We start from the raw sequence: 144,179 nt of genomic DNA, 5'->3' as shown, positions 1-144,179 counted from the left end.
GTTTGCTGCAACCAATAACTAGCGCTTTCCCGCCAACCAACTAACCAAACCAACCAGGCGTACTAGTCTCAGTATTCAACAATTACACGCAAGTTTCATGTCTTGCCACAAAATGTTCATAAGTGATGAAGAAATTATATTTATATGGGAGTTAGTATCCTCCCCCCATGGTGATGTTAATTAAAGACAAATGTTGTAATACGTTCAGATGTTGCAATTTGGGAGTAAATTATATTTAACAAACTGTGATGTCAAAAATTATTTTTGCAGTTTTTTTTTTAATTTCTTTGTGGTTTTTGGCTTACATGCAATTATTAACTGTTTTGAGTTGGGAAAAACTTGTTGTGGCGGAGAGGAGTAGTGTAGCTGGAGTAAATGTAATGTTTAAAAATACTTATTTTAAAAAAACTTCTTATAATTCGTCGGTCAAAGTAATTTACAAGGAAACATCGATCATCGGCCTACTTTGTGGATATATCTAATCCATATAATCTACATATCCACGAACCAAAGGCATCGGCGTTCGATCTTATTAATGCAGTGCAAATGATTAAGTGCTGTGATATGTAGAGCTACACTGGAGGTAAGGGATCATGTTGACCTTCAGGCTCACCCATTTCTGGTGGGTCTGCATTGAGTGCAAAATAAAGTACTACGTCTGTTTCACCTGTTTTTGGGAAGGCTCTCTATGACCATTTTCACCTCAATGAGAAGGGTTTTGATAGCGAGCTAGTCCGGCTGACTTAACTTTGGGCCTTTGGGAGTTTGTTTCCCATATTGGGTGTCAGCTGTTCTGCATCCGTTTTCCTCAGTGGGGCTGCAGTTTAACTTACCTGACAGCAGTTTAAAAAAGCATACCGTCCATCAGTACAAACAAGTAAAGAAAAGAAGAAGTATGACAACGCAAACGTTCCGGAGCTTTATAATCCCATAGGACCCTGATCCCACAACCTTGGTAATGGGCTGTGGTGTGTCGATTGCTACCGAGACCGAGTTTAGTCAAATGACAACACTGTGCCAGACTAGTATGCGAGCTACTAGCGTCGAAGTAGAAACATGCCTCCCGCAAACGTTCCGGGACTTCATAATATCATAGGACTCTACTCCCACAACCCTGATAACGGGCTATGATGAGTGGATTGCTACTGCGAACGAGGTAAATCAGGTGACAACACTGTGCCAGACTTGTATGCGAGTTACTTGCTTCGCAGGAGGTCAATTTGGAACACCAAGGCTCACCCACTTAGAACCCTGGTTAGTCAGATGACAACACCGCGCCGGGACTTCATAGTATCATAGGACTCTACTCCCACAACCTTGATAACTGGCTGTGATGAGTGGATTGCTGCTGCGAACGAGGTAAATCAGGTGACAACACTGTGCCAGACTTGTATGCGAGCTACTTTCTTCGCAGGAGGTCAGTTTGGAACACCAAGGCCCACCCACTGAGACCCTGGTTAGTCAGATGACAACACCGCGCCCGACTAGTCTGCTTCCTATTGATGTCGCAGGAAGACATTTTCTATTTGTGGAATTGTTCCACAAGTGGTGAGGTACTCCAGAATTTCTCAATAGGATTTCGGATGCTGTTGGTAAGGGGTTGGCTAAGTCGTTTCTTTCTCTCTATAGCCCCAGGTTCAGAGACGGAAACCTCCTGGTACTGTACCAACCCCGCTAAGTCCGGCAACCAACCCACATCGACGTGGCACAAAAACAAACCTCTAAGGAGGCTGCAAGTACTAAGCATTCTGCTTCGAGGATTACTGAAGTACTCGGATCTTAATCACATGAGGAACTAACAAAGCAGCAAAATGATTTACGCCAATGGGCCAAGGCTCATATTGAGGCACAAGCAGTACTCCTCCTCAACCTCAGTAAATCGGATTCAAAGAAAATTCGAGAATTCTGATGGAAATCATGCGAGTGAGAAAAGCAAAGACAAGTTAGCTATTGAGAAGGCGTTTTGATCTTAGGTATCACCTAACAAAGATGAAATAGTGACGGCTATCTGAGGCATATAGGCGGAATTTGAAGAATATCATATTAATTTAAGCTCCAATCCGAGGAGTAGAATCAATAGAGAATTCGATTTCCCGATGAGTTGAACATTGACAATAACACCTAGGGGGCAATTTTCTTTAAATTTTCTTTCTTTCTACCCAAATTCCTGCGAGTAAGGATTGTGAAATCAAGTCACCTGTTGAGATATCAAGTATGTCAGCTAAATTAACTACTTTGATAGAATCAAGTTGAAGAAGATGCTCCAGTTGAACTTTGTATATAAACCTAAGAGGCAAAAAGCTTCCCGTCCTGTATTATACTGTGAAAGCCTATCTTTTTACCAGCATTTAAGAAGGCGAACATATCAGCTTAGGGATAGTTATGTCCAAACAAGACTACAGTAGTGAGGATGGTGACAACAATACCAGGCTGCCGACTACCTAAAGGCGCCAATCTGAGATAAAGAATGGGAAGTCCGAGAATTCGATCTTCCAATAAGTTGAACTTCAATAGCACCCCGACCCCCAATATATCATCTTAGTTAGCTTTTGAGAATGCGGGCATGTCAAATGAATCCAACCCGACGATAGGGACGTTGAAAATAAATCCCTACCAATGCGGAAGAGGAAACAAGAAATTGTCAAGAAAAAATACCGGAACTATATATGCTATGCAGTATATGTTAACAGAAGATCAGTATGGTAAGTTGAAAGACCTGGTCAACAATATAAGGACAAACAACCCATGGAGATCGTCAGCACACAGCAATAAGCTTGCACCCTAAAGAACTTAGTGGAAAGTACACCTTCTTCTGTGACTAGAGAAAATCCGTGATCTTCCGAAGCTATGGAAATGAACTGTTTACATATAGGTATGACGCAGTATACTGAAGAATGAGTGCATTGAACTTTTAGACGTCCAAACAAGACGTGCAAGGCTAGCAAGAGCACGACAATCTTCTCTTTGTCCAAATGGTTTCCAGTATTCCACATAAATTTAGTCTGTTTCGTAGCATCTCAATTGCCAAATAACTATCATGGCCTCTTTTGAACATACCTTATGTTAATCTAATATCTTAAACAGGTTTGAAGATGTCAACAAAATAGTCTGACAGTTCCACATCATGATGTATTTATTAAAAATTATTGTTTTCCTACAACTCGTTGGTGATTTGTGAATATGATTATATTTTTAATGTTGCTACAATTGTTGGCAACACCTTTCAACATGATGTTGCATATCTGTACAAAAAAGTAAAATATGTACACAGACAGCAACGGACAATGGACAGTAGAAGACATGTTGTTGTTACACATACATTTTGTATGTGCAACAATACAAATCTTTTTCACCATTAAATGGATCTGACAAATGAAATGAAAAAAAAAATAAGAAGAAAAGAAGCATTCAGATCCAAAAGAAAAATATAACAGCGAAATATATGGCGTTAACAAAGCAGAACGTTTTCCGCCCAGTTTACTTGCGGTTGTTTTGGTTGCAGCATAGTTGCAAATATGTACGTATTTTTTGCTCAAACGTTTTTGGTGTTGTTGGTGGCAAGTTAATGCCACAATTTATGGATGTGTTTCTTGTTGTTGCACATACATTACAAATGTTTGTTGAATATGCGTCCAAAAGGAAATGTTGCAAATAAATTGAAAATTATTTTGTGTGTGTTTTTTTTCAAACTCGTGGTTTTTTTATCACTTTTTTTCTGGTTAATTTATTGTTTTTATGTTGAAAATAATAAGTGAAAGTCCCTTGAATGGATAATGATATATAAATATGCATCTAGTATTGTATCAGGTACAGATATGTGTGTTTTTTTAGCACCATTATTATCTTTATTTGCATATTTGCCATGGTTGGGTTTTTTGTCTGTTAAGAAACTGGCCAAATTGTAGCCACATGTGGCCTGCAACAAAATTTTCTGGCTTGCTGTAGATAACAACAGCGTCTAAATAACAACTAAATTAATGCAATGTTGCATATATGTAAATGTTTTAATATATTCAGAGTCTTACTCACACAGGGACCCAAAACTTTTCATAACACCTAGTTCTTCAACCCAGCTGTTTTAAAAGGAGTCAATGGCACTATTAGCTATAGACTAGAAAAGACTAGACTATAGACTAGACTATAGACTAGACTATAGACTAGACTATAGACTAGACTATAGACTAGACTATAGACTAGACTATAGACTAGACTATAGACTAGACTATAGACTAGACTATAGACTAGACTATAGACTAGACTATAGACTAGACTATAGACTAGACTATAGACTAGAATATAGACTAGACTATAGACTAGACTAGACTAGACTAGACTAGACTAGACTAGACTAGACTAGACTAGACTAGACTAGACTAGACTAGACTAGACTAGACTAGACTAGACTAGACTAGACTAGACTAGGCTAGACTAGACTATAGACTAGACTATAGACTAGACTATAGACTAGACTATAGACTAGACTATAGACTAGACTATAGACTAGACTATAGACTAGAATATGGACTAGACTATAAACTAGACTATAGACTAGACTATAGACTAGACTATAGACTAGACTATAGACTAGACTATAGACTAGACTATAAACTAGTCTATAGACTAGACTAGACTAGACTGTAGACTAGACTAGACTATAGACTATAGACTAGACTAGACTAGACTAGACTAGACTAGACTAGACTAGACTAGACTAGACTAGACTAGACTAGACTAGACTATAGACTAGACTATAGACTAGACTATAAACTAGACTAGACTATAGACTAGACTATAGCCTAGACTATAGACTAGACTATAGACTAGACTATAGACTATAGACTAGACTATAGACTAGACTATAGACTAGACTATAGACTAGCTATAGACTAGACTATAGACTAGACTATAGACTAGACTATAGACTAGACTATAGACTAGACTAGACTAGACTATAGGCTAGACTATAGGCTAGACTATAGGCTAGACTATAGACTAGACTATAGACTAGACTATAGACTAGACTATAGACTAGACTATAGACTAGACTATAGACTAAACTATAGGCTAGACTATAGACTAGACTATAGACTAGACATAGACTAGACTATAGACTAGACTATAGACTAGACTATAGACTAGACTATAGTTTAGACTATAGACTAGACTATAGACTGGACTATAGACTAGACTATAGAGTAGACTATAGACTAGACTATAGACTAGACTATAGACTAGACTATAGACTAGACTAGACTATAGACTAGACTAGACTATAGACTAGACTAGACTAGACTAGACTAGACTATAGACTAGACTATAGACTAGACTATAGACTAGACTATAGACCTAGACTATGGACTATAGACTAGACTATAGACTAGACTATAGACTAGACTATAGACTAGACTATAGACTAGACTATAGACTAGACTATAGACTAGACTATAGACTAGACTATAGACTAGACTATAGACTCGACTATAGACTAGACTATAGACTAGACTATAGACTAGACTATAGACTAGACTATAGACTCGACTATAGACTAGACTATAGACTATAGACTAGACTATAGACTAGACTATAGACTAGACTATAGACTAGACTATAGACTAGACTATAGACTAGACTATAGACTAGACTATAGACTAGACTATAGACTAGACTATAGACTAGACTATAGACTAGACTATAGACTAGACTATAGACTAGACTATAGACTAGACTATAGACTAGACTATGGACTAGACTATAGACTAGACTATAGACTAGACTATAGACTAGACTATAGACTAGACTATAGACTAGACTATGGACTAGACTATAGACTAGACTATAGACTAGACTATAGACTAGACTATAGACTAGACTATAGACTAGACTATAGACTAGACTAAAGACTAGACTATAGACTAGACTATAGACTAGACTATAGACTAGACTATAGACTAGACTATAGACTAGACTATAGACTAGACTATAGACTAGACTATATACTAGACTATAGACTAGACTATAGACTAGACTATAGACTAGACTATAGACTAGACTATAGACTAGACTATAGACTAGACTATAGACTAGACTATAGACTAGACTATAGACTAGACTATAGACTAGACTATAGACTAGACTATAGACTAGACTATAGACTAGACTATAGACTAGACTATAGACTAGACTATAGACTAGACTATAGACTAGACTATAGACTAGACTATAGACTAGACTATAGACTAGACTATAGACTAGACTATAGACTAGACTATAGACTAGACTATAGACTAGACTATAGACTCGACTATAGACTAGACTATAGACTAGACTATAGACTAGACTATAGACTAGACTATAGACTCGACTAGACTATAGACTAGACTATAGACTAGACTATAGACTAGACTATAGACTAGACTATAGACTAGACTATAGACTAGACTATAGACTAGACTAGACTAGACTAGACTATAGACTAGACTATAGACTAGACTATAGACTAGACTATAGACTAGACTATAGACTAGACTATAGACTAGACTATAGACTAGACTATAGACTAGACTATAGACTAGACTATAGACTAGACTATAGACTAGACTATAGACTAGACTATAGACTAGACTATAGACTAGACTATAGACTAGACTATAGACTAGACTATAGACTAGACTATAGACTAGACTATAGACTAGACTATAGACTAGACTATAGACTAGACTATAGACTAGACTATAGACTAGACTATAGACTAGACTATAGACTAGACTATAGACTAGACTATAGACTAGACTATAGACTAGACTATAGACTAGACTATAGACTAGACTATAGACTAGACTATAGACTAGACTATAGACTAGACTATAGACTAGACTATAGACTAGACTATAGACTAGACTATAGACTAGACTATAGACTAGACTATAGACTAGACTATAGACTAGACTATAGACTAGACTATAGACTAGACTATAGACTAGACTATAGACTAGACTATAGACTAGACTATAGACTAGACTATAGACTAGACTATAGACTAGACTATAGACTAGACTATAGACTAGACTATAGACTAGACTATAGACTAGACTATAGACTAGACTATAGACTAGACTATAGACTAGACTATAGACTAGACTATAGACTAGACTATAGACTAGACTATAGACTAGACTATAGACTAGACTATAGACTAGACTATAGACTAGACTATAGACTAGACTATAGACTAGACTATAGACTAGACTATAGACTAGACTATAGACTAGACTATAGACTAGACTATAGACTAGACTATAGACTAGACTATAGACTAGACTATAGACTAGACTATAGACTAGACTATAGACTAGACTATAGACTAGACTATAGACTAGACTATAGACTAGACTATAGACTAGACTATAGACTAGACTATAGACTAGACTATAGACTAGACTATAGACTAGACTATAGACTAGACTATAGACTAGACTATAGACTAGACTATAGACTAGACTATAGACTAGACTATAGACTAGACTATAGACTAGACTAGACTAGACTATAGACTAGACTATAGACTAGACTATAGACTAGACTAGACTAGACTATAGACTAGACTATAGACTAGACTATAGACTAGACTATAGACTAGACTATAGACTAGACTATAGACTAGACTATAGACTAGACTATAGACTAGACTATAGACTAGACTATAGACTAGACTATAGACTAGACTATAGACTAGACTATAGACTAGACTATAGACTAGACTATAGACTAGACTATAGACTAGACTAGACTAGACTATAGACTAGACTATAGACTAGACTATAGACTAGACTATAGACTAGACTATAGACTAGACTATAGACTAGACTATAGACTAGACTATAGACTAGACTATAGACTAGACTATAGACTAGACTATAGACTAGACTATATAGTCCTAACTATAGATTAATCTATAGTCCTGACTGTAAATCTATAGTCCTAACTATAGATCTATTTATAGTACTAACTATGGATCCATTTATAATCGTAACTAGTACCCAAATTCAGAAATCCCTATAGTTCGAGACAGTCACCCCGATCTGCTGGTTAGTGTAGCAATTATGTTTACCACTTATTACAACAATTTAGTATGCAATTTTTTTCTCGTATTTTTTACAATTCAATGTAAATGACTTAAAAATGAAAGTGATTTTAAACTGATCAATTTTATATTAAAAAAAAACTTCATAATCTTATCTCTTTTCAGACTAATTAATACATTTAAGAAATAAAAAAATATACAATCAATTCATTATGTTGGAAACAGTTTGTCCTAACCAGTCGTTTAAACATTTTCTGCAAATAAACCATGGAAAATAAAGATTAATGGATTTTTATATGTTTTGCATATTAACAGTCATTGACCGTTTCATCTTTGCCTCAAAATGAGCTTCAAGGTAAGATTATCCCTAAAATCTCTAGCATGTAAAGAACTTCAGATCATAGATCATAAAAATACTTGATAATTACCACCCAACTAAAGTCCGGACTATGGTCTGTTTTATAGTCTGGACTATAATAGACTTATCTATAGTCTGGACTGATCTATAATCTGGACTATAGACTTATCGTTTGTGTAGACTATAAATTGGTCAATAGTCTGGTCTGTACTCTGATCTATAGTTTGAACTGTATTATATTGATCTATAGTTTGGACTGTATATTGATCAATAGTCTAAACTATAAACTGATCTATAGTCTGGACTATAGTCTGATATATAGTCTGTTTGATACAAACTGCCAATTATCAGGTCATATGCTTTATGGCCTATATATATAGTTTAATTAAAAATACAACGATACACACCGATTGTGAATTGGGCAAATAAACTTCCTACAAATTGTTACAAATTCTTATTGATTTCATTTTATGTTTAAAATATTAAATAATAAATATCTAACAAACTCTTAAACAATTATTTAACAACAATTTAACAAAATTATTTATTACTTTGTTGTGTGACATAATTGTTCATATTTATATAATCTATACTATGGATATTTTATTATTTTTTTTATATAAATTATCTACCTACCATTAGTTTCAATACTAATTCAATAAATTGACTCTCATGACTCCATCTGACAACAGATACAACAATTCATTATTTTCTTTAGGTTTTTTTTGCTATTTCGAGCAAATGTGATCCGAACAAACAATCAATTGAATGGATGGATGGATTTGTCAATAACTGAAAATAAAGAAATTTATCATCAATTTTAATAAACTAAACTAAAAATAGTAAACAGATACCAGATACATGTAGACCTAAACTTAGTATACATATTGAGTACAAAATGTGAATACATACATACATACATACATACATATATCTGTTTGTAGGTATGTAAGTGTTTTGAAAGGCATCTATCGATTTACTTGTATTCAGTTAGCAAATGTTCATACTTGTACATTACAATATTCGTACATCAAAATTCAAACTTGTGAATTTAAATCATTTTAGACGTGTGTGTGTGTTTTGTGTCGATGGGTCTGCTAAGCTAGATGATATAGTTGATATTGCAGCCAATAAAATTGAATGAAGTATATAAATTTATGTAAGTAAGGTCGTCCCAAAAAATGCTGTAATCCATATACCAGAATATGAACTGACTTATAGTCCAGATTATTAACTTATCTATAGTTCAAACTACAGGTCCAAACTATAGATTGATCTATTGTCAAGGCTATACACTGATCTATTGCCCAAACTATAGACTGATCTAAAATAAAACTACAGACTGATTAATAGTCCAAACTGTAGACTGATCTATAGTTCAAAATATACTGATCTATAGTTTTAAAGACTGTTTTATAGTCCAGACTATAGACTGAAATATAGTCCGGACTATGGACTGATCTATAGTCGAGACTATAGACCGATCTATAGTCCAGACTATAGACTGATCTATAGTCCAGACTAGACTGATCTATAGTCCAGACTATAGACTGATCTATAGTCCAGACTATAGACTGATCTATAGTCCAGACTATAGACTGATCTATAGTCCAGACATAGACTGATCTATAGTCCAGACTATAGACTGATCTATAGTCCAGACTATAGACTGATCTATAGTCCAGACTATAGACTGATCTATAGTCCAGACTATAGACTGATCTATAGTCCAGACTATAGACTGATCTATAGTCCAGACTATAGACTGATCTATAGTCCAGACTATAGACTGATCTATAGACTGATCTATAGTCTAGACTATAGACTGATCTATAGTCCAGACTATAGACTGATCTATATTCCAGACTATAGACTGATCTATAGTCCAGACTATAGACTGATCTATAGTCCAGACTATAGACTGATCTATAGTCCAGACTATAGACTGATCTATAGTCCAGACTACAGACTGATCTATAGTCCAGACTATAGACTGATCTATAGTCCAGACTATAAACTGATCTATAGTCCAGACTATAGACTGATCTATAGTCCAGACTATAGACTGATCTATAGTCCAGACTATAGACTGATCTATAGTCCATACTATAGACTGATCTATAGTCCAGACTATAGACTGATCTATAGTTCAGACTATAGACTAATCTATAGTCTAGACTATAGGCTAATCTATAGTCCAAACTATATATATATTGACATATAATCTAGACTACAGACTGATCTGTAGTCCAGACTATAGACTGAGCTATAGTCCGAACTATAGAGCTGATCTATAGTCCAGACAACTGACTTCCATATTGATTTGGAACCAGCCTACTGTCCATATGTAAGTCTGTATCAATGGATTTGTAGTCATATTCAATGCTGCTATAATATGCAGGACAACTTGAATATATCGCTATGTATCTACACGCATATTTTAATCCACCTTTTTGCAAATATTAAACAAGCCACCCACCATTGAAGGCAGACACAATTTGAGCGTTAAGCGAATAAACTAAAATTTAAAGCAAGTGATTTACATAGGATTATCTGAAAGTCTGAAGATCGATAGAAAAGAACAATTTTTCTGAATTGTACTATGGACTATGACCATAATAGTGCTTACACAGTAGTCTCAACAGGCATCTGAAAGTATATGTATAACATTTAGTCATTATCAATTGCTTTACGCCAAAATTGTACTTGTATTCCTCATTTCGTACTTGTATCGTAACGTTTCAAGCAAAACTGTCTCGCAGTAGTGGCAGTCGAACGTAATCGTATGTTATTCGTATACGTGCTGTTTGCATAGTGTGACATGAAACATTATTTTCAGATAAATTTTTATTTAACTTTCCTTTTTTTTCTCGTTATTGGTTGTTTCTGCTACAGCTGGCTTTAGGAGTTGGGGTTTTGTGTTGCAGGCAGGCATTCAGGCAACAAAAACGGTCCAACTTTACTAATCATGTTATAATTTCCCGTGAGTATTGGTTGTGGTGGTCTTCCAATGAATTGCTTAACTTCAAAAAATAAAAACAAAAATGTAAGACAAAATTCACTTTTCAAAACGAGAAATAAGGAAAAAATAAATAAATTACAACCCACCAACTAAATCTTCATCACAATCTTTGGCTAATGATCATTATCATGGCATCTTGGCTTATTAGAGGGAGCTGGTAACAAGCTAACATGATTATCATTATCCCGGTTATATTTATGTACGTATGTGACCACAGATAAAGCATAACAGTCGAAATATGAGGTATATAGTAGTTAGAGATTCAACAATAGTTGCTGCAAATATTTCTTATATGGGTGGAAATATAAATAGCCGGGAGACAGTGGTTTGCTTAGGGTAAACAAATAATTTAATTATTAAAAGCAATCTGATCTATGAACTGATATATGTATCTTCTGGACAATAGACTCACCTATAGTCTGGTCAATGCGCTGTAGTATAAAATACTGATCTATAATCTGGATTATAGACTGATCTATAATCTGGACTATACACTGATCTTAAGTCTGGACTATAGACTGATCTATAGTCCGGACTATGGACTGATCTATAGTCTGGACTATAGACTGATCTATAGTCTGGACTATAGACTGATCTATAGTCTGGACTATAGACTGATCTATAGTCCGGACTATGGACTGATCTATAGTCTGGACTATAGACTGATCTATAGTCTGGACTATAGACTGATCTATAGTCTGGACTATAGACTGATCTATAGCCTGGACTATAGACTGATCTATAGTCTGGACTATAGACTGATCTATAGTCTGGACTATAGACTGATCTATATTCTGGACTATAGACTGATCTATAATCTGGACTATAGACTGATCTATAATCTGGACTGTAGACTGATCTATAGTCTGGACTGTAGACTGATCTATAGTCTGGACTATAGACTGATCTATAGTCTGGACTATAGACTGATCTATAGCCTGGACTATAGACTGATTATAGCCTGGACTATAGACTGATCTATAGTCTGGACTATAGACTGATCTATAGTCTGGACTATAGACTGATCTATAGTCTGGACTATAGACTGATCTATAGTCTGGACTATAGACTGATCTATAGTCTGGACTATAGACTGATCTATAGTCTGGACTATAGACTGATCTATAGTCTGGACTATAGACTGATCTATAGTCTGGACTATAGACTGATCTATAGTCTGGACTATAGACTGATCTATAGTCTGGACTATAGACTGATCTATAGTCTGGGCTATAGACTGATCTATAGTCTGGACTATAGACTGATCTATAGTCTGGACCATAGACTGATCTATAGTCTGGACTATAGACTGATCTATAATCTGGACTATAGACTGATCTATAATCTGGACTGTAGACTGATCTATAGTCTGGACTATAGACTGATCTATAGTCTGGACTATAGACTGATCTGCAGTCTGGACTATAGACTGATCTGTAGTCTGGACTATAGACTGATCTGTAGTTTGGACTATAGACCGATTTATAGTCTGAACTATAGACTGATCTATAATTTGGACTATAGACTGATTTATAGTCTGGACTATAGCCTGATCTATAATCTGGACTATAGACTGATCTATAATCTGGACTATAGACTGATCAATAATCTGGACTATAGACTGATCTATAATCTGGACTGTAGACTGATCTATAGTATGGACTATAGACTGATCTATAGTCTGGACTATAGACTGATCTATAGTCTGGACTATAGACTGATCTATAGTCTGGACTATAGACTGATCTATAGTCTGGACTATAGACTGATCTATAGTCTGGACTATAGACTGATCTATAGTCTGGACTATAGACTGATCTATAGTCTGGGCTATAGACTGATCTATAGTCTGGGCTATAGACTGATCTATAGTCTGGACTATAGACAGATCTATAGTCTGGACCATAGATTGATATATAATCTGGACTATATATTGATCTATAATCTGGACCATAGACTGATCTATAGTCTGGACTATAGACTGATCTATAGTCTGGACTATAGACTGATCTATAGTCTGGACTATAGACTGATCTATAGTCTGGACTATAGACTGATCTATAGTCTGAGCTATAGACTGATCTATAGTCTGGACCATAGACTGATGTATAATCTGGACTATAGATTGATCTATAATCTGGACCATAGACTGATCTATAGTCTGGACTATAGACTGGTCTATAATCTGGACTATAGACTGATCTATAATCTGGACTGTAGACTGATCTATAGTCTGGACTATAGACTGATCTATAGTCTGGACTATAGACTGATCTGCAGTCTGGACTATAGACTGATCTGTAGTCTGGACTATAGACTGATCTGTAGTCTGGACTATAGACTGATCTATAGTCTGGACCATAGACTGATATATAATCTGGAGTAAAGATTGATCTATAATCTGGACCATAGACTGATCTATAGTCTGGACTATAGACTGATCTATAATCTGGACTATAGACTGATCTATAATCTGGACTCTAGACTGATCTATAGTCTGGACTATAGACTGATCTATAGTCTGGACTATAGACTGATCTATAGTCTGGACTATAGACTGATCTGTAGTCTGGACTATGCACTGATTTATAGTCTGGACTATAGACTGATCTATATTCTGGACCATAGACTGAACTATAATCTGGACTATAGACTGATATATAGTCGGGATTATAGACTGGTCTATAATATACATAAATTTATATTCAGGACTATATACTAATCTATAGTCTAGGCTAAAGACTGATCTATAGTCTACGCTATAGACTGATCTATAGTCTAGACTATAGACTGATCTATAGTCTAGGTTATAGACTGATCTATATTTTGGACTATAGCCTGATTAATGGACTGATCTACTGTCTGGACTATATACTGATATATAATCTGGACTATAGACTGATCTATAGTCTAAAATATAAGCTGATCTATAGTCTAGAATATAAACCTATCTATAGTCTAGACTATAGACTGATCTATAGTCTAGGCTATAGACTTATCTATAGTCTAGGCTATAGACTGATCTATAGACTAGGCTAAAGACTGATCTAAAGTCTAGGGTATAGACTGATCTATAGTCTAGACTATAGACTGATCTATAGTCTGGACTATAGACTGATCTATAGTCTGGACTATAGACTGATCTATAGTCTGGACTATAGACTGATCTATAGTCTGGACTATAGACTGATCTATAGTCTGGACTATAGACTGATCTATAGTCTGGACTATAGACTGATCTGTAGGCCGGACTATAGACTGATCTGTAGTCTGGACTATAGACCGATTTATAGTCTGGACTATAGACTGATCTATAGTCTGTAATATCTATAGTGTAGACTATAAACTGATCCTTAGTCTGTACTATAGACTGTTCTATAGTCTGGACTATAAGCTGATCTATAGTTTGGACTATAGACTGATCTATAATCTGGACTATTGTCTGATCTATAGTCTGGACTATGGACTGATCGATAGTCTGGACAATAGAGTGATCTATAGTATTGACTGTAGACTCTTCTAAAGTCTGGACCAGAGACTGATCTATAGTATTGACTGCAGACTGATCTATAGACTGATATATAGTCTGGACAGTAGACTGATCTTAGTATGACGTAGACTTGTCTGTACGTATTACGGACAATGTGTAGACAGATCTATACTCCGATCTGCGGTCTTTTACTTTAACTAAAATTCTTTTGCTTTTTCTAAAATTCCAAATCACTGTTTTAGCATCAATTCTTCTTCATTTAACTTCACCACATACTGTGGCAGTGGCAAATCTTTAGGTACAATATAATTTATCAACCATCAAAAAAATCATCGAAAATACAAAAGGTACTAAAATTGCACATACATTGGACCGTTCATGTGTCGTGTACATTCATATTTCTTTATATACTCTATCCAGCAGATCGTTGTGGCTGTCCCGAACTAGTAATTTAGCTATTGTTAAAAGTAAATAATAGAGAATTAGCTATAGGAGGAACTTAATCGATGGTTCTACACTTTACTTACAAATGGGCAATTGACTCTTCGATAGTTTACTATTGGTGTTCTGACTTTTCTCTAAATTACTGAGAGACACTAAAGTGATGATTTACTTACTCTCTGCATTACTTTGAATTCACAAATGAATTCCTTTTTAAATGTGAACAAATTTATAAAATCTTTAACATCTTGTTAATTTCTTAGTACCACCGGAACATGTACTTCTTCATATAAACATTTATCTAGGTATGTGTTTGTTGTAAGTAGCATAGAAATTGTTGTAGTAGTCGTTGTAATTGCTATTGTTTGTGATAGTCATAGGTATTATTTTCCATTAAATTGAGTGATGGCAAAGTGATGTCAGTTGTAGTACAAGTATGGGCTGGTTGTTTACATACAATGTTCCCGTGGGGAGACTTTTGTTTGGAGCAGGAGTTTGAAAGAAAAACAAATAAAAAACATTAAACTTAAGTAAACAATATTGAACATAAAAGAAATACATACTCTTGTATGTATAGAAATAACTAAAGAAAACTTTATTTTTAGGACAACTCAAGGTTGTTTATATCTTCACTTAAATAAAAGTTAAAAATATTTTTTTTTTCTTTGACACAGCCAAAAAGGAAAATTTCGTAACTTTTATTAAGTTTGAGTAGACTTTGAGAAAGTTATAAAAGATACTTATAATGTATATAATAACAAGTACTTACTTGGCTAATGGTAGGTAAGGTGTTAAGTTTCCTAAAGGAAGAAGTTGGAGAGAAGGTTTCATGAATGGAAATTTATCAAAATTAATATTCAGGGAAAAATAGTAAGCAAGCTGGTCAGAACTCTAGACAAGTTTATAGACGGGAGTATAGACGGATCTGCAGTTTGAGCTACAGTGGAATCTATAATATGGACAATATACAGATTATAGTCAAATATATGTCTGTAGAGTTATATATAATCTAGACTATAGTCTGGACTATAAAGTATTCCAAAGTCTAAACTATAGAGGGATCAATAGTCTGAATTATAGACTGTTCCAAAGTCTGGCTACAGAAAACTTTATTACTTTATAGTCTGGACTATAGAATTACTATAGTCTGAATTATAGAATGATCCATAGTCAGGACTATAGAATGATCTATAGCCTGGTCTATACAATGATCCATAGTCTGAAATATAGAATTATGTATAGCCTGGACTATAGGCTAATCTTGCATCTAGACTATAGAATTATCTATAGTCTGGACTATAGAATGATCTATTAGACAAATCTAGAATACAGAATGATCTATAGTCTAGACTGTAGAATGATATGTTGCCTGGACTATAGATTTATCTATAGTTTGGACAATAGAATTGTATATTGTCTGGACTATAGAATGATCTATAGTCTGGACTATAGAATGATCTATAATCTGGACTATAGAATGATCAATAGTCTGGACTATGAAATGATTTATAGTGTGGACTATAGAATGATCTATTGGCTGAACTATATTCTAGACTTTAGAATAATCTATAGTCTGGACTAAAATTGATCTATAGTCTAGACTATGAATGATCTACTGTCTGGAATATACATAGACTAATCTATAATCTAGACTATGCAATGCTCTATAGTCGATACTATAGATAATTACATAGTCTGGACTATATATTGATCTATATTTTGGACAATAGAATGATCTATTGTCTGGACTATAGAATGATCTATAGTCTGGACTATAATCTAGACTATGTAATGATCTTTAGTCTGGACTATAGAATGATCTATAGTCTGGACTATGAAATGATCTATAGTGTGGAATATACAATGATCTATAGTATGGACTACAGAATGATCTATTGTCTGAACTATATTCTAGATTATGGAATGATCTATAGTCTGGACTATAAGATGATTTTTAGTCTAAAATATAGAATGATCTAGTGTCTGGATTATAGAATAATCTATAATCTAGACTATAGCCTGATCTATAGTCTGAAGTAAAGCCTGATCTACAGTCTAGACTAAAGACACATCTACAGATTGGATTGTAGACTGATATAACTATATGTTGAGAGGTAGATTAATAGCTGGTCTGCAATATATTATTTGTGTATGTTCCTAACACATTAAAGTAATAAAATCATATTTAAAAATTATCTTACCTGTCGCGTTCTTTACCTTTAACTATTTTTAATTTTCCACCTGATTTGCTTGTACAACATAATATATATCCGTTGAACACTGCTTCACACCTCCATTTACTCCCTGCTTTTAACTAAACATAAAACTGTAATAAAATGTATATTTTTAAATATATAAAATAATATTTACCACCTGCTACCGTATAAAAGCATATCCTGTGAAGAAAAATTGTACATATTTTTATAGGTTTATCCTTTTTTCTTTTGCGATACATAAACACCAAATATAATTTTCTTGCTCAATATTTTCGAACTGTTGAAAACATTATAGATGACTTTAAAAACGTCAGGAATGTTCCACTACGTCACATCACATGAAATATAAATTGTATATATGTGTATGGGTTTTGCCAAAAAGAAATCCTTCAGTATAATAGACTGTTTTTAAGGAATTTATCTTCTTTCGCAAACCGTACATATAATCACGTGACTGCGATGTAGTGGCTGATCCACAACGTTGGAAATAAGCAGGAAAATACTATTTATTTATCTTTTCAGTGGTTGGAGTTGTACCTGTAAATCAGAAAAGAGTGAAAATTGTATTAAATATTATTTATATTATTGATTTGCTATCAAAAGGAAAGTTGTTAGGAAGTCTTTAAGGCTTTAGATTTTTTAAACTGAAAAATCTATATTAGTAAATATAGACTAGTCTGGACTATAAACTTATATATAGTCTGGACTATAGACTAATCTATAGTCAGTACTATAGACTAATCTATAGTCTGGACTATAGACTAATCTATAGTTTGAACTATAGACTAATCTATAGTCTAGACTATAGACTAATCTGTAATCTGGCCTATAGACTAATCCATAATCTGGACTATAGACTAATCTATAGTCTGTACTATAGACTAATCTAAAGTCTGGACTATTGACTAATCTATAATCTGGACTATAGACTAATCTATAGTCTAGAATATAGACTAATCTATAGTCTGGACTATAGACTAATCTATAGTCTGGACTATAGACTAATCTGTAGTCTGGACTATAGACTAATCTATAATGTGGACAATAGACTAATCTATAGAATAGACTATAGACTAATCTATAGTCTGGACTGTAGACTAATCTATAGTCTGGACTATAGACTAATCTATAGTCTGGACTATAGACTAATCTGTAGTCTGGACTATAGTCTGGACTATAGACTAATCTATAGTCTGGACTATAGACTAATCTGTAGTCTGGACTAAAGACTAATCTGTAGTCTGAACTATAGACTAATCTATAATGTGGACAATAGACTAATCTATAGTCTGGACTATAGACTAATCTATAGTCTGGACTATTGACTAATCTATAGTTTGGACTATAGACTAATCTATAGTCTGTACTATAGAATAATCTATAGTTTGGACTATAGACTTATCTATAGTCTGGACTATAGACTAATCTATAGACTGTATTATAGACTAATCTATAGTCTGGACTATAGACTAATCTATAGTTTGGACTATAGACTAATTTATAATCTGGACTATAGACTAATCTATAGTCTGGACTATTGACTAATCTATAGTTTGGACTATAGACTAATCTAAAGTCTGGACTATAGACTAATCTATAGTCCGGACTGTAGACTAATCTATAGTCTGGACTATAGACTAATCTATAATCTGGACTATAGACTAGTCTATAGTCTGGACTATTGACTAATCTATAGTCTGGACTATTGACTAATCTATAGTATGGACTATTAACTAATCTATAATGTGGACTATATACTAATCTATAATGTGGACTATAGACTAATCCATAGTCTGGACTATAGACTTATCTATAGTCTGGACTATAGACTAATCTATAGACTGCACTATAGACTAATCTATAGTCTGGACTATAGACTAATCTATAGTCTGGACTATAGACTAATCTATAGTATGGACTATAGATCAGTCTATAGTCTGGACTATAGACTATTCTGTAATCTAGACTATAGACTAATCTATAGTCTGGACTATATACTAATCTATAGTATATATAGACTATAGACTAATCTTCAATCTAATCTGGACTATAACTAGTATGAGTTTGCTTAATTTCATTTGAAAATGTTTGCAGGGAAGTTTTGTTTTTGTCTTTTTAAAGAGAAATTACTAATATTTGTTTATATGTTAAATGTAACTTAACTAAATCGTTTTATAGTTTAAAAATTTCATAAAATAAATTGTTTGCTTAGGTTTGCTAAAAACTATTTTTGTAATTGGAACCCTTTCCAAACACATTTTTGGAGGGAAAATTTTTAACAAATCTAAAATATTTAAATTAACAATTGCACATACAACCTCAACATAAAAATTTGAATGAAATATTTGCAAAAAAAAAAAGTAAAAACAAGTAAGAAATTATAGTCGGGCGAGGCCGACCATATAATACCCTACACCTTTGACAAAAATATAATGTGATTTAGTTGCCATAATAAAGCATTTAAGTTGAATTGTACCTTGCCTTAGATATACATACCTAAGCCGTTTATTGTTGAATAAAATTGTGGACATTTAAGTGAAATTTTGATGGGGGCTTTTCATAGGGGCTAGGGTCATATGAGAACCTATTATTATGGAATTCGTGGGGGTCATCAAGTCTTGTATACAACTTGGTTATTGCAGCTTTTTGTCGAGATATGAGTATATAAAACATAATTATGAACTTAAAAGCCCTATTCGGCGGGTTCAGTTGTATGGGGGCTAGGTGAAATAATGGACCGATGTAAACCATTTTCAACAGGCTTCATCTACGGTACCATAAAAGATCATGTGCCAAATTTCATTGAATTATCTCCAAAATTGCGACCTGTAGTTTGATTACAAGTTTTAAAAGCCCTATTCGGGGGTTCAGTTGTATGGGGGCTAGGTGAAATAATGGACCGATGTAAACCATTTTCAATAGGCTTCGTCCCTGGGACAATAGAAGATCATGTGCCAAATTTCATTGAATTATCTCCAAAATTGCGACCTGTAGTTTGATTAAAAGTTTTAAAAGCCCTATTCGGGGGTTCAGTTGTATGGGGGCTAGGTGAAATAATGGACCGATGGTAACCATTTTCAACAGGCTTCGTCTACGGTACCATAAAAGATCATGTGCCAAATTTCATTGAATTATCTCCAAAATTGCGACCTGTAGTTTGATTACAAGTTTTAAAAGCCCTATTCGGGGGTTCAGTTGTATGGGGGCTAGGTGAAATAATGGACCGATGTTAACCATTTTCAATAGGCTTCGTCTACGATACATAAAATATCATGTGCCAAATTTCATTGAATTATCTTCAAAATTGCGACCTGTAGTTTGATTACAAATTTTAAAAGCCCTATTCGAGGGGTTCAGTTGTATGGGGGCTAGGTGAAATAATGGACCGATGTAAACCATTTTCTTTAGGCTTCGTCCCTGGGACAATAGAAGATCATGTACCAAATTTCATTGAATTATCTTCAAAATTGCGACCTGTAGTTTGATTACAAGTTTTAAAAGCCCTATTCGAGGGGTTCAGTTGTATGGGGGCTAGGTGAAATAATGAACCAATGTAAACCATTTTCTATAGGCTTCGTCCCTGGGACAATAGAAGATCATGTACCAAATTTCATTGACTTATCTTCAAAATTGCGACCTGTAGTTTGATTACAAGTTTTAAAAGCCCTATTCGAGGGGTTCAGTTGTATGGGGGCTAGGTGAAATAATGGACCGATCTTAACCATTTTCAATAGGCTTCGTCCCTGGGACAATAGAAGATCATGTACCAAATTTCATTGACTTATCTTCAAAATTGCGACCTGTAGTTTGATTACAAGTTTTAAAAGCCCTATTCGAGGGGTTCAGTTGTATGGGGGCTAGGTGAAATAATGGACCGATCTTAACCATTTTCAATAGGCTTCGTCCCTGGGACAATAAAAGATCATGTACCAAATTTCATTTAATTATCTTCAAAATTGCGACCTGTAGTTTGATTACAAGGTTTACATGGACGGACGGACGGACAGACGGACGGACAGACGGACGGACAGACGGACGGACATAGCTAAATCGACTCAGAAATTGATTCTGAGCCGATTGGTATACTTTAAGGTGGGTATAGGACCAATATTATTGTGCGTTACAAACATCAGCACAAACCCAATATACCCTCCCCACTAAAGTGGTGTAGGGTATAATATAAACTGAAATCTGAGTATTAAAGTTATCAGTTTAACAGGTGCTGACACAAACATATAATTCTTAAGCAAAAATATTTATAAAAAAACAAAATTCCCAAGAATTAAGTTTTATTACATTTTTTATGATATTTTATGTAAAATTTCACACATTTTTATTTGTCTGTTTTTTTTTCATTTTGTACTTAAATTCTTTTTAAATTCCCTTTTATAAAAAACATATAAAATGCTAGATGATAATAATAAAATACTTTGTAAATTCAACCAAAACCTCATTAAATGTTTATTCAAGCATATGGGTGTAGTGCCACTAAAGAAACAGTTAGACAGACTCTGGAGCAAACAGACAGACAGACAGATAGTAAAACTGACAATCAGTCATTCAGCATGAAAGAAAACACTTCAATCAATGCCACATTATTATGCCATTTTAAACTTTGAAAAAAAAAAAAAAGAATTGCCACTCTTGAAATGTTAGCAAATAATAGTAAGAAACATTTTAAGAATAAATATGAAAAAAAGCATTAAGAAAATGTAATCCTAGAGATCATTTTATTGTACATTTCGTTAGGTTTCATTTTTTCTTATCCAACCCGCATTTTCCTTGTAAGTAAACTATCAACTAGATATTTATTTGCCATGTTTTATTTCTCTCTATTTGTTATTGTTGTTCACCCTACTTCCTTTTCGTGTTGTTGTTATTGTTGTCCTAATTTGCATATTTATCATACTAAAAAAAAAAATAAACCTGGGTATCATATCATTTTATTGTTTGTCCTTGTATACTTATGGACAGTGGAGCGAAAGGGGATGAAAACTGATTGATTGAAATCTCCGGCCAGTAACCAGAATAACTCACTAAACTATAAACTAGACTAAACTATAGACTAGACTATAGACTAGATTATAGACTAGACTATAGACTAGACTATATACTAGACTATAGACTAGACTATAGACTAGACTATAGACTAGACTATAGACTATAGACTAGACTATAGACTAGACTATAGACTAGACTATAGACTAGACTATAGACTAGACTATAGACTAGACTATAGACTAGACTATAGACTAGACTATAGACTAGACTATAGACTAGACTATAGACTAGACTATAGACTAGACTATAGACTAGACTATAGACTAGACTATAGACTAGACTATAGACTAGACTATAGACTAGACTATAGACTAGACTATAGACTAGACTATAGACTAGACTATAGACTAGACTATAGACTAGACTATAGACTAGACTATAGACTAGACTATAGACTAGACTATAGACTAGACTATAGACTACTAGACTATAGACTAGACTATAGACTAGACTATAGACTAGACTATAGACTAGACTATAGACTAGACTATAGACTAGACTATAGACTAGACTATAGACTAGACTATAGACTAGACTATAGACTAGACTATAGACTAGACTATAGACTAGACTATAGACTAGACTATAGACTAGACTATAGACTAGACTATAGACTAGACTATAGACTAGACTATAGACTAGACTATAGACTAGACTATAGACTAGACTATAGACTAGACTATAGACTAGACTATAGACTAGACTATAGACTAGACTATAGACTAGACTATAGACTAGACTATAGACTAGACTATAGACTAGACTATAGACTAGACTATAGACTAGACTATAGACTAGACTATAGACTAGACTATAGACTAGACTATAGACTAGACTATAGACTAGACTATAGATTAGACTATAGATTAGACTATAGACTGGACTATAGACTAGACTATAGACTAGACTATAGACTAGACTATAGACTAGACTATAGACTAGACTATAGACTAGACTATAGACTAGACTATAGACTAGACTATAGACTAGACTATAGACTAGACTATAGACTAGACTATAGACTAGACTATAGACTAGACTATAGACTAGACTATAGACTAGACTATAGACTAGACTATAGACTAGACTATAGACTAGACTATAGACTAGACTATAGACTAGACTATAGACTAGACTATAGACTAGACTATACTAGACTATGGACTAGACTATAGACTAGACTATAGACTAGACTATAGACTAGACTATAGACTAGACTATAGACTAGACTATAGACTAGACTATAGACTAGACTATAGACTAGAATATAGACTAGACTATAGACTAGACTATAGACTAGACTATAGACTAGACTATAGACTAGACTGTAGACTAGACTATAGACTTGACTATAGACTTGACTATAGACTAGACTATAGACTTGACTATAGACTAGACTATAGACTTGACTATAGACTAGACTGTAGATTAGACATTAGACTGCTGAGTATTACAAGGTTGTTTAATATTAATACGGATCGATGTAAAAGATATCTTCTTACCAAGAATGTATTTTCACTTTAGAAAAACTAAAATTTTAGGCCCACTGTTACATTTGCAAACAAACTGTTAAGAAAATTTGTGGTTTTGTTTCCTTTTTTTCACCCAATATTTAAAGTGCAGCAGGATATATACATATTTTTTTTCTATACTACTGGTAAACTATTCGATTTCTTGCTTTTATTTTCCCTCAATTGAGCACATTTGTATCTAGTAGATACACATAGATCCCTACATACATAAGTAGGAGCTGAAGAGTGAAAGCGAGTAGTGAGTAGAGGAGTGTTTTTTATGTGTGCGTGATTTAATATAAAATAATATTTGTTGCAAGGACATTTTGATATGCAAATTATTTTGAAGGATTTGCTTACCAAATGTATGTATATATACAGTAGATTTGGGTTTTTTTTTGGGGGGGGGGGGAGGGGAATAAAATATAAAATGTAAGTAACTCTTATATGTTTTGATAAATCATAAAATTTACATACGAAATTTTTAGCATATAGTTTTTTTGTTGCATTAATATAGAAAATTGCATAGAAAAAAGGAAAGTGTTGTGTTGGTTGTGGGTTTTGCTAATTTGCATAAAATGTTTAAGGACGATATTTATTATATTTACAATAATAAAATGGAAAATGTTTTGTAAATTTTTAATAAACTTATAAAATATTCTGTTCATACAGTTTACAGCGCAAAGTGTAGCTCTGATCATGGTGAGATCAATAGATCAATCTATTGTGAAGAAACTAAAAATGGCGGGAACAATTTTGACCGTTTTTGATGAAAAACTTTTAATATTTTATGGTTTTTATTCCTAATTTTTAAAAATTTCACAAAACTCTTACCTTTTTTAAAAAAAAAAATTGATATTCCACACTTTCACTTTAACTATTTTGAATAAAAGATTTAAAAAAATCACCTCCACTTTTTAATTATTCACTTTTACTATAAAACACTTTTATCCAAAACTTTTTCCTTTAATTTATTAATTCAAATCTAACGTTCTTAACACCAGCTCGGTTTATTTAAAACTGATTTTGTAAGAAAAAAAAACCAACTTCATCATGATCATTTTGCAATTGTTTTCAAATTATCCATGTTCTTTCAAATACATGTTGAATTTAAAAAAAAACTGCTGAGCTTTTCGAAATATTAATACATATTTTTGAAAATTAAAAAATAAAATCATAAAAAAAGGAAAATCATATAAATACATACTACAATGATGTTCCTAAAACTAGCAATAATCATTCTAAATAATAAACAAATTTTAAACTGTACTCATTGTGACTTTCAGTAATGATAGAAAACTTCCTCCATTAAAATTCTATACTATCAGTATTGATCGGTATTTATTAGATAATTACAAAAAATTAAGCAATTCGATAGTAAAAATTTTCAATTTCGATAAACCCGTTTAACCCCTTAGATTTTGAGTGATAGATTTTATTTTGTTGATTGACGATAATGCCCAGATCTACATTTTAAGAACTCCTTATAAAGTTAATTTCATTTAAGCTGAATATAATAATTTTTTCGGAATATTTATAGTGGCTTACCAAAGAGGTCTATTTAAGTAGAAAAACCTGACTTATTTACGAACATCGCAAAAATGCTATTTTTCTTCGCAACACTGTTGTCAGGGCAAACATGAAATATGAATGTTGTTGCATATTTTCACAGTTATACAATAAACCTACAAACACAATTGTCAAAATTTTAATAAATGCATTATAAACATACTAATTAAGGGGGTAAATATTATATAGACTAGACTATAGACTAAACTATAGACTCGACTATAGACTAGACTATAGACTAGACTATAGACTAGACTATAGACTAGACTATAGACTAGACTATAGACTAGACTATAGACTAGACTATAGACTAGACTATAGACTAGACTATATACTAGACTATAGACTAGACTATAGACTAGACTAGACTAGACTAGACTATAGACTAGACTATAGACTAGACTATAGACTAGACTATAGACTAGACTATAGACTAGACTATAGACTAGACTATAGACTAGACTATAGACTAGACTATAGGACTAGACTATAGACTAGACTATAGACTAGACTATAGACTAGACTATAGACTAGACTATAGACTAGACTATAGACTAGACTATAGACTAGACTATAGACTAGACTATAGACTAGACTATAGACTAGACTATAGACTAGACTATAGACTAGACTATAGACTAGACTATAGACTAGACTATAGACTAGACTATAGACTAGACTATAGACTAGACTATAGACTAGAACTATAGACTAGACTATAGACTAGACTATAGACTAGACTATAGACTAGACTATAGACTAGACTATACTAGACTATAGACTAGACTATAGACTAGACATAGACTAGACTATAGACTAGACTATAGACTAGACTATAGACTAGACTATAGACTAGAGACTATAGACTAGACTATAGACTAGACTATAGACTAGACTATAGACTAGACTATAGACTAGACTATAGACTAGACTATAGACTAGACTATAGACTAGACTATAGACTAGACTATAGACTAGACTATAGACTAGACTATAGACTAGACTATAGACTAGACTATAGACTAGACTATAGACTAGACTATAGACTAGACTATAGACTAGACTATAGACTAGACTATAGACTAGACTATAGACTAGACTATAGACTAGACTATAGACTAGACATAGACTAGACTATAGACTAGACTATAGACTAGACTATAGACTAGACTATAGACTAGACTATAGACTAGACTATAGACTAGACTATAGACTAGACTATAGACTAGACTATAGACTAGACTATAGACTAGACTATAGACTAGACTATAGACTAGACTATAGACTAGACTATAGACTAGACTATAGACTAGACTATAGACTAGACTATAGACTAGACTATAGACTAGACTATAGACTAGACTATGACTAGACTAGACTATAGACTAGACTATAGACTAGACTATAGACTAGACTATAGACTATAGACTAGACTATAGACTAGACTATAGACTAGACTATAGACTAGACTATAGACTAGACTATAGACTAGACTATAGACTAGACTATAGACTAGACTATAGACTAGACTATAGACTAGACTAGACTAGACTATAGACTAGACTATAGACTAGACTATAGACTAGACTATAGACTAGACTATAGACTGGACTATAGACTAGACTATAGACTAGACTATAGACTAGACTATAGTTTAGTCTATAGTCTAGATTATAGACTAGACTATAGACTAGACTATAGTTTAGTCTATAGTCTAGACTATAGACTGGACTATAGACTAGACTGTAGACTATAGACTAGACTATAGACTGGACTATAGACAAGACTGTAACTAGACTATAGACTAGACTATAGACTAGACTATAGACTGGACTATAGACTAGACTATAGACTAGACTATAGACTAGACTATAGACTAGATAATAGACTAGACTATAGACTAGACTATAGACTAGACTAGACTATAGACTAGACTATAGACTAGACAATAGACTAGACTATAGACTAGACTATAGACTAGACTATAGACTAGACTATAGACTAGACTATAGACTAGACTATAGACTAGACTATAGACTACACTATAGACTAGACATAGACTAGACTATAGACTAGACTATAGACTAGACTATAGACTAGACTATAGACTAGGACTATAGACCTAGACTATAGACTAAACTAGACTATAGACTAGACTATAGACTAGACTATAGACTAGACTATAGACTAGACTATAGACTAGACTATAGACTAGACTATAGACTAGACTATAGACTAGACTATAGACTAGACTATAGACTAGACTATAGACTAGACTATAGACTAGACTATAGACTAGACTATAGACTAAACTAGACTATAGACTAGACTATAGACTAGACTATAGACTAGACTATAGACTACTAGACTATAGACTAGGACTATAGACTAGACTATAGACTAGACTATAGACTAGACTATAGACTAGACTATAGACTAGACTATAGACTAGACTATAGACTAGACTATAGACTAGACTATAGACTAGACTATAGACTAGACTATAGACTAGACTATAGACTAGACTATAGACTAGACTATAGACTAGACTATAGACTAGACTATAGACTAGACTATAGACTAGACTATAGACTAGACTATAGACTAGACTATAGACTAGACTATAGACTAGACTATAGACTAGACTATAGACTAGACTATAGACTAGACTATAGACTAGACTATAGACTAGACTATAGACTAGACTATAGACTAGACTATAGACTAGACTATAGACTAGACTATAGACTAGACTATAGACTAGACTATAGACTAGACTATAGACTAGACTATAGACTAGACTATAGACTAGACTATAGACTAGACTATAGACTAGACTATAGACTAGACTATAGACTAGACTATAGACTAGACTATAGACTAGACTATAGACTAGACTATAGACTAGACTATAGACTAGACTATAGACTAGACTATAGACTAGACTATAGACTAGACAATAGATTAGACTATAGACTAGACTATAGACTAGACTATAGACTAGACTATAGACTAGACTATAGACTAGACTATAGACTAGACTATAGACTAAACTATAGACTAGACTATAGACTAGACTATAGTTTAGTCTATAGTCTAGACTATAGACTGGACTATAGACTAGACTGTAGACTAGACTATAGACTAGACTATAGACTGGACTATAGACAAGACTGTAAACTAGACTTTAGACTAGACTATAGACTAGACTATAGACTAGACTATAGACTAGACTATAGACTAGACTATAGACTAGACTATAGACTAGACTATAGACTAGACTATAGACTAGACTATAGACTAGACTATAGACTAGACTATAGACTAGACTATAGACTAGACTATAGACTAGACTATAGACTAGACTATAGACTAGACTATAGACTAGACTATAGACTAGACTATAGACTAGACTATAGACTAGACTATAGACTAGACTATAGACTAGACTATAGACTAGACTATAGACTAGACTATAGACTAGACTATAGACTAGACTATAGACTAGACTATAGACTAGACTATAGACTAGACTATAGACTAGACTATAGACTAGACTATAGACTAGACTATAGACTAGACTATAGACTAGACTATAGACTAGACTATAGACTAGACTATAGACTAGACTATAGACTAGACTATAGACTAGACTATAGACTAGACTATAGACTAGACTATAGACTAGACTATAGACTAGACTATAGACTAGACTATAGACTAGACTATAGACTAGACTATAGACTAGACTATAGACTAGACTATAGACTAGACTATAGACTAGACTATAGACTAGACTATAGACTAGACTATAGACTAGACTATAGACTAGACTATAGACTAGACTATAGACTAGACTATAGACTAGACTATAGACCAGACTATAGACTAGACTATAGACTAGACTATAGACTAGACTATAGACTAGACTATAGACTAGACTATAGACTAGACTATAGACTAGACTATAGACTAGACTATAGACTAGACTATAGACTAGACTATAGACTAGACTATAGACTAGACTATAGACTAGACTATAGACTAGACTATAGACTAGACTATAGACTAAACTATAGACTAGACTATAGACTAGACTATAGACTAGACTATAGACTAGACTATAGACTAGACTATAGACTAGACTATAGACTAGACTATAGACTAGACTATAGACTAGACTATAGACTAGACTATAGACTAGACTATAGACTAGACTATAGACTAGACTATAGACTAGACTATAGACTAGACTATAGACTAGACTATAGACTAGACTATAGACTAGACTATAGACTAGACTATAGACTAGACTATAGACTAGACTATAGACTAGACTATAGACTAGACTATAGACTAGACTATAGACTAGACTATAGACTAGACTATAGACTAGACTATAGAAAAACCAGGCAATAGAACACCCTAATATACATATATGTATATAGGTTTATAAACATACATACTTAGAGCTTCCAACATACTTACATACATACATACTTATTATGAATGAATTGTATGTAAAACATTCATTGTCGATTAAATTAAATAAAATGTCTTTTTAAAATTTTCTTAAGATGACATTTTTAGAAAATAGCAAAAATATTATAAGATAAAAATTGAGCTTTAACTTAATTTTTTTGTTTGTATGTTAGTTTAGGTAAAAATTTTGAATTTTGCTAAACTACTGTTTTTTTAATTTTAAACTCAAAAATTTTTAAAAGAATTTCTTTGGTCATTATTCTTATTAACTTTGCTTTTGTGGTTCTTTTTTTAATATGCAAACAATAATTTAAGTTTCCCATAAATATTTAATTACATTTAACATTTTTTGAAAAAACAACAAATTTGTCTTGCTGAATTTTATTTTAGCAACCGGAAACCACTATTGAATGACAAAATACTTGAAATTAAAAAAAAATAATAATTCCATTGATAAGAAATGTAATAAAATATTTATGTAAAAAAAAATAATAAAAATTTGATTATAAAAAATCTTTTTTGAATTATTAATCCTCTTGAATAACACACAATTTTACAAGTTGGTCTCATTTGCAATAAAGTAATAATAGTTATGGATAATAAAATTAATTTTACATGTTTTGTTTTAAAGAAAATAAGGTTTTGTAAATGTTTGTTGCTTGTTTTTCAAAAAATTTTGTTTATAAATCAATTAATAGCGAATTTTGGCTAATTAAACTCTTTTTATTTTAATTTCTTTAAATTTAACATTTTTCTATACACCCTGTTGTCATTTTTAGTACAGACACAAACCTTTACTCTAATACATGCTAAACCGTTTCATGAGGTTGCCCTATCGTTTGAAAGAGAATTACTTAAAACAATTTATCCAGCAACTCTTTAAATTTGACAATTAATAGGGCGTTTTTACACCACCACACGTGTGATTTGTTTATTTACATTTGTTCAACCATAGAGGAACATAATTTTTCGATCTTTTTCTATTCCGATCGATTTTTTTTTTGGAAAAATTAAGACAAAATGAAATTTTTTGTACCCTCAGCTTTTGATAAAAGTACAGAGGCTGTAAAATTTAAGCCAACCCAAGCAGCAAATGAACAAAGTTCCAACAAAGCTAAGAAAACCAAAAAGAATAAAAAGAAAAAGCCGAAAAAAGCTTCCAATAATGCAGCGGCACCACACAAAGGTAAAGGACCATTGGCTCCTCATTTGCTGGAAAGTGATGATGATGTAATGCCCGATATAAATAAGGTCAAGAAGGGTAAAGTGGAGAAAAAGAAAAATAACAAAAAGCAACAGAAACAAAAGCTTAAACCTACGCCGGCTTTAAGTAAAGCCATACAGGACACCATTGCTTTGGCCAAAAATGATCCCAACGATAATGATGATGCCATGGAAGATGATGAGACCCAAACAACCCCGGCACCTGCAAATTCCTTTGAGGCCAAACTTAAAGAACAACTTATGGGTGGACGTTTTCGTTTCCTTAATGAACAGCTCTATACCATGAATAGTAAAAAGGCTGAGAATTTATTTAAACAGGACCCCGAGGCTTTTAAAGCCTACCACGATGGTTACCGCCATCAAGTCGAGAAATGGCCCTTAAATCCTTTGGATCGCATAATAAAAATGATTAAAAAATTACCCAAATCCCTAGAAATCGGTGACTTTGGCTGCGGTGAGGGCAAGCTAGCTAAATCTGTACCCCATAAGGTAATCTCCATGGATTTGGTTAGTTGTCGTGATGATATTATAGCTTGCGATATGGCTGAGACACCCTTAACCACCCATTCTTTAGATGTCGCTGTCTACTGTCTCTCCCTAATGGGCACCAATTTAAAAGATTATCTTCTCGAGGCTAATCGTGTTTTAAAAATGGATGGTTTAATTTATATAGCTGAGATACAATCGCGTTTTGAAAATGTTAAAGATTTTGTGAAAAAACTGGATACATTTGGTTTTCAACTGGTGCGTCAAGATGTCGGCCAAAAGGTGTTCTATTTCTTTCAATTTAAGAAAGTGCGTAATGTTGGCAAAGTGGCTAATGTACCGCAGCTGGCTTTGAAACCGTGTTTGTATAGAAAACGTTAAGACGCGTATTGTTTGGAGTGTAGAGAAGGGATGGAGTGATCATTTAATTATTTTAAGTTAAATTACAGATTAATTACATAAATTATGTAAATAAAAAGAAAATTTATTTTAAATTATATTGTTTATTATTAGCTAATGGGTAGAATTAAAGTGTAGATCCATAATGATCCTAAAGGCAAAACTTTGAAAAATTAGTAAAACGAATTCAGATGAATAAAATGTATGCGGAGATGAGAGCCAAACTTTGAAATACTTTCTGTGTCACTGCCAACTTTTCGTCAAAATCAGATACAAATATCTAGGAAGCGATTCTCTACATACATACTATATGTATGCATCTTTTTATCTATATATCTATCTTTCTATCCAACAATCTATCAATTAAGATAAAGAAAACCTTTATTTTTTTTTAATTTTTCTGAATTTATTAACAAACTGGATGTCAACTGTCATTGCCTTCATTTTTCTCTACTTGGCAAGTATTAATAGCTACATCCTGTACCGGAAGATCTAAAGTTTTAACAGATTCATCAACTACATTCTCAGTTCCTTTTAGAACTGCACCCTCCTTAAGTTTAGCACCCTTTCTGGGTGGTATAGTTTGTAAAATAGCATCAGCCCAACTTTTGCCTTCGGCCACACGTACCAGGATTTCAAAAACTAAAAACACAAAACAAACTTAATAAAACCACTTATTAAATATCCACATTAGTCAACTCACCATGATATGTAGTCAATACAGTTCTAGTTTTCATATCCACATTTTCTCCCAAAGGCAAACGGGCCGTACGTAAGCCCTCCCTGGTAGCTTTGTCATGACAATAGTTTTTATGATGATTATGATCTACCAGACCACCAATACAATAAACATTAGAAGGCTCTAGTGTTTCAAGTACATTATCCGATTCACTAGTTAAATACACTAATTGGCTATTAGGTTGAAAGACTTTTAGGTGATCCTCATCAAAATGATACTTCAGCTGCCAATTTTCCCAGCCATCATTTTTCTTGAGACACTTGTGTATATTACCTTCCGATTTAATACCCGTTAAATGTAATTGCACTGGTTTCTCTGATCTCCTATTAATCGTATAGATGCGCAGACATTGTTTTACACATTTTGCCACATCTCGTTCGCTCATCATATCATCACAATCCAAATCGATAGCTATACGTAGTGCATTTTCATTTTCAACAGCCGCCTGTTGCTTTTTCTTAAGTTCTTTACGTGAAGGTCCTGTCCTTATGGGCAATCCTTTCTCAGCTGCTTCTTTACGTTTTTGCTTTTGTCTCTCCTTTTCCTTTTGACGTCTTTCTTTGCGTACTTGTTCGTATTGTGCTAATTTTCTTTGTTTTTTCAGTTGATTTTTACTAAATGGAGTGGGTGGTGTAAAGCCGGGATTATTTTCTAAGGCAGCTGGTATTTTGGGAGTTGTGTTTTCTTCACTTTCAGTTTCTTTTAACTTTTTTTCAGCCGGTGGACAATCTTCGGGAGTTTCCATTATGGTGTTAGACGAATTTTTTGTCGATGAAATTTGTAGGTGTTTGAGAGAGTTAAAAAATGTAAACACGTGCATAAAAACAATACATTTATTATTGTTTGCAAATAGACATAGTGGAATGAAACAGAAATTTTTGGTGGAGGGGAAGAATGCCTCAATACTCAAATTAATAATAAAATGCTACTTTTTTATTTTTTAGAAATTAAAATCTAAACAAATGAATGATATAACACAGGAAAAAAGATGGGATATAACTGAAACCCAGAGTTTTAGTTCTCTTCCTGTTCCGATTTAGTTCTGATCTACTTCTATTCTAATTCTGTCCTAGTTCTGTTCTAGTTCTGTTCTAGTTCTGTTATAGTTCTGTTATGGTTCTGTTCTAGTCCTATTCTAGTTCTGTTATAGTTCTGTTCTAGTTGGATAATTAGTTAGTTAGTTAGTTAGTTAGTAGTTAGTTAGTTAGTTAGTAGTTAGTTAGTTAGTTAGTTAGTTAGTTAGTTAGTTAGTTAGTTAGTTAGTTCGTTAGTTAGTTAGTTAGTTAGTTAGTTTAGTTAGTTAGTTAGTTAGTTAGTTAGTTAGTTAGTTAGTTAGTTAGTTAGTTAGTTGTTAGTTTTTTTCGTTAGTTAGTTTAGTTAGTTCGTTAGTTAGTTAGTTAGTTAGTTAGTTAGTTAGTTTAGTTAGTTAGTTAGTTCGTAGTTAGTTCGTAGTTAGTTAGTTAGTTCGTAGTTAGTTAGTTGTTGTTAGTTAGTTAGTAGTTAGTTCGTTAGTTAGTTAGTTCGTTCGTTGTTCGTTAGTTCGTTTTTTAGTTAGTTTCGTTAGTTAGTTCGTTAGTTCGTTCGTTCGTTAGTTATTCGTTCGTTAGTTCTTCGTTTAGTTCGTTAGTTTCGTTAGTTAGTTCGTTTAGTTCGTTAGTTCGTTCGTTTCGTTCGTTCGTTCGTTCTTTCGTTCGTTCGTTCGTTCGTTCGTTCGTTAGTTCGTTAGTTCGTTAGTTCGTTCGTTAGTTCGTTTCGTTAGTTCGTTCGTTCGTTCGTTCGTTCGTTCGTTTCGTTCGTTCGTTAGTTCTTCGTTCGTTCGTTCGTTAGTTCGTTCGTTCGTTCGTTGTTCGTTCGTTGTTCTTCGTTCGTTTAGTTCGTTCGTTAGTGTTCGTTCGTTCGTTCGTTTTCGTTCGTTTCGTGTTCGTTTCGTTCGTTCGTTAGTTAGTTCGTGTTAGTTTCGTTAGTTTCGTTCGTTAGTTCTTTTTTCGTTAGTTAGTTTCGTTCGTTAGTTTTCGTTCGTTCGTTAGTTCTTCTTCGTTCGTTAGTTCGTAGTTAGTTAGTTAGTGTTAGTTAGTTAGTTAGTTAGTTAGTTAGTTAGTTAGTTAGTTAGTTAGTTAGTTAGTTAGTTAGTTAGAGTTTCGTTAGTTAGTTATTTAGTTAGTTAGTTAGTTAGTTAGTTAGTTAGTTTAGTTAGTTAGTTAGTGTTTAGTTGTTAGTTAGTTAGTGTTTCGTTAGTTAGTTAGTTAGTTAGTTGTTAGTTGTTAGTTAGTTAGTTAGTTAGTATAGTTAGTTAGTTAGTTAGTTAGTTAGTTAGTTAGTTAGTTAGTTCGTAGTTAGTTAGTTAGTTAGTTAGTTAGTTAGTTAGTTTAGTTAGTTAGTTAGTTAGTTAGTTAGTTAGTTAGTTAGTTATTAGTTAGTTAGTTAGTTAGTTAGTTAGTTAGTTAGTTAGTTAGTAGTAGTTAGTTAGTTAGTTAGTTAGTTAGTTAGTTAGTTAGTTCGTTAGTTAGTTAGTTAGTTAGTTAGTTAGTTAGTTAGTTAGTTGTTAGTTAGTTAGTTTAGTTAGTTAGTTAGTTAGTTAGTTTAGTTAGTTAGTTAGTTAGTTAGTTAGTTAGTTAGTTAGTTCGTTAGTTAGTAGTTAGGTGTTAGTTTTAGTAGTTAGTTAGTTAGTTAGTTAGTTAGTTCGTTAGTTAGTTTAGTTAGTTAGTTAGTTAGTTAGTTGTAGTTAGTTAGTTAGTTAGTTAGTTAGTTAGTTAGTTAGTTAGTTAGTTAGTTGTTAGTTAGTTAGTTAGTTAGTTAGTTTAGTTAGTTAGTTAGTTAGTTAGTTAGTTAGTTGTTAGTTAGTTAGTTAGTTAGTTAGTTAGTTAGTTAGTTAGTGTTAGTTAGTTAGTTAGTTCGGTTAGTAGTTAGTTAGTTAGTTAGTTTAGTTAGTAGTTAGTTAGTAGTTAGTTAGTTAGTTAGTTAGTTATTTAGTTAGTTAGTTAGTTAGTTAGTTAGTTAGTTAGTTAGTTCGTTTTAGTTAGTTAGTTAGTTAGTTAGTTAGTTAGTTAGTTAGTTAGTTAGTAGTTAGTTAGTTAGTTAGTTCGTTAGTTAGTTAGTAGTTAGTTGTTAGTTAGTAGTTACGTTAGTTAGTTAGTTAGTTAGTTAGTTAGTTTAGTTAGTTAGTTAGTTCGTTAGTAGTTAGTTAGTTAGTTAGTTAGTTGTTAGTTAGTTAGTTTAGTTAGTTAGTCGTTAGTTAGTTAGGTTAGTTAGTAGTTAGTAGATTAGTTAGTTAGTTAGGTTTAGAAACTATTGTCATACAACCGGACCCTCCTATTTCAAACATTTTCAATAGCGTTTGTCCTTGGGCCATGTCGTCATGGAGGGGATAGGATCACTTTTTGGGGGATTATAAACATCACCACAAACGCATTATACCCTCCCCACTATAGTGGATCAGGCTACAATTAGTTTATAACTTAATTTAATTCAATAATTCAATTTATCTTCAATATAATAACTTTCGTACAATGTTATTATAATTTACATACATGAGATATTAATTACAAATGTATTAATATTAAGTTTATATATTTAATAAAGAAAATTTATTGAATAGCTTCATTAAATATCAAAATGAAAAGAGTTTAATTATTGGAAAATCTAAACATTCAAAGGTAAGTTGATAGGTGTGTTTTTACTGGTTTCTAAGCTTCATTAGATACAGACACTTTCGGTCACGAAATCCTAAATTTTTATTCAATTATATGTCTTAGGTTTATTATGAGGGGGGCTGTCCTGAAGGGTCAGTTTCAACCCAGATTCTGTCAGTAGTTCAAGAGAAACAAATAATTTAAATTTTTGTTGTACTTTTGGTCCTAGGTCTAACACTCATCAAAATTTTCTCTATATTTGGGGGTTCTTGTCTTGACTGTTGAAAAATTTTGCTAGCCAAGACAAGAATCTCACATTTTAGAAAAGTCTTGATGTGAAATGAAATTTCGTAGGATATTTGGTTCAAAATTTTTGTTCTGAAATTTTTATAAAATATTGGACTTTCCTAAATTCTAAAACCATTTTCGGATTCAGCATAGATTTTAGTCTTAAAAGACAAATTTTAGTTTCAATTGGCCTTAAGATTCCGAAATTATAGTACAAATTGTTCAAAATAAAAAAATTTCGGGAATTTTGATGAAGCAATGGACCTAGGTTCATTCTGAGTCCATTTTCGGATTCAGCATGGGAATTCACCAGAAAGGTGAGTTTCCAGCCAGATTCGGCCAGTAGTTTTCGAGATTGAAGCAAACAAAAAAAAAAAATTTGTAATTTTGTTATAGTATGGGTCCTAGGTCCAACATTCATCCAAATTAAATTTTTTTTTAATTTTTGCTTCAAACTCGGGATTTACTGGCCGAATCTGGCTGGAAACTGACCTTTCTGGTAAAATCGCATGCTGAATCCAAAAATGGAGTCAGAATGGACCTGGGACCAGTATTTCATCAAAATTCCCGAGAATTTTGTATTTTAAGCAATCTGTGGTATTATATCGGGGTCCTGAGACCTACAACTGCAATAATTTTATATTCATGATTAGTGCTTAAGCTGAATCCGAAAACGTACTCATAGTGGACCTGAGACCAATATTTCATCAAAAATTTCCTATCAAAATTTCAGACTGATTTTACTACAAAATTTTATGTTATCTCAAAATTTTCCAAAATTTCCTCTACATTTGGGGGTTCGTGTCTTGACTATTGACAAATTTTGCTAGCCAAGACAAGAACCTCACATTTTAGAAAAGTCTTGATGTGAAATGAAATTTCGTATGATATTTGGTTCAAAATTTTTGTTCTGAAATTTTTATAAAATATTGGACTTTCCTAAATTCTAAAACCATTTTCGGATTCAGCATAGATTTTAGTCTTAAAAGACAAATTTTAGTTTCAATTGGCCTTAAGGTTCCGAAATTATAGTACAAATTGTTCAAAATAAAAAAATTTCGGGAATTTTGATGAAGCAATGGACCTAGGTCCATTCTGAGTCCATTTTCGGATTCAGCATCGGAATTCACCAGAAAAGCGAGTTTCCAGCCGGATTCGGCCAGTAGTTTTCGAGATTGAAGCAAACAAAAAAATAAATTTTTAATTTTGTTATAGTATGGGTCCTAGGCCCAACATACATCAAAATTTCAGTTTTTTTTTATTTTTTGCTTCAAACTCGGGATTTACTGGCCGAATCTGGCTGGAAACTGACCTTTCTGATAAAATCGCATGCTGAATCCAAAAATGGAGTCAGAATGGACCTGGGACCAATATTTCATCAAAATTTCCGAAATTTTTTCATTTTAAGCAATTTGTGGTATTGTATCGGGGTCCTGAGACCTACAACTGAAATAATTTTATATTCATGATTAGTGTTTAAGCTGAATCCGAAAACGTACTCATAGTGGACCTGAGACCAATATTTCATCAAAAATTTCCTATCAAAATTTCAGACTGATTTTACTACAAAATTTTATGTTATCTCAAAATTTTCCAAAATTTCCTCTGTTCGTGTCTTGACTACTGAAAAATTTTTGCTAGTCAGGACAAGAACCTCACATTTTAGAAAAGTCTTGATGTGAAATGAAATTTCGTGGGATATTTGGTTCAAAATTTTTGTTCTGAAATTTTTATGAAATATTGGACCTAGCTCGATACTGAAAACATTTTCGGGTTCAGCATAGATTTTAGTCTTAATAGACAAATTTTAGTTTCAATCGGCCTTAAGATTCCAAAATTATAGTACAAATTGTTCGAAATAAAATAATTTCGGGAATTTTGATGAAGCAATGGACCTAGGTCCATTCCGAATCCATTTTCGGATTCAGCATGGGAATTCTCCAGAAAGGTGAGTTTCCAGCCAGATTCTGCCAGTAGTTTTCGAGATTGAAGCAAGCAAAAAATAAATTTGTAATTTTGTAATAGTATGGGTCCTAGGTCCAACATACATCAAAATTTCTGTTTTTTTTTTATTTTTTGCTTCAAATTCGGGATTTACTGGCCGAATCTGGCTGGAAACTGACCTTTCTGGTAAAATCCCATGCTGAATTCAAAAAATGGAGTCAGAATGGACCTGGGACCAATATTTCATCAAAATTCCCGAAAATTTTTTATTTTAAGCGATTTGTGGTATTATATCGGGGTCTTGAGACCTAGTGTTGCAAAAATTTGACATTCAAGATAAGTGCTTAAGCTGGATCCGAAAATGTACTCATAGTGGACCTGAGACCAATATTTCATCAAAATTTTCGAACAAAATTTCAGACCGGTTCTACTGCAAAAAATTTGCTAGTCAAGGCAAGAGCAGAATCCTAACAAAACTAAAACTGAACTAGAACTGAAGAGAATTGATCTAAAACTGAAGTGGAATTGTTTCAGATCTTGAACTGAATAAAAGACTTAAAAATTTTGTTAATTTGTATCTTTATTTGAGATTGTTGTTATTATCTTAAGTATATCTGTACTTATATTGGCTTTAGACGATATTTAAAAAGCCTAGTGGTGATTCCACCTTGATGATAGATGCTGCCTCACCATCATCAGCCACAACGATAAGCAAAACATATATCCTGCAGACGCAATGGCTCGGGCAGTGTGGCCCCTATGAGCACCATGTTACCATCTTGCTTAAAAACTTTTAACGGATTTGGAAATGACAGTTGTTTTTACTGTTTGAGTCTGCTGATTAATTTGAATGATCATTATATAAACTCTTGAACTATGGCTGTTCTATAAAAATTGGTCAAGTGGAGATCTTAGGAAAAAAAATATAATTTTTTAATTTTGATTTTTTTTTTTAATTTTTATTGGCAATAATTTGTTTTAACATGATTTCTTTTATAATTTTATAAATTTATTTAATATAACTTATATATTTAATATACTCGTATAAAGTAGATCTAATATCTACTATAATTTAATTATTTTTTTTTTTTTTATTTTCGGCTTAAAAAATTGCTTTCGGTTTTTATTTAAATAATATATATATTTTTAACAAAAAATTAATAATATATGTATGTATTTTTTTTTAAATATAAAAAATGTACAAAAATGTTTTAGAATTGTGTGTTATTTTCCCATTTGTTTTTGCAAAATTAATAGAAAAATTAAAGAAATTTGTTGATTACTATATAAGTTTGGATGGCTAAAGAAGACTTGGCTTATTTTGTTTTTATTTCAAAAAAAAATGTTTTTAATTTAAAATAATTAATTATTTACCAATTTACTTATATCTAAATAAAAATTATATCTAAATGTTTAGCGCAATAATTAAGCTGGAATATAGTATATTTAAATTTATGTTTCTATGTATGTATATGTATATGTTGTAGGTGTAAGTGTTTTTTTTTCAATATGTTCAATATGTTTTAATATTTTAAATATTTTATAAATTGTGGTTCCATACAATATGAAAATTTCGCTTTTTAAGCAATATTTTCAATATAAATTTTAATTTACTTCGAGTGTAATTGAGTTTTTTGTTGTTGTTGTTGTTTTTATGTTTTTAAGATTGACTAAAAATAAAGGAAATTTTTAGGGAGCAGAAAAGTTCATTTTGCTCTACTAAAACTAGTGGTGGTTCAAATTTCTTTCTTTTTCTTTTACAACATCATTTGCATATTTTTAGTTAATTTACCTTAAGAATATTTAAAGCCTTAGCTTTATTCTAAACATATACATATTTTAATTTTATCGCTTACTTATGAATGTTATTTCAAACCTCTGTATATGATTTGCATATTTGTAGGTTATCTTGAAACTTACTAAAACATTTTCCTTTAAATATGCTACATATTTTAGGGGACAATTCGCCTAAAGATATGCCTTATTTTGTGGTTATCAATTTAGATGAAAATAATATTGTATATACAAATTGTTAATGTTTTGAATAATAGTACTATGAAGGACCAAGAAACCCTGCCATGATATAGACCAGTTTCTTTTTCTCTACGACATTCATTATCAATTTTCGAAGTTAAATTACATAAGTAATCCATATAGTCAATAGTCTAGTCTATAGTCTAGCCTATAGTCTAGTCTATAGTCCAGTCTATAGTCTAGTCTATAGTCTAGTCTATAGTCCAGTCTATAGTCTAGTCTATAGTCTAGTCTATAGTCTAGTCTATAGTCTGGTCTATAGTCTAGTCTATAGTCTAGTCTATAATCTGGTCTATAATCTGGTCTATAGTCTAGTCTATAGTCTAGTCTATAGTCTAGTCTATAGTCTAGTCTATAGTCTAGTCTATAGTCTAGTCTATAGTCTAATCTATAGTCTAGTCTATAGTCTAGTCTATAGTCTAGTCTATAGTCTAGTCTATAGTCTAGTCTATAGTCTAGTCTATAATCTGGTCTATAGTCTAGTCTATAGTCTAGTCTATAGTCTAGTCTATAGTCTAGTCTATAATCTGGTCTATAGTCTAGTCTATAGTCTAGTCTATAGTCTAGTCTATAGTCTAGTCTATAGTCTAGTCTATAGTCTAATCTATAGTCTAGTCTATAGTCTAGTCTATAGTCTAGTCTATAGTCTAGTCTATAGTCTAGTCTATAGTCTAATCTATAGTCTAGTCTATAGTCTAGTCTATAGTCTAGTCTATAGTCTAGTCTATAGTCTAGTCTATAGTCTAATCTATAGTCTAGTCTATAGTCTAGTCTATAGTCTAGTCTATAGTCTAGTCTATAGTCTAGTCTATAGTCTAGTCTATAGTCCAGTCTATAGTATATATTCTAGTCTATAATCTTCTCTAGTCTAGTTTATAATCTAGTCTATAGTCTAGTCTAGAGTCTAGTCTATAGTCAAGTCTATAGGCTAGTCTATAGTCTAGTCTATAGGCTAGTCTATAGTCTAGTTTATAGTTTCGTTTATAGTTTAGTCTATTGTTTCGTTTATACCCTAGTTTATAGTCTAGTCTAGAGTCTAGTTTATAGTCTAGTTTATAGTCTAGTATATATATAGTCTAGTATATAGTCTAGTCTATAGTCTAGTCTACAGTCTAGTCTATAGTCTAGTCTAGCCTATAGTCTAATCTAGCCTATAGTCTAGTCTATAGTCCTGTTTATAGTCTAGTCTATAGTCTAGTATATAGTCTAGTCTATAGTCTAGTATATAGTCTAGTCTAGTCTATAGTCAAGTCTATAGTCTAGTATATAGTCTTGTCTATAGTCTACTCTATAGACTAGTCTATATTCTAGTCCATAGTCTAGTATATAGCATAGTCTATATTCTAGTCTATAGTACAGTCTATAGCATAGTCTATATTCTTGCCTATAGTATAGTTTATAGTATAGTCTATAGTCTAGTCTATATTTTAGTCTATAGTTTAATCTATAGTCTAGTCTATAATCGAGTCTATAGTATAGTCTATAGTATAGTCTATAGTATAGTCTATAGTCTAGTATATAGTCTAGTCTATAGTCTAGTCTATAGTCCAGTCTATAGTTTAGTCTAGGCTAGAGTCTAGTCTATAGTCTAGTATATAGTCTAGTTTATAAGCTAGTCTATAGTCTAGTCTATAGTCTAGCCTATAGACTAGACTATAGAGTAAACTATAAACTAGACTATAGGCTAGATTTAAGAATAGACTAGTCTAGTATATAACCTAGTCTATAGTCTAATCTATAGTTTCGTTTATAGCCTAGTTTATAGTCTAGTCTATAGTCTATTTTATAGTCTAGTTTATAGTCTATAGTCTAGTACATAGTCTAGTCTATAGTCTAGTCTATAGTCTAGTCTATAGTCTAGTCTATAGTCTAGTGTATAGTCTAGTCTATAGTCTAGTCTAGTCTATGGTCTAGTCAAGTCTATAGTCTAGTCTAGTCTATATCTAGTCTAGTATATAGTCTAGTGTATAGTCCAGTCTATAGTATTGTCTATAGTCTAGTCTATAGTCTAGTCTATGGTCTAGTCTATAGTCTAGTCTATGGTCTAGTCTATAGTCTATTCTATAGTGGAGGAAGAAGTTCCATAATCGGGGTATATTCAACATCAATGTTGCTGTATGTTGATGATAAAGTTACTATTAAGTCGTTATCGAAGTGTATTATGGAGTAGCTTTCGAAGATACTAGTTTGTTGGTGTCTGACATACATCAATTCTATGCCACTCTCGGAGGTATTTTGACTCAGTATTTACTGCTTGTATGATCAGTTTTATGTAGACATCGATTTCCGCTAGGTATTTTTGTGTCAGTATTGGTTGTAGAGCGCAAAGTATATAGATAGAGTCGATTGTTTGAAAGTCGATTTATATGTAGAAATCTCACATTCTATAGAAAACTCTTTATATAGTTTCATTCTCACAACTCGTCGAAATGTATCAAAAGCGTCTTAAAGTTCACCTTAGGCAACTCGTCGGAATTGATTTGATGTCCTATATCAAGGTCAAGATATTTCTTAGCGAACTATAACGAAAAAGCATTAACAGATTACCAAAATTCAGATACTCTACTGTCAAGAAAGTAACAAAGAATCTCCAGATAAAGAGCTAATTCGAAGTTGGTACCATTTTTTTCTAAAATTATATTCTAAAAACATATAAAAAGTCTAAAATCTTTAAATGTTTCCTTATAACTTTGAAATTTATACCACCACTAGCTAAAGCTTTTCTTCCTAAAAAAAAATTAATTGAGTTTTGAAAATTTTACCATTTTTTTTTTTGTAAAGATTTTAATTTTATATTTTTTTCTTTTATGTTTTTTTTTTTTTTTAAATAATATACTTTATGGAAAATATTTATACTAGTTTTTTGTTTGTTGGTTTAATATGAAATTTTGTAAATATTTTTTTTTATTAATATTATTATACTTTTAACAACTACTAAAGTAATTAAAAATTGTCTACAAAACTACGTTTTTTTATGAATATTTCAATTGTTGTATGTTTTTTTTTTCAATATTTTTATGAATTTTTCTTTTTTTATATTTGTTATATATTTTATATGGTTTGACATTTTCTTAATTTTTTTTTCTTTCTGCGTTTTTTTTTTTTCCAAAAAAAAAGAAATAATTACAAAATGTTTTTTTTATTTTTAGGCTTGTGTTAAAAATATATAAAGTAATAAAATTGTTGTGTTTGTCATTTTTAGCGATTTTTTTAATTTTACCTTTTTTCTATTTTTTTTTTTTAATTTTTTTCTCCATAAATTTACAAATAACAAATATCACCAATCTTTTTTTTTGTGTAAATTTTTTTGTGTGTTTTTATTTTAAATAAAATAAAAAAATATTTGTTTTTCAACAAAAAAATAGAACATTTACAAAAAAATAAAATTTATTTTATTTTCATAATTTTATAATTTTTTTTCTTAATTTTAATTATTTTTTATATAAATTATATAAAATGTTGCCTGTTGTTGTTTAAAAAAAAATTAACTAAAATGTTTTATGTTTTTGTTTTGTGATTTTTTTTTATAATAAATTAAGTTGTTATGTTGAGTAAGGGGTGGGTGTGTTTAAATAGTTTATGATTTGTTTTTTTAAGTTTTTTTTTAATAGTTTTAAGTACATTAATAATAAACCGATTTTGTGTAAAATTTTAACTGATTTGCTTGTTTTACAATTTGTAATTTTTGATATTTTTCAATAATTTTTAATGGTCCAGTTTATAGTACAATTTAGCCTATAGTCCAATCTATATAGTCTAGTTTATAGTCTAGCCCATACACTAGTCTATAGTTTACTCTATAATCTAGTCTATAGTCTACACTGCAGACTAATCCATAGTCTAGTTTATACTCTAGCCTATAGTCTAGTCCATAGCCCATTTTATAGTCTAGTTTATAGTCTAGTTTACAGTCTGGTTCATAGTTTAGTCTATAGTCTAGTCTAAAGCCTAAAGTCTATAGTCTAGTATGTAAACTAGAATATAGTTAAGTCTATAGTCTACACTGCAGACTAATCTATAGTCTAGTCTATAGCCTTGTCTGTAGTATAGAGTATATTCTAGTCCATAGCCAATTTTATAGTCTAGTCTATAGTATAGTTTATAGTCTGGTTAATAGTAGTATATAGTCTAGTTTATAGTCTCGACCATACACTAGTCTATAGTTTACTATATAGTCTGTAGTGCAGACTAATCAACAGTCTAGTTTATACTCTAGTCTATAGCCTAGTCTAGACTGTAGTCTAGTGTATAGTTTAGTCTATAGCCCATTTTATAGTCAAGTATACAGTCTGGTTCATAGTCTAGTCTACAATCTAGTTAAGAGTCTAGTCTATAGTCTAGTCTAGTCTAGTCTAAAGCCTATTCTATAGTTAAGTCTATAGTCTACACTGCAGATTAATATATAGTCCAGTCTATACTCTAATCTATAGCCTAGTCTAGACTGTAGTTTAGTGTATAGTCTAGTCCATATCCTATTTTATAGTCTAGTCTATGGTCTAGTTTATAGTCTGGTTTATAGTCTAGTCTACAGTATAGTTGGGAGTCTAGCCAATAGTTCAATCTATAGTCAAGTTTATAGTCTAGTTTATAATCTAGTTCATAGCTTAGTCTAGACTGTAGTTTAGTGTATAGTCTAGCCTAGTCTAGTTTGTAGTCTAGTCTGTAGTCTAGACTATAGTCTAGTCTGTAGTCTAGTCTGTAGTCTAGACTATAGTCTAGTCTGTAGTCTAGTCTGTAGTCTAGACTATAGTTTAGTCGTATAGTTTATAGTCTGGTATATATTCTAGACTGCATATATATTCAATGGTCTAGTTTTTAGATTAGTAGTCTAGTATATAGTCTAATCTATAGTTTAGTCTATAGCGTAGTCTATAATCTAGTCTACAGTCTAGTCTATATTCTAGTCTATGGTCTAGTCTTAAATCTCGACTCTAGTTTAGTCTATAGTCTACCGTATAGTCTATAGTCCAGTCTATATTCTAGTCTATAGTCCAGTCTATAGTCTGGTCTATGGTCTAGTCTTAAGTCTCGACTGTAGTTTTGCTATAGTCTACAGTCTAGTCTATAGTCCAGTCTATATTCTAGTTTATAGTCTAGTCTATAGTCTGGTCTATGGTCTAGTCTTTAGTCTCGACTATAGTGTAGTCTATAGTCTAGATTGTAGTCTAGTCTATAGTCTAGATTGTAGTCTAGTCTGTGGTCTAGTCTATAGTCTAGACTGTGGTCTAGTCTATAGTCTAGACTGTGGTCTAGTCTACAGTCTAGAATGTCGTCTAGTCTATAGTCTACGGTGTAGTCTAGTCTATAGTCTATTCTATATTCTAGTCTGAAGTCTAGTCTATATTCTAGTCTGTACTCTCTTCTATAGTCCAGTCTATTCTATAGTCAGGTTCATTGTCCTGTACATAGTCTAATATACAGTCTAGACTGAAGCCTGTTATATAGTTTATAGTCTATATTATAGTCTATATTATAGTCTATATTATAGTCTATATATCTATATTCTACATTTTAGTCTATAGTCTGAACTGTGGTCTACTCTCTAAACTAGTATATGTTCTAGTACGTAGTCTATATCCTAGCCTATGTCTAGTCTGAAATTTTTTGTTATTTGATAAATAAATTTGTTAATTCTGTTAAACAATTGATTATTGCTGAAATACAATTCACAATTTCCGATAAATGATTAACTAAATTTAAAATTTGATTAATTAATTCCAATAAATTTGTTAATTTAGGAAATAATATAGTTAATTTCTCAAAAATTATAGACACATTTTGAAAAACTACTAACAAATTTTGTAAAAGATTTGCTAATTCGGTTATAAACTGCAGCATTTTAATAAGTTGGAAAATTTGACAGAAACAAAAGAGAAATTAATTAACAAACTTCTTTAAAATATTAGGAAATATTGAAATAAACTGATAAAACAATTGATAAATTTAGTAAATAATTGAAAGCATTATAAATTTACTTAATTTTAACACTTTTTTAATTGAAGATTATCAGATTTTTTTTAAAAAGTTATAATTAGAGTTTGAGAAATAGTTATTGAAAGTATTTGCTATATTTAGTTTAGAAATCTTTTTAAATTAATTTTATACTAAAAATGTTGTTTAAATTTTTGGAAATTTTAAGTTAAAATTGTAACAAATCTTAAAAAGAAGAGAATTTTAAAAGAGTTTGTTAAAAATTAGAAATATTGGGAAGGAAATTTTAGTAAAAATCTATACAAATCTGTAACAATAACTTTTTAGAAAAACTAATTTAAAGATTTAAGAAATTTATGATTTTTATGATAATATGGTTAGAGTTCTTTTTAAAAAATGATTATTTTCATTATAAATTTTTTAAATTTCTTGTACAAACTTTAATTTTGTATAAGTATAACAATGTTTTGATGGAAAATAATTATAAAAAATGTAAAAAAAATCTTATAAAATCTCTATATAATGTCATGTATATAGTAAATATGTTTTATATGTATGTGTGAATAAGTTTTTATATAATGTTTCTATATATTTTTTAAAATTGTTTTGAATTAATGGAATGTTTTTTTATCTTTCGAGTGTTTTCTTATATGAGCAATTAAAATTAACACATTTTAGTTAAAACATTTTTTTAAAACAACAACTGTCAATATTTATAAAATGAAAAGATAACTATAATAAAATAAAAAAACTAAATTCTAATACGTTCTTTTCATAACTTTATAATAAAAAATATATATATTTTGTTTATATATAATAAAAAAAAACCCCAAAAAAACTTTTAATTAAATAATTAATAAGGTTTTTCTTTAAAGATTTTTTTAAAAAAAAATATAACTCAACAGTAAAGATTGAAATTTACAAACAAAAAAAGTATTAAATTTAAACAACTCGATTATCTTGGAAAATTTGTAATAAGCCCAGAAAATCTTGTTTAAATAAATCTTTAAACTTCTTTAAGTAATTTAAGTTTCAATTAATATCAACAACAAAGCAACAGTATTTTTTAAAAAAAAGTAATTTTTCTTATAATTTCAAAACAGAGTACTCTTGTTTTTTAAACATCAGTATTAAACAGAAATGTCTATTGCAAAATATCTTGTATATTGAAATTATCATTATCCAAAGAATTGATTAGATCTTGTGTTGAAAAATTACCACCATCTACGGGTAAATTATCTAAGAATTCGAGACATAAATCATTCGAGTTGCCAACCACTGAATTAATGGTTTGATTAATGCTATTATTAGCTGAGCTAGAGGTGGCCACCACTGATGATGAGGACACCGATACTGATGAGCTGGATACTAGAGCATTATTATTGCCTACCGGCACTGGACCATTGGGTCCGTTACCTGGTCCACCCGCTACATTACCGGGACCCTGTGACATTTGTAGCATTTGCTGTTGTTGTTGGTGTGTAGTGGTGGTAGTTTGTTGCACGAATTGTTGCTGCTGTTGCATGGTGATTTGCTGTTGAGTTTGTGACATATGCATGCTGGCCATTTGCATTTGTGTCATCATGGCATTGGGCCCACCGGGACCTTGTGGTCCTGCCTGTTGCTGTAGACTTTGTTGTTGCATCATTTGTTGCATTTGCATGGCATTGGGATTTGGACCATTCGGTCCACCCATCATTTGTTGGGATTGCAGCTGTTGTTGTCGCATCATTTGTTGCTGCATTTGGGCTGGTGTTAATTGCATGCCCGGATTGGGACCACCCATACCGCCAGCACCTGATACGTTGGGGCCATTTGGCATTGGTCCGCTGCTGGGATTGCCCATAAAACCTTTAAAAGGAGCACATAAGAAATGTTAGTAAAAATTAAAAAAGAAATAGTCTAATCTATTTATATCTTAATATATGGTCTAGTTTATAGTCCAGTTATTAACTAATCTATAGTCTAGTGTCTACAGACTAGTCTATATATTGTCTAGTCTACAGTCTATTGTATAGTATTGTGTGTCTATAGTCTACTCTATAGTCAAGACTAAGGTAAAGTCTTTAGTCTGGTATATACTCTAGTCTATATTCTAGTCTATAGTCTAGACTATAGTCTAGTCTATAGTCTAGACTATAGTCTAGTTTATAGTCTAGTCTATAGTCTAGACTACAGTCTAGTTTATAGTCTAGTCTATAGTCTAGTCTATAGTCTAGTCTATAGTCTAGTCTATAGTCTAGTCTATAGTCTAGTCTATAGTCTAGTCTATAGTCTAGTCTATAGTCTAGTCTATAGTCTAGTCTATAGTCTAGTCTATAGTCTAGTCTATAGTCTAGTCTATAGTCTAGTCTATAGTCTAGTCTATAGTCTAGTCTATAGTCTAGTCTATAGTCTAGTCTATAGTCTAGTCTATAGTCTAGTCTATAGTCTAGTCTATAGTCTAGTCTATAGTCTAGTCTATAGTCTAGTCTATAGTCTAGTCTATAGTCTAGTCTATAGTCTAGTCTATAGTCTAGTCTATAGTCTAGTCTATAGTCTAGTCTATAGTCTAGTCTATAGTCTAGTCTATAGTCTAGTCTATAGTCTAGTCTATAGTCTAGTCTATAGTCTAGTCTATAGTCTAGTCTATAGTCTAGTCTATAGTCTAGTCTATAGTCTAGTCTATAGTCTAGTCTATAGTCTAGTCTAGTCTAGTCTATAGTCTAGTCTATTGTCTAGTCTATAGTCTAGTCTAGTCTAGTCTAGTCTAGTCTAGTCTAGTCTATAGTCTAGTCTATAGTCTAGTCTATAGACTAGTCTATAGTCTAGTCTATAGTCTAGACTATAGTCTAGTCTAAACTCTAATCTATAGTCTAGTCTATAATCCAGTCTATAATCTAGTCTATAGTCTAGTCTATAATCTAGTCTATAATCCAGTCTATAGTCTAGTCTACAGACTAGTCTATACTCTAGTCTAAAACCTACTTTACAGTCTAGTCTATTGTCTAGTCTACAGTGTAGACTATTTTTCTCCATTTCATTAACATAAAAACGCATTTTCTTTCAACTTACCACTATTAAAACCTCCTGCACCTTGTCTCATGGGGCCACCAGGTCCTGGACCACCGGCGAAACCCATTTGTTGCTGTTGCATCATCATATGACGCCATTCTTGTTGCGAGCCAATAGGCATACCATCTGGTGCGACTTGAACATTAGGCGGCCGTTGAGGACCGCCGGGACCCATAGGACCACCATAGGGACCCATGGCAGAGCGAGGACCACCGGCTGCGGAATGTTGCATATACATAGAATGTTGCGGACGCATCATGGGCCCTAGAATATTAAAAAAAAATTGGAACTAACTTACAGTTTCTAAAACAATAATATTCAAATTCATACCCGAAGGTGGTATCGGCTGTTGAGTCATTCTGCGCATAGCTGCGGCCTGGGCAGCTGCATTGGGGAAACGTCCTCCACCGCCCACAGTTTGTTGCATCATTTGCGCCTGCATAAGTTGAGCCTGGGTGGCCTTGTATTCGGGTGGCGGGGGACGTGATCCGGCCATACCATGTTGCTGCATGGCTTGGGCACGCATCATTTGTTGTTGTTGCAGGAATTTAGCTTGATTCATATTCATGGGAGGACCATTTGGACCACCTGGGCCACCCATCATCATGGCGGGATTGGGACCGGAGGGACCATTTGGATTCATATTGGCAGCGGACATCATTTGATTAGGATTACCACCCATACCAGGACCCATGCCACCCATGCCGGGTACATTAGGACCACCCATGCCCGGTACATTGGGACCGGTCACATTAGGACCATTAGGACCTCCCGGTCCAGCCATGGGATTCATAGGACCACCATTAGGACCGGAAGGATTTGGTCCACCCGGCACCTGTTGCTGGCCCATAAGACCAGCATTACTGGGTACAGCATTGGGTCCACCTTGTGAACTATTCGGCCCATTAGGACCATTATTACCCGCCGCTGAATTCGTGGGATTTTGGTTTTGATTTTGCCTTTGTCTCATATTAGGCGGTACTTGTTGCTGTTGATTGCCGGGATTTTGTTGCTGCTGCTGTTGTTGTGAGAAATTCATGGATTGGGTTTGTGACATGCTAAAACCACCATCGGAAGCACCTTTAATAAATTGCGAATAAAATAAATATTAGTTTTAATGCCAAATTTAAATCATTTATTTACATACCGTTGTTATTAATATTTTGATTTGGTTGTTGTTGTTGCTGCTGTTGTGGATTATTGGGACCATTATTATTGCCACCCTGTTGCTGTTGTGAATTTTGAGTATTTTGTTGCTGTTGTTGTTGTTGCTGCTGCTGTTGCTGTTGATTAAAGAACACTCCCTGTTGAGCTGCCACCGATACATTACTTTTCATATCACCACTGAGATGTAAATGTTGTCCAGCAGAGACCTATAATTACGAGGATGAAAAAAAAGGAAGAATGATAATTAAAAGTTAGCTAAATGAAATGTTTTAATCAGTTGTAATACAAATTTTTAATTTTGTTAAATTGTAAGTTAATTACTAATGGCATTGAATTAATTAAGTTTTAATTGAATGTAATTAAAATTTTGGTAATTAATAAGAAAAAGTTAGCAAGGGAATTGGATTCTTATGAGAGTAGCTTAAAGTAGTATTAAGAAGCCAATTTTTCTATTGAAGTTATATACAAAAATTTAGGTAAAAATTTTAAAAATCTAGACTGCAGAATATATTAAAGACAATTAATAAACTAGAAAATAGACTAGACTACAATCAAGACTATCGACTAAAATATTATTTGGACTATAGCGTAGACAATAGAGCAGACTTTCGAGTAGACCATAGACTATACATCAACTAACAATTGGGACATAACTAGACTAAAAACTTGACTATAACCTAGACCACAGACTAAACTACCAACTTAACTATTTACTAGATTATAGAGCAGACTTAATTAGAAGTGAACAAGAACTGAACAAGAACTGATCTAGAACTGAACTAGAACTAGAACTAAACTAGAACTGAACTAGAACTAAACTAGAACTGAACAAGAATTGAACTAGAACTGAACTAGAACTGAACTAGAACTAAACTAGAACTGAACTAGAACTGAACTAGAACTGAACTAGAACTGAACTAGAACTGAACTAGAACTGAACTAGAACTGAACTAGAACTGAACTAGAACTGAACTAGAACTGAACTAGAACTGAACTAGAACTGAACTAGAACTGAACTAGAACTGAACTAGAACTGAACTAGAACTGAACTAGAACTGAACTAGAACTGAACTAGAACTGAACTAGAACTGAACTAGAACTGAACTAGAACTGAACTAGAACTGAACTAGAACTGAACTAGAACTGAACTAGAACTGAACTAGAACTGAAATAGAACTGAAATAGAACTGAACTAGAACTGAACTAGAACTGAACTAGAACTAAACTAGAACTAAACTAGAACTGAACTAGAACTGAACTAGAACTGAACTAGAACTGAACTAGAACTGAACTAGAACTGAACTAGAACTAGAACTGACCTAGAACTGACCTAGAACTGAACTAGAACTGAACTAGAACTGAACTAGAAGTGAACTAGAACTGAACTAGAACTGAACTAGAACTGAACTAGAACTGAACTAGAACTGAAATGGAACTGAACTAGAACTGAATTAGAACTGAACTAGAACTGAACTAGAACTGAACTAGAACTGAACTAGAACTGAACTAGAACTGAACTAGAACTGAACTAGAACTGAACTAGAACTGAACTAGAACTGAACTAGAACTAGAACTGAACTAGAACTGAACTGAACTAGAACTGAACTAGAACTGAACTAGAACTGAACTAGAACTGAACTAGAACTGAACTAGAACTGAACTAGAACTGAACTAGAACTGAACTAGAACTGAACTAGAACTAGAACTAGATCTGAACTAGAACTGAACTAGAACTGAACTAGAACTTAACTAGAACTGAACTAGAACTGAACTAAAACTGCACTAGAACTGAATTAGAACTGAATTAGAACTGAATTAGAACTGAACTAGAACTGAACTAGAACTAAACTAGAACTGGCCTAGAACTGAACTAGTCTAGCGTTAAGTCCATGTATAGTCCTTTTCACCAGTTAGAAACAAATACATATAATATATGGATACAGAATACAAAGTGTGAGTTACATACAACTCAAACCCATTTGAAAACTTTTACATATTTATTTTTTATTTCCTATTTCCTCATACATAACCTTTTGCCTTCTTAGCCCCCTCCCCATCGTACATACAGAGAAGAACTAATAAAATTTATCGTTTTTCATTCCAAGCCACCAAAGTAAGGAAAGAAAAAAATTAAATATAAGAACCTTCAAAGTGAGAGAAAGATTTATGAGCACGCACTCTTGTTTAGAACATGGCACATGAGAAGCAACAAAAATGCTTGAATAGAAAACCCCTATACAATAGGCAACAATATTAGAGTGAATAGTAGTAAAAGAAGCCACCAATATGTATTTCGAGATAATGTAGAGGAAAAGAAATACATTTGTAAAACATACGCAATTCCTGCTGTTTTATGGAAATTTTTTTGCTCACTTTTTTAGAAATTTGCAAAAAGTAATGCATAATTTTAGGCATACATACGTAATACTAAAGTTTAGTTGCTAGAAGTATAGTTTAAGGCTTGTAATGTTGGGGTTAAATGATTTAAACAGGATTTTCGATTAGATATTGCACAATTGAAGGCAATTAGGTAGAAAGGAATAAAAGGAGAATTTTTTGAAAAAAGTCTAAAGACACATTTTTAATGAAATTTAATTTTTTAAACAATATTTAAGTTAAATTTTCCAATGTTATGTTGTATATATAATAGTCTAAACTATTTTAGATAGGTATTTAGTGAAAGTGTTAGATTTATTGTTTGCTTTGGTTTAAAATTCCTGTAGATTTTTTATAATTATAATAAATCCCTTTTTTATTTATTAGTTTTTGTTTCATAAATTGGCTCTTAAAGCAGCTTTACTAAAATATTTGCTATTTGATACTTAAAATATTTAAAAAATATTAAATAAATAACATTTTTCTGTTTGCAAATTAAACACAATTTGTCAAAATAAATGTTTTATTTTATATAAAGCAACGAGAAAAATTGGATTTTTTTAGGAATTAACAAAAAATTTAAAAGAGTTTTATAACATTTTATGGCTTAAATTTCTTTTTATATTTATTTTAATTTGTTTCTTCTTTTAAAACGAATTTAATATTTATTAAAATAAAACATTCATTATACAAATACATCGAATAACATTATGTACTTTAAACAACTACTGTTGCTATTCCTCTACAGTGGTGTGTCAAATATTAGGACCTTGTTTTAAAGTGAAAAATTATGTTAAAATAAAAAGTTTATTAAAATCCTTTATTGTTCTTAATATTACAAGACATTTAAGTTTTAGCTCAAAATGTTTGAAGTAATTACTTTTAAAAGTTTTTACTGTATATTTTTTACTTTTGCAAAATATTTTAATATACGAACACATGTAAAAAATAGGATGGCCCCAAAAATAAGTTTCATACATTTTTGTATAAAACTCTTTACCGGTTCAACCCGATTTTGCTACTGAACTAGACTAAATAGTACTAAACTAGAACAGAACAGAACTAGAACTAAACTAGAACTGAACTAGAAATGAACTAGAACTGAACTAGAACTGAACTAGAAATGACCTAGAACTGAACTAGAACTGAACTAGAACTGAACTAGAACTGAACTAGAACTGAACTAGAACCTAGAACTGAACTAGAACTGACTAGAACTGAACTAGAACTGAACTAGAACTGAACTAGAACTGAACTAGAACTGAACTAGAACTGAACTAGAACTGAACTAGAACTGAACTACTCGAACTGAACTAGAACTGAACTAGAACTGAACTAGAACTGAACTGAACTAGAACTGACTAGAACTGAACTAGAACTGACCTAGAACTGAACTAGAACTGAACTTGAACTGAACTAGAACTGAACTAGAACTGAACTAGAACTGAACTTGAACTGGAACTAGAACTGAATAGAACTAGAACTGAACTAGAACTGAACTAGAACTGAACTAGAACTGAACTAACTGAACTGAACTAGAACTGAACTAGAACTGAACTAGAACTTAAAGAACTGAACTAGAACTGAACTAGAACTGAACTAGAACTGAACTAGAACTGAACTAGAACTGAACTAGAACTGAACTAGAACTGAACTAGAACTGAACTAGAACTGAACTAGAACTGAACTAGAACTGAACTAGAACTGAATTAGAACTGAACTAGAACTGAACTAGAACTGACTAGAACTGAACTGAACTAGAACTGAACTAGAACTGAACTAGAACTGAACTAGAACTGAACTAGAACTGAACTAGAACTGAACTAGAACTGAACTAGAACTGAACTAGAACTGAACTAGAACTGAACTAGAACTGAACTAGAACTGAACTAGAACTGAACTAGAACTGAACTAGAACTGAACTAGAACTGAACTAGAACTGAACTAGAACTGAACTAGAACTGAACTAGAACTGAACTAGAACTGAACTAGAACTGAACTAGAACTGAACTAGAACTGAACTAGAACTGAACTAGAACTGAACTAGAACTGAACTAGAACTGAACTAGAACTGAACTAGAACTGAACTAGAACTGAACTAGAACGGAACTAGAACTGAACTAGAACTGAACTAGAACTGAACTAGAACTGAACTAGAACTGAACTAGAACTGAAACTGAACTGAAACTAGAACTAGAACTGAAACGAAACTGAACTAGAACTGAAACTAGAACGAACTAGAACTGAAACCTAGAACTGAACGAGACTGAACTAGAAACTAGAACTAGAATGAACTAGAACCTATAACTGAACTAGAACTGAACTAGAACTGAACTAGAACTGAACTAGTAAACTGAACTAGAACTGAACTAGAACTGAACTAGAACTGAAAACTAGAACTGAAACTAGAACTGAACTAGAACTGAACTAGAACTGAACTAGAACTGAACTAGAACTGAACTAGAACTGAACTAGAACTGAACTAGAACGGAACTAGAACTGAACGAGAACTTGAACTAGAACTTGAACTAGAACGAACTAGAACTGAACTAGAACTGAACTAGAACTGAACTAGAACTGAACTAGAACTGAACTAGAACTGAACTAGAACTGAACTAGAACTGAACTGAACTAGAACTGAACTAGAACTGAACTAGAACTGAACTAGAACTGAACTAGAACTGAACTAGAACTGAACTAAAACTGAACTAGAACTGAACTGAACTAGAACTGTAGTAGAACTGAACTAGAACTGAACTAGAACTACATTTTTATAAATATTAAAAAAAATTGTGTTCCTACAAATCGTCTAAATTTTTGATGTCTTCCTAATATGTTCGAGTGTGTTTGTTAATTTTATAAACACAGTATTAAAAGGTATGACAACAATCAATATTTAACAACTCTTTTTTTATGAAGCACAGGCGTAGAACAAGAATTTACCACTGACTCCAACCACTACCTATCCACTCATAAAGTTTGCATTACGGCAACTACGTCCATGTTTTTGAAGAGTAAATTTGCGAATATTTGTTTGAATAAATTTATATGTGTTGGTAGTTTGTATAAATTAAAGAAAAAAAAAAGATGATCAGTATTACAATATATTTACAAATTAAGTTTTATATAATGCTAAATAAGCAACATGTAAAGAATATATTTTAAAATATTCAATAGTATACATTTAAGTTGTAATTTTCTTTTTGAATGTAAAGCATATTTTAAGGAGTATTCTTTAAATGGATATTAAAAAGTTTAATTTTAATTGGAAGAGTACTTGCTGGGGTGTTGTTCTGAGGTTATATTGATAAAAGATAAGTTTTACTAGAATAATTTAAAAATTTTTTACAAAAGAATAATAAAAATCTATTTACCTACTTATATGTGTATCTAACTTCTTTATAAACTTTTTCTCTTTTTTGCTTTTTCGCCAACTTCATTAATATTCATTAATCCAATATCCTAAAAGTATGCTTTACTTTTTTCCCCAAATCTCATAACGTTAAGTAAATACAATATATCACTTCATAATCCCATTATTAAAAAACTATTTTCTTTTAAACCAAAAGTGTACAAATCCTTTTCATTTAGCTAAACTTACATTCAACACCACTAAACTAAAATATTATTATTATTATATTTTTATACTAGTAGTTAGTTTCACTTATAACAACATTTTCAAATTTATATAGAATTTTCTTTATTCATATGCCCAACAATTCTTAATATTCGTGTTCTATTACTATACAAATTTTCCTACTACTAGCCATGGTGGCTTTTCATTTCCGTTTCTTATTTTTACACCAACAACAACAATAGCAGCCAGCAACAAGAGCACAACAACAGTAAAAACAAATTTTTCCAATTATTTTAAGTGGTTTGTATACTTTTGTATTTGTTTTCACGTATTTCTAACCCCTCCCCCTCCCCCCTACAACAACTACAAAGCTTTTTTCTTCTTTACATCTTTTGCCATCCAACTGCTTGTCAGTGTCAGAGCAGTATATACCCCTGTATTCGTACACCTCTGTTAAATTTAGGAGTATGTAGTAAGAAAAAAGGTTAAAAGCTTAACTTGTAAAAGCCATTTCTACTACCTCTATGACTATACACTTCTGTAAGGGTTCTCTTTCAATAAATATTATTTAAAATGCTTTCTGTTGGAATAAAGCTCAGCATAAATTATGTATTTTTTTTACAAAAATTGATATATGATTTTCTTAGATATCATTGTATTTTATTAGATTTTTTCCTATACCTATTCTATACAAAAAGACATTTGGTACATCCTGTAAGTATGCAAACTTATTTGTTAATGTCTGGTTGCTTGCCTTAATGGGAGTAAAGTTGCTGAGAGTTAGTAAATGAATGAGTGAGTATATGGGTGGTTGGTTGTTTGTTTGAGTGGAGTGCTGTTATATATGTGTCATAAACAAACTGTAAACATTTTAAGATTTCTCTTTATTATTAATATCATTAATCTGTATTTTATATATTAAATTGTATTACTAAATTTATTTGTAGTCAGATATGGGGTATTCTTGCGAAAATGAATTTACATAATTTTTTAAAGTTTTTTTTTTTAGTTTTCAAGTTAAACTCCTTAAAGTAGGCACTTAGGGTATTGCAGGGTGTATAAAATAGCGAGAAATTAGACTGGACTATAGACTAGACTATGCATTAGACTGGACTATAGACTAGACTATAGACTAGACTATAGACTAGACTAGACTATAGACTAGACTATAGACTAGACTAGACTATAGACTAGACTATAGACTAGACTGTAGACTAGACTATAGACTAGACTATAGACTAGACTGTAGACTAGACTATAGACTAGACTATAGACTAGACTATAGACTAGACTATAGACTAGACTATAGACTAGACTATAGACTAGACTATAGACTAGACTATAGACTAGACTATAGACTAGACTATAGACTAGACTATAGACTAGACTATAGACTAGACTATAGACTAGACTATAGACTAGACTATAGACTAGACTATAGACTAGACTATAGACTAGACTATAGACTAGACTATAGACTAGACTATAGACTAGACTATAGACTAGACTATAGACTAGACTATAGACTAGACTATAGACTAGACTATAGACTAGACTATAGACTAGACTAGACTAGACTAGACTATAGACTAGACTATAGACTAGACTATAGACTAGACTATAGACTAGACTAGACTATAGACTACTAGACTATAGACTAGACTATAGACTAACTAGACTATAGACTAGACTATAGACTAGACTATAGACTAGACTATAGACTAGACTATAGACTAGACTGACTATAGACTAGACTATAGACTAGACTATAGACTAGACTATAGACTAGACTATAGACTAGACTATAGACTAGACTATAGACTAGACTATAGACTAGACTATAGACTAGACTATAGACTAGACTATAGACTAGACTATAGACTAGACTATAGACTAGACTATAGACTAGACTATAGACTAGACTATAGACTAGACTATAGACTAGACTATAGACTAGACTATAGACTAGACTATAGACTAGACTATAGACTAGACTATAGACTAGACTAACTAGACTATAGACTAGACTATAGACTAGACTATAGACTAGACTATAGACTAGACTAGACTAGACTATAGACTAGACTATTGACTTAACTATAGTCTAGACTATAGATTTGACTATAGATTAGGCAATATAATTTTGTAGGCTAGACTATAGATTAGATAATAAATTCGACTATAAACAAGATTATAGTTTAGACTATATGCTAGACTGTAGACTATTCCATAGACTATTCTACAGAAATGACTATAAACAAGACTATAGACTAGAATAATTAATAACTGGAGTTTAAGGTATAGGGCCTGGATATGTTAAAGCTTATTGCTTCAAAAGCTTCTAGTAAAGGCCCAAAATTTGTAAAAGCTTCTGGCAAAATATTAAATCAATTTTTCTTGCAATTATTCAAAATTAATTACGTTTTTAATCCTAAAATATGACTTTGAGACATTAACCTCTCTAATTGGCAGAATATTTTAAGGCTTTACAATATTGATTATTTTCCATTGTCTACTTTAAGGCTGTAAATATTAAGTTTAAAGCTTATAGCTTATTTCATTTTGTCAAATCTATAGCCAAATGTAATTAGAAATCATTAAATAACTTAATTAATATTCTAATAACTTAAGATGACAACAGCAACATAATAACATATCTACAGTATTTGTATCAGATTGTTTGACATCTTTATGGATTTATATACTAAACGTATAGATGTGTGTCAACAAAAAAATACAATTACAATAATGACAAAAAAGAAAGAAATGAAAAATGATAATTAACAAACACAAATGCATTTATTTTAATTAAAACATATTAGAGACAAAAATCATATAAATTGAGAGAGATAATAATGATTAATCACTGATTTTTTACATAATACCTCGTAAAAACTACTCTCGGTTTTACTGTTGCTGTCACATTATGTAAAAAATGAGCAACAAAGAAACACTGGGAGGAAAAAAATCAATTTATATACTTTGTATATAAACTTATATACATATCCATACATTTGACATAGTAGATATATTCAAACCTACTCATACACACATAAAAAATAATTTTTCGTAATAAATATTATGATAAGCAAACACCCATGAAATAGGTCAAATGTCAGGGGTAAAATTTCCGTGATAATTTAATTTTTGAAAAAAAAAATGAACGTAAAACCGTTTTTATTTTACTGTAAATCTACAGAGAACAAAAAAAAAAAAAACACACACACAAACCAACTCACATTTTAACATATAATAAATAGCTTAAAATTACTGGAAAATTATTTGAATGTGTGTGAATAATACAAAAAAAAAAAAAAAAAAAAAATAACAGCAAAAAATCCCTAAAGTAGGCATTAAATTTTGTTTATTAAGCGTATATAACTGTATATATGAAATTTTGTTGTTATTCAAAAATTTAAATCACTTGCAGTGCGAACAAGTGTGTGTGTGTAATTTGTTGAATATGTAGAAATAATTTTCAATTATGGCTTTTATTTTATTTCTATATACATTTTAAAGTATACTTATGAGGGCAATTTGGTAAATTTAAAAAAGCATACTTAACAATTTATTTAATGGCAAACTATAAATATCAAAGAAAAACTATATAAAAAAATCTATTTTTGTACTTTTTAACAAAAAATTAAATAGTTTTTAAAACTTCTCTTGTAAAGAAAATTTTAGAAAATTTTCAAAAAACTCAATGATACGTTTTTAGAAGAAATGATTAGAAACATGTCTAGTCTATTGTCTATCCTTGAGTATAGTTTATAATATAGTCTATAGTCTAGTCTATAGTCTAGTCTATAGTCTAGTCTATAGTCTAGTCTATAGTCTAGTCTATAGTCTAGTCTATAGTCTAGTCTATAGTCTAGTCTATAGTCTAGTCTATAGTCTAGTCTATAGTCTAGTCTATAGTCTAGTCTATAGTCTAGTCTATAGTCTAGTCTATAGTCTAGTCTATAGTCTAGTCTATAGTCTAGTCTATAGTCTAGTCTATAGTCTAGTCTATAGTCTAGTCTATAGTCTAGTCTATAGTCTAGTCTATAGTCTAGTCTATAGTCTAGTCTATAGTCTAGTCTATAGTCTAGTCTATAGTCTAGTCTATAGTCTAGTCTATAGTCTAGTCTATAGTCTAGTCTATAGTCTAGTCTATAGTCTAGTCTATAGTCTAGTCTATAGTCTAGTCTATAGTCTAGTCTATAGTCTAGTCTATAGTCTAGTCTAGTCTAGTCTATAGTCTAGTCTATAGTCTAGTCTATAGTCTAGTCTATAGTCTAGTCTATAGTCTAGTCTATAGTCTAGTCTATAGTCTAGTCTATAGTCTAGTCTATAGTCTAGTCTATAGTCTAGTCTATAGTCTAGTCTATAGTCTAGTCTATAGTTAGTCTATAGTCTAGTCTATAGTCTAGTCTATAGTCTAGTCTATAGTCTATTATAGTCTAGTCTATAGTCTAGTCTATAGTCTAGTCTATAGTCTAGTCTATAGTCTAGTCTATAGTCTAGTCTATAGTCTAGTCTATAGTCTAGTCTATAAGTCTAGTCTATAGTCTAGTCTATAGTCTAGTCTATAGTCTAGTCTATAGTCTAGTCTATAGTCTAGTCTATAGTCTAGTCTATAGTTTTAAGTCTATAGTCTAGTCTATAGTCTAGTCTATAGTCTAGTCTATAGTCTAGTCTATAGTCTAGTCTATAGTCTAGTCTATAGTCTAGTCTATAGTCTAGTCTATAGTCTAGTCTATAGTCTAGTCTATAGTCTAGTCTATAGTCTAGTCTATAGTCTAGTCTATAGTCTAGTCTATAGTCTAGTCTATAGTCTAGTCTTAGTCTAGTCTATAGTCTATCTATAGTCTAGTCTATAGTTCTAGCTATAGTCTAGTCTATAGTCTAGTCTATAGTCTAGTCTATAGTCTAGTCTATAGTCTAGTCTATAGTCTAGTCTATAGTCTAGTCTATAGTCTAGTCTATAGTCTAGTCTATAGTCTAGTCTATAGTCTAGTCTATAGTCTAGTCTATAGTTAGTCTATAGTCTAGTCTATAGTCTAGTCTATAGCTCTAGTCTATAGTCTGTCTATAGTCTAGTCTATAGTAGTCATAGTAGTCTATAGTCTATAGTCTAGTCTATAGTCTAGTCTATAGTCTAGTCTATAGTCTAGTCTATAGTCTAGTCTATAGTCTAGTCTATAGTCTAGTCTATAGTCTAGTCTATAGTCTAGTCTATAGTCTAGTCTATAGTCTAGTCTATAGTCTAGTCTATAGTCTAGTCTATAGTCTAGTCTATAGTCTAGTCTATAGTCTAGTCTATAGTCTAGTCTATAGTCTAGTCTATAGTCTAGTCTATAGTCTAGTCTATAGTCTAGTCTATAGTCTAGTCTATAGTCTAGTCTATAGTCTAGTCTATAGTCTAGTCTATAGTCTAGTCTATAGTCTAGTCTATAGTCTAGTCTATAGTCTAGTCTATAGTCTAGTCTATAGTCTAGTCTATAGTCTAGTCTATAGTCTAGTCTATAGTCTAGTCTATAGTCTAGTCTATAGTCTAGTCTATAGTCTAGTCTATAGTCTAGTCTATAGTCTAGTCTATAGTCTAGTCTATAGTCTAGTCTATAGTCTAGTCATATGTCTAGTCTATAGTCGAGTCTATAGTCTAGTCTCTAGTCTAGTCTATAGTCTAGTCTATAGTCTAGTCTATAGTCTAGTCTATAGTCTAGTCTATAGTCTAGTCTATAGTCTAGTCTATAGTCTAGTCTATAGTCTAGTCTATAGTCTAGTCTATAGTCTAGTCTATAGTCTAGTCTATAGTCTAGTCTATAGTCTAGTCTATAGTCTAGTCTAGAGTCAGTCTAGTAGTCTGTAGTCTATAGTACTAGACTTATAGACTAGACTAGACTATAGACCTAGACTATAGACTAGACTATATACTAGATCTAGTATAGTCTAGTCCTAGTAGTCTAGTCTGTAGTCTGTCTATAGTCTAGTCTATAGTCTAGTCTATAGTCTAGTCTATAGTCTAGTCTATAGTCTAGTCTATTGTCTAGTCTATAGTCTAGTCTATAGTCCTATAGTCTATAGTCTAGTCTATATGTCTAGTCTATAGTCTAGGTCTATGTCTAGTCTATAGTCTAGTCTATAGTCTAGTCTATAGTCTAGTGTATAGTTCCTAGTTCTATAGTCTGTCTATAGTCTAGTCTATAGTCTAGTCTATTGTCTAGTCTATAGTCTAGTCTATTGTCTAGTCTATAGTCTAGTCTATAGTCTAGTCTATAGTCTAGTCTATAGTCTAGTCTATAGTCTAGTCTATAGTCTAGTCTATAGTCTAGTCTATAGTCTAGTCTATAGTCTAGTCTATAGTCTAGTCTATAGTCTAGTCTATAGTCTAGTCTATAGTCTAGTCTATAGTCTAGTCTATAGTCTAGTCTATAGTCTAGTCTATAGTCTAGTCTATAGTCTAGTCTATAGTCTAGTCTATAGTCTAGTCTATAGTCTAGTCTATAGTCTAGTCTATAGTCTAGTCTATAGTCTAGTCTATAGTCTCATCTATAGTCTAGTCTATAGTCTAGTCTATAGTCTAGTCTATAGTCTAGTCTATAGTCTAGTCTATAGTGTAGTCTATAGTCTAGTCTATAGTGTAGTCTATAGTCTAGGTTATAGTCTAGTCTATAGTCTAGTCTATAGTCTAGTCTATATTCTAGTCTATAGTCTAGTCTATAGTCTAGTCTACTATTAAATTCCTTTTTTAACACACTTTCGCTAAAGACCACATGTCACTTTATTTAATCAATCAATCAGCAACCCTTTAACCAACATTTCTTTTTTTAATTTAACTATAAAAACCTTTTATTAAAAGCAAACTTTACTCTTTTGTTGTTGTTGTAATATTGCTTAAACAAATGCTAGCGATTTTTTTAATTAACTTAATTGCTGTTATGATTCTTTTTACACTTAATAAAATTTATACAATAAACACATTTACAGTTTCACCTTTTTTGTTTTGTATTATTATTATTATTAATACAGGTTTTTTTTCAATTTTGTATTACTTTGTAATACAAAGTAACTAATTATATAATATATACTTAAATAAGTCGTGTAATTATCAGTAAATGTTTAACAAAAGCTCAATAATAATAATAACAATAATATTCATAACATTTCAGGTGAGTATGTGTGATTTTTGTTTGATATTACTTTTTTTTTCATATATTATATTTGGTTGATTGATTATTTTTATCAATAACAGAGTTTGTGGTTTTTTATTTTATTTTTTTAATAATAAATAAAAGTGCAAATACAAATAAAATTGATTGTTATATATTATGACAAGTTGTTGATGAACTTTGTGAAAGGAATATTGTAAATAAAGGTGAGAATTTGTTTTAAATTAAGTACTTTTTCTGTGAACTTTGTCTGAGTTTTTGACGAAAAACTTCAAATTTCAAAAGAATTATTAAAAAAGTAATTTCCCTTTCTAAATTTTATTTTTCAACTTTGAGTTAAGTTTTATAAAACTTTTTACTGGAAAGCCTATTATTATTTCTTCATATTTTGAAAGACCAAAGTGTTATGCATAAAACAATACCTTTTTTATGGAAATCGGTTAAGAATTGTGGAAGTTATTGAAGTTTTTCTAAAGTGCTTTATAATTTTACGTTATACATATGACTTGCAGTTACAGTTTTTGCATACTTTTAGGCGTTTTTATGAATACTGTTTGAAAAGATCAACCGAGTAGTGTTTTTAATTAGACATAACTCCTACAATTTTCAACCGATTTAGGAAAGTTATACCTTTTTGAATTCAGAACAATATGACTTTAAACTATATTATAAAAGAATTTATATTTTTGTGGAAAATTTTAGAGAAAACGAATTTAAATTCACTTTTATGAAATTTTTTATGCAAAGTTTAAGGGAGAAGTTTTATTAAACTTGACATAAGTTCTACAATTTTCAACAGATTTTGAAGATTTATACGTTGCTGTTTTCAGAACAAAATTGTTTTTAATATTTATTATTTTGATATCAATACTTTTTAAGGAAAATAAAGAGAAAATTTACTTTAAATTTGAAAAAAATCAAATTTAAATTTTGAATTTTCTTGACTTTCTAGATACATTTTCTTCAACATTTTCTATGAAAGCCTATACCTATATTAGTTTAAAAGTGATAGCTATTATCTTTAAGAATATGTTCTTAAGTTTCAGTTTAAGTTTCTTAGCATATCTTTAGGGGTTTTTAATAAAACTCTATGATGAAAATCAGTAGGTTTAATTAAAGTAGAATTAATTCCTCAAATCTTAATCAACTTTAGAAAACGACAACTTGTTATATAAAAAAAAGCTGACTTCCAAAACTAATACTAAGGAACTTATGATTTTATGGAGAAATTTATAGAAAATGGAAGTTAATGTCAACACAATGAAATGTGTATGAAATAGTTTGGTAAGTCATACAAATTGCAACAACTTTTTGTCAGATTATGCAAGTTTCTTTTCAATTTCTTTACTATAGTTATATAGACATAGTTATAAAATAATTTTCTACTTTTTATTACGCCTAAAAGTATGCCTCAATCAAATTTTTTTTTTACCTAAACATTTTTCTATGTTAAACTAATTGATTTTTTTACTACAATTAGTTGATTACTTACTGACTTTTGACAAACATCCAACAACAATCACAAAAATCTACATGTATATTATGTGCAATTTTACATGTGTATTTTAAACACATACACACACATATATATGTATAAAATGGATTTGTTGTTGTGTACTATTCCAGCTACATTTACATATCAAAATTTGTATTTTTCTTCTCAACACAAAAATGCATTAAATTTTCAACATTTTCATTTTTTTTGTGATAAACTAGATTTGTAACAGTTTGCTGATTGTGTTTTACAATATTCATAGCATAATTTAGGGCAAAACATAAAGTCAATTTAATAAAAGTATAAAAAATATGATCTCGTTATACAAAAATTTTTCATAAATTTTTAAAATATGATAACGTTATACATAAATAAATAGCAATTTGTAAGGGGACTTGCCAGTAGGGAAATTATTCTTAACAATATTTTAATGTTAATTAAGGAATTTCCTTGAAAATACAAAAAGCACCAACTTTTTAAAAAATCTCAAAAATGCACAAAAATTAGAAAGTTTTGTGTCCAATAGGAGAAATATTTAAATATTCTCAAAATCTATGTTTGCAGCCCATAAATTATTTTGTATTCCTCACAATTTAAACTCTCTGTGTAAATAGGGAATTTAAATGAATATGAAAAATATCTCTCTATATACATATGTATTTGTTTTAAATGTTTATTTTATTTATTGCTATATAGATATTTGTATATAAATTGATATATATATATATACAACAAATATTTTTTATTTTTATTTTCCTTACCAGCCCAACACTTTGGGGAATTTTACTGAAATATTTATTTTTATTTATTTTCAAAAAAAAAAAAAAAAAAAAAAAAATTGCTGTTTTAAGAAAATATAAAATTTTTTCCATTTACATTAGAGTAGCATGTGTTATTAAGAGGGTTTTGCTATTATTCTCTTTAGATTTTGTTATGATTTTTTTTTTTTTGTTTTATTACACACAACTATAAATTTGAAAATAATATAAAAATAAACGAAAATTTAATTGCAAAAAGTGGAGAGAAAAAATAACAAGATAAAACCAGCAGTATTTTGCAGTTGTACGCAACCCCACAATGATCGTGTTCAGTTTAATTTGTCCTTTATTTATTATGGTATTTTATGATTATTGGTTGTGTGTGTGTGTGAGAGAGTGATGTGCCAGACCCGTTAGTTTCGGGTTGATGTCTCTAACTAGAGATTTTAGTCATATAGTATAGTCTATAGTATAGTCTATAGTATTGTCTATAGTCTAGTCTATAGTCTAGTCTATAGTCTAGTCTATAGTCTAGTCTATAGTCTAGTCTATAGTCTAGTCTATAGTCTAGTCTATAGTCTAGTCTATAGTCTACTCTATAGTCTACTCTATAATCTAGTCTATAGTCTAGTCTATAGTCTAGTCTATAGTCTAGTCTATAGTCTAGTCTAGTCTATAGTCTAGTCTATAGTCTAGTCTATAGTCTAGTCTATAGTCTAGTCTATAATCTAGTCTATAGTCTAGTCTATAGTCTAGTCTATAGTCTAGTCTATAGTCTAGTCTATAGTCTAGTCTATAGTCTAGTCTATAGTCTAGTCTTAGTCTAGTCTATAGTCTAGTCTATAGTCTAGTCTATAGTCTAGTCTATAGTCTAGTCTATAGTCTAGTCTATAGTCTAGTCTATAGGTCTAGTCTATAGTCTAGTCTATAGTCTAGTCTAGTAGTCTAGTCTAGTAGTCTAGTCTATAGTCTAGTCTATAGCTAGTCTATAGTCTAGTCTATAGTCTAGGCTATAGTCCTAGTCTATAGTCTAGTCTATAGTCTAGTCTATAGTCTAGTCTATAGTCTAGTCTATAGTCTAGTCTATAGTCTAGTCTATAGTCTAGTCTATACGTCTAGTCTATAGTCTAGTCTATAGTCTAGTCTATAGTCTAGTCTATAGTCTAGTCTATAGTCTAGTCTATAGTCCTAGTCTATAGGTCTAGTCTATAGTCTAGTCTATAGGTCTAGTCTAGAGTCTAGTCTATAGTCTAGTCTATAGTCTAGTCTATAGTCTAGTCTAGTAGTCTAGTCTAGTCTATAGTCTAGTCTATAGTCTAGTCTATAGTCTAGTCTCTAGTCTAGTCTCTAGTCTAGTCTCTAGTCTAGTCTCTAGTCTAGTCTATAGTCTAGTCTATAGTCTAGTCTATAGTCTAGTCTATAGTCTAATCTATAGTCTAGTCTATAGTCTAGTCTATAGTCTAGTCTATAGTCTAGTCTATAGTCTAGTCTATAGTCTAGTCTATAGTCTAGTCTATAGTCTAGTCTATAGTCTAGTCTATAGTCTAGTCTATAGTCTAGTCTATAGTCTAGTCTATAGTCTAGTCTCTAGTCTAGTCTCTAGTCTAGTCTCTAGTCTAGTCTCTAGTCTAGTCTATAGTCTAGTCTATAGTCTAGTCTATAGTCTAATCTATAGTCTAGTCTATAGTCTAGTCTAGTCTATAGTCTAGTCTATAGTCTAGTTTAGTCTAGTCTATAGTCTAGTTTAGTCTAGTCTATAGTCTAGTCTAGTCTATAGTCTAGTCTATAGTTTAGTATATAGTCTAGTCTATAGTCTAATCTATAGTCTAATCTATAGTCTAGTCTATAGTCTAATCTATAGTCTAGTCTATAGTCTAGTCTATAATATAGTCTATAGTCTTGTCTATAATCTTGTCTATAGTCTAGTCTATAGTCTAGTCTTTAGTCTAGTCTATAGTCCAGTCTATAGTCTAGTCTATAGTCTAGTCTACAGTTTAGGCTATAGTTTAGTCCATAGCCTAGTCTATAGTCAAGTCTATAGTTTAGGCTATAGTTTAGTCTATAGCCTAGTCTACAGTCAAGTCTATAGTCAGGTAGTTAGGTCTATAGTCTAGTCTGTAGTCAAGTCTATATTCTAGTCTAGTCTATAGTCTCGTCTATAGCCTAGTCTATAGTCCAGTTTATAGTCTAGTCTATAGTCTAGTCTATAGTTTAGTCTATAGTCTAGTCTATAGTCTAGTCCATAGTCTAGTCTATAGTCTAGTCTATAGTCTAGTTTACACTATAGTCTAGCCTATAATCTAGTCAATAGTCTAGTCTATAGATTAGTCTACTGTACCTTATATTCTGCTGGGTAGAGAGAGAGAGAACTTTACATTTGTTAATACACAAATTATTGCAATTTGTGTGTATGAGTGTGTGTTAAAGCCAACACCAACTACAACAAAAAAGAAACCAAGCGAATTTATTAATATTATAATGGTTTCAAATGGAATTGACCAAAATTTATGGCCCTTTTCTTTGTCATTTTAATGTATTCGATTACAATACATATAACTCCACTCTTTCTCTTGCTAGCAAAACTCACTCACTCCCTCTCTCTCTCTGTCTATTCAATTCCCCCGAAAAAGGTACTTTAGGTTTCGTTAATTTAATGCACTTCACAAGATTAACAATTTATACCGAAGTATGTATATATGTATGTATGTATGAGTTTAGTAGTGTAGTAAACTTTAACAGTTTGTCTCCTTGTACTCTTTCTTTTATACGTTAGGGTGGTGTTGTAATGTTAATAATGTTTATGGTCTGATTGGTATGGTTGGCTGTCTGCCCTCCTGTTTGAAATATAATATTTAGCATATTTGCAATTTGAATTTTAAAAAGATTATATAGAAAATTTATTATTATGTTGTGTGTATATAATGTTCAATTTTAATTTGTTTTGAAAAGAAAACAACATACATTAATAACAGAAAACGCCTTAAAATATGCATATCTTTTAAATTGGAAAATTTGATACGTATACAATATTAAATTGAGTTTTGCAAATGTAAATTAGTTATAAAATTGGAATATTTTTTTTTTTGCAATTTTCAAGGATTTTACAAATGAGCCTTTGAATTTTAATTGAAATGAATAAAGAGGAGCATAATTGAGAATACTCTAAGCCGATTATTAAGCAAAAATGCACGCATATTCAATTAATTGAGATTCTTGTATTTATTTTTTAAGTTTATTTAGAAAAACATAAATGCAATTATTTACTAGGAATTTTATGTAAATAACATTAAAAATTTATTATGACTTTTTGTGTTAATATATCAAGAAAATAAAAACCTTGAAATTTCTATTAAAAACAAATACCAAATATCTATCAACTACTAAAAAATCAATGATCCTTGAAGAAATATTATAGGAAAAAGAGACACTCATAAAAACATACAACACATTTGTATATCTAACATTAATTTTAAATAAATAATAAAATAAACAATTTTACATAATACCCATAAATCTCTGAGTAAATATGTAATAAAATTAATAAAATCGTTAACAGAAAACTAAACTAATTTTTATAATCAATGATCCTTGAATTAGTCACCAAACAACAACTTACATATAACCTTTCAAATGTACGTAGAACAAAAAATAAGCAATAGAATGATATATAGTACTTAACCAAATTAACACTACAAACTAACATCCTACTCTCCTTTTTAACAAAATATATTGACACCCCCACAAGCAACACCCACCCTCTCAGTAAAAAAAATACACACATACACAATATCCTGCTCTCGTACATAACATGAAGCCAAAATAAAGTCAAATGAAATAATGAATATACATACAACTACAAATATACAAAACATACAGACATGCATGCATAGAAAAGTACCGTTTGATGGCATTACACAATTAGGGAGAGCAAACAACTAGAACTAAACTAGAACAGAACTAAAACATAATAGAACTGAACTAGAACTGAACAGAACTGAACAGAACTGAACAGAACTGAACTAGAACTAGAACTGAACTAGAACTGAATTAGAACTGAACTGGAACTGAACTAGAACTGAACTAGAACTGAACTAGAACTGAACTAGAATTGAACTAGAACTGAACTAGAACTGAACTAGAACTGAACTAGAACTGAACTAGAACTGAACTAGAACTGAACTAGAACTTGAACTAGAACTGAACTAGAACTGAACTAGAACTGAACTAGAACTGAACTGAACTAGAACTGAACTAGAACTGAACTAGAACTGAACTAGAACTGAACTAGAACTGAACTAGAACTGAACTAGAACTGAACTAGAACTGAACTAGAACTGAACTAGAACTGAACTAGAACTGAACTAGAACTGAACTAGAACTGAACTAGAACTGAACTAGACTGAACTAGAACTGAACTAGAACTGACTGAACTAGAACTGAACTAGAACTGAACTACTAGAACTGAACTAGAACTGAACTAGAACTGAACTAGAACTGAACTAGAACTGAACTAGAACTGAACTAGAACTGAACTAGAACTGAACTAGAACTGAACTAGAACTGAACTAGAACTAGAACTGAACTAGAACTAGAACTGAACTAGAAATGAACTAGAACTGAAACTAGAAATGAACTAGAACTGAACTAGAACTGAACTAGAACTGAACTAGAACTGAACTAGAAGACTAGAACTGAACTAGAAATGAACTAGAACTGAACTAGAAATGAACTAGAAATGAACTAGAACTGAACTAGAACTGAACTAGAACTGCACTAGAACTGAACTAGAACTGAACTAGAACTGAACTAGAACTAGAACTGAACTAGAAATGAACTAGAACTGAACTAGAAATGAACCAGAACTGAACTAGAACTGAACTAGAACTGAACTAGAACTGAACTAGAACTGAACTAGAACTGAACTAGAACTGAACTAGAACTGAACTAGAACTGAACTAGAACTGAACTAGAACTGAACTAGAACTGAACTAGAACTGAACTAGAACTGAATTAGAACTGAACTAGAACTGAACTAGAACTAACTAGAACTGAACTTGAACTGAACTAGAACTGAACTAGAACTGAACTAGAACTGAACTAGAACTGAACTAGAACTAAACTAGAACTGAACTAGAACTGAACTAGAACTGAACTAGAACTGAACTAGAACTGAACTAGAACTGAACTAGAACTGAACTAGAACTGAACTAGAACTGAACTAGAACTGAACTAGAACTGAACTAGAATGAACTAGAACTGAACTAAAACTGAACTAGAACTGAACTAGAACTGAACTAGAACTGAACTAGAACTGAACTAGAACTGAACTAGAACTGAACTAGAACTGAACTAGAACTGACTAGAACTGAACTAGAACTGAACTAGAACTGAACTAGAACTGAACTAGAACTGAACTAGAACTGAACTAGAACTGAACTAGAACTGAACTAGAACTGAACTAGAACTGAACTGAACTAGAACTGAACTAGAACTGAACTAGAACTGAACTAGAACTGAACTAGAACTGAACTAGAACTGAACTAGAACTAGAACTGAACTGAGAACTGAACTAGAACTGAACTAGAACTGAACTAGAACTGAACTAGAACTGAACTAGAACTGAACTAGAACTGAACTAGAACTGAACTAGAACTGAACTAGAACTGAACTAGAACTGAACTAGAACTGAACTAGAACTGACAGTAGACTTAAAGAAGATGAGAAGCAATCAAGTACTTTTAGACCTAAAAAGTACTATTATAAAGGAAATTAGTCCTATTTCACAATTGCAATTTTCCATGTCTGAGAGTGTCAGTTATAATGATGCAACAAATTTATGTATGTATGTGTATTGGGCAAAATGTCTGTAAGCATAAGTATGCCTGTATATATATGTATGTTCATATATAAGTAGAATGAACTGTAATGAATATCAATAAAATATAGAGTAATAAACACTGAGAAAAATCAATTGAAATCCTTTTATATAATTAATATTTTTGGGGGTAGCTATTATATTTTTATAAATTTGTCTTGCTAATATTGTAAATCTATTTTCATCTGCTTTAAAAATTTTCCTTATTTTTCTGGCAGTGTATTTATTGGCCTTTTTTTTTCATGCTAAAAGCAACTCATAAAATCGTACAAGTGCGTAAAGTTAGTTTCCTTTTTTGCGTAAAAGTTTTTAAGTGAAAGAAAAAAAAAAAAAAAACAAAAACATTTTTACAAAAGAAAACCAATAAATTTTTATAAAGCAAAAAGAGAATAAATATTCAGTAGAAACAAACAAAAATTCTAGAGACCAAAACTATAAATATAAGAGATTTTTAGACTTAAGCCTAAAATTTCGGAAAACAATATTAAAAGCCAGAGGATTCTAGGATGAATAATGTATAGTTGGCATTGATGTAAAGTTTTAAACCCAGTGATCAGTAAAGGCAAAGTTTTTGCTGAGAAATTTGATTCAGCCAGCTGAATGGTAATAATATAAGAGCTCAGCTGGCTGAATTGTTAGTTTATTGTGTAATAATATAGCATATTTTAAATAAACTTACATTCAGCTAGCTGAATTTTTAAAATAACATCTTAAAACTAGCTGAATTGCTTAAAAACTTATATTCAGTTAGCTGAATTGTGATATTATGACTACTAGTAACTAGATTTTGGATTTTTGATGTTTAAATACAAGTTTCTGCTAATTCAGCTAACTGAATAGATAATATATTGTAGATTGACCAAATTCAACTTGTTGAATAGTAAGTTTTTGGTATTAGTTTTAATATTAAGATAGTTAAAACACTTTTTTGTAAAAAATCACTTAGCTGAATTGCTTAAAACTTACATTCAGCTAGCTGAATTGCAAGTTAAAGGTTTTATTAATAATTTTTTGTGATTTAAATTATATTTTGTTAAAATTCAGCTAGCTGAATTGCAGAATTTTCGTTTCTTACCAAATGTTTTTTATAAAAATATCAATTTTCTGAAAAAAACTTATATTCAGCTAGCTGAATTGCAGAATTTTTATCTATTTCTAAAAATTTTTTATAAAAAATATAAATTTTCTGGAAAAAACTTATATTCAGCTAGCTGAATTCCAATAATTCTTTAAACTAATAACAAAAATCCAAAAATAAGAAATTATTCTTGAAATTTGGTTAGCTGAATAGTAAATTTTTAACAATTTCTCACATTTTCAATTAGAAAATATAAATTTTGTCTCTAAAACTCTTATTCAGCTAGCTGAATTAAGGCCAAAATCTTAATTTACAAATGTAATGACATCAATTTCCAAATCAATTGTTTATAGGGTAATTATTTTTTATTCTTATAGCTATATTATATAGCTATATTAGAGTAAATTGTTTGTAATTTGCAAATCAAATAACACCATAAGTATTAGAATGGCCCTGATTTCGGAAACCAAAAAAAAAAAACTTGTCTAAAAATCTATAAAACTATTGGGTTTTAACAAAAGTTTTGAAAGCCTTATGTTATTTTTTGCATTTCAATTCTAAATGAAAACATCTATAGATTTTTCTATAGGGGTGGTCCCTCCTAATATTCATACATATGTATTTCAATATCTTTTTGGTATTTTTCTTTTCTACTCCTTACCCAACAACAAGTACCATTTGATTGGATTTTGTTCTGGTGAGCTTTTCCTTCTTGTTTATGGCTGTATTTTTCCAAGAATTCTAATAGATTTATTTTTTTCCTTGTGTTTTTCAACACTTAAGGCTTTCGTTTTTTTTTGTTTTTTTTTTTTTGTTTTTAACTTTCTTTAGTCAATAAATGTTGTTGTATTTATTGGTGTAAGAAATATTGAGTTTTAATTGTGTTACAAATGTGTTAATTTGATTAATATTTATTAAATTATGGGGAAAAAATGTTAGAATTTAGGTTAAAATAAAGAAAAATCAATTTATTTTTTAAAAGCAATGTAAACATATTGAAGTTAAAAGCAATTCAGCTAGCTGAATAAGCATAATATTGTAATTTTTATGAAATTTTTAACGAATTAGTAAAATTTCGTTGGTTATATTATAATTCAGCTGGCTGAATTTAAGCAAAACATTGATTAAAAAGCATATAATTACAAATTTTTAATAAATTATTGAAAGAAATGTATTTTTTGTACAAATTCAGCTAGCTGAATTGAAGTGTTGATGTGTTGTGATTAAGTTTTCATCGAAAATCTAATATTTTTATATATAATATTCAATTCAGCTAGCTGAATTTAGTCAAACAATATTAAGATTGCAATTTTTTAATAATTTATTGAAAAAAATGTATTTTTGTGTAAATTCTGTTAGCTGAATTGCAGTGTTGCTGTAGGATCTATTATGTTTTCAACGTTACATTAAAAAATTGCTATTTTTAGTTCAATTCAGCTAGCTGAATTAAACAAAAATTAACCCAAAGACGAATTTTACAAATTCAGCTAGCTGAATTGCATATTTTTAGATAAATTTATACTATTTTAAAGGATTTTGACTTTTTTAAACAAATTCAGCTTGCTGAATTAGATTATTTCTAAGTAATTTCTCTCAAATTATACTAAAAATTAAATTTTTATTTATAAAAACCTTATTTAGCTAGCTGAATTTGTGATTAACTTTATAATTTAGCTGATTTTGGTATAAAAGTAATACAAATAATGAAATTTCACAAATTCAGCTAGCTGAATAAGATTATCTTTAGTTTTTTTGCATGAAATTTGGGTAGAAAACAAATTTTAAGTTCTAAAAACCTTATTCAGCTAGCTGAATTTAACAATTCTTAGTTAATTAATAATATTTACATATAGTTACAGTAACTTTTAATGAAATTTCGTAGCTGAATTGTGCTAAACTTTATAATTTAGTTAATTTTAGTATAAAAGTAATACAAATAATTAAATTTCACAAATTCAGCTAGCTGAATAAGATTATTTTTAGCTTTTTTCCATGAAATTTGGGTAAAAAACTAATTTTAAGTTTTAAAAACCTTATTCAGCTAGCTGAATTTAATATTTTTTGGTAAATTTACTCTTGTTAAATGAAATTTTGCTAATTCAGCTAGCTGAATTAGAGTATTCTTAACTTTTTAATTTAATACAACAATTAAAAACAAATTTTGGTAATAAAATTACTTATTCAGCTAGCTGAATAAGTGGTAACTATGAGACTTGGCTTACTCTTATAAACTTTTTTTCTTTTCTTTACATTTTATCGATTTTCTTTATTTAATTTTATTGCAACAACAAATAAATTTTCATTTTTTTTAACAAACAGAAAAATCTATATAAAATTTAGCTTACTTTTTCTAAACGCCTACCAATATGCTTTAACAAATTATGCTAAATAAACGTAAGCCAACAAAAAGGCAATTTTCATTACAATAAAAAGAAAGGTATTTAACCACTACAAATTAATAAAATGTCTTCTTTTCTACTTTCTTTGTTTATTTAATATTATAATTTATATTTATGCAACAGCAAAGAAAATGAAATGAAAGCGAAGTAAAAGAGGAAAAAAAAACACATACAATTAGGCGGCAAAAACAAATGGATTAAAATATATTTTTCTTTTTGACTCGCTTTTTCTCTCCCTCTCTTGCACTATAGTGTCTTTATCACTCTTTACGTCCCTGTCAAACGGTTTTCTTTGAGCTCCAACAATATAATATAACAATAGCAAAAAAATAACAACAAAAAATTAGACTACAGCTTGAGGAGGAAGACGTGTGGATGACGGTGTGGCATGCCTTGTGGTAATTAAAAAAGGAAATGTAATGTAAGTGGCATTTTACTCGCATACTCTCTCCAGCTGGCTACCTATAAGCTAATGTAGCCGTGTTTATGGTTAAGAGAGTAGTAGAATGGTATTTATTTTTCCTTTACACTTGTTCTATATAACGTTATTTGCAAATAGAGCCAAGTACTTTATATTTCTTGAAATCTAAATACATAAAATAATTAAAAATAAGCAACAAATGTTGTTTGGCTGGCAAACAATTTTGTTTTTTTTTTTAAGAATATTTTTGGTGGTTTGACGCCTTATGTAATTTTAAAATAGAAAAAAATTAAAGCCTATTTTAAGGCATAAAAACTGTTGCTTGCAATTTCCTTAATTATTATTATTATTTATTGTTATTCATAATTTAATAACAAAGAATCTATTACTTTTTTGCAAATGAAATTGTAAAAGTCTCAAATATTATCATAAACTTCCATTAAATTAGATTAAATAATAAAAATGTAGTAAATATAAGAAATACATTTATATGTGTATATGTAAGTAGATGTCTTAGACTCACCATGGACCAAAACCAAAAAGCAAAAAGTAGAAAAAAAAAACAAACATAAAAATAAATATTCTAATTCCCATAAGATTATCTAGTAATGTATTAAATAAAGTACTTATTCTTATACTCCATCTACTACAATTTTTCGCATCTCCCTCAGTGCTGGTTGTTGGGGGAGGTCGCCAGTAAAGGAATGAATTGTTTGATTAAGAAGTATTGAAAATTGTAACAAAATAAAACTTAACATGGATGATTAGTATAACAAAATGTCAGCATATAAACTATTCAGCTAGCTGAATAACAAAACTTCACCATATAATCTATTCAGCTAGCTGAATAACATTAATTTTCACAATTTTATGAAAATTTCTTTAAAATTTACAAATTTTTATTATTAAAACCAAATTCAGCTAGCTGAATAACATTAATAAAGTCAAAATTCTTCAAATTTCAACGCAAATTTTGTGATTTATTGTTTTTTTAACAAATTCAGCTAGCTGAATAACCTTAATAAAGACATGTTTCTTTACATTTTAAAGAAAATTATGTGACTTGTTGTTTTTCAACAAATTCAGCTAGCTGAATAGCAATAATATGTTAAATTTAATGTATATTTTAACTAAAAAGTGTAAATTTGTTATCTTAAATCAAATTCAGCTAGCTGAATAGCAATAATATTACGATTTTTATTAAAATTTCTTAAAAAACAGTTTAATTTAGTCATAAAAGTCAAATTCGGCTAGCTAAATAACATTAGTGAAGTGATTTATCTTCACATTTTTACTAAAATTATATGATTTGTTATAGTTCGTCCAATTCAGCTAGCTTAATAACAACAAAATGATAAATTTTATAAAAAATTACAAAAAAAAAGTTTTTAGTTTTTTATAAAAACTAAATTCAGCCAGCTGATTATTAGAAAGAAGGTGATTTTTCTTCAGATTTCAACGAATATTTTATAATTTCAATCTTTATGGCCAATGCAGCTAGCTGAATAGCAGAAATAAGAAGAATTTTATGTAGATTTCATGGAAAATTTTTATAGCTGTTCGCTAAAGCAAGATTCATCTAGCTGAATAGCATTAATATTATAAATGTTAATAAAATTACTTCAAAAAATGTTTAGTTTTCTCATAAAAATCAAATTCAGCTAGCTGAATAGACTTAATATCATCAATTATATTAAAATATCTTGAAAAAACATTTAGCTTTTGCATAAAACCTAAGTTCAGCCAGCTGAATAACATATATTTTCTTTTTACCAAATTCAGCTATCTGGAACGCAACAATATGGTGAATTTTATGTAGATTTCAACGTAAACCTATAAATTTGTTGCTTTAAACCAAATTCAGCTAGCTGAATATCCTTAATTATGAATCTTATACAAATTTCTTCAAAAAAATAATGTGAATTTTGTTTAAATTTTAATGAAAATTATATGATTTGTCTCTTTTAACGCTATTCAGCTAGCTGAATGTCAGCATTTGTTGTCTTAAACCAAATTAAATTAGCTGAATAGGTCAAATATTATGAATTTTGTAGAAATTTTGTTAATTTTCTTATTTGATGCTAATTCAGCCAGCTGATAGCATCAATATTAGGTATTTTGTATAAAATATAGCCAAAATGCTTAAATGTCGTTATATGAAACAAATTCAGCTAGCTGAATAACATTTTTCTTATGATTTTCGTTAAAATTTTAAAGAACATTTTTAAATTTCATTCTAAAAAACAAATTCAGCTAGCTGAATAGCTTTAATATAATAATTTATGTATTAATTTTAACAAAGAGGTGAATATTTGTACACTAAAACAAATTCAGCTAGCTGAATAACATTAATATTATAAATTTTATAAGAATTTCAAAGAAATGTTTTAAATTTCTTTACTTAAACCAAATTCAGCTAGCTGAATAACATTAATATTAGAGATTTTATAAAAATTTCAAAGAAAAAGTTAAAATTTCGTTCTTTAAAACACTAGCTGAACACTTTTCTTCTAAAATTTGTTAAAGTTTTGAAGAAAATCTTAAAACCCCTATTCAGCTAGCTTAATAAATAATTTTAAATTGTGTTTAAAATGTTTTATATTTTTTTAAAGAACACATTCTTTTAAATAATTTTTATAATTTTATCCAGAAAAAAATCTAGTTACTTTTCTATTTTTTCTATAATATTTTCTGCTGATGTTCTATAAAATAAACGATTACAAGCATTATAATTTCTTATAATGGTAAATTTAATACAAACACCTCAAATGTAATATTCCACAACTAAAGCACAAACAACAACTACACATATATCACCAAAGAAAAACCTACACCTCCCCCAAAAACAATTGCTCTGTTACACATACAATCAAAGTAGCAAATGTTGCCGAAAAAAGCAACAATTTTTATTAACAACATAAAATTTTATAGAATAACAAAACATTGAAATATATTACAGCAAAAATATATAAAGAGATCTTTCAGACAAGAAGAAAAATTGTACAGATAAATAGCAGGTAATTCAACAGTAAAGAAAACACCACAAGAATGAATATATAGTGAAAAAGGAAAGAAATAAAAAGGAAAAATCTTGTCAAAATTAAAGGTGAATAAAAATCAAAATAGTTGAACTTTGCCTAAACAAAATCACATACAAACACACACAATAGCGCAAGGAAATACATACAAAGATACATGTGTAGGTTTGAAGTTGTATGAGTTTAGAGTTGAGAGGAAAACGGAAGTAAAACATTAAAAGAGGAAGAAAATTATTATAATAATGCGGGTAAGAAAATGTGTATATGTATGTATATAAAGAGATACGAACACATATACATGTTATAGGTTAAGGCAAATATGTAGAATGAGAGAGGTGGGTTGTAAGAGAGTTTATAAAACTGATAAATTGTGATTAAAACAATACTAAACAAACACATTTAAACAGAACAAATGTATAAAATGAAGCGAATTTAATTTAGCTAACAGTGAAACATAAAAAACTAGCAAATCTAAACAATATTTTAATTGAATGTTGAAAACAACTGAAAGATTTCTTTAAGTAAATTATATGCTACTTCTCTACCCTCAACTGTTTGTTATTCCTTTCAAAGTTTATTTACCTTTTAAATAACATTATATTATTAAGATTACAGAAAAATACTAAAGAAAATTTATTAAAAACGCGTGTGTTTATTTGCTAATAATAGTAATAGATGAACATTTTCTATATTAAAAGTGATTACTTTCAACACACGTTTTCAGTTGTTGTTGCTGCAACATTGGTCGTAGAAGTTGAACTATTTTAAGAGAAAAACTCTGACATAAAATACATACATATAAACTATAAAGTCAGAAATGTTAAAAACAACAATGTTGCGCCTGTAATAGTTATAATTAAAATTCAGCTAGCTGAATAGCATTCAAATTACATATTTTGTTGAAATTTTTATAAAAAGTTTTTAGATTTTAACTTTAAAGCAAATTCAGCTAGCTGAATATAAATAATATAATGGAATTTAATAAAATATCAATGAAATAAAGTAAATTGAAATAAAAAAACAATTCAGCTAGCTGAATATCATAAATATTATAAATTTTGTTAAAATATTTACAACAATTTCTTTATATGTTACTTTATAACAAATTCAGCTAGCTGAATAGCATTAATTTTACAAATTTTATTGAAATTTCAACAGAAACTGTTTAGTTTTTTCTTTAAAACAAATTCAGCTAGCTGAATAACATTAATATTATGAGTTTTAATAAAATATGGACTGAAATTTGCGCATATATTTCTTTAAAGCAAATTCAGCTAGCTGAATAACAATAATATTATGAATTTTACCAATATAAAACAAAAAATTGTCAATTCGCTTTATTAAAACAAAAACAGTTAGCTGAATAGCAGAAATATTAAGACTTTAATTAATATTTTAAGAGAAATATTTAAAATAAGTTCTAAAATGTAAATTCAGCTAGCTGAATAGCATTAATATTATAAATTTTGTTAAAATATCAACTAAACTATATCAAATTGATTTCTTTACCCAAATTCAGCTAGCTGAATAACATTATTACCATGAGTTTTATTAAAATATTTACTAAAATTTATTTATTCGATTTATTTTAACAAATTCAGCTAGCTGAATAACTTTAATATTGTGAATTTTATACAAATTTCAATAAAAGTGTTGTAATTTAATTTCTTAAACCAAATTCAGCTAGCTGAATGGCATTAATTTTGTGATTTTTATTAAAATAATGACTTAAATTTGTTAATTTGTTTCAACAAATTATATTCAGCTAGCTGAATAAAATCAACAACATGAATTTGATTAACATATCAACAAAAATGTTTTAATTTGGTTTATTAACCCTAATTCATCTAGCTGAATAACATCAATATTGTGAATTTTACAACCTTGAAGCAAAGAGAGTCTGTAAAGTAGACCCTGATTAGGGAAAAAAACTGACATCTTACTCTGAAGAACTAAGTTGAAAGAAACCCTTTTCCCCGAGAGGGAGCTAAGCTAAGACTGGTGAAGAAGGACTATATTCCCGTGCATTCAAAGTCCATGAATTTTACAACCTTAAAGTAAAGAGAGTCTGAAAAGAAACCCCTTGTTAGGAAGAATAAGCTCGAGGCTGATTATTGAAAAGAACTGACATCTTACCCTGAATAACTTGGCTGAAAGAAGGGAACTAAGCTAGGACTGGTGAAGAAGGGGGATGTTCCTGTGCTCTCAAACTCCACTGTTTACATTAAAGGAATGGGCGAGCAGCAAATTGACGAACGAGCGCTTAATGGAAATTATTGACTACCAAAATCTTAAAATGTGTGGAAGTGAGAGCACCAAGGCTATCTTGTGAAAAACAAAGAATATGTCATTGGAAGGAGTGTCACATCTAGCCCTGATAAGAAAGCCGAAGCACCTGCAACGGTATTACAGAATCCACTAAAGACAACATAGAAGAATCAAATCCTAGGAGAGAGAAACTAATTTCTAACTAGCTAAAAATTGAGAAAAATCACTCAAAATAGTGAAGATACCCCATTGAATACGATGGCATGCAAAGCATCAATAGCCAGTATAAGCTAACTGGAGGAGTCAAATCCAAACAGCGAGAAGATGATCACAAGCTCGAATAAAGAAGAACGAGAAGATTGTTTGTATTTAATAAGTCCGATGTTAGTATGATGGTTCCTTTTCTTAGTGGAAACTCAGATTTACCGTCACAGCTTTACAAAATTGGACGATCAATTTCTTTGTTATTAACAGGATTTCCTCCGAATTAGATTCTTATGTCTTGGGAGCAATGTTATTCCAGTTATTACATCCTTCAGTAGGGGTGTGATAATCATGAGGTTGGTATCAAACCAATGTGCTTGCACTCTAAAGGAACTTGTTTGAAAGAAACCTTGTTCCCCGAGAGGCAGCTAAGTTAGGACTGATGAAGAAAAGGGATGTTTCTGTGCTCTCAAGGTCCTTTTTTCTACTTAAATGGATGAGACAATCAATTAACGAATGAGTGTTTAATGGAAATTCTTAACTGCCAAAAGTTTTAAACTTGCAGTGGAGAAGTGGGAGCACTCTTCTTGAGGACACTAAGGTTAGCTTGTGAAACACAAAGGATAATGACCCATAATAACTATTAGCCCTGATAAGAAAACCGAAGTACCTACGACGGCATCCTCAGCATCTTTAGCCACTACAGCAACATAGAGGAGTCAAATCCTGAGCTGATCTCTAACTAGCAAAAAAACGAAAAAAGTTACACAAAATAAGGAAAGTATCCATTGAATACGATGGTATCCAAAGCATGATTCTAGTTACTACTAACAAATCCTAACAGCGAGGAGATCAGTACCAAAATTGGATGAGTGGTTGAGAAAGGGCAGTGAAATGCTGTTATAAACTTTCTTACACCTTGGGAGCGATGTTGTTCCAGAAATTACGTCCTTCGGGAGATCTAATCGAATGATTCTAAGGAAATACGTACAGGAAACTGAAAATTAAACGATAATTACTTTAACGGAAAGGTGGGTAGGACGAGTAGACTCTTTATAACGTTTAAGTTCGAAGTTAGTGTAATGGTTCGTGGACACACAGGTTTACGAAAACAACTATCCAAATTTGGACGAATATTGAGCATGCTAAGAGGACAGTAAACTTTAGATGGAATGATTCTAAGGAACTACGTACAGGAAACTGAAAATTTAACGATAATTCCTTTAATGGAAAGGTGCGTAGTATGAGGAGACTATTTATAACGTATAAGTTTGAAGTTGAGCACGCGGAGAGAACAGTAAACGTTAGATTGAATTCTAAGCGACTACGTACAGGAAACTGAAAATTTTACAAAAATTCCTTTAATGGAAAGGTGGGTAGGATGAGGAGACTATTTATAACGTTTAAGTTTGAAGCTAGTGAGATTGTTCGTGGACACACAGGTTTAAGGAAACAACTATCCAAAATTGGACGAATGTTGAGCATGCGGAGGGGAGAGAGAGATACTTTATAAAACTTTCTCTATCATTGACAGGTTTTCACCCAAATTAGATACAAATATCTTGGTAGTAAAGGAGCACTTCTTCAAAAATTATACATCTAGGAAACTGAGTTTCTGATAATTGAACTATAATACCTATACCAGGTTTTTCCATCAACAGTATCCATGAGCAGCACACCACATAATATCTCCAGAAAACTGAGTTTCAAACATTGGATAATCTCATCCATAGATCCCAAGTCCTAAAGTATTTAAATGTTTCAAAGAGAATCTTACACAAAGTGCAGTTATAAAAGAGTATGAGAGTGGGTTGCTATAGAATAAATCAGCCTGAAAGCATGCTTTAGTTTTTAGTATTTCAATGATTGCTTAAGTGTCCCTTTTTTTAATACTATTAGTTAAAAATGCTTTTAAAAACAAATTATTTAAACTGGAAATTTGTTGAAAATGCGCTTTAAATTTATAACAAAAAATGATTAAAAGTTAAGTATTCATTTACTTCAAATACATATTATTTTAAGGAACTTTAAAAAAGCATTATAAATCTGTATTTTGTAGCTTGAAATTTTCTGTTTTTTTTAAGTTATTTTTGTAATTTCATTCAAATTAAAAATTCAACATTTAAAACAACGAACAATGACAATTTGTCAAATGTTGGTTTGAAATTAGCCAAGCAAAACGTCTAGCTGGATAATAGACTGACATTAAATTAGTACCTTAGACATTTGCAATGTGATTTATTTTACAATGTTATTGTTGTTGTTGTTTGAGTTTGTTAATTTATTATTCAAGGGCTCAATACAGTCGCTCTCATACCTGATTGGAAAGAATTTCAAAATAAATTAAAATGTTTGATAAATTTGTTATAAAAATCAACAAAGTTTTTGAAATATTAAGAAAGAGAGTAGTTGTTTTTACTTAAATTTTATAATAAATTGTTTATTATCAACTTTTTCTTTCAGTGTATGCTTAGTAATCTTACTTTTGATTTATAAATAAAACATTCCAAAACATTTAAGTTTCTAAACAAATTCGTTGTGTTTATAATTGACGTATATGTTGTGTGTTTTTTTTTCTATTTAAATAAGCAAAACTTAATATAGAAAAAAAAAAAAAAAATATATAAAAAAACAACAACAACAACAATAGGAATTCTTTTCTAAAAACAAACTGCAATCAATGATGACGTTATTTTTTCTCTACTATATTATATGTAAAAGCAAATGTGTGTGTGTGTTTTTTTGCATTTTCTTGCACATTTTTCTAGATAAAAAAAACCTAAAAAACAACAACAAAAAATTCTAATAAAAACAGACAATGTAGAAGAAGAAATAGTAACAATCTGTCGTTTTAAGTCACTTACTTAAGACTAAATAATTAAGGAAAAAAAACATCAAGAGAAAAATATATAAAAAAAGAGAAAGAGAGAGGGAGGGAGTAAAAGTTTAACAGAGAGAAAAGACATAAAAGCAAATGTAGCAGCAAATAACGGTATTTTCTTTAAGCAAGTCAGCAAGGATGACTATGACTATGTGGGAAAAACTATAATAATATTTATTATTTAATAACAATTACTTATTTTAATTATTTAAAAAAAATTTATTAAAGTTTAACTAAATATTATTTTTACTTTAAAATTAGTCATCTTTTTTGTGGAAAATTTATTTAAATAATTTTTTATATTAAAAAAACCATAAATGTATGACATATAATAAATAGTTTACGTTTTTTTTTTTTTTATTAAATTTAAGAAATTTTCTTAATTTAATATTTCTTAGTAAAACCTATGACTCATGGTAACATGTTACAGTTGCAAAATATTGATTAGTTTTTCTATAGAAATTGATTGATGAAATGCAAAATTATAAAGAATATTTTTTGCAAAATTGATTGAAATAAAATTAAAGTTTATTTAAGAAAATATTAAAATAAAAACAAAATTTTTAAACAAAATCAAAGGAGAGAAAATTTCTTAGAGTTTTTCTATCAGAGTTCATGAGGATGTAATATCTGGCATAACATGGCTCCTTGTATAACGGGATCTAATTAAGGCACTGAGGAGTCTATAAAAGGGAACAAAATTCTACCCAATGCGTTAAGGATGCAACATATCTTTAGCTAAAATGAAGAGGAAAAGGATGTACTCGTAGGGGGTCCTGATCCAAACAAGAATGAAGCAGAAGTGCTAAGATCCCAACATCAAAAAATTGATATCTGGGGCACAGAGTGATGATCATAGCACTTTGAAGGCTAAACCAGACTCTTTTTTAACCTCCTTTGAGGGGAAGAGAATCTCTATTAGTTCTGAGAGGCAAAAGAGCTCGGCATTCTCCATTATCAAAGTCACGACTCTCTCAAGGAGTTAATACTAGCATAGCAACGAAATCAATTCCGAAGATAAGAGCGTTTGCGTATCAATACAATCCGTACCTCTCTCAAAGCTTAAGGATGTACTCAAATGATTTCTTATCCAAACAAGGATGCAGCATATGTGCGACAACATAGCATGGATCTTGAGATAAAAAACGGCTATCTGAACGGCGATCGGAACAGAGGCGGATGTTGAAGAAGATCTTTCCTGAGTTAAGACAGAATCCGATCGCCCGATTAGTTTTTAGAAGCAAAACAGCACGACATTCTCCATTCTTAAAGTAAAGTCAGGGAAATCAATGTCAACGAAATCAATCTCGAAGATAAGAACGTACTGGTGGTGGAAATTGAAGAAGACGTTTTCTCACATCATATTGAGTAAAGACCATGACACTCTGAAGGTTAAAACAGACTCTTCTTTAACCACTTTTGAGGGATAGAGAATCTGATCGCCCGATTAGTTCTGAGAAGCAAAAGAGATCGGTATTCTCCTTTATAAAAGTCAAGGATCGCTCAAGAGATGAGGTACCGAAGATAAGAGCGCTTTAAGAAGAAGTATGTACTAATCTGATCGCCCGATTAGCTCTGAGAAGCAAAAGAGCTTGGCATTCTCCATTCTAAAAGTCAGGGCTCTCTAAATGAATTAGAAAAGAAGTCAGTACTAATGCGGAAGAGGAAGCCAGGCGACGAAAGAGGAAAAGATCTGCCATCCTATGCCAAAGTTGCCGATATATCTAGCTAATCCATACCTCTATCATAAAAAAGTGAATGATATACTCGGAGGGTTTCTAATCCTCTTGACATCAAAATACGGGTATCTGGGGCACAATGGTGGAAGTTGAAGAAGACGTTTCCTCACATCATAATGAGTAAAGATCATAACACTCCGAAGGCTAAAACATACTCTTCCTTAACCTCTTTTGAGGGGAAGAGAATCTCCGTTTAGTTCTGAGAAGTAAAAGAGCTCGACACTCTCCATTCTTAAAGTCAAGGTTCTCTAAAAACGTCAAAGAAATCGAAAGCGGAAGAGGAAGCCAGACGCTGAAAGAGGAAAAGATCTATGATCTATGAAGCCAATTAAACCTCTCTCATAGCTCTTTCCACCCTGAATTCTGAGCGTAGCAAAGGTGAAATATGTACTCGGAGGATTCCTTATTCAAACGAGGATGAAGCAGATGTGCGACAACATAGCTAAGATCTTGGCATCAAAAACGGCTATTTGTGGCATTGAGGTGGAAGTTGGTTAAAGAAGATGTTTTATGACATCATATTGAGTGAAGAAGGCTTAACCAGACTCTTCTTTGACCCATTCTGAAGTAAAGAGAATCCGATCGCCCGATTAGTTCTGAGAATCTAAAGAGTTTGAGAATTTCCATTCGACCGTTTAGTTCTAAGAACCTAAAGAGCTTGGCATTCTCCATTCTTAAAGTCAAGTCTCTCTCAAAGGGTCAGAAAGAGTACGTCAACCAAATCAATCCCGATGATAGAAGTGTTTAAAAAGAAGTCAGTACTAATGCTTAAGGGGAAGAAAAGCCCTGAAAGTGGAAAAGATACGCAAAAGTTGCCAATATATCAAGCCAATCCATACGTCTCTCAAAGGACTTTCCACTGTGAATCAGAAGCGTAGCAAAGTTAAAGATAAATAAGCTATTGAAGGGGCGAGCAAAGAGAAACCGATCACCCGATAAGTTGATGAGAAGTAAAACAAATACCCATCTTCAAATATACTGCTAAGCCAAAGCTCTCTCAAAGTGTTAGGATGAGCAAGTCTCTACCAATAGGGAAGAGGGAACTAGGCAGTAAAAGAGGAAAAATGTGCCATCTTATGTCAAAGTTGCCAAAACGATCTGTTTAGCCAAGCCATGTCTTTCTCAAAGACCTTTCTGCTCAGAAATCTGCGAGTAGGCAGGACAAAGTCAAGTTAGCTGTTGAGTATGCGAGCAAAGAGTATCCGATCTCCAGTTGTCTTGGACACTGAATATAAACCCCAGATGAAAAAAACTTCTCATTCTCCAATATACTGTTTAGAACACGGCTCTCGAAACAAACCCCGAAAAAAGCTCAAAATTTCCCAAGAAAAGATATGTAGACGATCGATCGATAATCCGACGAGTATGGAAGGCAAAGCCAAGTTAGATATAGAGAAGACGAACACGACAAATAAACCAAGCCATAAGATAAGTGCTTTTAAATAGAACTCTGTACCAAAGAGTTAGAGGAAGTCAGATGCTGAAAGATATCTTATACCAAAGTTGCGATGAAAATATACCCGAACATATATATACTATGACAGGCCAAATACCAAAAGACTAGAATGATAAGTTTGGAAGAGCTGAACAACTATAACCTCTGTTTGTTCGAGATTAGAGTTCTTCCAACCCCAACATTTCGTAAAATTTCTCTCAGTGTAGTTTATAATAATCCAATTTCCTCAATTGTCTAAATATATTATTACAGTTACAATTTTTAGCTTTAATAATAGTAATGAGGATGAAGCAACCCTATGGATTTTTATAAAAAAAAAACTCCAGAGAGTGATAGACTAGACAGTTCGTTAAAAACCCTACAAATTTAATTAAGAGTTAAATTACAATTTAAAAGCAAATTTGAAAAAAACCTATAAAAAATTTTATATGTTATGGAAAAAAAAATATAAAAAAATATTCTTTTTATTTATTAACAAATATTTTTTTATTTATAACAAAAAATATTAATATGACCAAAAGTAGAAATAATAATAGAAAATTTTTTTACGTATTACTTTCTTGTTGCTGTGTGCTGTTATAGTGAAGCAATATTTTTTCCCTTTTTAAATAAAATTAAACATGATAAAACACGTACAGGACATTAAGAACCAAACGCGGTATAATTTATGAGTCTACAGAGACTAGGATTTCTTTTTTTTAATTTCCATTACACACACTCAAACATACTCTAAAAGCAGAGCTAAAAAAAATGTGAACTCAAACATGTAATAAAACGGGATGATGCAAAAGTTAAAGAAAAAATTGCGCAGAATCCTTTTAAACAGAAAAAAACTCACTCACTATCTCACTAAACTCTTTTAATTTCTCTCTCTCTCTCTGACTCTAAATTATGAAGTCCAATATGTTAACAAACATCCCTTTGTATAATGAATCCTTATCAACAGCAACATCATCATGATGGTTGTCCTCTTTACTATTACGAGCTCTTCTTTCTACGTCCTTTCCCATAAGGTTAAAATACCGTTAACATGACGCGTCGTTAGTTATTAAACTCTTATTTGTTTTAACAAATAAATTATTTATACGATGTTGTCGTGTAAATATGTATAGTAATTGCAAACCCCCCTCCAACTAAAGAGTGCTGCTGCCAGCAAATAGAGAGAGAGAGAGAGAGAATGAGTCGTTTACTGTTACGTTCTGAGGGTGTTAGTGTTGTTCCTGTTTTGTTGTTTATTGAGGGTGGTATTCGGTTAAGGTGTAAAGTATACGTAATATTAAAGTTTTATAGTGATAAATTTTACACATACAACATTAATAGCAACTCGTTTGTTCGTTTCTAGAGTTCGTTTTCAATAAACGATTACTCGTTCAAATTATTGTTTGTTCGGTTTCATTTAAAAAAAGACAAGTATGTTGGTTTTTTATGCTGCCTGATGTTTGTTCTCTTGAAAAACTGTTTGAAAAATTATACGTTTTAAATTTAAAAAAAAATATATAGGAAATGTTGGAAAAAGGAGATTTTGCGAGTTATTAATACAATTTTCTAAGATTTATAAAGTGTTTTATTAAGAAGAATTTAAGGTTGTAGAATGCAGCTAAAGAAGATTTTTCCCGTAAAGTAAAGGCACAAACCTGTAGTACAGTTCTAGTTCAGTTTCTAGTTCAGTTTCTAGTTCAGTTCTAGTTCAGTTTCTAGTTCAGTTCTAGTTCAGTTCTAGTTCAGTTCTAGTTCAGTTTCTAGTTTAGTTCTAGTTCAGTTCTAGTTCAGTTCTAGTTCAGTTCTAGGTTCAGTTCTAGTTCAGTTCTATTCAGTTCTAGTTCAGTTCTAGTTCAGTTCTAGTTCAGTTCTAGTTCAGTTCTAGTTCAGTTCTAGTTCAGTTCTAGTTCAGTCTAGTTCAGTTCTAGTTCAGTTCTAGTTCAGTTCAAGTTCATTCTAGTTTCAGTTCTAGTTCAGTTCTAGTTCTAGTTCAGGTTCTAGTTCTAGTTCAGTTCTAGTTCAGTTCTAGTTCAGTTCTAGTTCAGTTCTAGTTCAGTTTCTAGTTCAGTTCTAGTTCAGTGTCTAGTGCAGTTCTAGTTCAGTTCTAGTTCAGTTCTAGTTCAGGTTCTAGTTCAGTTCTAGTTCAGTTCTAGTTCAGCAGTTCTAGTTCCAGTTCTAGTTCGGGCAGTTCTAGTTCAGTGTCTAAGTTCACGCTTCTTAGTTCAGTTCTAGTTCAGTTCTAGTTCAGTTCTAAGTTCAGTCTAGTTCAGTTCTAGTTCATTCTAGTTCTAGTTCAGTTCTAGTTCAGTTCTAGTTCAGTTCAGTTCTAGTTCAGTTCTAGTTCAGTTCTAGTTCAGTTCTAGTTCAGTTCAGTTTCTAGTTCAGTTCTAGTTCAGTTCTAGTTCAGTTCTAGTTCAGTTCTAGTTCAGTTCTAGTTCAGTTCTAGTTCAGTCTAGTTCAGTTCTAGTTCAGTTCTAGTTCAGTTCTAGTTCAGTTCTAGTTCAGTTCTAGTTCAGTTCTAGTTCAGTTCTAGTTCAGTTCTAGTTCAGTTCTAGTTCAGTTCTAGTTCAGTTCTAGTTCAGTTCTTTTCTTCTAGTTCATAGTTCAGTTCTAGTTCAGTTCTAGTTCAGTTCTAGTTCAGTTCTAGTTCAGTTCAGTTCTAGTTCAGTTCTAGTTCAGTTCTAGTTCAGTTCTAGTTCAGTTCTAGTTCAGTTCTAGTTCAGTTCTAGTTCAGTTCTAGTTCAGTTCTAGTTCAGTTCTAGTTCAGTTCTAGTTCAGTTCTAGTTCAGTTCTAGTTCAGTTCTAGTTCAGTTCTAGTTCAGTTCTAGTTCAGTTCTAGTTCAGTTCTAGTTCAGTTCTAGTTCAGTTTAGTTCAGTTCTAGTTCAGTTCTAGTTCAGTTCTAGTTCAGTTCTAGTTCAGTTCTAGTTCAGTTCTAGTTCAGTTCTAGTTCAGTTCTAGTTCAGTTCTAGTTCAGTTCTAGTTCAGTTCTAGTTCAGTTCTAGTTCAGTTCTAGTTCAGTTCTAGTTCAGTTCTAGTTCAGTTCTAGTTCAGTTCTAGTTCAGTTCTAGTTCAGTTCTAGTTCAGTTCTAGTTCAGTTCTAGTTCAGTTCTAGTTCAGTTCTAGTTCAGTTCTAGTTCAGTTCTAGTTCAGTTCTAGTTCAGTTCTAGTTCAGTTCTAGTTCAGTTCTAGTTCAGTTCTAGTTCAGTTCTAGTTCAGTTCTAGTTCAGTTCTAGTTCAGTTCTAGTTCAGTTCTAGTTCAGTTCTAGTTCAGTTCTAGTTCAGTTCTTAGTTCAGTTCTAGTTCAGTTCTAGTTCAGTTCTAGTCAGTTCTAGTTCAGTTCTAGTTCAGTTCTAGTTCAGTTCTAGTTCAGTTCTAGTTCAGTTCTAGTTCAGTTCTAGTTCAGTTCTAGTTCAGTTTTCTAGTTCAGTTCTAGTTCAGTTCTAGTTCAGTTCTAGTTCAGTTCTAGTTCAGTTCTAGTTCAGTTCTAGTTCAGTTCTAGTTCAGTTCTAGTTCAGTTCTAGTTCAGTTCTAGTTCGTTCAGTTCTAGTTCAGTTCTAGTTCAGTTCTAGTTCAGTTCTAGTTCAGTTCTAGTTCAGTTCTAGTTCAGTTCTAGTTCAGTTCTAGTTCAGTTCTAGTTCAGTTCAGTTTTTCTAGTTCAGTTCTAGTTCAGTTCTAGTTCAGTTCTAGTTCAGTTCTAGTTCAGTTCTAGTTCAGTTCTAGTTCAGTTCTAGTTCAGTTCTAGTTCAGTTCTAGTTCAGTTCTAGTTCAGTTCTAGTTCAGTTCTAGTTCAGTTCTAGTTCAGTTCTAGTTCAGTTCTAGTTCAGTTCTAGTTCAGTTCTAGTTCAGTTCTAGTTCAGTTCTAGTTCAGTTCTAGTTCAGTTCTAGTTCAGTTCTAGTTCAGTTCTAGTTCAGTTCTGGTTCAGTTCTAGTTCAGTTCTAGTTCAGTTCTAGTTCAGTTCTAGTTCAGTTCTAGTTCAGTTCTAGTTCAGTTCTAGTTCAGTTCGTTCAGTTCAGTTCTAGTTCAGTTCAGTTCTAGTTCAGTTCTAGTTCAGTTCTAGTTCAGTTCTAGTTCAGTTCTGGTTCAGTTCTAGTTCAGTTCTAGTTCAGTTCTAGTTCAGTTCTAGTTCAGTTCTAGTTCAGTTCTAGTTCAGTTTTAGTTCAGTTCTAGTTCAGTTCTAGTTCAGTTCTAGTTCAGTTCTAGTTCAGTTCTAGTTCAGTTCTAGTTCAGTTCTAGTTCAGTTCTAGTTCAGTTCTAGTTCAGTTCTTGTTCATGGACTCTTGTAAGAATAAGTACGTAACTTCGTACTAACCTTTGACTTATTCATACTGAGAAGTTTTCTCGTCCCATGGTATTTAAAATTATATAAATATTCTATTTTTTTTTAAATAAATAAATTTTCTTTTGAAAATGTTTTGCATTAAACAAAAAACCCAAAAACTAATTTTCTTTTTGAAATTTGATACTTTTTTCTTAACCATCATGCTTGAAATAGTTCCTTTTGAAATATAACTGAAATGCCATTTTAAATAGTTGTTGTGTTCATTTGTTTTGTCATTCGTTGTGTTGGGTTCATGAAGAAATGGAACTTTGCATGTTTGTTTTAAATTAATTTGAAAGAAAATTACCTTTAAATTGATTTAAATATTAAAGTAATGTAACTAAAAAGCAATTTAATAGTAGAATTAGTCACTTGTTAGAGAAATGGGAAACATTTAATTGAAGCAAAGACATTTATTAATTGTTTAAAAGGTAATTACTTAAATGGGGCAAACGAGTCTCTGGTAAATGTTTAAAGGAAATCGATTATTGCTTTAATAAAACTAGTAATTTTTATATATAAAACTTATTTCTACTTTAAATAAATGTTATTTCAATATGTTTGCTTTTATTTTCCAAAATTTAAAATAATTAATTTTTAAATTCTCATTAAACTTTAAGTTCAACGCCCTCTAATTAAACATTATGTTTGAAATTTTTTATCACAAAGATTACAAGCCAATAAATTGTTTTAACAATAAATTTAATTTAAATCACCAGTTAAAATCAATGTATTTTAAAAACAACAACAACGTAAATGCAAAAACCAAACATTAATTTAAAAAGAACAGAATATATTTAATTAAAAAAAGCCAAAGAAGATTTGTTGCGTACAAAATGTTTGTTTGTACGAGGAGAGACAATGTTATTGGAAAGATAAATATTTAGTAACACATGACGTATGATTAATATGAATTAAATAATATTAATTATACGTAAAGGTGGGGGGGGGGGAGGATTTTTATATAACTTGTTAATGGAATTTGTGTGTAATGACACTATTAATTTGTTAATAATGGGATTAATTAAAGTAATCGATAATTTTATTATAGAATATTAGGTTATCGATAAATTTTCGTCTAGAAATGGAAGACAGTAAACAGATTTTTATGAAAATGTTGTGTAGACAACTAAATTTATCGAAGTTATCGATAACTAACTAACTAACTAACTAACTAACTACTAACTAACTACTAACTAACTAACTAACTAACTAACTAACTACTAACTAACTAACTAACTAACTAACTAACCTAACTAACTAACTAACTAACTAACTAACTAACTAACTACTAACTAACTAACTAACTAACTAACTAACTAACTAACTAACTAACTAACTAACTAACTAACTAACTAACTACTAACTAACTAACTAACTAACTAACTACTAACTAACTAACTAACTAACTAACTAACTAACTAACTAACTAACTAACTAACTAACTAACTAACTAACTAACTAACTAACTAACTAACTAACTAACTAACTAACTAACTAACTAACTAACTAACTAACTAACTAACTAACTACTAACTAACTAACTACTAACTAACTAACTAACTAACTAACTAACTAACTAACTAACTAACTAACTAACTAACTAACTAACTAACTAACTAACTAACTAACTAACTAACTAACTAACTAACTAACTAACTAACTAACTAACTAACTAACTAACTAACTAACTAACTAACTAACTAACTAACTAACTAACTAACTAACTAACTAACTAACTAACTAACTAACTACTAACTAACTAACTAACTAACTAACTAACTAACTAACTACTAACTAACTAACTAACTAACTAACTAACTAACTACTAACTAACTAACTAACTAACTAACTAATTAACTATTAACTAACTAACTAAGTAACTAACTAAGTAACTAACTAACTAACTAACTAACTAACTAACTAACTAACTAACTAATTAACTAACTAACTAACTAACTAACTAACTAACTAACTAACTACTAACTAACTAACTAACTAACTAACTAACTAACTAACTAACTAACTAACTAACTAACTAACTAACTAACTAACTAACTAACTAACTAACTAACTAACTAACTAATACTAACTAATTAACTAATTAACTAACTAACTAACTAACTAACTAAGTAACTGACTAAGTAACTAACTAACTAACTAACTAACTAACTAACTAACTAACTAACTAACTAACTAACTAACTAACTAACTAACTAACTAACTAACTAACTAACTAACTAACTACTAACTACTAACTAACTAACTAACTAACTACTAACTAACTAACTAACTAACTAACTAACTAACTAACTACTAACTAACTAACTAACTAACTAACTAACTAACTAACTAACTAACTAACTAACTAACTAACTACTAACTAACTAACTAACTAACTAACTAACTAACTAACTAACTAACTAACTAACTAACTACTAACTAACTAACTAACTAACTAACTAACTAACTACTAACTAACTAACTAACTAACTAACTAACTAACTAACTAACTAACTAACTACTAACTAACTAACTAACTAACTAACTAACTAACTAACTAACTACTACTAACTAACTAACTAACTAACTAACTAACTAACTAACTAACTAACTAACTAACTACTAACTAACTAACTAACTAACTAACTAACTAACTACTAACTAACTAACTAACTAACTAACTAACTAACTAACTAACTAACTAACTAACTAACTAACTAACTAACTAACTAACTAACTAACTAACTAACTACTAACTAACTAACTAACTACTAACTAACTAACTAACTAACTAACTAACTACTAACTAACTAACTAACTAACTAACTAACTAACTAACTAACTAACTAACTAACTAACTAACTACTAACTACTACTAACTAACTAACTAACTAACTAACTAACTAACTAACTAACTAACTAACTAACTAACTAACTAACTAACTAACTAACTAACTAACTAACTAACTAACTAACTAACTAACTAACTAACTAACTAACTAACTAACTAACTAACTAACTAACTAACTAACTAACTAACTAACTAACTAACTAACTAACTAACTAACTAACTAATTAACTAATTAACTAACTAACTAAGTAACTAATACTAACTACTAACTACTAACTAACTAACTAACTACTAACTAACTAACTAACTAACTAACTAACTACTAACTAACTACTACTAACTAACTAACTAACTAACTAACTAACTAACTACTAACTAACTACTAACTACACTAACTAACTACTAACTACACTAACTAACTAACTAACTAACTAACTAACTAACTAACTAACTAACTAATAACTAACTAACTAAATAACTAACTAAGCTAACTAACTAACTAACTACTAACTAACTAACTAACTAACTAACTAACTAACTAACTAACTAACTAACTAACTAACTAGCTAACTAACTAACTAACTAACTAACTAACTAACTGACTAACTAGCCATCGGTCGATTTACACAAAGAAATCGAGTTTGCAATTTTCATGAAGTTATCAATAAAAGTTGTTCTCTAGAAATCAAGGTATCGATAAGTTTTCTTTAAAAAAATAAAGTTACTATTTTTTTCAAAAACTTAGGTTATCGATAAATTTTCATTTAAACGTTTTTTAAAAAACTTATCAAAAAAATTTTCGTGAAGTTAAGTTAGTACCACTTTACGTATGATTAATATAAAACAAATAATATTTATCATACGACCCTATAAAGCATCTTTAAGTAATATCACTCATACGCCTGTGAGAAACCTTTATTTAAGTGAAAAAAACCCTAGTTTTTAAATGTTCTTTCTCTTCTTTTCTTATTTATTTCTTATTAAACAAAATAAAATGTTCTAAAAATCTTTATTTTAGTTAAAAACTTTTCCAAAAAAACATTTATTTTTTTAACTTGTTTAAATCTTACGCAAAACTATTTCCTAAAGTAATGTTATGTTACGTTTTTTTGTTTGCAGCAACTAGACAAAAAAACATTGAAAACTTTTAAATGTACATTTAAAATCGTTTCTAATGTCCTTTTGGGGTAAAACGAAAAATTGGTAAAGAAAAAAAGGAAAATCTTAAAAAACATATAAAATTTTGTTATGGGCCAAAAAACATACATATAAAAGGCATAAATAAATAGTTTGTTTGTTTTGAAGAAACAACATTTTTAAAAATAAGATTTCTAAAAGAGAAAATATTTGTATCCAAAGGCAATCAAGTGGTATTATTAAGACTTTTGAAGTACAAAAGAGAGCAAATAGTTTCTGTTATTTAGTGATCTTTTGGAGTTTGAAAAAAATCATCCATTTTACAATAATTTTTCACAATTAAGTTTTTTAAAGATTTGAAATATTTCTTTTGCCTTAAAAACCCTCCTAATGTTTTCAGTTTAATATTAATTACTCTCCAACCGGAAGTTAAATTTCCAAAACGGAAATAGCAGTATAATTAAAAACTTTTAACCTCAAAAAAGGCACACAAATTAATTGTAAAATAATTTAGAAATAAAATTATAGCAAAAGCAGTTCTGACCACAAAATTAGAAATATTAACATATGGTTTGATAATATTATTCATAATGAAACATTTAACAATAATAAGGGATATCAATACCATTAAAATATTGAAAATTTTTGAGCTAAATTCTGTTAACAGAGAAGTTCTTATTATTCCCCTCCCTCTCTCTCACATTTACTGATGTTTTAATGTTAACTAAAGTTTTGAAACATATAGATAAAAATTATTTTTAAAATAATTTTTAACAATATCCCTTTGTTTAAACTGTAAAACAAATTGAGTAGAATTTAAGCAACCGGCAAAGAGCTGGAAACGTTGAAAGAGTGACCGAAAGAGAGAGAACATACAAAGCCATAGCTTTGCAGCAGTTTTGAGTATTACAGTTATGTATGTCATTAAGTCGGATGTAGGAGAGAATAGAAAAGTAAAAATTTGGGTTTTTTAGTTTGAGTACAATTAAATAAACAGCATTAAGAGAGAGTATTCTTTTCACAGTTTGAAAATGTTTTGTTTTTGCAGTTATTTATGTCATTCTGTTGATATATAAAACAGTATACGATTGAAATTATGTTAAATGACTTTCAGCTTGAATGAAAATAATTTAAAGCATTATAGCCTTATCAGACAAATCTTGTAAATCGCACGATCGAAATATTACATATCGTCATTAGTATGAGTATCAAAGGGATTTCAGCCACATTGTGTTTTCAACAGATAGACGGACGGACGGACAGACAGACATGGCTGGAATTTGTTAGAATCTAAGAAGGACCCAGAATGCCCAGATTTATATACGTTTGTAAGTCTATGATCAATATTCCAATGTGTTACAAATGGAATTTCAGCCCTCCTTACATTTCAGACTATGAACAGGAAGACAGACGGACAGACAGACAGACAGACGGACGGACGGACGGACCGACAAACAGATGGATTGGCAAAAATGACTAGATCCTCTTCAAATATAATAAGGTCCTAGAATATACGTAATACAAACCCAATTTATTTATTCATTCACTTAATTTTCATGTTTTTATGTTTAAATTATTAACCTGGTCCCTTCAAACCTTTAACCCCAAAAACAAAAATTATACAAATATAAACTTAACTGTAATCAAATAAACACTGACAAACTTTCTCTATCTCTCAAAAGCAAGCTCCATGTAAAATCACTCAAGTTGGAGCACAAAGAAATAGAATAAACAAAAACTCTCAAATACCTACTCAAATTGCAAAATATACTCAAATTGCTGCCAACAAAAGTAATAATGAGAAAATGTAAAAAAGTACTCAAAAACACATAAAAATGTAGAAAATAAATATATAAAAAAAAATATTAAAAAATAAATACATTTCAGCAACAGGGATGGTAAGTTTAATGGTATTGGTAAAGAAACGATTTTTTCTACACTTTACTGAAAAGCTTCCTTTAAAAAGTTTTTGTTTTGAACTGAACGAGAACTGAACTAGAACTGAACTAGAACTAAACTAGAACTGAATTAGAACTGAACTAGAACTGAACTAGAACTGAACTAGAACTGAACTAGAACTGAACTAGAACTGAACTAGAACTGAACTAGAACTGAACTAGAACTGAACTAGAACTGAACTAGAACTGAACTAACTGAACTAGAAACTGAACTAGAACTGAACTAGAACTGAACTAGAACTGAACTATACTGAACTAGAACTGAACTAGAACTGAACTAGAACTGACTAGAACTGAACTAGAACTGAACTAGAACTGAACTAGAACTGAACTAGAACTGAACTAGAACTGAACTATAACTGAACTAGAACTTGAATAGAACTGAACTAGAACTGAACTAGAACTGAAAAAAAAACTATAACTGAACTAGAACTGAACTAGAACTGAACTAGAACTGACCTAGAACTACGAACTGAACTGAACTGAACTAGAACTGAACTAGAACTGAACTAGAACTGAACTAGACTGAACTAGAAACTGAACTAGAAACTGAACTAGAACTGAACTTAGAACTGAAACTAGAACTGAACTAGAACTGAACGAAACTGAACTAGAACTGAACTAGAACTGAACTATAACTGAACTAGAACGGAACTAGAACTGAACTAGAACTGAACTAGAACTGAACTAGACTGCAACTAGAACTGAACTAGAACTGAACTAGAACTGAACTAGAACGAACTAGAACTAACTAGAACTGAACTAGAACTGAACTAGAACGGAACTAGAACTAGAACTGAACTAGAACTGAACTAGAACTGAACTAGAACTGAACTAGAACTGAACTAGAACTGAACTAGAACTGAACTAGAACTGAACTAGAACTGAACTAGAACTGAACTGACTAGAACTGAACTAGAACTGAACTAGAACTGAACTAGAACTGAACTAGAACTGAACTAGAACTGAACTAGAACTGAACTAGAACTGAACTAGAACTGAACTAGAACTGAACTAACTGAACTAGAACTGAACTAGAACTGAACTAGAACTGAACTAGAACTGAACTAGAACTGAACTAGAACTGAACTAGAACTGAACTAGAACTGAACTAGAACTGAACTAGAACTGAACTAGAACTGAACTAGAACTGAACTAGAACTGAACTAGAACTGAACTAGAACTGAACTAGAACTGAACTAGAACTGAACTAGAACTGAACTAGAACTGAACTAGAACTGAACTAGAACTGAACTAGAACTGAACTAGAACTGAACTAGAACTGAACTCTGAACTAGAATAACTAAGAACTGAACTAGAACTGAACTAGAACTGAATCCTCTCACTGAACTAGAACTGAACTAGAACTGAACTAGAACTGAACTAGAACTGAACTAGAACTGAACAGAACTGAAATATAACTGAACTAGAACTGAACTATAACTGACTAGACTGAACTAGAACCTGAACTAGAAACTGAACTATAACTGAACTAGAACTGAACGAGAACGAACTAGACTGAACTAGAACTGAACTAAACTGTACTAAACTGAGCAACTATCTCGTCGTTCTCATTTCCCATCTCTTTGAAAGTAATTGATAATGTTAAAAGCTTAAAAATTTTTAAAACTATTTCTTCCTAAAGCACATCAAACGATACTTACCTGTATGTGTTTTAACTTTTTACTAGCCAGAAAAAAAAGATTATGCTAAATTATAAACGCTTGATTTGAGTAATGAGGCCTCAGTTTTGTAGCTTTAAGTTTAAATATTTTAATTTGATGGTTAAAAAAAGAACTTAAATATAACGAACGATTTTAATGTTTTAAATGTATTAGTTTAGGAAAATCTTATTTTCAAACTTATACTCCAACAACTTTGAATTTTCTTTTCCAAAACTAATGTTCCAGTAGTAATTTGAAATTTCACATAAGATATTCATGTTAATATTCCTTTTTTATTTGGAAAATCTTGGTGGATGTGGGAAGCGGGGGTGGGGTTTGTTTGCTGGTTGAAAAACGAAATGCTTATTTAAATTGTTATATATTTTTCTTTAAGACCTTTTAAGTTTAGGGGGAGTTTTTTTTTTCGCCGTGCATAATTCTTTTTCTTTTAATTCTTTGTTTTTTACGCTTTTAGCAAGTTCTGAAAGTTTTAGTATATTTTTATGATAATTTTTGCTGGCAAACTGCATTGTGGAAAAGAAAATAAAGGTTTTTGCAAGCTTTTAGTATTTGGAGGGACAAATATAAAGAACAAAAAATAGATTTTGTATTAAATGATGAGGAGGTAAACACAGCGATTTATTGTTACAGTTGCTATTGTTTTCATTAATTTAAATTTTGAAATGCTTTTCAAACAGAGTAAAAAGCTTTATTGAACAGACGATGTCTATTGATTTCAGTAATTAACTGTAAGCTTAATATTAAGCTTCTTTAAACTATTTAAAACAGTAAAAGCTTCTTTAATTCTCACAATCTCAAAAAACTTCTTCACTATTTTATGTTTGTTTTACGCCTTTCTTTAAAAAGCTCTTCTGTTGTCTAAGCTTTTTACTCTATAAACTATAGAGCTTTTGAGTTCACCTTTATCATGAGGACCATTTTATATATTATCCTCACAATTATCTCAAAAGCCCTAACAAAGATTAAACACAGATTTAAAAGCTTTTTTGTGCAGTTAAATCAACGATGCGAAATGAGCCCTTACAAGAGCTTTTAACACTATAGATTAAACTTTAGTCTGGACTATAGACTAGACTATAGTCTGGACTACTTTAGTCTTAACTGTATTCTAGACTAAAACAACCCGAGTCAAAGAACAATTGGTTCCTCTCTGTTTATCTCAGAGTAAAACTAATGTTAACATTACAATGCCAAGAGTGACGAAAAAAAGAACTTTCTCTCTCACTTACCTGTATGCCATGAGCACCACCCTGTTGACTGATGTGTAACTGTTGCGTCTGTTTCATTTGCAAAGTTGTAGTGGTTGTCTGTTGCTGCTGTTGCGCCATATTGGGATTACCCTGCTGTGAGGTGGGACCATTGCCTGGCCCAGGACCTACATTGGCACCGGCATTTGGACCATTGGGATTTGCTTGGTTGCCTTGATTGCTATTGCCACCCATATTTGGAGTATTTTGTTGGGGATTAGGACCTCTGGCATTGGCCGTTTGTGGCTGTTGAGATTGTTGCTGCTGCTGCTGTTGTTGTTGGGCTGGAGACATGGTGGGTGGTACATTGGAGGGACCACCTTGATTTGGACCCGTGCCTGGACCACCAGCACCACGTGGTGGTCCTTGCATGAAATTGGGACCGGCAGGACTTTGATTCCCAGCACCGGCTGGACCCATAGGAGAATTGTAGGGCGAGTATTGTGGCTGTTGTGAAGGATTTTGTGTTTGAGATTGTTGCTGTTGGCCGGGAGGAGCATTCGGTTTAGGAAAATTGCCCACACCCATAGGTCCGTTGGGACCCATTTTAGCCATATTGGCCTGGGACATGTGCTGCTGTTGCTGCTGCTGTTGTTGTTGCTGCTGTTGATGTTGCATTTGCTGTTGATGCTGAAGACGTTTGAGATCGAATTCGCTTTGCTGAGAGGAATAGTAGAGTTCCTGTTTGATGTCCAGGAAGGACTGTTGGACATTATTGCCGCCCATGGGACCACCAGGATTTGGTTTCTGTTGGAATTGTGGTGGTAAATTCTGATGTTGGGGATGTTGCTGAGGACCATTGGGTCCCTGCATGAAATCATTAGGACCTCCAAAACCGCCTCCATAATCATTGTAGCGACCATTAGGTCCCGGGCCACCCATTAATTGTCCCTGTTGACTTTGATGCATAGGCGGCCTTGGGAAGTTCATGCCACCCATGGCATTTTTATGCTGATGTTGTTCGGCCATTTGTTTAAGCGTCTGAGCTGCCAAAGATAGCTCTGACATGGGTCCTGTGTTAGGACCATTTTGAAATTGTGAACGCATTTTATTCATGCCTTGTGGATCATTGTTGGGACCACCCATGGGTCCACCGCCCATGCCACCACCACCACCTCCATTATTAGGACCTCCAAAGGCTGCACTAAACTGAGCCATGGCATTTTCGGATTTCACATTTAAACTATTAATCAAATCTTGCACATTGGGCGGTTCCACCTTAATACCATCTTCTGTTTTAATATCCAATAAAGGTTTCTCATCCAAAGCATCCAAAAAGCCCGGATTGAAATCCTGCAAATCATTAATGAGATCCTTAAAGGTTTCATTGCCCTCGGTGGTGTCATCACCCATGAATTCGGGAAAACCGGGAAAATTACTATTCGGACCACCCTCTTTCTCTAAACCAGCCAAATCGGGGAAATCATGATCCGGCTCACGCTTACACTCTACCAAATTGCCTAAACCACCCATATTGGACTTTTGCTGTTGTTGCTGCTGCTGCTGTTGCTGTGCTGCATTCATATTATGGCCACCCATTAGATTCGACGCTGTATTTGGACCACCGCCACTACCCATATGCATGCCTCCACCACCACCTCGATTATTACCATTATGTTGTGGATCATTCACACCTTGACCCTGTCCCACGCCACCACCACCGCCGCCGCCACTACCTCCCGGTCCACCGGCTGTACTAACACCAGGTTCACTTTTAACGGAGGTATTCGTCAGAGCTTTTACAGTAACATTGGTGCTTATCTGTTGGGGTTGTGAGTTAGCCGCTGATGTGGTAAATTCCAATTGTTGTACAATTTCAACGGAGAATTTTAGATTTTCAGAACCATTGTTGTTGTTATTGTTGCTACTATTGTTGTTATTATTATTGTTGTTGTTATTGTTATTGGGCAATTTATGAGGCGGCTCAAAGTTTTCAGCACCATTGTCGGCATCGTCTGCGGGTCGTTTTAAGAACTTTTGTTGCTGTAAAAAAAAGAGAGATAATAAAAGTTTTATTCGATTTTAAAGGATTAAATCAATTTTCTTATTTATTTCTAAAAACAAGTTTCTATTTGATAAATATTCACGCATTTACACATGAACTAGAACTGAACTAGAACTGAACTAGAACTGAACTAGAACTGAACTAGAACTGAACTAGAACTGAACTAGAACTGAACTAGAACTGAACTAGAACTGAACTAGAACTGAACTAGAACTGAACTAGAACTGAACTAGAACTGCACTAGAACTGAACTAGAACTGAACTAGAACCGAACTAGAACTGAACTAGAACTGAACTAGAAATGAACTAGAACTGAACTAGAACTGAACTAGAACCGAACTAGAAATGAACTAGAACTGAACTAGAACTGAACTAGAACTGAACTAGAACTGAACTAGAACTGAACTAGAATTGAACTACAACTGAACTAGAACTGAACTAGAATAAACTAGAACTGAACTACAACTGAACTAGAACTAAACTAGAACTGAACTAGAACTGAAATAGAACTGAACTAGAACTGAACTAGAACTGCACTACAACTGAACTAGAACTGAACTAGAACTGAACTAGAGCTGAACTAGAACTGAACTAGAACTGAACTAGAACTGAACTAGAACTGAACTAGAACTGAACTAGAACTGAACTAGAACTGAACTAGAACTGAACTAGAACTGAACTAGAACTGAACTAGAACTGAACTAGAACTGAACTAGAACTGAACTAGAACTGAACTAGAACTGAACTAGAACTAGAACTGAACTAGAACTGAACTAGAACTGAACTAGAACTGAACTAGAATGACTAGAACTGAACTAGAACTGAACTAGAACTGAACTAGAACTGAACTAGAACTGACTAGAACTGAACTAGAACTGAACTAGAACTGAACTAGAACTGAACTAGAACTGAACTGAACTAGAACTGAACTAGAACTGAACTAGAACTGAACTAGAACTGAACTGAACTAGAACTGAACTAGAATGAACTAGAACTGAACTAAAACTGAACTTGAACTGAACTAGAACTGAACTAGAACTGAACTAGAACTGAACTAGAACTGAACTAGAACTGAACTAGAACTGAACTAGAACTGAACTAGAACTGAACTAGAACTGAACTAGAACTGAACTAGAACTGAACTAGAACTGAACTAGAACTGAACTAGAACTGAACTAGAACTGAACTAGAACTGAACTAGAACTGAACTAGAACTGAACTAGAACTGAACTAGAACTGAACTAGAACTGAACTAGAACTGAACTAGAACTGAACTAGAACTGAACTAGAACTGAACTAGAACTGAACTAGAACTGAACTAGAACTGAACTACTGAACAAGAACTCAAATAGTTTGTATTAAAGACTTAACCACAGTCTGCTCTATAGACTACACTATAGTCTGGACCAAAGATTAAACAAACTATAGAGAGGGAATTAGAACTGAACTAGAACTGAACTAGAACTGAACTAGAACTGAACTACTGAACAAGAACTCAAATAGTTTGTATTAAAGACTTAACCACAGTCTGCTCTATAGACTACACTATAGTCTGGACCAAAGATTAAACAAACTATAGAGAGGGAATTAGACTAAATAATACTAGATTGTGGGCTGGAGTTTGTAATGGACTATAGTCTAGACTAAAGACAAGACTATAGCTAGTTATAGGATAAATTTGATTATATTATATTATATTTCCAAAAATTTACCCAAATATTCATTAAAATAGTTTAACAGCTTAAGAGATTCCTTAAAGAATATGGAGAGAGCTTTCTTTTATATGCTTAAGTGATGTACAATAAAATTTTTTTCTGTTAATTGTTGTAGGAGTTTTAAGTAACACGCGTTTTTTTTTTTTGTAGCAGGAGATGTTGTTATAGCGTTTTTAACAACGTGATGTTAATATTTAAAGACGAAGACAGGATGGTTTATTATTATTAAGCAGAGTTGTATTTTTAGGTAAGATAGTAGTAGTAGTAATAGTAAAAAGGTAGTTGTTTTAATGAGTTTATAATTTACGCAGATGTCGTCGTAAAGTTTTTTGCAATACTTTATAATTAAATGACATTTTATGTAGATTATTTAAGTCTTGCATGATTTGCTGATGATTTTTCGGGAAATTCTTTGGTGTTGTTTTATTAAGTTAAATTTTTTGGTAGTTTTTTAGGGAGTTTTTTCTCTAAGTTTTTATGTTATAAAACTGTAAGTTAAAAATATATATAAAAAAATGTTTTATTTATAATTTATAAAAATTAGTTTTTTTTATAATTTCGCTGGTTTGTGGTTTAATTTTTTATATTTTATGTAAATGAATTTTTTATTTTTTTGTAATTTTTGCTTTTATTAATTATTTATTATTTAAGTTTAATTGTTTTTTTTTTATTTTTGGTATTTTGTTTTAGTTTTGTTACGCTTTGTTTATTTTTCTGGCAGTATAAATTTAAAATATTTTATATTTTTGTTATAATTTTATTTTTATGAAATGTTTTTTGATTTATTGTTAATAAATTTGTAGCAAATGCTTGAATGCTTTTTAAAATTTTTTTTTTCAGTGGCGGTTAAAGTCTTTAAAAAACTATATGTTTTGAATTAAGCAGTTTTTTTCTTGACACTTGCTTTTTTACTACAATAACAAAAACTTTCATTCACTTTACGAATGTTGCATGGCAACCTGCTCAACTGTTTAAGCAAGTTTCAAATAGATAAATAAAATTGCAATTGTTCAGCTACTTTTCTACAAAACAATAACATTAATAAAAATAAAAAAAAAAAAAAATAAAGAAAACAACAACTACTGAGCAAAAAAAAAAAATTGCAAAAACAAAAACAATTCAAAACCAAAATAAAGAAACAGATAAACAAAAGCAGAATTATAAAAATCAACAATAATAAATCAAGGTTTTACGATGAGCAACACTTTGGTTTGATATTTGTGCATGTATGTATGTAAATTTATGTATGTATGTAACACAGAGTTGGTAATTTGGATACTATTGAAAAGTGTTGGTACTCTTCAGTTTTGTTACACTTTCGGGTGTAAACTATAGTCTATAGCACAGACTACAGTCTGGTATATAGTCCAGACTATAGTCTATTCCATAGTCCAGACTGTAGTCTATTCTATAGTCCAGATTTAAGTTTACTCTATAGTTCTTGTTGCTACTGAACAAGAACTGAACTATCATTGAACTGAACTATAACTGATCTGAACTAGAACTGATCTGAACTAGAACTGAACTAGAACTGAACTAGAACTGAACTAGAACTGAACTAGAACTGAACTAGAACTGAACTAGAATTAAACTAGAACTAAACTAGAACTGAACTAGAACTAAACTAGAACTACTGAACTAGAACTGAACTAGAACTGAACTAGAACTGAACTAGAACTGAACTAGAACTGAACTAGAACTGAACTAGAACTGAACTAGAACTGAACTAGAACTGAACTAGAACTGAACTAGAACTGAACTAGAACTGAACTAGAACTGAACTAGAACTGAACTAGAACTGAACTAAAACTAAACTAGAACTGAACTAGAACTGAACTAAACTGAATTAGAACTGAACTAGAACTGAACTAGAACTGAACTAGTACTGAACTAGAACTGAACTAGAACTGAACTAGAACTGAACTAGAACTGAACTAGAACTGAACTAGAACTGAACTAGAACTGAACTAGAACTGAACTAGAACTGAACTAGAACTGAACTAGAACTGAACTAGAACTGAACTAGAACTGAACTAGAACTGAACTAGAACTAGAACTGAACTGAACTAGAACTGAACTAGAACTGAACTAGAACTGAACTAGAACTGAACTAGAACTGAACTAGAACTGAACTAGAACTGAACTGGAACTGACTAGAACTGAACTAGAACTGAACTAGATCTGAACTAGAACTGAACTAGAACTAAACTAGAACTGAACTAGAACTGAACTAGAACTGAACTATAACTAAACTAGAACTGAACTAGAACTGAACTAGAACTGAACTAGAACTGAACTAGAACTGAACTAGAACTGAACTAGAACTGAACTAGAACTGAACTAGAACTGAACTAGAACTGAACTAGAACTGAACTAGAACTGAACTAGAACTGAACTAGAACTGAATTATAACTGAATTATAACTGAACTAGAACTGAAATAGAACTGAACTAGAACTGATTTAGAACTGAAATAGAACTGAACTAGAACTGATTTAGAACTGAACTAGAACTGTACTAGATCTGAACTAGAACTGAACTAGAACTGAATTAGAACTGAACTAGAACTGAACTAGAACTGAACTAGAACTGAACTAGAACTGAACTAGAACTGAACTAGAACTGAACTAGAACTGAAGAACTGAACTAGAACTGAACTAGAACTGAACTAGAACTGAACTAGAACTGAACTAGAACTGAACTAGAACTGAACTAGAACTGAACTAGAACTGAACTAGAACTGAACTAGAACTGAACTAGAACTGAACTAGAACTGAACTAGAACTGAACTAGAACTGAACTAGAACTGAACAAGAACTGAACTAGAACTGAACTAGAACTGAACTCTTTTCCCAGCTCTGCTTTAAATGTATTTAGATATGTTTATTTATTTATTTTTTTTTTTGTTGCCACTTTATTTCAATTTTTCTGTTCGTTTGTTTTTTCTTCATCTTCTAAATAATAAAAGTTTTGAATCTTCTTTTTGTTTTTTGTAGATTAAATAAAAATACTTTATTATTTCTGTGTGCAGTGATACCAGAGTAAAATAATAATTAAATTTTACGTGACATCTAGCAAGAAAAATTTATCTTTCTAAAGTTTGTATTTTTTCTGTTTTTGCAAAATTTTATTTAAGGAAATAGAATAAAATTTAAGAAATAAAATTCGTTTCCTATAAAACTGAAACAAAGTGAAATATTTTATATTTATAACAAATTTCTTATACAAAGTTGACAGCACTTATAAATAATGAGGCCACATTGAAATTACATGGTAACGTTTTTAAAATGATTTTATTTTCTAACATTTTTATCAAACTTGAACAGTTTAATGTTATGTTTGAAATGGTAATTTTTAAACAATTTTTGTAAATTAACATTTTAAATATTTAAATGTTACCATATTATTTATGAGAGGAATATGAAATGAATACACATATGAATGGGTGTTACCAAAAGAGCGAGCTCACATTAGACAAATTTTATAACTTTTTCAAATAATTGTTAATTAACTAAAAATTTTGGTATAATTTTGTTTATTACTTTCTAATTTGAAAAAATTTAGAAAATATTTAGAAAATATTTCATTTTCTTTATGGAATTACTCATACTCTGAACGTTTATCTTTTAAAAATTGTGGAGAAACCAAACGAAAAATAAAACACAACATTTGTGTATGTATATGGGAAAAACTAAAAAGTAATTTAAATTTTTACGACTCCATTGGTAATAAAAACAAAATGAAAATTATATTATTTTACACACAAATTCTCAAGTTAACCAGGCAATGAATTCAACCAAAATATACACTCAAACAATATTAACAGTTTTTCTAAAAAAAACAATATGAAGCAACACTGTTTTAAACTGAAATGTTTACCAACAGTAATTAGAGATGATAGAAATCTATTTAAAAGAAGGTGATAAAAAAATCGATATTAAAAAAAATTCTTAAAACAAATTCTTAAAACTAATTCTACTAACAATTTTGTCTTTTCGTTCAAAAGAAATTCTAAGATTTTTATCATTATTTAATTAAATTATTAAATTTTCTTTTCACCAACAATAGTTAAACATAATTGATTGACACAGTCGGCAGCACTTTGCTAGTTTATAATACGGAAGTGTTTTTATATTTTATTTTTCGAAAAAAAAAATGCTTACTCAGTCACTTAATAATATTATGGTTTTTCAATTAAAACATGCTGTTTATCTAATGAAAACAGAAAAGCGACGCAAAGCGTTTTACTTGAAAAGTAAACAAAATAAAAAAACCTATAATAATAAACATTTTAATATGCAACTTAATGAAATTAATCAGAAAATAGTTCCTATCTATTCATAAAATAAATTAAAATTTCATAATAAATTAAAAATAAACTGTCGTTATAGCTTTAGTTTAAGACTTATGGAGACAGAGGAGCCTTAGCTCAAAACCACAAAATAAATTATATTAATAAGTAAAGGGTGAGTGAGTGACAAGAACTGCAATGAAAACGACCAACGGCAGGCGATACAATTTGGATTTGAAACAAAAAATATGAAATGTTCTAGTTGAGTTCTAGTTCAGTTCTAGTTCAGTTCTAGTTCAGTTCTAGTTCAGTTCTAGTTCAGTTCTAGTTCAGTTCTAGTTCAGTTCTAGTTCAGTTCTAGTTCAGTTCTAGTTCAGTTCTAGTTCAGTTCTAGTTCAGTTCTAGTTCAGTTCTAGTTCAGTTCTAGTTCAGTTCTAGTTCAGTTCTAGTTCAGTTCTAGTTCAGTTCTAGTTCAGTTCTAGTTCTAGTTCAGTTCTAGTTCAGTTCTAGTTCAGTTCTAGTTCAGTTCTAGTTCTAGTTCAGTTCTAGTTCAGTTCTAGTTCAGTTCTAGTTCAGTTCTAGTTCAGTTCTGGTTCAGTTCTAGTTCAGTTCTAGTTCAGTTCTAGTTCAGTTCTAGTTCAGTTCATAGTCTAATCTATAGTCCAAAACTTAGGCTAGTTAAGGCCTGACTTTTGTCCATTTTATAATCCAGACTATTGTAGTCTATTGTCTAGACTACAGTCTAGTATATAGTCTAGTATATAGCCTTGTCTATAGTCTAGTATACAGTCTAGTCTGTAGTCTAGAGTCTAGACTATAGACTAGACTATAGACTAGTCTACAGACTAGACTATAGAGAAGACTATAGTCTAGACTAGCGTCTAGTATATAGTCTAGTCTATAGTCTAGTCTATAGTCTAGTCTATAGTCTAGTCTATAGTCTTGTCTATAGTCTAGTCTATAGTCTAGTCTATAGTCTAGTCTATAGTCTAGTCTATAGTCTAGTCTATAGTCTAGTCTATAGTCTAGTCTATAGTCTAGTCTAGTCTATAGTCTAGTCTAGTCTATAGTCTAGTCTATAGTCTAGTCTATAGTCTAGTCTATAGTCTAGTCTGTAGTCTAGTCTATAGTCTAGTCTATAGTCTAGTCTATAGTCTAGTCTATAGTCTAGTCTAGTCTATAGTCTAGTCTAGTCTATAGTCTAGTCTAGTCTATAGTCTAGTCTAGTCTATAGTCTAGTCTATAGTCTAGTCTATAGTCTAGTCTATAGTCTAGTCTATAGTCTAGTCTGTAGTCTAGTCTACAGTCTAGTCTATAGTCTAGTCTATAGTCTAGTCTATAGTCTAGTCTATAGTCTAGTCTATAGTCTAGTCCTATAGTCTAGTCTATAGTCTAGTCTATAGTCTAGTCTATAGTCTAGTCTATAGTCTAGTCTATAGTCTAGTCTATAGTCTAGTCTATAGTCTAGTCTATAGTCTAGTCTATAGTCTAGTCTATAGTCTAGTCTATAGTCTAGTCTATAGTCTAGTCTATAGTCTAGTCTATAGTCTAGTCTATAGTCTAGTCTATAGTCTAGTCTATAGTCTAGTCTATAGTCTAGTCTATAGTCTAGTCTAGTCTATAGTCTAGTCTATAGTCTAGTCTATAGTCTAGTCTATAGTCTAGTCTATAGTCTAGTCTATAGTCTAGTCTATAGTCTAGTCTATAGTCTAGTCTATAGTCTAGTCTATAGTCTAGTCTATAGTCTAGTCTATAGTCTAGTCTATAGTCTAGTCTATAGTCTAGTCTATAGTCTAGTCTAGTCTAGTCTTGTCTAGTCTATAGTCTAGTCTATAGTATAGTCTATAGTCTAGTCTATAGTCTAGTCTATAGTCTAGTCTATAGTCTAGTCTATAGTCTAGTCTATAGTCTAGTCTATAGTCTAGTCTATAGTATAGTCTATAGTCTAGTCTATAGTCTAGTCTATAGTCTAGTCTATAGTCTAGTCTATTAGTCTAGTCTATAGTCTAAGTCTATAGTCTAGTCTTAGTCTAGTCTATAGTTAGTCTATAGTCTAGTCTATAGTCTAGTCTATAGTCTAGTCTATAGTCTAGTCTATAGTCTAGTCTATAGTCTAGTCTATAGTCTAGTCTATAGTCTGTCTATAGGTCTAGTCTATAGTCTAGTCTATAGGTCTAGTCTATAGTCTAGGTCTCAGTCTAGTCTATAGTCTAGTCTATAGTCTAGTCTAGTCTAGTCTATAGTCTAGTCTATAGTCTAGTCTATAGTCTTAGTCTATTAGTCTAGTCTATAGTCTAGTCTATAGTCTAGTCTATAGTATAGTCTATAGTCTAGTCTATAGTCTAGTCTATAGTTAGTCTATAGTCTAGTCTATAGTCTAGTCTATCTATAGTCTAGTCTATAGTCTAGTCTATAGTCTAGTCTAGTCTAGTCTAGTCTAGTCTATAGTCTAGTCTATAGTCTATAGTCTAGTCTATAGTCTAGTCTATAGTCTAGTCTATAGTCTAGTCTATAGTCTAGTCTATAGTCTAGTCTATAGTCTAGTCTATAGTCTAGTCTATAGTCTAGTCTATAGTCTAGTCTATAGTCTAGTCTATAGTCTAGTCTATAGTCTAGTATATAGTCTAGTCCATAGTCTAGTCTGTGGTCTAGTGTATAGTCTAGATTATAGTCGGGTCGATAGTCTAGTCTATAGTCTAGTCTGTAGTCTAGTGTATAGTCAAGTTTTTAATCGGGTCTATACTCTAGTTTATAGGCTAGTCTATAATGTAGTCTATAGTCTAGTCTTTAGTTGCGATTATAAACAAAAGTATAGGTCGTCTGTAGTTGGACGCTGTCATTGCAGTTGAGTGTCCATACTAACCAAAATGGTCGTACACTTAACAAAATTAATTCTTAAATTAAAATAAAAATAATCACAAAGCAAAAGCACTAAATCTCAAAGCTAATTTAACAAAAACGATAATAAAATAAATAAAAAGTAAATAATATATTTTATTTTATTGTTTTTGTGTGTAATATTTTGTTTTTGCATTCTTCTCATCAAAAACAAAGAAAGCAACAACTACAACAAACGAGAAAAATCATAACAAAGTAGAGTAAAGTGAGTAATTGTTGATGTTTATTTTTGTTGTTACTGTTGTAGTTTTGCTGCTAATAATGTTATTATTATTATTTTTGTTGTTGTTGTTGCGTACATACAACAACAAAAATCGAAATTATTTCTTTATGCTTTTATTTGAAAGCTGCTACTGCTGCTGCTGCTGCGTCAACTTTTGTTGCTTTTTTTTGCTGTTTTGTGCTGTTGTTTTTGTTTTATTATGTCAAGGTTCGCGGCACAATTCTACCGTGTACGATTTTTTGTAGGAAAAACAGCAACAACAACCACAAAAGCAACATTATTACAGAAAAAACTATATATGATTTTTCCTACTCTTCTACTACTATTTCTTACTACTAATGCTGCTGCTCTGCTGCTGCAGCAAAAAGTGTGTTAGTTGCTTTTTGTGGAATTTAGAAAAAATGTTATTTTAATAATTTTGTGAAATTTAAGTAGAATTGTGAAATAATTTTAATTATTACTCTTTTTTTTGATATATAATTAAGATGTTTATTAAGTTAATGACTATATTTAAACAGAAAAAAGAACAAAAACAAATTATAATAAAAAAATCTTAAGACAGGTGGCAGCTTTAAATAATGAGAAACCAATTAAGATTTAAACAAAATTATAACAAAGAATTTCAAACAATATTTTTGTATTAAATCTGTTCTTTGTTAATTAAACTAATTGTATTTAAGAAAATTTCACAATTTCAAAGGAAATTATAATACAAACTAAAAAAGTATCTTTTTCAAAAAGTTTCTCATTGACTCCCACCATTAGGACATAAATGAAAGAAAAACCTAATAAATAAAATATTTCTTTATTTTGTAAAAAAAAACAATATTGATTAGTTTTCTTCTCCATAACAGAAAAATATTGCCAATAGTATGAATATTGCAGTAGTTTATATGTATATATTTTTGTCATTTTTTCTAAATTTCCACAATATTTAAATTGTAACGGAAATTAACATTCAGCCATGTTGTTTTTTTGAAAATTAACTAACAAATCCCTAAACATTTGTTAGGTGTATGAGTGAGTGTGTGTGTGTGTGAGAATGAGTTTGTTAAAGGATTAAAATACTAAATGCTTACTTGCCATCAACATCATCATCATCATCATATAGTAATAATTTTATTGAGTACACATGTTCGTAACTTTTGACATACTAATAAAAGTTATACAATTTTCATTTCCTGTGGCAGTTTTGTGTATTTAGGAGGTATATTTTTGGTAAATAAGGACTTTAAGTTTTGTTGTTTGAAATGAAAATTATAGGAAATTCTCTAATATGATGAAATAGTTTTCACTCTAGTAAATAGTCCAGTTTAAAGTCTAGTCTATAGTCTAGTCTATAGTATAGACTACAGTCTTGTCTATAGTCTAGTCTATAGTCTTGTCTATAGTTTAGTCTATAGTAAAGTTTTTAGTTTAGTCTATAGTCTATTTTATAGTCTTGTCTATAGTTTATTAGTCTATAGTCTATTCTATAGCCTAGCCTATAGTCTAGTCTATAGTCTAATCTATAGGCTAGTCTATAATCTAGTCTATAGTCTAGTCTGTAGTCTAGCATATAGTCTATTCTATAGTATAGTCTATAGTCTAGTCTGTAGTCTAGTCTATAGTGTAGTCCATAGTCTAGTATATAGTGTAGTCTGTAGTGAAGTCTACAGTTTAGTCTATAGTGTAGTCTATAGTCTAGTCTATAGTCTAGTCTATAGTCTAGTCTATAGTCTAGTCTATAGTCAAGTCTATAGTCTAGTCTATAGTCTAGTCTATAGTCTAGTCTAGTCTATAGTCTAGTCTAGTCTATAGTCTAGTCTAGTCTATAGTCTAGTCTATAGTCTAGTCTAGTAGTCTAGTCTATAGTCTAGTCTATAGTCTAGTCTATAGTCTAGTCTATAGGTCTAGTCTATAGTCTAGTCTATAGTCTAGTCTATAGTCTAGTCTATAGTCTAGTCTATAGTCTAGTCTATAGTCTAGTCTATAGTCTAGTCTATAGTCTAGTCTATAGTCTAGTCTATAGTCTAGTCTATAGTCTAGTCTATAGTCTAGTCTATAGTCTAGTCTATAGTCTAGTCTATAGTCTAGTCTATAGTCTAGTCTATAGTCTAGTCTATAGTCTAGTCTATAGTCTAGTCTATAGTCTAGTCTATAGTCTAGTCTATAGTCTAGTCTATAGTCTAGTCTATAGTCTAGTCTATAGTCTAGTCTATAGTCTAGTCTATAGTCTAGTCTATAGTCTAGTCTATAGTCTAGTCTATAGTCTAGTCTATAGTCTAGTCTATAGTCTAGTCTATAGTCTAGTCTATAGTCTAGTCTATAGTCTAGTCTATAGTCTAGTCTATAGTCTAGTCTATAGTCTAGTCTATAGTCTAGTCTATAGTCTAGTCTATAGTCTAGTCTATAGTCTAGTCTATAGTCTAGTCTATAGTCTAGTCTATAGTCTAGTCTATAGTCTAGTCTATAGTCTAGTCTATAGTCTAGTCTATAGTCTAGTCTTAGGTCTATAGTCTAGTCTATAGTCTAGTCTATAGTCTAGTCTATAGTCTAGTCTATAGTCTAGTCTATTAGTCTAGTCTATAGTCTAGTCTATAGTCTAGTCTCTAGTAGTCTAGTCTATCTATAGTCTAGTCTATAGTCTAGTCTATAGTCTAGTCTATAGTCTAGTCTATAGTCTAGTCTATAGTCTAGTCTACTAGTCTAGTCTATAGTCTAGTCTATAGTCTAGTCTATAGTCTAGTCTATAGTCTAGTCTATAGTCTAGTCTATAGTCTAGTCTATAGTCTAGTCTATAGTCTAGTCTATAGTCTAGTCTATAGGTCTAGTCTATAGTCTAGTCTATAGTCTAGTCTATAGTCTCTAGTCTAGTCTATAGTCTAGTCTATAGTCTAGTCTATAGTCTAGTCTATAGTCTAGCTATAGTTAGTCTATAGTCTATTCTATAGTCTAGTCTATAGTCTAGTCTATAGTCTAGTCTATAGTCTAGTCTATAGTCTAGTCTATAGTCTAGTCTATAGTCTAGTCTATAGTCTAGTCTATAGTCTAGTCTATAGTCTAATCTATAGTCTAGTCTATAGTCTAGTCTATAGTCTAGTCTATAGTCTAGTCTATAGTCTAGTCTATAGTCTAGTCTATAGTCTAGTCTAGTCTAGTCTATAGTCTAGTCTATAGTCTAGTCTATAGTCTAGTCTATAGTCTAGTCTATAGTCTAGTCTATAGTCTAGTCTATAGTCTAGTCTATAGTCTAGTCTATAGTCTAGTCTATAGTCTCGTCTATAGTCTAGTCTATAGTCTAGTCTATAGTCTTGTTTATAGCCCATATTCTAGTCTATAGCCTAGTCTATAGTCTAGGCTATAGTCTAGTCTATAATCTAGAATATATTCTAGTTAAAAATGTTATTGCCTTTTAATTAAAAAACAATCAGTTTTAATTGCGGCCATGAAATGTTGTTTTTAAAAATGTTTGTTATTATTTTTATGGTTCTTAAAAGGGGTTTTTGATGATTTTTTAAATTATTATTTAATTATATTATTTTTTGTTAGATGTTTTAAATTTTATTATAAATTTATTTTTTTTAGAAAGGTTTTAACAGCTGGCGATAACTTTGTTTAATGCTAATTTTATCTATATAATTGATTTATTATTATTTAATTATTTAATTTTTTTTTTTTTTTTTTGTAATTTTTATAAAATTTGTTATTTAGTTTATTTTTTATTATGTATTTAAAAGTTTTAAACTAAAAAACAGAAAAATTTGTTAATCTTAGAGTTTTGTTTTAGAATTTATTTAATTACATATTATTATTTAAATTTTTTTAATTATTATTTATTTAGCTTTAATTAATATTTATTAAAATGTTAAGAAATTGTGGTGGTTAATTAAATCAAAATTAAATTTCTTTGTTTTTTTTTAACTATTTATTTTTATCAATAAATTCCAAAAATATTATTTATTATTTCTATCACAAACACTCCTCTCATCCTGCATTTACATTTACTTTCAAAGCAGATTTTGGTTTTAAAACAAAATTTTGAAATCTAGTCTCTGTTGTTGTTATTTTTATATTTTCATAAATAAACACATGTTGGCAACACGAAAATATATGTATAAAAATAAAATAAAAATAATTGTTTAACTGACTCTGACATTAAATATCTGTCATTTAAATTTTAAATTTTTTGTATTGTATAGAGACAAAAACAAAAGCAAACACAAAACAAACAAATCTTTTTAACGCACTCTATTTGAAATAAGTAATCAACAACAACAAAAACAACAACTAAATATCACTCTTGCAATTGTAAGAACAATAACAATAATCATCATCATCAACAACAAACACTCGGTGTGAGCAAAACATACACTCATTTACACACTTTTTACAGTATGTGGTTTTGATGAGTGTGTATGTCAACTAAAAACTCACATACACACTGATACAAATTATGTTGTACTCTTTTTTTAATGCTAAATATTGTTATTATTAGCATTATTATTAACAGAAAACAAAAAACAGAGAAACAAATCACAACAAATTGAAAATTAAGAAGATTTACTAATTTCTTTGTATATAGTAGTTACATATACATATCACTTTGTTTATACGTGTGTTTGTTTGTTTGTTGTAAAGGGATTCCAAAAACGATTTGTTAGTGGCCTAGAAACATCCTTTTCAGGAACTAACTTAATTAAGTAAGTAATTAATTAATAAATAAATAAATTAACGAACTAACGAACTAACTAACTAACTAACTAACTAACTAACTAACTAACTAACTAACTACTAACTAACTAACTAACTAACTAACTAACTAACTAACTAACTAACTAACTACTACTAACTAACTAACTAACTAACCGAACGAAGAACGAACGAACGAACGAACGAACGAACGAACGAACGAACGAACGAACGAACGAAGGAACGAACGAACGAAACGAAGGAGAACGAACGAGAAGAACGAACGAACGAGCGAGAGAGCGAGCGAGCGAGCGAGCGAGCGAGCGAGAGAGCGAGCGAGCGAGCGAGCGAGCGAGAGCGAGCGAGCGAGCGAGCGAGCGAGCGAGCGAGCGAGCGAGAGCGAGCGAGCAGCGAGCGAGCGAGCGAGCGAGCGAGCGAGCGAGCGAGCGAGCGAGCGAGCGAGCGAGCGAGCGAGCGAGCAGCGAGCGAGCGAGCGAGCGAGCGAGCGAGAGCGAGCGAGCGAGCGAGCGAGCGAGCGAGCGAGCGAGGCGAGCGAGCGAGCGAGCGAGCGAGCGAGCGAGCGCGAGAGAGCGAGCGAGCGAGCGAGCGAGCGAGCGAGCGAGCAGCGAGCGAGCGAGCGAGCGAGCGAGCGAGCGAGCGAGCGAGCGAGCGAGCGAGCGAGCGAGCGAGCGAGCGAGCGAGCGAGCGAGCGAGCGAGCGAGCGAGCGAGCGAGCGAGGAGCGAGCGAGCGAGCAGCGAGCGAGCGAGCGAGCGAGCGAGCGAGCGAGCGAGCGAGCGAGCGAGCGAGCGAGCGAGCGAGCGAGCGAGAGCGAGCGAGCGAGAGAGCAGCGAGCGAGCGAGCGAGCGAGCGAGCGAGCGAGCGAGCGAGCGAGAGCGAGCGAGCGAGAGCGAGCGAGCGAGCGAGCGAGCGAGCGAGCGAGCGAGCGAGCGAGCGAGAGCACGAGCGAGCGAGCGAGCGAGCGAGCGAGCGAGCGAGCGAGCTAGCGAGCGAGCGAGCGAGCGAGCTAGAGGAGCAGCAGCGAGCGAGCGAGCTAGCGAGCGAGCGAGCGAGCGAGGAGCGAGCGATCGAGCGATCTAGCTATCGTATATCTATCGATCTATCTATCTATCTATCTATCTAGCTATCTATCTATCTATCTATCGACTACTATCGATCTATCTATCTATCTATCTATCTATCTATCTATCTATCTATCTATCTATCTATCTATCTATCTATCTATCTATCTATCTATCTATCTATCTATCTATCTATCTATGCAGTTCGGGACCTCAAAGACCAAGCCAGCAATAGTAGGCGTTAATTCCTAAAATTGCTACATCTAGGAAACTATAAGACTTTGAGTCGTCAATTCTTGTACAAGTAAAATTATCTATCAATACGTAAATTTTGAATAAAAAGTGGGTGTTTTTATCACGGTAGGCGTGACACCTCGCATATTAATTGATACATATATCTAACAATCTGTAAAAGCTAGACCCCTTAATTGATCGTGTGAACTTCATAGGAATATTTGGCGAACGAGCAAGTGAAGCGTATAGCAGTTCTCATATGCATTAATACTAAAATTCGTATATCTGCGAACTATTAGAGTTGGAACCCTGAATTATTAACGAGTTACTTTAGTTTTAAAATAAATATTTAGGACAAAAATATGTGCCTTATATGAAATATAACTGAACAATTTTGACATCTGTATATACAATATTTGGGCAAAAATAGTTGACCTACAAAAGTGGGCGTGGCAAAAAAATAGGTTGTCATAATTATTTTGGTGATTCGTAATAATACAAGCCATATTTAAAACACATCTTTACCTTCTTCATAAAAGATTAAATTGGTGTTTGGTACTTTTTTGAAAAGCGAACATTTGGGGGGCTAAAATGTGTAACAAAATCGATTTCTCTTCCTTTTCAGACCCTTTTTAAACTAATTATTATAAATAGAATACACTATTTATATAATTTAAACATTAGCAGATATCTATTTTTTACTTTTTTTTAACTCAGTTCCGATAGGGTTTAATCCCTTATTAAAACCCGGAATTTTGTATATTTTTAGCACTTTGTTTTATATTTTAAACCAGTAATTATAGAAACAAATTTTATATGAATTTAGTACTTTTTGTTAAAATTGACATTTGAAGGGGTAAAAGGGATTTTTTGGTACTTTTTCGTTTAACACGTGGTACTTTATGAAAATTGTAATGGTCCACCTTTAAATTTATTATAATATTGAAAATATGAACAAGTAGTTGAACCAGTAGGGAGTTTTTGGTACTTTTGTGCTTTTTAATTGACACTTTTTAATTTTCTATAATTTTTTGGTACTTTCTAGTTTTATAAATAGTACTTTTTGGAAATTTCTGTAATATTTAACTTTCAAAAATGTAACTTAACAAACTCAGCTTTAGGAGAATGATAATTTCAAAAAGGGATATTTTTGGTACTTTTTTTCAATTTTCACAGGGTACCTACTACTTGAATTATCATAACATACACAGAGTTGATTGAGTTAAAATTTATAAAAGGGAACTTTTTGGTACTTTTTCTATTAAATTTTTAATATGATATAAAGTTACTTTCTTTATACATTTGATTTTCAAGTTTAATTTCTTTTAGATTAGCGAAGCAATCCGGGTACACTAGTGCAATAGTACAAAAACAAAATTTAAAAAACAAGTGAAACAATAACAACAAAAATCACGCATTTTTAATCGCACATTTTGTTTTTATTTACAAATTGTTGTTGTTTTTGCTGCTGCTACTGCTGTTACTCTTCGCTTTGCTGTAATAATGTTGTTGTTTTGTTTTTTGCATTTTTTATTTTGATTATTTAGTTGTTGTTTTCGTTAGTTTCTCTAATAAAAAGTAGCATAACAATGAAGTTATTAATATGTTTGTTACAGCAAAAGCAACAAACATAACAATGTTTACATTTTTAAAACAAACCACAAACAAGTACAAAATAGGTACTAATTATTAAGCAAAAAAGTACTTTTTTTTTTTTTTTTGTAAAAAATTCATTCAAATTGTAAAAAAGTAACCGCTGATTTTATTTATAATTTTTATTTATATTATTATAAGAATGATGTTAATGTTGTTGTTGTTTTTTGTGGCTGAGATTACTTGGCCATCTGTCTCAATTACAAAGCACAGTCAGAGCTGGACACTTTTTCTTAATAAAAGTTAAAATTATTTTAATTTTTAAAATGTTTTTTATTAAACTATAAAAATTATTTGTTTTTTTTTTTCTGTTGTTGTTGTTGCTATCTTTATGTGTTTTATATTATTTTACTTGTTGTTATTATTATTATTATTTGTAGCAAAATTTGCTCTTGTGTGTCGGTATATTTAATTTTTTTGTTATAATTTTTCTTGAATATAATTTTATTTTGTCTGCGCTTTGGCAAAAATAATTGTGTGCGCCGTGTATGGCTGTCAATTGAGTACTAGTGGCACGAGCCGCTATACATTTATCGCATGCATAAAATGAAAATGAAGCAACCAGACCGCCAGCAGCACTGGCAGCAGCAGTGGCAGCAAACAAGCAGCCAAGCCAGTCAGTCATTCAGCCAGCAATGAAACACAAACCATCCAACCAACCAACCAACCAGCCAACAAAACAGCCAGCCACTACATTATTTCATCCATTATAAATTGAATTTTAACAGAGCAGAGGAGTCAGTCGTCGGCTCCTCTTCTTTTACTATGGACAAAAATAAAATATTAAATAGAAAGAAAGTTGTCGGTTTTTTCTTTACAGTTTTACAGCAAAAATTTTTATATTTTCTCTTTTCTTTTTTTGATATTTAGATGAAAATTCCACAAGGTTTTTCTCCTTCCTTTTAATGGGCGAAAATACTGAGATTTTTTGAAATACAAAAATTAAGTGTAACTCTGTTAGAGGGCCTCTTAAGAATCACTCAAAAAGATATGAGTTTGAGTTAAATATGCTGTTGCACGTTTAAATGTTATTGAATTCTAATAAGAATTTTTATAGTATTTTATTTTAATTTTACAACAACAGTGGGGCTGAAGAGGAAAATACCGGACGATCATATGGGAACAGGACAAATTTTATACTACTGAGTACCTAACTAAACTAACTAACTAACTAACTAACTAACTAACTAACTAACGAACTAACTAACGAACTAACTAACTAACGAACTAACTAACTAACGAACTAACGAACTAACTAACTAACTAACTAACGAACTAAACGAACGAACGAACGAACGAACGAACGAACGAACGAACGAACGAACGAACGAAACGAACGAACGAACGAACGAAAGAACGAACGAACGAACGAAACGAACGAACGAAACGAACGAACGAACGAAACGAACGAACGAACGAACTAACGAACGAACGAACGAACGAAGAACGAACGAAACGAACGAACGAACGAACGAACGAACGAACGAACGAAACGAACGAAAACGAACGAAACGAACGAACGAACAACGAACGAACGAACGAACGAACGAACGAACGAAGAAACGAACGAACGAACGAACGAACGAACGAACGAACGACCGAACGAACGAACGAACGAACGAACGAACGAACGAACAAACGAACAAACGAACAAACGAACGAACGAACGAAACGAACGAACGAACGAACGAACGAACGAACAACGAACGAACGAAAACGAACGAACGAACGAACGAACGAACGAACGAACGAACGAACGAACGAACAAAAACGAACGAACGAACGAACTAACTAACGAACTAACTAACTAACGAACGAACGAACTAACGACGAACTAACGAACTAACTAACTAACGAACGAACTAACTAACTAACGAACTACTAACGAACGAACTAACGAACTAACTAACTAAACTAACTAACGAACTAACTAACTAACGAACTAACTAACTACTAACTAACGAACTAACTACGAACTAACTAACTAACTAACTAACTAACTAACTAACTAACTAACTAACTAACTAACTAACTAACTAACTAACTAACTAACTAACTAACTAACTAACTAACTAACTAACTAACTAACTAACTAACTAACTAACTAACTAACTAACTAACTAACTAACTAACTAACTAACTAACTAACTAACTAATTAACTAAAAAAAAGTACCTTTTGAAGAACGAAAAAGTACTCAAAAGTCCACTTTTATAGGTTCTCACTTACTCCGGCCTCAACATGTTTAATTTCATGTTCTATGTTCAATATTATAGAAAATTCAAAAGGTACCTTTTGAACGAAAAAGTACCAAAAAGTCCCATTTTATAGGTTTTCGCTTACTCCAGGTTCTATAAGCTTAATTTCATGTTTCTAGATTCAATATTATAGAAATTTCAAAAAGAACCTTTTGAAGAACGAAAAAGTACCAAAAAGTCCCATTTCAAGATTCCCATCCACTAAATTTCAATATCAATATTCATAAAGTACCTTTGCGGAACAAACAAATACCATGCTTTGTTTTATGTTCTTAGGTTCAACCAAAAAGTTCCCTTTCATAGGTCACTTACCAAGAGCTCTACATGGTTAATTTCATGTTTCTAGGTTCAACAAGAACAAAATTTCCTGTATGAGACTGTGTGTTGTTGTTGTTGTTTGTTTATTATTTGTGTCTCAGCATGCACCAATCTCCTTTATTTGTAAACCGATTCTGCTGATTTTAAATAGGATACTTCTCAAAGGCATGTCTGACAGAATTATTGAAGATTTGGGTCCCGAAGATATCTGGGGTCTTCATAAAATTGATATTAGCAAACGAAAGGACTCGGAATATATAAATTTTATAGGGTTGGAAAATTATATTATAGAAATTACAAACGGGTTGACAAACTTACTTCTCATAAAGATGAAGTGTATAAAAATCTATTTTTCCCCAATAAAACCCACTGTTCATTTGCAAATAAACTTCCGTTTCCTCTTTGCCCTTCTTGATTTAATGGCTATACTCACTGCAAAAACAGCAACAACAACAATCACATACCTACCAACAAAGCTACAACAGCAACAACAAAATTGTCATGTAACTTTATGTAAAAACAACAACAACAGCAAGAAAAACATTAAAAACCAGTTTAATGCAGTTTCTACAAAAAAAATAGAGTCATCCAAAAGAATTCTGTAAAAATTCTGTTCTCTATTAAAACACTATTTCATAAACTCACTCCCTCAAACCCTTATTTTTAACAAAATTGCTCTCTCTCTCTCTCTCTTTTCCCACTCATGAAAATTCTTCTTTGCAAATGATAAAAACAAAAAACAACAAAAAATTTTCTTTATGCTTGAGTGATATTTTTCTTTTTAATGTTGTTTATTTAATTTTAAATGAGTTTGTTGCTGTTTGTGGCGTGTGTGTGATAGATAGATGGATACACACTCTTAACCGTACATGTACTTACAATAGAGTAATGAATACAATGATGATGATGATGTTTATGACAATGATGATGACGTTTGTTGGTGATAATAAAGCTTTAACATACAAACGAACACATGAATTTATGCCTGCATGTAAGTATTTTTTTTTTGTAAGCAGAAGGTGTTTTGTTGTTGTTCGTGTTGTTGTTGTTGTTATTTTTATGAGTGTGTTGTAATTTGAAAATCATATTTAGTCGAATATGAACCCAGCAAGCACCTTTTATCGCGGAAGTGACCTAGAAGTATCATTTAGGTGATAAGGCTAATTATTAGACTATGGACTAGTCTATTGACTATGGACTAGTCTATTGACCAGTCTATATACTAGTCTATAGAGTAGTCTATTGACTAGTCTATAGAGTAGTCTATTGACTAGTCTATAGAGTAGTCTATTGACTAGTCTATAGAGTAGTCTATTGACTAGTCCATGGACTAGTCTATGGACTATTAACCAGTCTATGGACTAGTCTACTGACTAGTCTTTGGACTAGTCTATTGACTAGTCTATGGACTAGCCTATGGACTATTCTATTGACTAGTCTACGGACTAGTCTATTGACTAGTCTATGGGCTAGTCTACCGACAAGTCTAGGGACTAGTCTATTAACTAATCTATGGATTAGTTTATTGACCAATCTATGGACTAGTATATTGACCAGTCTATGGACTAGTCTTTTGACTAATCTATTGATTAGTCTATTGACCAGTCTATGGACTATTCTATTGACTAGTCTATTGACTAGTCTATGGACTAGTCTATTGACTACTCTATGGACTAATCTATTGACCAGTCTATGGACTAGTCTACTGACTAGTCTGTTGACTAGTCTATGGACTAGACTATGGACTATTCTATTGACTAGCCTACGGACTAGTCTATTGACTAATCTATGGACTGGTCTATTGACTAATTGATCGGCTAGTCTGTTGACTATGGACTAGTCTATTGACCAGTCTATGGACTAGTCTTTTGACTAATCTATTGATTAGTCTATTGACCAGTCTACGAACTAGTCTATTGACCAGTCCATGGACTAGTCTATTGACCAGTCTACGAACTAGTCTATTGACCAGTCCATGGACTAGTCTATTGACCAGTCTAAGCTAGTATATGGACTAATCTATGGACTAGTGTATGAACTAGTCTATTGACCAGTCTATGGACTGGTCTATACACTACTCTCTTTATCAGTCTGTGGACTAGTCCATTGATCAGTATGTCTATTGACAATTCCAAATGTTTGTAGGGATATTTCCTACAACTCTCCTATACTCGTGTCTACAATTTAATTGTCATTTGTTTTTAAAGAGGCGCAAATGTTTACAAAAATTTGTTGCTTCTTCTAGGTTTTTGTGTTTTTTTTTTTTCAAACTCACCTACATTAATACACACACTAACAGGAACGAGGTATTTATTTGAATTTTAAAATTTTTCTTTTGGATTCCGTTCGACCGTTGCAATACACTGAGAGTAGTTTATCAGTGTTTGATGACAAAGAGAGATAGAAAGAGAGCGAATGTGTTCGTAATAGTGAGGGAGTTAATGGTGGGGTTGAGTGAGGGAAGTTTTTAATGGTTTTGTGAAATTTTCAAAACATATGGTTGTATTTCATTTCATTTGATTTCATTGTGATTTTTATATTTTAGCCACAAGGGGTCATTGTTTTAAATATAATACCGACCAGAAATTGTTTATTTTGCTATAAATGTTATAAATGATTTTTGGTTTTTCTTGTTTTTTTTTTGCGTTTCTGTTGAGAAAAGGATAAAAAGGACAGACTGTAGTTTTTGTCCTTTGAGGAAAAATGTTTGTTTAATGATAGTAAATATGGTAATGGTTAGAGTGGTCATTATTATTTTATTAAGGTTATCAAATATTTAAAATTCAATTGTCATCTAGAATCTGGCTTTTATTTTTGCAAAAAATATGTGAAGTCTACCATCTAACCTGTCTCCCTTAGGTAGTGTTCTTTAAGTCCGGTGGTCGTGGATTCAATTCCCACCAAAGCATCGTACAACAGCTCTAATAGTGGTCGAATTATTATTAAGCACTAAACTGCTATTATTAATCGAACAATCTGCTATGTATAGAATCTCCAGACCTCGAAGTGGTTTAATAGTAAGACTTTGTTTATGATTCGATTCTGAGTTATTGGCATATAGATATTTTCGACGATTGTTCAATGAAGCGAACGAAATGTACGGAAAAAGTTCACCAGGGTAATAACAGTTTCGACGATTCTTCAGTGAACGGAACAAAACTCTATTGAAAAAGATGTTCATCTTTCGATTAGTCATTAATTCTAAGGAGTTTGGAACATGAGATTATATTTTCGACGATTGAGCAATGAACAGAGCGAATTTCAAGCGAAAAAGTTCATATTCCGATAGAAACACCAGCTACCTAAAGGAATAACATTTTCGACAATTGTGCAATGATCGCAACGAAACTCTGGTGAAAAAAGATGTTCATCTTTCCCTGGCAACGGTGCCGAACATCTTTGATTAATGAGAGACGGAGTTCGGGAAATTTACCATTATCTAAAAGTAAAAAAACCTATCTTATATTATCCTCTAGCGGTCAGTGACCCGTATGATTCATCCAGTACTAGTCACTTTTTAAATAAACGTAAACGTGTGGTTGAAACCCAAATCGAGAGAATAGAATTTTGATTGATTTCGATGCTGTTGTCAACTCTACAGGACCCCACAAAAGAGTGACTGTGGGTCTGGGTGATGGATTGAATGGATGTTCATCATTGTCCGGTTATGTTTCGGAATTAACTCTGAAAATACCTAACCTATCGCCGTTTGTTAGCTGTGTGTCAGGCAGCAAGTTCTTGGATAGTACTTCGGTATACCAAATACGATTCTAGGTAAAGTTTCTGAGTACCTAGAAGAAAAGTTTTTTGTCGAACAAGGCTGAAGACTTTCCATATGGGGATAGCAATGGTAAAAGATTCGATAGTTCAAGTACTTGAGTCAAGTGCTTGTACAAAGACCGGTGTCAACCATGTACAAAAATTGCGTTCGATAGTCGTCTCCGACTTAACCCTGTGGTTGAAAAAGACCTTCGAGATCTTTTTCAAGACAGGCTCTAGCATACAGCCTTAGGAAAACTTTTCCTCGTCCTCGCCACTTGATAAATTTTTAAGAAAGATCAGTAATACAGAAAGAAGGAAGAGAATTCAATCTGGAAGATCAAAATCATGGATGACAAGACAGACCAGAGCTTTAAAAGTGGAAATAATTAAACGACAAAGTCCTCACGCAAGCTAACATGTTAATATGTATTGCGATTAATCATTGGAGGTTCGTAGGCTTGAAGCAATGTTTCAACTTTATTGCTCTTCATGTCGTAATCTTTAAATTTTTTGACTACGAATGAAAGGAGATTCTTCGTTTAAAGATCGAGAGTTTCCAAAAGGAATAGGAAATCCGAAGTGTTAATATTTCTTGGAGCAAAGCATAGGAACCGCTTTATCAAATCTATTAATAGTTAGTGAGATACAGGAGGAAAGAATAATTGTATCTGGAGGATCAAACTCAGTGATGACCAGAAAGAGAATGTTTAAATGTGAGTACAATTAAACCTCAAAGTACCACGTTCGTATGTGTTGTAGCTTATCATAGGATGTTCGTATATTTGAAGCAAAGTTTGATCTTCCTGTCGAAATATTCCAAAATCTCGTTTGTGAATGAAATCTAACTAAAGATCAAATCTAACTCAAGATCTATAATATAGAAAGAAGAAAGAGTTCGATCAGGAAGCTCAAAAGAGAAGGCTTTAAATGAGGGTGAAACTAAATAACAAAGTTCTCGAGCAGGTTAACATGTTCGTATGTGTTGTGATTAATCATTGGAGGTTCGAATGTTTGAAGTAATGTTTAATCTTCGTTGTCCTTCAAACAGTTCAATAGTGAAAGAAGGAAGATTATTCATTTGAAGATATAGAGTTTTTAAAGTGAATATAGAGAGAAGAAAGAACTCGATTTGGAAGATCAATATTAATGATGGACAAAAAGAGAACACTTTAAACAAGAGTAAAATCAAACGAGAAAGCTTTGGATAGTACGTTCTTACATGGTTTTGGAAGATCAATATCAGTGATGGACAGAAAGAGAACACTTTAAACAAGAGTAATATCAAACAAGAAAGCTTTGGTTACCACGTTCATAGGTGGTTTATCATTATTTGTTCGAATATTTCCAGTCATGTTCGATCTTCGTCATTTAAATATAGATGAACTTGAAGTATAGTTAAATCAAGATCAGCAGCAGAGAAAGAAAGTAGATTTCGATCTGTAACATAGAAATCAGTGATGGATAGAGAGAGAACGCATTAAATGAGAGTAAAATTTAACGACAAAGAATTGGAAGAAGTTTTAATACTTTATTTCGGACTCTATGAATAAAGCAATGTTTGATCTTCGTTGATCTTCTTGATGAAACATTGCCTCTAAAAAGGAATGACAAACTTGAGGTGTTCATAAAAATAACACTACTACTGAAGACTTTTCCTCGAATTGCAGAAGGAATCTGTTAAAAATCCAATTACAATTAAAAATAAACTTTTCATTTAGACAAACATTGAAAAATTCCTTATACTAAAGATCAAAACAGACAGGTGTCATCAACATCAGACAACATCCAAACATCCAACCAAGTTAATGTGCTAATAACAAATAATCTTTTATCCTCTATTACTCTCAATTGAAGTAATCTCTGTTTTCTACATCATTTCTATCTTCTTTTGACTTTGAAAATCAATTTAACAAACAATAAATGTAATATATTCGGGTGGGTTTTTTCTGGTTGTTGTTGTTTGTTGTCTTGCCCTCCCTGACTGACTGACTGAATGATATTGATCTAGTGTTTATTTTCAAACAATCAACCCTCAATCCAATAAACAATCTAATCATGTCAAAGCATGTTTCCTTAAAACCTAAAATTGCCAACAAATCAGCAGAGAAGAATTTTAATCAAATTTTAACACCCTCCAACAATAGAGAAATATGTATGTGTATGTATATATAGCAGTAGAGAGGGAGAGAGAGCAAATAAATCTCATATAAAGTTTGGCATTACATGAATGCTAATGATGATGTTATGTTATTTGTTTAAATGGTTGTAAATCTTAGTTGTTCCTCTATATATATATGTAAGATTTGCCATATCTTTTTGCATATTTTTTTGTTTGTTTGTTTCTAGAACAACTTGTTCGTTGGCGTTCTACCAGACAACTACTGCTGCTGTTACCAGCAGCAGCCAACTCTACTAAATGTTTGGCATTGATTATTGAGTTTTTAACTCGCACTCGGTGGACTACAAATGTATCTACAAACCGAAGAAAAAAATACAATAAACCTAAAACTCAATAATGATTCGGCGCATTCCAGAGTTTATATGTATATTTTTGATTTCACATACCTAAATAGAGAATGACCATATATCGAGAGAAAAGAATGAGTGAGTGCATTGCTAAAATCAAGCGAGAAATTCCAATTTTATAATAAAACAAGAAATATACAAATGAAAAAGAATTGTTTTTATTTAAGTCATCGGATTTTGCAATTCATTTTACGTATACTCGTTGTTATTGCACAGTGGGATGAAATGGCATCGAAAAGCTAAAATGCACAGTAGTTTCTCAAGAAAAACCACAAAATTTTCTAAAGAAAAAGCACAACAGTTCCTATAGGAAAACCACAAAATTTTCTAAAGGAAAAGCACAACAGTTCCTATAGGAAAAGCTCAACATTTCCTAAAGAAAAACCTCAACATTTCCCAAAGAAAAAGCTCTAAATTTTCTATAAAAAAAGCTTAACATTTTCTATAGAAAAAGCTCAATATTTTCTATAGAAAAAGCTCTACATTTTCTATAGAAAAAGCTCAGCATTTTCTAAAGAAAAAGCTCAACATTTCTTAAAGAAAAAGCTCAACATTTTCTAAAGAAAAAGCTCATCATTTTCTATAGAAAAAGCTCAACATTTTCTAAAGAAAAAGCTCAACATTTTCTAAAGAAAAAGCTCAACATTTTCTATAGAAAAAGCTCAACATTTTCTATAGAAAACGCTCAACATTTTCTAAAGAAAAAGCTCAACATTTTCTATAGAAAAAGCTTAACGTTTTCTATAGAAATAGCTCAACATTTTCTATAGAAAAAGCTCAACATTTTCTATAGAAAAAGCTCAACATTTTCTATAGAAAAAGCTCAACATTTTCTAAAGAAAAAAGCTCAACATTTTCTAAAGAAAAAGCTCAACATTTTCTAAAGAAAAAGCTCAACATTTTCTAAAGAAAAAGTTCAACATTTTCTAAAGAAAAAGTTCAACATTTTCTAAAGAAAAAGCTCAACATTTTCTGTAGAAAAAGCTCAACATTTTCTATAGAAAAAGCTCAACATTTTCTATAGAAAAAGCTCAACATTTTCTCTAGAAAAAGCTCAACATTTTCTATAGAAAAAGCTCAACATTTCTATAGAAAAAGTTCAACATTTTCTATAGAAAAGCTCATCATTTTCTATAGAAAAAGCTCAACATTTCCTAAAGAAAAAGCTCAACATTTCCTTAAGAAAAAGCTCAACATTTCCTAAAGAAAAAGCTCAACATTTCCCATAGAAAAAGCTCAACAGTTCCTATAGGAAAACCACAAAATTTTCTAAAGGAAAAGCACAACAGTTCCTATAGGAAAAGCTCAACATTTCCTAAAGAAAAACCTCAACATTTCCCAAAGAAAAAGCTCTAAATTTTCTATAAAAAAAGCTTAACATTTTCTATAGAAAAAGCTCAATATTTTCTATAGAAAAAGCTCTACATTTTCTATAGAAAAAGCTCAGCATTTTCTAAAGAAAAAGCTCAACATTTCTTAAAGAAAAAGCTCAACATTTTCTAAAGAAAAAGCTCATCATTTTCTATAGAAAAAGCTCAACATTTTCTAAAGAAAAAGCTCAACATTTTCTAAAGAAAAAGCTCAACATTTTCTATAGAAAAAGCTCAACATTTTCTATAGAAAACGCTCAACATTTTCTAAAGAAAAAGCTCAACATTTTCTATAGAAAAAGCTTAACGTTTTCTATAGAAATAGCTCAACATTTTCTATAGAAAAAGCTCAACATTTTCTATAGAAAAAGCTCAACATTTTCTATAGAAAAAGCTCAACATTTTCTAAAGAAAAAAGCTCAACATTTTCTAAAGAAAAAGCTCAACATTTTCTAAAGAAAAAGCTCAACATTTTCTAAAGAAAAAGTTCAACATTTTCTAAAGAAAAAGTTCAACATTTTCTAAAGAAAAAGCTCAACATTTTCTGTAGAAAAAGCTCAACATTTTCTATAGAAAAAGCTCAACATTTTCTATAGAAAAAGCTCAACATTTTCTCTAGAAAAAGCTCAACATTTTCTATAGAAAAAGCTCAACATTTCTATAGAAAAAGTTCAACATTTTCTATAGAAAAGCTCATCATTTTCTATAGAAAAAGCTCAACATTTCCTAAAGAAAAAGCTCAACATTTCCTTAAGAAAAAGCTCAACATTTCCTAAAGAAAAAGCTCAACATTTCCCATAGAAAAAGCTCCACTTTTCTATAGAAAAAGCTCCACTTTTTAATAGAAAAAACTCCAAATTTTCTATAGAAAAAGCTCAATATTTTTTATAGAAAAAGCTCAACATTTTCTATAGAAAAAGCTCAACATTTTCTATATAAAAAAGCTCAACATTTTCTATAGAAAAGCTCAACATTTTGTAAAGAAAAAGCTCCACATTTTCTAAAGAGAAAGCTCAACACTTTCTATAAAAAAAGCTCAACAATCTGTTAATTGCTCATTCTATCCCACTGTCCTTTATTACCACGACGTAAATACTACGTACGTGTGTGACGACGTTGCTTGGCTTTTGTTGCTGATGATGATAACAATAACAACGATGATGATGATGATGTCGTTGCTAATGATGATGACGACAATGACGCGCTCGCTTGTGTTATTTTATTCTATCTACTGTTTTTCTTTCGTTTACACCATGAAGAAGACTTAAAAAGTCATGTCAGTTTAGTAGGAAATTAAAATGTATGCGAGTAGGTTCGTGTTGTTTTATACATTTTAAATGAACGACGAATACGAACAACGAATGACTATACGGAGCGTATATTCTTATATACGTATGAATGCGTGGATGTATGCTTGTATTGGGGCTGCCAGGTGGGCTTTTGTTAGAGAAGCGTTAAAAGTTTGATAGCGAAAGAGTTATGTTTTAATTAAAGAGCTTTCCAAGGGTCACTTTTTAACTAAAGGACCCACGAATTTTCGATCTACGGTAAAGATCAAAACGTTCAGATGTTGGTCCAATTTCCGATGATATCTTACAAAGATCAATTCAGAAGTAGTAATGTATCAACAGATCAATATAGAAAAGACCTAATCTTGGTTTAAGGAGTTATCTGCTTTGAGTTTCTGAAAACATGAACTTCAGATTGGATTTGAAAATATTGTTATTAACCTACAGTCTGGCAGCCAAGTTAGATCTGTATTTGTACTGTATATTTTCTGTTTTTACAACTCATGTTGTTTTTGTTATTACCATTGTTGTTATTTACAACAATTCATGCAATGTTTAATTATTAGGTTTGTATATCGTACAAACGTCTGTGTGTTGGCACAGGAAAGACACAGGACAGTGGTGGGCTTTAACAAGGGGGAGAGGAGTAACAGTTAATGAAGAGACCAAAGTTAAAACAAAGACCAGATATCATCTTTAAATCGTACTAAGGCATTGTAAAAGACGACAACCGATATGATATAGCTCTCCAAACTAGTTAAAGAAAATGATTAAGACTTCTTTCCAAAGAAAATTATCAACATTTTCAAAAGGTTATGATCAAATGTTTCTAGAGAAATTGATCAACATTTCTAATGATCAAAATTTTCTGCGGAAAATTGTCAAAATATGTTAAAGAAAATGATCAAGAATTTCTGTTTATTTCAGATTCTGAATCTGAAGTCTTGGGTTTAACATATTTGTTTCCCAACTACGCCACTGTTCGTATTTATTTTTTGAAATCCCAAGCTAATGATAAATGACTTCTTTTAATTTTTTTTGTTTTGCTAGTGATTCTCCACCCAACTGTCAAATATCTGCTCAAATATGCCGCTAACACATGCATACAAGTGAACTAAACAAAATCCATTTTCACATACACAATAATCACACACACACACACCAATGTTCAAATGTATCAATACCCAGGGAACATTTCCGTAGTAGATGTCTACGAAATCTGCTGATGATCACTTTCAAGTAAACTTTGTTCAAACAGTTCTAATACTTTTTACAGTTCAGAAGAGGTTGAATTTAAAGAAAACAGAAAAAGTTCAGACCCCCATCGGATATCCTGCATATTCCCATTATGAGTTTTATATCACTCCGATAACAATAGTTTGCTGGGTAAATCACATTTATCGTATTTTACGACTAATAAAAATGAGCTTTTAAACAAAACTCAAACGGATAGTATCTATGTATAAATAAAAAGCAAGTGTGCATGTGTGCAAATTTGTATCTGAGAACAATTTTGAGTTATTTTTTTGTTTGTTCTCTGCCTGAAACCCTGAGAATACGTAGAATAGCAGCAGCAACAACATAATATATTTGTTTGAGTGAATTTATACTTTTATTTCAATGCAATTCATTGACACGAATAAGCAGCAACAACAACAACAACAATTACAAAACCAATTTTAACCAAATAAAAGTTCAGGCAACAAATGCGCAAGAACATTTGTTAAAATGCGAAGAGGAACTAATTTAACAATAACAGCAAACAGAAATTTCCGTTAACAGAATATTTTCGCAGAAAAGAGGAAGGGGGGAGTTTAAAAGGAGCAACAAACAATGTACAGTGATTAACAGTTAAATGTTAAAAATTTGTTTGAGCAAACCATTAAAGGAATTATGTGACAAGATTTAAGGATTAGAGGTTACGAAATTTTTTGTTTTGGTTTAGCAGAAGGGGTGGGGGTAGAGAAAAAAAGCAAACAAGTGATTAGTTTCCGTTGTGAAAATTAATAATGAAATGTAAAACGAACAGAACTAGAACAGAACCAGGATAGAACTAGAACAGAACTAGAACAAAACTAGAACAAAACTAGAACAGAACTAGAACAGAACCAGAACAGAACTAGAACAGAACTAGAACAGAACTAGAACAGAACTAGAACAGAACTAGAACAGAACTAGAACAGAACTAGAACAGAACTAGAACAGAACTAGAACAGAACTAGAACAGAACTAGAACAGAACTAGAACAGAACTAGAACAGAACTAGAACAGAACTAGAACAGAACTAGAACAGAACTAGAACAGAACTAGAACAGAACTAGAACAGAACTAGAACAGAACTAGAACACAACTAGAACAGCAGAAGGGGTGGGGTAGAGAAAAAAAGCAAACAAGTGATTAGTTTCCGTTGTGAAAATTAATAATTAAATGTAAAACGAACAGAACTAGAACAGAACCAGGATAGAACTAGAACAGAACTAGAACAAAACTAGAACAAAACTAGAACAGAACTAGAACAGAACCAGAACAGAACTAGAACAGAACTAGAACAGAACTAGAACAGAACTAGAACAGAACTAGAACAGAACTAGAACAGAACTAGAACAGAACTAGAACAGAACTAGAACAGAACTAGAACAGAACTAGAACAGAACTAGAACAGAACTAGAACAGAACTAGAACAGAACTAGAACAGAACTAGAACAGAACTAGAACAGAACTAGAACAGAACTAGAACAGAACTAGAACAGAACTAGAACAGAACTAGAACAGAACTAGAACACAACTAGAACAGAACTAGAACAGAACTAGAACAGAACTAGAACAGAACTAAAACATAACTAAACAGAACTAGAACAGAACTAGAACAGAACTAGAACAGAACTAGAACAGAACTAGAACAGAACTAGAACAGAACTAGAACAGAACTAGAACAGAACTAGAACAGAACTAGAGCAGAACTAGAACAGAACTAGAACAGAACTAGAACAGAACTAGAACAGAACTAGAACAGAACTAGAAAAGAACTAGAACAGAACCAGGACAGAACAAGAACAGAACAAGAACAGAACTAGAACAGAACTAGAACAGAACTAGAACTAGAACAGAACTAGAACAGAACTAGAACAGAACTAGAACAGAACTAGAAAAGGACTAGAACAGAACCAGAACAGAACAAGAACAGAACAAGAACAGAACTAGAACAGAACTAGAACAGAACTAGAAAAGAACTAGAACAGAACTAGAACAGAACTAGAACAGAATTAGAACAGAATTAGAACAGAATTAGAACAGAACTAGAACAGAACTAGAACAGAACTAGAACAGAACTAGAACAGAACCAGAACACTAGAACAGAACTAGAACAGAACTAGAACTAGAACAGAACTAGAACAGAACTAGAACAGAACTAGAACAGAACTAGAACAGAACTAGAACAGAACTAGAACAGAACTAGAACAGAACTAGAACAGAACTAGAACAGAACTAGAACAGAACTAGAACAGAACTAGAACAGAACTAGAACAGAACTAGAACAGAACTAGAACAGAACTAGAACAGAACTAGAACAGAACTAGAACAGAACTAGAACAGAACTAGAACAGAACTAGAACAGAACTAGAACAGAATTAGAACAGAACTAGAACAGAACTATAACAGAACTATAACAGAACTATAACAGAACTATAACAGAACTAGAACAGAACTAGAACAGAACTAGAACAGATCTAGAACAGAACTAGAACAGAACTAGAACAGAACTAGAACAGAACAGAACAGAACTAGAACTGAACTGAACTAGAACTGAACTAGAACTGAACTAGAACTGACTAGAACTGAACTAGAACTGAACTAGAACTAGAACTGAACTAGAACTGAACTAGAACTTAACTAGAATTGAACTAGAACAGAACTAAAACTAAACTAAACTAGAACTGAACTAGAACTTTTGAGCATTGTCTTTCGAAAATGTTGAACTTTTCCTCTGGAAAATGTTGAGCATTTTCTTTAAAAAATATTGAGCATTTTCTTTACAAAATGTGTTTAATCAATAAGTTTAGTTTAATTATAGAAAATATTTCTATTATTTAGAAAATATTGATTTAATTCAGAAAAATTATTTATAGAATTATTTTTATATCAAACCTGTTTGTTTTTCATTCGCCATTTCTTTTCCATCTCAATTTATTTACCCTTAATTAAATTAAATTTTCTTGTTTCTAATTAACAGTGTTTTAAAAGTCAGTGTGACATCAATGTTGTAAAATAAACAACAACAAACGCATGGCAAAAAAAAAAAAATAAAAAATATTGTATGTATATAAAAATAAACTTTGTTGTAATTACATTTATTGATGCAATAAAGTGATTAAATTAGAATTTCTAGGTAGGCAACCATTTTTACAGTAAGCGACAAAAGTAAATAAACAAAAAGGTAAAATTTTTTGTTTCAGTTAAAATGCAACAAATAAATTGTTAACTATGCGTAATTGCTATTTATTTGAAAGTTATTATAGAAATCTGTGTCTAAAATAGCATCCACAATTTTACTTCCCACTGTTAGAAATTTCTAACACAGCGTATCATATTAATACTACAGGCGGTTGATTATGACTTCAAATAACTCTAATAACAACACGCCGTTAGACATCAATTTATTAGCGAAAAAAAAAAAAAAAAAACAAGAAACAACAGCAACAAATTCTGTCTACAATTTCAATTTTCTTGGGGTGACTGTAACCTTTTTGCCTTTTTTCTGCACATTAATACAAATCCATGTGCAAAAATTCCTTTTACTTGGCTGAAGAGAGTTGTAGATTTTAATAACTCGTCTAAGTTAAAAGGAATGTTTGTTTGTGTATTAGTGTTAATAACTTGGCTATAATTATAATCATACTTTAATAAAGTAAAATTAATAAAAAAAGCAACTAAACAAATTAAATAGTGAATTTTGTGGCTAAAGGGTAATAAAGAAAAAGCTCAAAGCTCAACAATCTCTATAGAAAGTTATCAACATATTCTAATAAAAATGCTCAACATTTTCTAAAGAAAAGGCTTAACGTTTTCTAAAGAAAATGCTCACCTTTTTCTAAAGAAAAAGCTCAAAATTTTCTAATGAAAATGCTCATCATTTTCTAAAGAAAATGCTCAACATTTTCTAAAGAAAATGCTCAACATTTTCTAAAGAAAATGCTCAACATTTTCTAAAGAAAATGCTCAACATTTTCTTAAGAAAATGCTCAACATTTTCTAAAGAAAATGCTCAACATTTTCTAAAGAAAATGCTCAACATTTTCTAAAGAAAATGCTCAACATTTTCTAAAGAAAATGCTCAACATTTTCTAAAGAAAATGCTCAACATTTTCTAAAGAAAATGCTCAACATTTTCTAAAGAAAATGCTCAACATTTTCTAAAGAAAATGTTCAACATTTTCTAAAGCAAATGCTCAACATTTTCTAAAGAAAATGCTCAACATTTTCTAAAGAAAATGCTCAACATTTTCTAAAGAAAAAGCTCAACATTTTCTAAAGAAAATTCTCAACATTTTCTAAAAAAAACGCTCAACATTTTCTAAAGAAAATGCTCAAAATTTTGTAAAGAAAATGCTCAACATTTTCTAAAGAAAATGCTCAACATTTTCTAAAGAAAGAACATTTTCTAAAGAAAATGCTCAACATTTTCTAAGCAAAATGCTCAACATTTTCTAAAGAAAATACTTAACATTTTCTAAAGAAAATGCTCAACATTTTCTAAAGAAAATGCTCAACATTTTCTAAAGAAAATGCTCAACATTTTCTAAAGAAAATGCTCAACATCTTCTAAACAAAATGCTCAACATTTTCTAAAGAAAATGCTCAACATTTTCTAATGAAAATGCTCAACATTTTATAAAGAAAATGCTCAACATTTTATAAAGAAAATGCTCAACATTTTCTAAAGAAAATGCTCAACATTTTCTAAAGAAAATGCTCAATATTTTCTAATGAAAATGTTCAACATTTTCTAAAGAATATGCTCAACATTTTCTTAGTAAAATGCTCAACATTTTCTTAGTAAAATGCTCAAAATTTTCTTAGGAAAATGCTCAACAATTTCTAAAGAAAATGCTCAACATTTTCTAAAGAAAATGCTCAACATTTTCTAAAGAAAATGCTCAACATTTTCTAAAGAAAATGCTCAACATTTTCTAAAGAAAATGCTCAACATTTTCTAAAGAAAATGCTCAACATTTTCTAAAGAAAATGCTCAACATTTTCTAAAGAAAATGCTCAACATTTTCTAAAGAAAATGCTCAACATTTTCTAAAGAAAATGCTCAACATTTTCTAAAGAAAATGCTCAACATTTTCTAAAGAAAATGCTCAACATTTTCTAAAGAAAATGCTCAACATTTTCTAAAGAAAATGCTCAACATTTTCTAAAGAAAATACTCAACATTTTCTAAAGAAAATGCTCAACATTTTCTAAAGAAAATGCTCAACATTTTCTAAAGAAAATGCTCAACATTTTCTAAGGAAAATGCTCAACATTTTCTGGAGAAAAGGCTCAATATTTTCTGGAGAAAATGCTCCACTTTTTCTAAAGAAAATGCTCAACTTTTTCTAATGAAAATGCTCAAAATTTTCTGATGAAAATACTCAACATTTTCCTGAGAAAATTAAGAACATTATCTAAAGAAAATTTTTGTATTTTTATTAAATTTTCAGAAATCATTTGTGGTGTTCTTTATTTAAAACACAATACTACTTCAATTTAACACTAATTTAATCTAAACTATAAATGCAAATTATTAAAATTACTTTTCCCCCCAAAAATAAATAAAAATTACCATGGCTTCTCATACTTTGTTACAGTTCTTAGAATTCAATATGTTTTATATCAAACAAACAAAAAAAAACAAGAGTTCAATAACTCAAAAACAAATGAAAAAAATATTGCAAAAAACTGAACAATAATCAAAAAATGCTGGTGCATAACGAAAAAAAAAAATAGTGCAAAGAAATGCAAAAATAAAATCAGGGAAATTCCAAAAAAAAGTAAAACTGAAGTGTAATTGAATTAAAATAAACGGCGCCAAAGATGACAGCCACAAAAAAAAAAAAAGAATTATGAAAAGTAGACAATGAAATTTTAACAAAAGAAATACACATGTTGCAGACTGATAAATTATATGAAAAAAATTATGGATTTAAAATTTTTATTAATAAAGTTATTTGGTGAGGAGATTGAAAGTTTAGGGAAAGATCTTAGTAGAAAAGGAATTTTCTAAAAATTTACAAAATATTTTTTTTAATTTTTTTGATTTTTTAACGAATTTACGAGAAATTTTTTGTTTGTATGAATTTGTAGCAATAAAACGCTATGTTGCCTTACTTCGCCCACAATTTCATTATTGTTTTTGTTAAGTGTTGGTGTTGGTCACTTAACGTTCACTGTTTTCTACTCACCACAATATTTGATATTTATACATTTGATTTATTTTCATAATTTACATTTGCAAAAACAATACAAAAACACAAACACAAAAATCAAAGTCCAATAACAAAAGCAACAAAACAAAAACAAACAAGGTGAAATATTTTTATAAAAAAAAGAAAACAATAAGAGAATTATCCATCTCAAAAACTAAAGATAATTTAACAGAAATTTAAACTGCATCAAGAAAACAAAAGCAAACAAATACAATCCAGCAATTGAAAGAAAATAAAAACAATTTCCAAAAACAAATACAATTTATGCAAATTAACTGCTAAATCGTAAAGTAACGAATAAACGAAATTTAAAAACGAGTGACGAACTCGTCTAATAACAGTACTGTTAATAATTAAATGAGTGAAAGAGAGATTTATAGATGGTTGTGGGATAGAGAGAGGTTGGGTGGGGATGCATAACAGCAAATTGAGAGCAAATATGAAAAACGAGTGTCACTAAGGAAGAAATAACCTAAAATAGAGAGCAATGAAATAAGAACAGGAAAGTCCTTCAAACAGCCATATAACAAACAAATAAAAATAAATTTAAGTGAATTGAATTATACTTTTTTACATATATCCATAACATTTATGACTTCCGAAGGCAAATGTAGAAAATTCGAGAAGAGATCTAGAAATTTTAAAAGTTTACTGTTAAGGAATTTGAAAAATTTTAAAGAATTTGTTTTTCTAAAAAAACGACCTCCAACAGAGGGGTATCTATCTATCTATCTATCTATCTATCTATCTATCTATCTATCTATCTATCTATCTATCTATCTATCTATCTATCTATCTATCTATCTATCTATCTATCTCTATCTATCTATCTATCTACCTACTATCTATCTATCTATCTATCTATCTATCTATCTATCTATCTATCTATCTATCTATCTATCTATCTATCTATCATCTATCTATCTATCTATCTATCTATCTATCTATCTATCTATCTATCTATCTATCTATCTATCTATCTATCTATCTATCTATCTATCTATCTATCTATCTATATCTATCTATCTATCTATCTATCTATCTATCTATCTATCTATCTATCTATCTATCTATCTATCTATCTATCTATCTATCTATCTATCTATCTATCTATCTATCTATCTATCTATCTATCTATCTATCTATCTATCTATCTATCTATCTATCTATCTATCTATCTATCTATCTATCTCTATCTATCTATCTATCTATCTATCTATCTCTATCTATCTATCTATCTATCTATCTATCTATCTATCTATCTATCTATCTATCTATCTATCTATCTATCTATCTATCTATCTATCTATCTATCTATCTATCTATCTATCTATCTATCTATCTATCTATCTATCTATCTATCTATCTATCTATCTATCTATCTATCTATCTATCTATCTATCTACTATCTATCTATCTATCTAATCTATCTATCTATCTATCTATCTATCTATCTATCTATCTATCTATCTATCTATCTACTATCTATCTATCTATCTATCTAGCTATCTATCTATTATCTATCTATCTATCTATCTATCACTATCTATCTATCTATCTATCTATCTATCTATCTATCTATCTATCTATCTATCTATCTATCTATATCTACACTTTCTTTATAAAATATTCTATAGATACCTTAGAAAATGTTCCACATTTATTCTTCATACATTTTATTTTTTGTGTATAAATTTTACAAGACCAAATCAGGTGCTAAATTTTAATACAAAAGAAACTTAACAACCCATTAATATTTTTACGTCTATTATTGAAATTTTATTTGACAAATTAATTGTTTTCTACATTTTAGTCACAAAATATTTTTTTATTATTAAAGTCATTAATTTTCATAAACAAAAATTAAGTTGACATTTTTCTACATTTAACAATTTATTATAAAAATAAATGGTATACATAAATTTTTAACTTGTTAATCTAGTGTTATTTTCTACAGAAAAATTTACATAAAATACACTTGCAAAAATTTAAAAACAAATAAAATAAATAAAATTTTGTTAAAACTTTTAAAAATTTTGATGTAAACTAATAAAGGTATTAGAAAGTTATAAAATTATTGTTTATTTTTTAAGTGCAATAAAATTTTTTCGCTGTGTATTTTTTATACTTTGTATGTGCAATTTTGTACTTGCATTTCTACTACTTTAAAGCTTAAAATATGCCTGCAGCGTTAATATGTAAAAAATGAAACAACTGTAGAAAATATTTAAGTAAATATGCATGTTAGTATGTACATTTTTTGTTGACAAATTAAATTAAGTTGACATCACTGCTATTTTGTGTGTTTACGTTTGATTTTTTTTTTTTTGTAATTCCAGATTTCTCAGTTCATCGTAATGCAAATGCAGAAAAGCAAAAGAGTTCATCACATCAACATTTTTGATATTTTATAAATTAGAACTGAACTAAAACTAAACTAGAACTGAACTAGAACTGAAGTAGAACTGAACTAGAACTGAACTAGAACTGAACTAGAACTGAACTAGTACTGAAGTAGAACTGAACTAGAACTAAACTAGAACTGAACTAGAACTGAACTAGAACTGAACTAGAACTGAACTAGAACTGAACTAGAACTGAACTAGAACTGAACTAGAACTGAACTAGAACTGAACTAGAACTGAACTAGAACTGAACTAGAACTGAACTAGAACTGAACTAGAACTGAACTAGAACTGAACTAGAACTGAACTAGAACTGAACTAGAACTGAACTAGAACTGAACTAGAACTGAACTAGAACTGAACTAGAACTGAACTAGAACTGAACTAGAACTGAACTAGAACTGAACTAGAACTGAACTAGAACTGAACTAGAACTGAACTAGAACTGAACTAGAACTGAACTAGAACTGCACAAGAGCTGAACTAGAACTGAACTAGAACTGAACTAGAACTGAACTAGAACTGAACTAGAACTAAACTAGAACTAAACTAGAACTGAACTAGAACTGAACTAGAACTGAACTAGAACTGAACTAGAACTGAACTAGAACTGAACTAGAACTGAACTAGAACTGAACTAGAACTGAACTAGAACTGAACTAGAACTGAACTAGAACTGAACTAGAACTGAACTAGAACTGAACTAGAACTGAACTAGAACTGAACTAGAACTGAACTAGAACTGAACTAGAACTGAACTAGAACTGAACTAGAACTGAACTAGAACTGAACTAGAACTGAACTAGAACTGAACTAGAACTGAACTAGAACTGAACTAGAACTAAACTAGAACTGAACTAGAACTGAACTAGAACTGCACAAGAGCTGAACTAGAACTGAACTAGAACTGAACTAGAACTAAACTAGAACTGAACTAGAACTGAACTAGAACTGAAGTAGAACTGAATTAGAACTGAACGAGAACTGAACGAGAACTGAACTAGAACTGAACTAGAACTGAACTAGAACTGAACTAGAACTGAACTAGAACTGAACTAGAACTGAACTAGAACTGAACTAGAACTGAACTAGAACTGAACTAGAACTGAACTAGAACTGAACTAGAACTGAACTAGAACTGAACTAGAACTGAACTAGAACTGAACTAGAACTGAACTAGAACTGAACTAGAACTGAACTAGAACTGAACTAGAACTGAACTAGAACTGAACTAGAACTGAACTAGAACTGAACTAGAACTGAACTAGAACTGAACTAGAACTGAACTAGAACTGAACTAGAACTGAACTAGAACTTAACTAGAACTGAACTAGAACTGAACTAGAACTGAACAAGAACTGAACTGGAACTGAACTAGAACTAGAACTAGAACTAAACTAGAACTGAACTAGAACTGATTTAGAACTGAACTAGAACTGAACTAAACAAGAACTGAACTAGAGCTCAACTAGAACTGAACTAGAACTGAAGTAGAACTGAAGTAGAACTGAACTAGAACTGAACTAGAGGAAAAGCATAACATTAGACATGTATTAAAAGAATCAATTTATTTAAATATCTGTTCATTATCTTTGGTAGTTTCAGTTTTAGTAATGTTTGTTTTTATATGTTGAGTATTTTTTTTTTTTTTTTGTGCAAACAATGACCTCCAAAAAAGTGGATATACACAAAAATTTTTTTCTAGAAAATCGTGTAAGACAAAACTTTATAAATAATAATTATGTTGCTAAGAAAATGTGACAACAATTTAATAATTAAAGTAATTTGAAATGCAAATAATGGCAATTTGGCACAACTAGCATTATTAATTTCCAAAACAATTAATAAATAACATCTTTTGCTGGGTTATTTATTTAGAATTTATAATTTAATTGATTTTTTTGACCCAAAGTTAAAATACAATAGCGGAAGTGGAAAAAAAAAATAAAAAAATTAAATCAATAAAAAACAGCAGCAACAAACAAAGCAATAAGAAATTATTATTGCAACAAGTAAAACGACAAGAAAAAAAAAACAACATTGCAAAATAAGTAAAAAAAATCAACCCAATTAAATTAATCACTCTCTATGCACTCGTTCATTTATTTATTCATTCATTCATTCTTTCATTGATGACACAAAACTTGTCAATGATTGTTGGTGGTTCTCGTTATTTTCATGTTTGATTTCTTGCGTTCTGTTACAAGAAGAAAATTTATTAAGAAAACTAAGATTCTAGCTAGAGATGCCAGATTTTCTTTATAAATAAGTTAAACAGAAAATATACAATTTATGGATATGAACAATTTTTTCTTTAAATTATTAAAATTTCCTGATTTTTTTCAAATCCTTAACTTTTCTTTTAAATTTTTAAATTTCTGTACATGTGGCATCTCTTATTTTTTGTAAGCTTTTTCATGATTATTTTTTACTATAATATTACTATAAATATGAGTACAGATGTTAAATGATTTTCATGACTTTACTGGAGCGGAAATGGCAAATTAACTGCAAATACTCAAACACACAGACACACACTCAGGCTATAACAGAGAGAAAAACCTTTAAGAGCAATAACAAAAACAATATACATATGATCAGAGATGGACAGTGCTTTAAAAACAAGAAAAATGATTAATAATTCCCATGGAAAATTAACAAAATTTTCATGATCAATATTTTCGAAAGAAAACGCTAAAAATTTCTAATGAAAATTAACAAAATTTTCACAACATTTTTAATAGAAAATTCAGTTCTAGTTCATCTAGTTCAGTTCTAGTTCAGTTCTAGTTTAGTTCCAGTTCAGTTCTAGTTCAGTTCTAGTTCAGTTCTTGTTCTAGTTCATTTCATGTTCTAGTTCAGTTCTTGTTCTAGTTCATTTCTTGTTCTAGTTCAGTTCTGGTTCAGTTCTAGTTCAGTTCTAGTTCAGTTCTAGTTCAGTTCTAGTTCAGTTCTAGTTCAGTTCTAGTTCAGTTCTAGTTCAGTTC

The 144,179-nt window shown here is 31.2% G+C and overlaps 3 protein-coding genes across 6 annotated transcripts; 1 reads left to right on the top strand and 2 right to left on the bottom strand.

Moving 5' to 3' along the window:
• The first annotated feature begins 31,156 nt into the window (after positions 1-31,156).
• Positions 31,157-32,448, top strand: LOC119609864 (ribosomal RNA-processing protein 8). The gene has a single exon (XM_037964858.1). It carries the CDS (start codon positions 31,251-31,253, stop codon positions 32,319-32,321), a length of 1,071 nt encoding a protein of 356 aa, XP_037820786.1. The 5' UTR covers positions 31,157-31,250; the 3' UTR covers positions 32,322-32,448.
• A 271-nt stretch (positions 32,449-32,719) lies between these two features.
• On the bottom strand, positions 32,720-33,900 carry LOC119609863 (tRNA methyltransferase 10 homolog A). The gene is made up of 2 exons (XM_037964857.1): positions 33,043-33,900; positions 32,720-32,981 (listed from the first exon to the last, which is right to left on the bottom strand). The coding sequence occupies exons 1-2, from the start codon at positions 33,896-33,898 to the stop codon at positions 32,764-32,766; spliced, it is 1,074 nt and encodes a 357-aa protein (XP_037820785.1). The 5' UTR covers positions 33,899-33,900; the 3' UTR covers positions 32,720-32,763.
• A 13,844-nt stretch (positions 33,901-47,744) lies between these two features.
• Positions 47,745-120,299, bottom strand: LOC119609862 (neurogenic protein mastermind). 4 transcript variants are annotated; one of them, XM_037964853.1, is made up of 7 exons: positions 120,146-120,299; positions 104,742-105,232; positions 101,007-103,007; positions 51,106-51,331; positions 50,289-51,038; positions 49,959-50,222; positions 48,049-48,755 (listed from the first exon to the last, which is right to left on the bottom strand). In XM_037964853.1, exons 2-7 carry the CDS (start codon positions 104,751-104,753, stop codon positions 48,049-48,051), a joined length of 3,960 nt encoding a protein of 1,319 aa, XP_037820781.1. In that variant the 5' UTR covers positions 104,754-105,232; positions 120,146-120,299. The 4 variants fall into 4 exon arrangements, with proteins under 4 accessions (XP_037820784.1, XP_037820781.1, XP_037820783.1 ...); XM_037964855.1 differs by lacking the exon at positions 120,146-120,299 and adding an exon at positions 119,588-119,602; XM_037964854.1 differs by lacking the exon at positions 120,146-120,299 and adding an exon at positions 113,235-113,337.
• Positions 120,300-144,179: the final 23,880 nt, after the last annotated feature.

This window comes from Lucilia sericata, unplaced genomic scaffold (genome assembly GCF_015586225.1).
Source record: "Lucilia sericata isolate MDLA Ls3-8-SP2 unplaced genomic scaffold, ASM1558622v1 Contig001070F_arrow, whole genome shotgun sequence".
Lineage (NCBI taxonomy): Eukaryota > Metazoa > Arthropoda > Insecta > Diptera > Calliphoridae > Lucilia > Lucilia sericata.
Note: the sequence above shows the minus strand (reverse complement) of the source record. Positions and strands in the feature narration are given on the sequence as shown.

Excerpts from the sequence above, each read along its gene's own strand:
- LOC119609863 (XM_037964857.1), bottom strand. The coding sequence starts at position 33,898 with ATGCACGTGTTTACATTTTTTAACTCTCTCAAACACCTACAAATTTCA. Across the intron at positions 32,982-33,042 it reads TGTATTGACTACATATCATG|TTTTTGAAATCCTGGTACGT; the intron begins GTGAGTTGACTA and ends TTGTGTTTTTAG.
- LOC119609862 (XM_037964853.1), bottom strand. Across the intron at positions 51,039-51,105 it reads TCAAAATATTAATAACAACG|GTGCTTCCGATGGTGGTTTT; the intron begins GTATGTAAATAA and ends AATTTATTAAAG. Across the intron at positions 48,756-49,958 it reads TGCAGGAGGTTTTAATAGTG|GTTTTATGGGCAATCCCAGC; the intron begins GTAAGTTGAAAG and ends CTCCTTTTAAAG.
- LOC119609864 (XM_037964858.1), top strand. The coding sequence starts at position 31,251 with ATGAAATTTTTTGTACCCTCAGCTTTTGATAAAAGTACAGAGGCTGTA.